The sequence below is a fragment of the Falco rusticolus genome, chromosome 7, assembly GCF_015220075.1.
Source record: "Falco rusticolus isolate bFalRus1 chromosome 7, bFalRus1.pri, whole genome shotgun sequence".
Taxonomy (NCBI): domain Eukaryota; kingdom Metazoa; phylum Chordata; class Aves; order Falconiformes; family Falconidae; genus Falco; species Falco rusticolus.
The window spans coordinates 4,918,301-5,024,502 of NC_051193.1; the positions used below are offsets into that span (position 1 = coordinate 4,918,301).

General features: G+C 39.5%; 3 protein-coding genes across 4 annotated transcripts; 1 reads left to right on the forward strand and 2 right to left on the reverse strand.

Annotated features, from left to right (window-relative positions):
* Positions 1 to 3,022: 3,022 nt before the first annotated feature.
* On the reverse strand, positions 3,023 to 6,028 carry C7H15orf61 (chromosome 7 C15orf61 homolog). Its single transcript, XM_037395835.1, has 2 exons — positions 5,595 to 6,028; positions 3,023 to 3,749 (listed from the first exon to the last, which is right to left on the reverse strand). The coding sequence occupies exons 1-2, from the start codon at positions 5,926 to 5,928 to the stop codon at positions 3,622 to 3,624; spliced, it is 462 nt and encodes a 153-aa protein (XP_037251732.1). The 5' UTR covers positions 5,929 to 6,028; the 3' UTR covers positions 3,023 to 3,621.
* Positions 6,029 to 9,100: 3,072 nt separating this feature from the next.
* On the reverse strand, positions 9,101 to 81,822 carry IQCH (IQ motif containing H). 2 transcript variants are annotated; one of them, XR_005105187.1, is made up of 21 exons: positions 81,611 to 81,822; positions 80,873 to 80,995; positions 80,457 to 80,551; positions 80,006 to 80,120; positions 75,390 to 75,509; positions 64,805 to 64,913; positions 63,932 to 64,060; positions 62,916 to 63,130; positions 61,138 to 61,689; positions 60,438 to 60,504; positions 54,779 to 54,862; positions 52,240 to 52,415; positions 47,691 to 47,963; positions 45,553 to 45,744; positions 34,171 to 34,291; positions 32,122 to 32,408; positions 19,151 to 19,318; positions 16,073 to 16,198; positions 13,609 to 14,648; positions 11,679 to 11,787; positions 9,101 to 10,308 (listed from the first exon to the last, which is right to left on the reverse strand). XR_005105187.1 is itself a non-coding variant. In XM_037393386.1 (20 exons), exons 1-19 carry the CDS (start codon positions 81,707 to 81,709, stop codon positions 11,704 to 11,706), a joined length of 3,135 nt encoding a protein of 1,044 aa, XP_037249283.1. In that variant the 5' UTR covers positions 81,710 to 81,822; the 3' UTR covers positions 9,101 to 10,308; positions 11,679 to 11,703. The 2 variants fall into 2 exon arrangements, 1 of the variants encoding a protein (XP_037249283.1); XM_037393386.1 differs by lacking the exon at positions 13,609 to 14,648.
* A 2-nt stretch (positions 81,823 to 81,824) lies between these two features.
* AAGAB (alpha and gamma adaptin binding protein) lies at positions 81,825 to 102,551 on the forward strand. Its single transcript, XM_037393391.1, has 10 exons — positions 81,825 to 81,941; positions 89,758 to 89,948; positions 90,890 to 90,986; positions 91,784 to 91,873; positions 94,172 to 94,255; positions 99,015 to 99,097; positions 99,794 to 99,887; positions 100,702 to 100,806; positions 101,341 to 101,390; positions 101,912 to 102,551. Exons 1-10 carry the CDS (start codon positions 81,869 to 81,871, stop codon positions 101,987 to 101,989), a joined length of 945 nt encoding a protein of 314 aa, XP_037249288.1. The 5' UTR covers positions 81,825 to 81,868; the 3' UTR covers positions 101,990 to 102,551.
* The last annotated feature ends 3,651 nt before the right edge of the window (positions 102,552 to 106,202 follow it).

The window sequence follows — 106,202 nt, forward strand, 5'->3', positions numbered from 1 at the left end:
GTACATCTTTCTAGTGCTAAAAGGAGTGCCATTATATGTAAAAATGATAAATTTAAGTACAATGAGCTGCCTGGAACATGTCTGCAGTACAAAACTTCATTAAAAGAAACATAAAAACAGCCATGTGTTATCACAATGTGGAGGAGGAGACAATAACAGAAAACGTATTTCTTGGTGTGCTATCATTAGTGCTACACAGTCTCTAGTGAAACATTTGTCAAACATACAAAAAGGTGTAAAAGTGAAATATAGTAATTAAGACCTGGGTTTTATCGATTGTGTGGCTTAAGTAATTTTTCACAACAAACGTAAGATTTAATAAGTATAAGTAGTTAAAGATCCTGACTTGGCTGTAGTCATTAGCATGTAATTGAACTGGTAAAAAAGATCAGTTAAACCTATGTTGATTACCACCTTATCTTTGAAAGGCAATTAAGGATCTCAATCATTGCAACAAGATTTGATTGTGCAGCCTTTATTGGACATTGATCTTTCAGCAAAGCGCAGTTACATTTTCCATTAATTTACAGTAACACAGTTTAACTCAGATACCTGAGACCATTGACCTAGGTAAGATGTAATGCTAAGCGCTCGTTTAGGTTAAGATGCCCCCAACAGTCATTACTGTTTAAAAAGACTGCTACAAGAAGTAGCTACCTGATCCTCTGGGTTTAGACTAAGGTTTCATTTATCTGAAGTAGTTGTTAAGTGAGGTGATACAAAGCTCTCTGCCTTTTATGTCATCTCTCACTCATTTAAACATCATTCTTGAATACAGTAAAGAGATAATTAAGGCAAGACTTACAAGATGAACTACACTTCATTGCAAATGGAATCGGTGCAGATCAAATCTGCAGTCAGAAGGGTCATTTTGTAGTTCAGTCATCAGCAAAAAAATATGTATCAACATCAGTGTACGTTGTCGCATACACAACATATGCGGAGTGTAATGCATCCAAAAAGGAAGCTGCTAATTAAAACAATTACAAATAAATTATCCTGGACCAGAGGAATTAACAAAGCCTGGTTCCCTGCAAGTTTGTCTTTCGAAGCAACAGGGTTACAAGACAACCTGAAAGGATCTCACAGGCAAGAGACAAGAGTTAGGTGCTACGCGTGCAAATAACACGTCTTTGAACAACTGAACTGCTAGCAGCTCATCTTTAAAGCCCACTTCAGGAACGCTCTTTAGTTCAAGCATTCCGCCTTCTCTGCAACAGAAGACCCTGGTCTCCTCACACTGGAGCGTCCCCTTCAGGAGCAGCCTGCAGCAAGGCAAGGAGCTTGTGGTGGTGGGCATTAGAAAGGCAAAGCAGCAGCAGTTCATCTGAGAACTGCTTTTTTTCAATGGATGCATGCTCATCCTTGCTTGCTATTCTCACGTTCGTCCCGAGCCTTACAGAAATTTTTGAGACAAGATGGCATGAATCTTCTTGGCCGTCAACATTTCCATCTTGTGTTCAGGCCAAAACTCAAGTGATAAAAAGAGATACTTGTAAGTAGGTATTGATAGCAAAAAGAGAATGAAAGCCAGATGAAGTATGTTACCTTTGGTTGAAGACAAGCAAGTAGGTTTATATTCATACTTGAAAATGGGTTTTGTCATGATTTAGTAACTTTAGCATTATCCCTTATAAATAGCATATTTTCCCTCTTAAGTACTAGAACAGGTCACATACAAGCCTTAATGAAATGAATGAATGATACTATATCTGCACTCTGCCCTCAGACATCTTCTAGTTCATCCTTTAGCATGATCAACTTCGTAAGAGCAAGAGGTCTATTGATTTTCATGTAATACAAGAAAATATTACATTTGCTTAATTGTTACACAGTAAGATCATCGAACAAGAAATCAAGTCTCTATTTAATGCTGCAAGCAGCACAGAATTGCAGTAATCAATAGGGTAGTTTGTCAAAGATGTTCTCTAAGGAGACTTGCCCATCACTGTATGGACAAGGAGTCATGTTGCCTGCATTTATTGAAAAACAGGTAAGCAAAGTCAGCAGTACACATTATCAGAAATCAAACAAGCTGCAGTGAGTGGAGGTGCAACTCCAATGAAGAGCTGTATTTATAGTCTGGTAATTAAAAACCATTTTATCAACCTTGCGTTGAGACTAAACCTTTACAGCAAGATATTGACAAGATCCGTGGCAATGAATGAGCAGTATTTGACTTTAAACTTATGAGCTGCAGTTATTTAACTTTATCCAATACAGTAAAAATAAGTTCTAGAAAAATGCTAACAGTCATTTTTATTATTAACGAGGCTTCTTGTAATAGTCTCATCTTTGAGACCCATTTAAGACAAGTGTCAAGAGTATTCTCCAAAATGATCAGAGAAGTACTTGCACCATTCTGTTTAAAAGTGTTATATAGTGTTGCTTTTAGAAAAACACGTGTGTTGCCTCATCAAGTGGGAAACAGTTCCATTATCTGGATTTAAGTAAAAAAGTATTTAAATGAAATTATACTGTAGTCACCGCTTGATAGTAATTTATTTAGAAATAGTGATTACCCTCCAAAAACAGTACCTACCCATTCTACATTTCCTACTTGGGAAAACTGGAATCATGAACTTTCATCACGGACATGGAATTTGGAATAGACAGCATTATTTGCTGGCACTAAAACCAAGTACCAGTAACATCTTCTGTGCAGGTGTTCCTGTTGCTTGAACTTACTATCCAATAATCCCGTATTTCCACTATCCAAATAACTCCCCAAAAACTGTTTCTTTGCCCAGGTTTCCAACTGAATTTAAGTCATTCCATCATTATATGTGTCTGTTACAGCTGTGCTCAGTTACAGCTAGAGAAATCTGTTATTTTGCATCAAAAAAAATGAGGGTAGTATTCTTATTACCCTGTAGTAATTAAAAATATCAGCAATTTGTAAATTAGGGCAGGGGACTATCTTCTAGATTATTTAGGTTTTGTTACTTACCTATAAAACAACCAAAACAAAAAAATTAATGCAGGTATCTGGAGTTCAAGAATTGCAAAAGATACAAGCATAAAAGATATATTAAATATTTTATTTAAATATCATTTGAAGAAATGTAATACAGTCATTTTTAACTTCTTAGGGCGGTGTTCTTCTGAAGTCTTCCAGGCAATTCTGAGTAGTCAGCACCATGGATTCATTCAAACATGCTTGCAACTATGACAATTAATGCATTATGAAACATCTAGCCAGAGTCTAAACCTAAGCAGCTTAATCTTTTCAGTGACATTCTGAAAATGTCTAGTGTATTCACAGTTTCCTTGCCTGCACGCTACAGTTCTTTCTGTACGTTACTGGTAGATGTATCGCTTAAAATTATCCCAAGTTGAGCAGTACTAGTCACTGACTTCCATAAATTCTAATATCCTTAGAAATACTAATTCTTCTCCCAAAGATTCTACTTTTTCAGCTTCGCTGACCTCTGCAAAAATAAATGTCTTATGACCAAAAAGTGCATGAAGCTTCCTGACGACAGCATGTTAACTAACAGAATGCACTGCAACCCCCCCCCCCCCCAGTTGCCTTCAGTTCTTTTTAGTCCAAGGGAGTAGATATTTGTAGCAGCTGTAACACAGAAACCCACCAAATGACAGGTAGTTGAGGGCATGATTTCAATACATTGCGCCTTCATCTTCTTTATTTAGAAAATAAATAGTAACTGGGCCATGACTCGTATGAACAGTCTCTGTGACACTGACAAAGAACCAGGAGCCAATTCCATATAGTAAGGTTGGGATGCCTAAGAAAAGACAAAAAAACGTTACATACAAAGATAGCAAGCCAGCAAAATTAAAACCGCCTATATAATAGTACAGAATGACTCCAAAATCAGATCAGAGGAAAAGCATTCCTGTAAAAGCTGCCTTACTAACATTCTACCTTTACTGAAATGCTTACAAGCAGCTACCAGTTCGTAATACCCTTCTTGTGTATCAAGCACACAAGAATCAGAAAGCAGCTTAAGAAAAGCAGCAACAGGCAGAAATTAATAGAAAAAGAAAATGGGAGGACAGCAGTATGAAAGACGTAAAACATGGTCCTGCATACAGCCTGATTTCTATCAGTTAAAAAAAAAAAAAGTAAAAAAATCTCCAAGCACTAAAAAACAAACTCCCTGGACGTCCGCTTAGTTATCAGTTCAGAGTCTGTCCATGCATCAGAGGAGAAGTAGGAAGGAAAACAGGCAGCGACTTCATAGATCATCATAAAGCTGCTCTTGGGGAAATTAGATCAGTAGTCAAAAATACCAACTCCAACAAAACTGGAATGAGTAGGAAGATGTATATACAACAAGTGCAATCATTTTCAGCACTGCCAAGTCCATCTATTACAGACAACAATATTTTACTTAATATAGGTGGGGAAATGGAGATGGATTTAGGCCCTAAAATCAGCAAGGTATGGAAACACTGAATTTAGCGTGGTTAAAGTTACCCAAGTGCTTAAGCTAGATTCTCAGCAGAGGGAGATGGGTTGACTTTTTAATCATGCTTGCCAATCATTTAAATATGAAATATGCACAGGAGGCTGGCAAGAAAGATGGGGCAGATAAAAGGTCTGACTGTGCGGAGGGGAAAAATAAGATCTGACTTAAAGTGATTATTAAGAGATCAATCTTCGTGATCATATTTTCTCACAATGTTAGTCTGGAAAGATCAGAAGATGATGATTAGCAGACGTTTTGCAAAAAAGTCACTGAAGACTTGCAAAGTGAATGAGAGTATTTTTTTAAAATGAAATATGAAAACAATAAATTTATTAGTTATGCCACTGTCACTGCCAGCATTTAAAAAAGCCTTGTATCTGTAGGCAAAGTTTTGAATAATAACGTATTTTGAAACCTATCTATACCTATTTTTACATTAATGATAAGGTACTGATGGAGCATTTTTGTTTATAAGCATTTATATTGCAGCAGCACTTTGGGATCAAAGGCGGTACAAGTCCTCCAGCAGATCAGGCACTGCCTGTGTGCAAGATGCACAGATGAGCCCGGGCACTTCCCAAGAAACACAGGGTTTCGCTTCAGCTGGCGCTCCTGTATTAGCTCAGAGGGCAGAACTTCACCCACGGTAACAGGACGTAGGTTTTTAGATGGAAAATGATCCATACCATGCGGTGTTCGCCTGGTGAATAACGAGCGCTCACGCGTTTGTTTTAAGGCGGTTTGTTTTTTCTTTCTCTCTCTCTCTCTCTCACACAAGTAGACAGAGAAAGACGAACTCGGTGCTACGTCGATTTACAGCCCCGCGCCTTCGCAGCGGACCCGCGGGGGCGGCGGGCAGGAGCCTCAGGGGGGCCCCGCACCTCAGCGGGGCCCCGCACCGCAGGGAAGCCCCTCACCGCAGGGAAGCCCCTCACCGCAGGCGGGCCCCGCACCTCGGGGGAGCTGCCGCCGCCGTCCCACCCGCGGGGGCCGCGCCGCTCCTGCCCCGCGGCGAGGGTCGCAGCCCGCCCGCCTCAGGCGCCCCGCTCCGGCCCGGCCGCCGGCGGCGGGAGGACGGCGAGAGCCGCGGGGCAGCGCCTCACTGCCCGCCAGGTCAGCTGAGGGGAGGCCGCAGAGCCGGCCCGGGACGCGACTCACCGGCGTTGAGGACCTTGAGGGCGGTGAAGGCGGCGTTCTGCAGGGCCAGGTCCTGCGGGGCGGCGCGGGAGCAGTGGTACTTGATGAAGGGGAAGCAGCCGGTGCGCAGGATGTGGTAGTTGGTGCCGTTCACCCGCCAGTTGAAGTGGGAGAGGCCGAACTGGTCGTTGCGTACGGCGCTGTACTTGACGCAGTACGAGGTCCAGTGGGGCAGGCCGCGCTGCCGCAGGTGCTGGCTCAGCACCTCCGAGGCGGCAGGCCGAGCCGCCGCCGCCGCCCCCCGGCACAGCAGCAGCCCCACGGCCGCTTCGTGCAGCCGCCTCAGCACCCGCATCCCGCGGGGCCACCCCCCGCCCCCCCTGCTCCGCGCACCCACGGCTCGGGCCGCCGCGCCTGCGCCACCTCGGCGCCTGCGCCGGCCGCGCACGGTGGCCCGGCGGAGGGCGGGAAGGGGCGGCGGCGGGGCACGGCGGCGGCCCTCGGCCGTGCAAGCGGCGGGGCTGGCCCGCGCTGTGCGTGCGGGGACGGGCGGGCAAGGCCGCGCCGCGGCCCTGAGGCGAGGCGGGCGGAGCGCCGGCGGTAAGCCCCCGTGCCGGCGGGCCGGGCCCTGCAGGGGGGCGCGCCGCGGCGCTGGGAGTATCGCACGGAGTCGGACAGTTCACGTTTTTTCGGAATGGTTTTGCGAGCAGCTGACGGGAGCAGCCTGTGCCGCCGGCACGGCTGGCAGCTGCAGCGTCGACCCGGTTAGCGGGCGCTCGGGAGGGAACGTATTCAGCTGCGTTGATTTTACCTGGTGAAATTTGACAGCGATACCAGGTTAAAAGTACTTCTTTGAAAGTGTTAGACCCCCTTCGAAGAGAAGTGTTTTAAAATCATAGCCAATATTCCATTATATGCTTCTGCTAAATAAAAACTAAGGCTTTGAACCATTAAACGTTTTATTTGAGAAAAAAAGACTGTACAGAAGAGTAAACTGAGAAACGGAAACAGATTTTTTCCTTTTAATAATTGCAAGTAATACCTTAAACTCAGCAATCTTAGCACGTTCATACTACATCACCCAATGGTTTAATTAATCAATTACTACACTACAATGTACCCTGTTTATTTACTGAATGTACTACATGTGTGTAGAACCAGTATTTATTAATCATCTTCAGTAACAAATTTGATTCAAGTACACCTTCCTATAATTAATAGAGCATATAGTTAGTTTTGATATATTTCTTTATTAGTGGCAACAATGAGGATAGAAAAGAAGTTGGTATCTGACACTAGCTCACTATGGTGAAGGGCTGAACTACTGTATGACAGCTTCAGAGTGATATTCTGTTATCTTTCAGGGTCAGAATTCCCTCCTACATAGCAATAGCTGTAAAGTGGACACGGGACAGTTAATTTGGTTCTTAAAGGTAGTTCTTTCAAGATGTTTTGCTGTTAATTAACTTTATGTTGCTCCTATTGTTAAAAGTGCAAGAAAAAGGAAAAAAATCCTTCAGCCTCTGGCAGAGCAACTTTGTGCTGTTTAAAAGAGAATATAGATGCCCCTCTACTAGCACAACGCAGTACAAATTGAATGAAGTAGCATCCGTATTTACAAATGCGTAGCAAAACTTCGCATACTTCAAAAATACACAAGAGTCATGACCAAACATCCTAATGACGAAGCTGGAAGTATTACGAAGCATTCTTCCAAGTCTTCTGTTAGTAATAATTGGTTGCATGATTCGGGTGTCTGTGTTCATTAGATTCCAGTGTAGTCAGATCATTTTACATCAAAACAGTCTCCTGAAATGTACGTATTTGTGTTGAAGCTAAAAACCAGCCTAACCGTTCTTCAGTCAAGATGATATGTTAAATCATGTTCATGAAAGTTGTCAGTGATTGTAGTTCCTAATCTTTAGTGCCCAATTGCTCTAACAACTGTAGTCTAAAATGAAATACGGAGAATGCGTTTACTGTAAGAGGGAGCACCTCAGGTCTATGATAGGTGATTTGTTAAATGGGAAGTGATGTTAGGTGATCGCTGTGAAATGCTGAGGACCCGGTTAGTCTTAACATTCCAGGGATTTGTTACCTTAATCTAGATTGAAGCTGGTGAATACTCCTGAACTGGCCATTTCAATGAGGTATCAAGAGATCTTTCAGGAAAGGGGTAGGGTGAATACTTTTATGTCAGAAGCCACCTGGAAGTGGTTGTGCTGATAAACTGCTTTTTTGCTCTGTGCTCAGAGTTGCCATGCTAAATGAGCACAAAACCTTTATTTTAATTGTTTGCATCTTCTGCAGTCTATGCCAAACCCCACTTACCTCCTTCCAGAAGCATTCCTCCACACCTTGCAGCCGGGCACCCAGCTTGGGCTTTTGCTGTCCTTAGTGGCAGAATTCTTTGGCAGTTTCTTATGATCAGTGATACCCGAGGCACTTTTTATCTTTAGATTTTCACTTGCACTTTTCTTCCCAGTCTAGATCACATTCTGAAATTCAAGCTACAGTTCAGGAACTTTATTACTCCTTTAGTGAATGGGAATAAAGAATCCAGTTGTGTGAACAGGAGAATGATGACTATATTTCTGACCTTTTTTTTTATTTAAAGATTAGAATTTCATTTGATATCTGCTGTATTGCTAAAAAAAATTATACATTTTTGGCACCAGCAGCATGGGAGTTGAATGTGAGAGACTGTAAAGCAGTTTCAATCCTTCCATCAGCTCAACGCTCAGAAGTGTTAATAGTAATTAAAAACTTTTTTCCTCTCAAAAAACATTTCACACTTTGCACATCCTGAGAAGTCTCTCTCACGATGGGAACTTTCAGGTCACTTGTTCCCTGCAAAAACAGGTACAGGGTTTTTTTGTCAGAATGGAACAAAGACATAAGGAAGTGCAGGTTTCATTTACTCCTAGGACACTGCAGTCTTTTAAGTGCCAGTGAACTAATGAGCCTCTCAGACCTTATGTTGTTCTGGCTTGGATCAAGGTGTAATTTTCCTTAACCATTAAGAAACTAGCTGACTCCATGGCAGTGCCAGCCTAGCTCTCCTGTGCCTCCTGTTCCCCCAGCATATTGCTTCTACTGACCAAAGAGGAACATGGTAAAACCTGGGTATGAAGCTAGGTGACAAATCTACAAAGAGCTTCTTTGCAGCAAAATAGGAGGGAGTGCATTGTAAATGCAGTGAGGAAAGTCGGAACAACGTACTGTTCTGCAGCCCCTCAAAGCAGAACATAGAACAAAAATATCTTATCTTGTTGGAAGAACTAATAAGTAATTATACTGTGGGGTTTGGCATGTTACTTCTTGGAGATTGAGAGATCATTGTTGTACCTACCACAGCCAAAAGCACCTCTGTCACTTTGATTTCTAACCACAAAGAATAAAGACTTCCAGGAAGTTCATTCATTCACTAAATTCCATGTTAGGAAAATCCATAGCTGCTATGGTATATCCAAAACCATGACCATATTGAGATTACATGTAAGAAAGGAACAAAAACCAAACAAGAATTAAACAAAAATATTCTTTTAGGTTTTTATTTGAAACGGGGATCATCATTTATGCAGACATTCTCATTTTCAATTAATTACTTCTGTGATCAAAGTAGGAGAGAAAAAGGCTAACACAAAAGATAAATGTATGAGGCTAATGGATCAAAGACTCCAGCATCGGAAAAACTGGGCACTGATCGGCTGCAACTGCTCGGTCACCTTCATTATTCATCTTAAAAACTGGTTTTGCCTGAGCTTTTTGGAAAGTAATCTCAAAACTACTTGCCATACTTGGGACAACAGCACCATCCAATAGAGAAGATGCAGTCTTCTATAGTAAAATTTAGAGAATGTGTTGTCTGTTGGGATTTTAGAGATTTGATGAATTTTACAAATGTAATTGTTGTCCTTTAACATATCAGTGCACAGCAGTTGTGGCAAAAGAAGTCACCAGTATCTGAAATACAGAATTTAATCTGATCCATAAAAGTCATGGTATACTGGGAATATATAAGTACAAGTATACTTCTAATAGTCCTCTCAGAATCCCTTGTTGAACTAGTGCTATTATTATTTTTGATAATTTCAAAATGAACATAAACCAACCGCTACAAAAATCTGTAGATAAGAAATAGTGGAATGATAATATAGACAGTTCTGAAGAGGAATCTGGGTTGCTGGGCTTATAAGATGGCATTTAAGTGTATATTTATAGGCAAAACACTGGGCCTACTTTCATGTCAGAAGCCTTTATTTTAGAAGACAGGAGGTTTGAGAGGGAATTTAGCATTACAAGACTCTTTTCAATGGAGTGTGATCTCCTAGTCTGATTTAGTGACAAAGACAGCATGACCCCCTATTAGTAAGATTTTAAAACCAGATACTGCACTTCAGGAATGGTAAGATGAACATCAGGGGTGTTTATCATGATCCTCTGCTTTTCAACAGTTTGTTTTTTGAAAGAAGGGATATTCTTCTAAACACTGCACCCAGAAATCAGGGAAACTTAACTCAGTTAATATTACTTCACATGCCAGTGCAGAAGGAAAACCAGACCTGTTTTTACAGATGAGAAAGCATTTCCAGAAGCATAAAGAATAAGGCACTTAAACATTTTCCGTTAACTATTCTTTCAGAGCATCTGCTTTCGAAGGTTGCTCTTCTTCCAATTTCAGTTTGTTTTCTGCTGTAATTCCTAGAATTGCTTCAATATCTTGAATTGCCATCTGTAACAGATTCAAGGAATACAAGTTATTTAATGGGCGTTATAATGAAATCTAGCAGCCAAAATGCACAGCTGGTAGTACTTGCCTCGAAAAGGTAACCAGTGTTACACAAGACGTGATGCACCAATTAAATTTACTATTACTTGGGGACAGTTGGGGGAATTATTAGTAAATACGTACAAATCTCAGGTAAATAAAAAATAGAATTTGTTGCAATTTGTACTTCTAATTAACTAACAGGTGTTCTATTTCACATATGTAAATAATTGTTAACTCACTATGAAGAAGAGTTCCTTTTTATATTTTTCTTCAATGGTTGCTCTTCACTCCCTCATGTTGGAAAAAAGGGAGGGAGTGTGTTCTTTGTTTATTCTGTAACATGTTGAAATTTAATTATATCTTCGCTAAAACTACCATTTCACACTCTGCTTGTCAGAGGAAAACGTAGTCAGAATTAACAGTGGAAAGAACGATATAATTTATGTTAGGTGATCTAAGATACAAATCCGTAACGCAGTGCCCCCTTCCCCTTCCTACAAAACGCTTACAGACAAGATCTTTGAAACTTTTTATGAAGTTAAAAGCGATACAGTTTAGCAAAAGAACTCCCTCTGGACAGTTTAGCTATTCTCTGCAATCAAAAAGCACCATTGTAACGAGCGCTTGTTTCAGGGCACGGGGTTGGATTCATTATTGCTTTACCGTCTCCTTTTGCCAGCAAGGTCGTCGCAAAGGAGCTTCTGAGCAAAGGTGGGTGCTCCTGGGGGAACATTCCCTGTGTGACAAGCCCCTGCGCTTTGTCCTGCCTCCCTCCACACCACCCCAGAGCATCCTCTGGCATGCAGGGATGGGCGCTGCAGGCAGATTCAAAGAGCAGAGTAAATTGGGAACAAAATTGACTTGTGAAATTGATGGTGGGGTGGAAGATGTGAACTAAGGGATTAAGTACTCGGTGGCTGCCTGCTTAAAAGAAATCAGTGTTAATAATCTAAGGAGCTATTAGAAACTGAGACGTTTGTTTCTAATTTAAGATTCCTACCTCGATGGTGTCCCGTTAAAATAAAACAGGCAATTGTGACAGAACCGTCTGAGGCAGTGCCAATAGCTCATTTGCTCTTGCAAAGGACAAGCAGAGGCATTACATTACAAATAATTTCATGCCAAAGTATGTCTTTTCAAAGAAAAAGTTTCAAACTTAAATTTAACTAACAGGTTCATTGGGAGACTTACTATATTGACCTAGCCACTGTAAAATACATACCGCTAACAATAAAAAAGGAATGGTTTAGCACTTGTTTATGATACAGCATGAAGTATTTTCAGCCCTTGTACAGAAATTAACCAGGATCGTTAGTTAATTAACACCTCACCTTAAAATTGGTCTCGCCTTGCATATTAGGTGCTGATATTTCTTGATGGATGATGAAGAGATTGCGAGCAAAGGTCATCAGGACCCCCTGGAGATCCTCTCCAATTGTTCTGTTAATGATATCCAAACAAATGAGTTTACCAATGATTCCCTTCACATGCTTAAAAACAATCGCCCTCTCATTTGTGCCTGTCTGGTGATGGAATTTAATGAGTATTTTCAATCTCACAAGGTGGCAATCTTCAGGGAGATATGAAAGATGAGGCTCCATTTTAACTTGTCAACAGAAAGGATTTGTGTAATAAATAATTTTTATTAATCAACTTAGCAGAAGTAGTGAGGTTTCAGCTACCCCAGTTAGGACTGAGACAGTAGAACACCTAGATTAGTTCAGAGAACTGTTGCTTCTGCCTGCAATTTGTGAGATAGCTGAGGGAAATTTCAGCAGTATCAGCATTTCTTAGATTGTTGTAGCTTTTGAGGCCTTGGTTTCTCTGGTACGTACGGACTCTCAATACATACAATCTCCTGGAACAGGACATCGCACTGAGGAAGAACGTACCTCATTTACCAACTGGAGCTGACAACAGATCTCCAATGTAGTAAAACGGATGATAATTCATATAGATGTTTCAGGTATTTCAGTGATTTTATAAGCTCAAACTGTTACATTCTTGAAAATATTTCAGAATCAAGATAATGAAATTGCATTGAAAACCTGATGGAAGACAAATCTGGGATCAGAATGTACGGCAAATATATTTGAGTGTATTCTGGCAATAATAACTGCCAGTTCACGCTGGTAATCCAAGAGGTATCGTTACATTTCTTACCAAGGGAGCCACTGCTGCTGTACTGTTCCAAAGGAGTAGTTATGAATGTAAGCAGGATGTGGTATCTCAAATGTAAGGACTCCATTTTCCAAGGCAGGCAGCTAACAGAGTGAAATCCCACAAGCAGGGACAAGCCTGAGAAGGGCAGGTCCTTCTCCTCTCCCCGTCTATCTTGCACAGCTGTCATGCTCACTGCATACCCCTCTGTGGACTGCGTCTTAGGCCTCACAGAAAACCAATCCAATAAAAAAGCTTTCTGCTGAATTACTAAGCTGAATCAGCTCCTGGAGTGGTGGGAGAGTACTGGAGACAATGCAAAAGGAGGGTCAGAGGGAGGACTACTCCATAGCTGGGGTCAGGGAAGGAAAGAGCTCACCTTTCAGCGTCAGTGGGCTGTTAGGAGCTGTTAGCAGTTTATGGAACACTTTCAGATACTTCAATCACTTTTTTCAATGGCTCCTGCAGATACTTTATAAGTTCTTATTTAGTGATTTTATTTCAGATTTATCTTACAGCTCAGTCATGTAAGCTACCCGCATTGTGACTGCCAGTGAGTGCCGTACAGTATATGAATATCCAAGCTTTAAACAAATCTGTCTTACTTGTATGCTACTAATAGCCTCATCCGCAAGGAGCTCAGTGCAGGCTGAAGGAATCATAGCCCGAGAAACAATCTTTAGGATTCATTTAGTCCATTCCCTGTGCTAGGGCAGGATCAATGCTACTTACATCATCCTGACAGAGGTTTGTCTAATCTGTTACTAAACACTGTCAATGACAACCGCGCCAAACAATCTAATTAGTTCTCCCCTTACTATCAGAATTTTTTCTTATGTTAAACGTGAATCTTCCTTGCTGCAAGTTAAGTTCATTTCTTCTTGTCCTACTACCAAAGGAATGGATATCAGATTTTTCCTTCCCGCAGAGGCTTTTTATGTGCTTGAAGATTGTTAGCAGATCTCACTTCTGCCTCCTCTCCCCCACTCCCTTAGCCTTTCCTTGTAAGACATGCTTTCTAGAACTCTAAACATTTTCATTGCCTCCCTCTGAGTAGAATGGAAAGACTACTTCCAGTGTCTCCCAGGTTATATTATTTACCTTTTTTCCGTAAGATCATGACGTCATGACTTGCAGGCAGTTTGTAAGGCACTAATTCACAGATCCTTTTCTGCAAAGCTCGTTGTTCCTCCTATTCATTACTGCTGTCCAAGTGTGATTTCTTGCACCTGGTTCCAACTGAAGGTAATTCTGTTTTTCATACTGTTTCTTCACTTCCTCGAGATCATTTTGAATGCTGTTCCTGCCCTCCAAAATACTTGCAGTCACATCCAGCAGTTGAGGAAGCTGTTTTCTTATCCAGGCCATTAATGAAATGGCTCCAGCATCAAAGGAATACAGAACAGACTGAGAACAGACTGTTTCAGCTCCTCACTCATTACATCCTCTTTTGGCAGTAAACTTTACACAAATTCTCTCTGAGGAGAGGTTTTCAATCAGCATATAGTAGATTTTTGCAGAATATGCTTTCTTCGACTTCTTTGAAGAGGTTCATCTGTCTGAAGAATTACTAAACTATCAGATCTGCTGTTGCCTGACTGCCGTTGATCACTTTGTGAAGAACAATATAAAAAGGCATTAAACTTCAACCTTCTTTGCATCACGTATAGTTAGTTTTTTAATAATGTGCCTGTAAAAGTAAGCCTGTGCTAATCCGTGTGCTCTCACAACTAGATTGCTATTGACAGTGAATCTAGCTCTTGTAAAGCTAATTGCAGTAGGCCTTTAGTCTGCAACGCAGTCAGGCTTTGATCTAAGCAGATTCCTGTACGACTTTATTACTAAGATGCTTAAAAGCCTCCCTAAAACTTTTCAGAAGGCCAATCTTACAAGAAGTCATTGTACTTTTCCGAACAGGAGGCGACTGTTAGTGAGCTTGAGTGCGTGGTGTTCAGATTGTTCGTTTCCTTCAAGACCTTTGCCAGAGCCCAAGCCCACACACACTGTGGTGTCATTCTCCTCAGCTGAAGCGTGTTCCCAGCTGTTTATCAGACTATGGAACTGACAGTACATACTTACATCATTCCTAATCTGTATCGCTTCTGATCTTCGTACAATATAAAAACTGTTCCCTGTTTTTCCTATTAAATAAAAAGACAAAGTTGCTTTAATTATTCCTAAAATAGTGATAATTATAATAAACGTATTATACAGGGACAGCAAGTACATAACCGTATCTAAGAAAGGCTAGTTTTGAATTGTGTAATGGATTATTGCTCAGTGTAGGTAAATCATTGCTCTAACTTACTGTAGAGAATACATTAAGTTTATGTAAATGGAATACATACATCAGAGTCTATTCATTAGAAAATATTTTTGTTCCAAAGCAGTAAGAGGTCATCATAAATATCTTAAAAATTATCTCCTTACACAGTTCTTTTTATTGAGGGACAGGTTAATCCCTAAAAGCCTTATCCACACCTAAATTGAAAGACAGTGAAAATACGTTTAGGTTTTCCTGTTCTGAAAGCTTATACTTCACCTTAGATGTACATGGGACATGAACTTCCATTAGCCTTTGGCTCTGGTTCATCACAAGCCTGGTACTGGTGACAGTTTGGTCAGCAGCAAAACTCACCATTTGGTTTTTAGATGCACTAAGTGACCGGTGCCACCTGTCACTGTGAGAGGTCTCATGAGCAGGTGCTATCCCTGGGGAGGGTTTATACTGAGAAAACGCTTAAAACTCTTCATTTCCCTGTGAAGCCCTGTGCCCTAGGATCTGAAATCTCTGTCCACTGTTCTGTCCTGCATAATATCTTCTAAACTCTTACATTTCTTACACAATTCTGTTCGTAAGCCTTAAAGCAGACTGCATTTACATTTCTTCATTCCTCTTTCTGCTCTCCATTATCACCCAAGCTCTCGGCCTCTGGAGATGTACCTTCTCTTATGGGTACAGAGCTGTGTGAAAGGGCCATGCAACAGCCCAGCACTCACGCAGCCTCAGTGCTAGCATGGTCCTAACCCAGCACAGCTCCCGGCTGACAGCCATAATCCTTTTTGCCCATGGAGCCATGTGAGCAAACCCGCCGGGACAGCATTCTCTCTGTAGTCCCCCAGGGAGACACCATCTCACTCCCTACTATGTAACAGAAACAATTTGTCACTTTTCATCCTTTACTGCTTCCAGTCTTCAGCCGAATTGGGTATCTCGGCAGTGCAGTCCTCAAGACTTAGGCCCCAGCTAAAGTAAGCTGACAGGTCAGTGTTACAGTATTGGACTTATTTGTACGGGAACTACTGAAGACCTGTATGCAATTCAGAGTTCCTTAGCATCATGAAAACAATTTAAAATAAAACAGTTATGATTTATACAAAGTCTTCTTCAACAAGACTGTAAAACAACACTTTGCTGTGTTTTTAACAGAACACTTAAACATTATATTATGCTAAACATAGCACTGAAACTTTACATTGTGTTAAGTGTTTTCACCATATTAGAATTTACATACAAAAATCATGGAGAGTGAACATCATGTTTTCTAATCTTTCCCGTTCATACCTGGAGGTCAAATCCAACACCACGAGCTTGACACATCTGGAGGAGAACATTGTAGTAGGTTACTGAAAGGCTGGAGTGCCTCAGCTGACTGCTCGCTACCGCACACCGGTTAGCCACTGGAGAAGACTAGAGAAAACAATACAGGATTCTTTATTTTCATACCAGTTTATATCAGAAACCAACATTTTTACTATTTAAATGGCTTTTTCTCAGTGAACTCATGTAAGTGTGGAGTAAGGCTTTATTTGGAGGAATTCCTGTTCGTTACAATATGTATTGAACAGAGACATCATGTCTATGCAGCAAAATTAAATCCTCACCTCACACTGTATGTAAACTCTTGTATTTTAGATCACGTCTATGGAATCACTCTTTATGAACCATGTTTTGATATTTTCCCAGCTTCATTGGTAACTCAGCCCTGCAAAATCATTCCAAGTGGACTCTCTGAATTCGTCCTGCCCTGCGGTAACATACGTTGTTCTAGAGTCAGCTCTTCTTGTTCGCAGAGATTCCCAAGCGGGTAATCAGTAGTTTTTGAAACTGGGTTTCTCCAAGACTGACCATTCTGCTACAGCATTAGCACGCGTAATTTTTCCAGCAGGTCTTTGAGGAGTCATCTCATCACTGCAATGGTGCAGTGACTCCAAGGAGCTACGCAACTGACAGTAGCGGAGTTCATGCTATGGATAAAAATTAGTACTGCATTTGAGTGTAAACTCTTACCAGTGCTTAGGACAAAAGAATAGAGATGTTGCATTTAGAAGTGAATAGAGACGTTTTTCCTAAACCAGGGCTTTCCCGTGATGTTATTTTTAATACTGGACTGTTCATTCAGAGTGGGGATACTGCATGTTGAAGCGTGTAATTTACAGTATTTTTTCTAAAATGATATTTGTTTTGACATTGACTCATTGAAGTTGACATAGTTGAAATCCTTATATAATACATCTCTGCCTGAAAATTAATCATGTTTATAATATTCTGAGAATTAATAACACCCATTGCTCAAGTCATTAACTTAAAAAAGGAGCTTCCAAAATCTGCTCTCTGCAGTAGGGGACCACAAATAAATGAATGCTTGATAAAATAATCCAAGTAGCAGTTTAACAAGCGTAAACTTGAATGTGGCTGCAATAACACAGAACTATTGTTTAAGGGTTGGCATCAGGTTGATGAGGTGCTTATTTCAGCTACAAAGCATGCATACACATGCATAATGAACTGCAGTATGAATTATTAATGTGTTGCTTATTTAGCCTCATCTGTCTAGAAGATAATGTATCCTAACTATAATGAGTGATTGGTTTTGTACATAATTACAGTAGCAGCAGTATCTAGGAAATTTGTTCTTTCAAAGAAGGATATCTAAAAATAAAATCATCACACAAACTCAGTTGCTGCTCCATTTTATCAAAATCAAACCTACCAGCATTGCGAATATATAATAAATTAAAAGGGACAGAATCATTATTAACATCATAATTTTACACAAAGTGTTTTACTTAATCATTCATTACAGATCATGTGCTGTAAAAGCATTTGTCTCTTGGTTTGTTTGTTTCTTTTTCTAAAGATATTTTCCTGAGAGAGTACATTTTTGTAGTTAACTCTTAAGGAGATAAAACCCTCAGAAGTACAGAAAGAAGAAAAATAAAGGATATAGTGAAGATTTATGTTAATTCTGACAGAATTTTAATTAAAAAAAGTTGCTACTTGATTACTTTTCATTTCTAAAACTTGTACTACTGGGACTAATCATATCTCATTTACTTCTCTGCAACTAAAAGTGGTTGCTTGACAAGAACAATAGATCAAGAGCTCATTAACCTCTAAATTATAGCTCCATGACATTTTTGGAATGGTGCTGCATTCCTCCTCTATGTATGAAAAACAAAAAGGGAGTTGCAAATCTTCTGCCAAAATGTGTAAAACGGCATCCATTTGGTGTTTGTATGTTTATATATACATACACGTCTTACTCTTGACTTTTCTAAAGGCCTTTCTCCCCTTCTTGGAGGGGCAGTCGCAAGGTTCAGAGCCATAGCAAATCCTGCACCAGGTTTGATCTAGTATAACAAGTAATGAACACGTAGTATGTTAACCATGCTTCTGTGACAGTGTGTTTATAAGCATTTCAAGACAATATGCAAATATTTATTTTAAAATCACATCCCTGTGAGGCACTATTACGGACACGATCAAGAGTTTTCAGAGAGGTTAAAGGTGAGATCCACAAGCAAGTGCCACAGCACTCATGGCTTCGGTCCCTAAACCTACAGCCCTGAGCACCTCGGCTCTGCGTGCAGTACCCACGGAGAGCCAAGCACGCTTGAATTCAGAGCGTGTGACACTTGCTTTGTACGAGCCCTAGGGCTTTGTAACTTCAGTCCGGAGAGAGCGAGCAGGAAGGGAGTATGACTGCATCTTCCTGCTTAGGACACTCACCTCAATTAGGTTGCTGTGAGTTTTTCTTCCTGTTCACTTAATTAATACTGAACAGTTAGAAGGATGCAGAACTGGATAAAGGTTGTGAGAACCAAGATATGGATTTAGCTCAGGTCAGAGCTGGAAGGGATTTAGGTGTCCAGATCCTTCTGCAGATGCGGCCCTGATTGCTTTACTCTGCATTTTGTGCAGGAAAGTACGAAGCTGGGGTAGAACTTCAGTGATCTGACTTCTGATCCTAAATCAGAGTTAAAGAGCTGATCTCTTCCTAACTTCTTTGAAGTTACTTCTGTAGTCAGAGCAGTGCTTTCACCTTACTTTACTTTTTCTTGCAACATATAAATTGCTGCATTTTTTACAATGTGAAAACTACCTGAAATATTTAGAAATTAGTTACAGCCACAAATCAATATTACTGACTACAAAGGATGAATAATCAGGTACCCTTAAAGCATTCAGAACTTTCCTTTAATTTCTAATGTGGTGGTATCACCTTTATTAACCTTACAAAATCTGTTTAAAATCTTAAAGGAGCAGATTCAGCTCCTGTAGAACAGTCACCTAGGGCAGATTTTAAATTTTTGGTAGTTTACATTAATAATTTTATTTTTAAACAAAATCACTGCTTACATTTTTTGTCTCCTCATGCTGAATATGTTGGTTTTTCATTTTCTTTGAACCAAGAGATACTTCAAAGTGGCTAGAGCGACAATCCAGATTTCCATCTGTCACGTACAACATGAGCTGAGTCAAGGCCAGCTGGTCACTATAGCAAAGGTCAAGGTCTGTTGCCCATACCTAATCAAAACACAAACAGGTGCATTAAAATTAAAAAAAAAAATAAAAAGAGAGAACAAGAAGGGTGAAATTCACTCAGCAATCGTTTAAAGGACCATTGATGCCTTTATTTTCATGCATGTTGGTACACATACTTATGGTTTGTTTGTGCTGGTGCATCCTTGGCAGTGATAAACCACTTCCAAATGCAAACAGTCAGAACTCTTAGGTAACTTCCAGAATAACTTTTCAGAGAAAACTGAAAGGTTAAAGACAAAGCAGTTACCTGTACTACTGTTGTGGTTTAAACCAGCAGGCAGCTAAACACCCAGCCACTCGCTCACTCCCCCGCAGTGGGATTGGGGGGAAAAGGGTAAAATTTGTAGGTTGAGATGAAGACAGTTTTAGGACAGAAGAAGGGAATATAGTAATAGTAATGATAAAAGAATATACAAAACAAGTGATGCACAATGCAATTGCTCACCAGCCAGTGATGGTGGTGGTGCCCAGCCAGTCCCCAAGTGCAGCCGCCCTTCCCGGCCAACTTTCCCCAGTTTTATTGTGCATCATGACATCATGTGGTATGGAATATCGCTCTGGCTGCTCTGGGTCAGCTGTGCTGGCTGTGTCTTCTCACGGCTTCTTGTGCCCCCCCCCCCCCGGCCTCCTGGCTGGCAGGGCAGCGTGAGAAGCTGAGAAGTCCTCAGGCTTAGTGTAAGCACTGTGCAGCAACAGCTAAAGCATCAGCGTGTTATCAATGTTATGCCCATCCTAAATCCAAAATGAAGCACTATACCAGCTACCAGAACAAAAATTAACTCTATCCCAGCCAAAACCAGGACAACTATCCAGATTTTAGCAACAATTAGAAAAGGTAGATGGATGAGCTCAACACCTGTAAAGCCTGTATCACATTAAGTAGGTAATTATTCAAATACTGAATATCACACCTGGATTTTTCAGCTGAAGAATAATTAGCGTTAAATAAACTCAGCCTTGAGTTACAGATAGCTGTTTTGAGACAGAAAAAGCAAAGTCCCAGATGGCAAAGCTAAACTGAGTAAAAGGAGTTGGGAAGTGTGAAATCCATGTGCACGGACACGTGTTGGTCATCACAGGGTTGAGCAAAGCCCGTTCCCATTGCAGTGCGCAGCTTTATCAAACTGGATGCTTCGGCACACAGACCATACGAATTGCAGTATGGTTCTGCTTCCACACTGCTGTACTGTGGTGCCAATTCAGATTTACATGCACATAACTACACAAGAAATCAAACCATAAGATCGTAGGCTGCCAGTGGAACACGTCCCACAGGCAGGCAGAGGGGAAGCTCACCCCACCCAGGTGCAGGACATACATGCAGGTGATGATTAAAGTCTCATACAAGCCTCGAGAAGTTTCAAAGCATTAAAGCATGTAATAAAAGTAATAAAAGGTAGGATTTGTGAAGCCAGTCCACACCAAATGTGTAGCAGACAGAGGTACTGTGGATTGCTTCTGCAGGACTCCTCCGCCCCCAATAACCTGAGCGTGGTTTTACCTGTGAGTTTTTTCCATTTAAAAAAATGCTTGTGCCTACTATGCCAATGAGAAATGTTAACACACACAAATATCTGCCCTACAGTGGACCCCTTTAAAACAAATCTAGCAGTGAATGACTTGAATAAGCCTTTGAATGGTAAATGGCATCATTATAAGGATATTAAGAGGTCAGGCAGTCAAGGCCTCTCGGTAAACTGGAGTTAATTTCTGAATCATATGCACATAGTAATACCCTTTTTATAATGGTGAATAAATCACATCAGTAACAGTTGTTAATATCTAACTGCCAAGTATCTGTTGCTGTATTAAATATCCTATTTGTCAACTTAAATATTTCCTGCTGCATGGTATAAAATGCAAATTGGATGCTAATGGCTGGCTTTACGTAGTAATAGGGGAATGTTCCCCAATTATAATGCTTAATTTTCTTCAATAATTTATTCTTTATCATCACTTCTGCAAGACAGGAAGGAACTTTCATATCGATTTGTACTTTTCCAGTATGTGCTAACCTTTTCAATGAGCTGAATAATAATTATAAACTATACATACTGTAGAAGCATTACATTAATTTCCATAAATATTATCAACAAATCAATAACAGCCAATGTGTCTTGAACCTTGTTTGTGTTAAGTTTTTAGATTCTCAGTTAAAGCTCTGCCCCCAGAAAGAGATGGCAGCGCGACATGAGAAGACCAGGGACTGTTGAAAATCTTGGCTCTCCAAGGACTGTTCACTAGCTCAGTCAAAGTGAACCAGATGCTTTTAATCCAGACCATGATACTACAGCTATATTGCTCTAACCTTGAAGTCTGCATCAGCACTACCTGGAAGCTTTGTTGGTGCAGGAGGCAAGTTTGACTGAAGATGGAGCACAAAATGGCAGAGATGGAAAAACGACAGAAATTAAGCCAAGACATCCCTGCGGCTGTAGCGCATCTGCCTAAGTACAAGAGCTGTGTTCTGGCAATACGCAGAGAATGGGTTGAGCATTTAACAGCAGATACAGCATTAAAATCCAGCCTGGCAAACCTGAACAGCCACTAGCACAAGACAAATTCATTACACCCTGGTAAAGACTCAGACAAACTGTACCAAGCGTGGGATAGCACACACATTTTGCAAGTTACTCAATGAATCCCATGATGTCAGTAACTAAAACCAAAGTATGTGCAAGTGATGTTGTTTTAATTTCAGATGTAGAGAAGAGACCCATTAATTACTTGGGTGATACATTTCACGATCTAAACAAAAACCCAGCATGCCAGCCTGGCTCTAACACCGCACTGGCACGTTCCCAGTCGCTGCTCTGAGAAGGCACAGAAGCACTCCTGGATCCTCCTGCAGCAGGGGCTGCCTCCAGCCTCACCCCTGTCCAAGGAAGGAGCTGCAACACAGGGAAGACGAGAAAAAGCTTGTAGCAGGGCAAGTTGTTTTATGCTGGAAATCATGAGACCAACCAAATGCTCAGTTAAGGAGTTCCTGTTTATTTTCAGAGTGTATCAACTATTTGTTTCAGTTGTGGTTTCATGATCTCAGACTGACTACCCTCATACCGTTGCCTACAAAATTAAGGGCTCAGATCAAGAGGGTATACTAACGGCCCTACCGTGTCATAAAGGAAGGTGTCCATCCCCTCCCCTGCCTGTTACTCTCTAAGATTGTATGCAAGGAGAGCTCTGAACATCTACGCAAGCCTCAGTCACAGCTACATTCTATATAGGTAAAGTTATCGTATTTTTTGCGTTTTTAAATACAGAGTTTAGATTTCCACAAGCACAAAGGGGAGGAAAGCAGACATAGCTGGAAGCCACCTGTCCGCCGCCTTTCATTCTGGGCCTGAGGCTGAACCACCCCTATTGCAAGTTAAAGCAGCCAAATGGTCATTCCTGTGTGCCAGCTGGGTTCACCCCCAAGGATTCTTTTCCTGGCTCAGGACTGTCAGAGAACACTACATCATGGCCATGTCCCTTTCTGCTCTGGATGTGTCCCAGAACACCCCCAATGTGGGGAGAAAGGAAGAAAGATCAGATGGCATAAGATTCTGGCTTTATCCTAGCAGGGGATTCCCTTTTGCCATTTAAAGGGCACTTCTGGATTTCAATCCCCTTTGTACTGCTACAGAAATGGGAAAGACACAATGCCTGGGCAGCGGGTCTAACTTCATTGTCACAGATAATGTTTTATTAGCTCAAATGCAGGCCAGATCATTAGTAACTAGTTGACTGAATTCTTCAATGGAACAATTTCTAAGTCCCATTCTGGTTCCTGAAGGTCACAAGTGCCCTTTGCAAAATTAGAGCGATCAGGCAATAGGCAAAATTTTTGGTAGTTTTGAGCAAGAATGGAAGTTGGGCAGGCCTGAGCCTGGCTGGTGGAGCTGTGGGAAGACAACAGCTATGCAGCTGCTTATAGTGCTCTTATTCTGGAAGCAGGCAGTGGATATCTGTGTGCTGGCTCTATCAGTCTGACGCCTTTCACCAATAATATATGAATATATATTCCCAAATGGAAGGGGGTAGCTCATTATATCATACTAAGCACATGTTGACCATATTGAAGTTAGCACATATCCCTTGAGTGTAATGACCTAAAATTAATTCTAATAAACAAAGAGCACCAGAATCCTTTATATCTCTGTCTAAAGAATTCTAATTAGGTGAACTCCACAGCCGATGACTTGCATTTTCTGTGATGTTACCAGGCCCATGCTAAGATCCTGTATTTCCACTGCTCTGAAAGCGCTCTTTGGCACGCAGAGCACTGAGCTAAATCAGTAGGGCTGGGGCTGCCATCAGCAGCAGATATGGAGAAGAACATGGACCGAGAAAAACATCTGATGCTGGAGCAAGAAGAGCTATGCATCACATTTACATGAACAATTTGGGCAATATAACAGAGACATACCTACTGCTCTCTCTCCTGCTTCTTTTACCATATGAAAGGGTCAGAGCACAGGAAGCTCTCAGCTTGGCTGCTCCTTCCCAGTGCTGCTGGCCAGCCCTAACGAAGCATCACACAGCATGTGAGCAAAGAGATAAGACACAGAAAAGAGGGTATGGTGCAGAAGAAAGCATGCTAATAAAGGTGGCATCAGTCACCCCAAATGGAGACACAACTCAAACTGAAAGAATAGTCTCTGCGAAGGATGACAGACTCACTGGTGCCACAGATGGCTCTTCCAGCAGCTTGGAGGCACAGAGCATGGTGTGAGGAGAAAGGAATACCATTTACAGACCTCGAGCACTGCTCCCCACTCTTGCTGGGACTGGACTGAAGGCTTCTTCCATGTATTCTTTGGTTCCCTGCAATGCTTTGTAGCACTAGATTTTATATGGCAAGTAAAAGGGCACTCATCATTCTTGACATCACCACTGGTAACCAGAAGGGGCTGATGCAGGCTCCCACTATTAATGCCTTAGAATACTATGAAACGTAGAAACAGTTGAAACCGATATAGAAGTCGGGGGGGGAGGTAAGTGGCACGACATCAGCTCTAAAGAAAAAGTACACAGCATCAGATAAAAGCAGCAAAGAACAGACCTTGATATAGTTTCCAGCAATGCCTAGTGTTACAACAGACAAGGAACACTATTTTCCGGCAAGGCTCCCTTTTCAAAGGGAGGACTATCCTCCCAGTAGAACAAGCAGGATGTGATATTTCTATCTGTGCTAGACTTTAACCGAAAAAAACCCCTACACACGGAAATGTGAGCCTACTGAAATCAATTAAAGGCTTTTCACTTTGTCTCAGGACGCAGAATAGTAGCAGTCTATTAAAAACAAAACAAACCACCCAAAATAAATTAAAACGTTTCTTAGAAATGTCAACCCAACTCCACCTTTGTGGCACATAATCTTCAAAACAGTTTTAACAGCTCCACATTGCTCCAAGCACAGGCAGAACAAGTGAAACATCAGACCTACTCATTAGTTTGGGCTGTTTTTCTTAGTAGGCTAGAAAGTTCATTTAGGTTCAGCTCTCTAGTAATATCTATTGGATTGCAACAGGTTTTCCTTTGAAGTAATAAAAAATGGGTGTCAAAAGCTTCTGGAATGCCTTGAAAATCTAAGCTGTGTTGTTTTCTGGTTTGGGGGGGTGGTGTTTTTTTTTTTTTTTTAACTTTATGAATATATCTCCGTATTAGGTAAAGCAATGTCCATAGAGGTCAGGCGGTTAATAACCAGATGAATTATCATCTCCTCCAGTAAATCAGGAGCTGTTAGAAGCAGGCCTGTGCAAAGGTCAAGTTTAAGTAAAGATAAAGAATGATATAATCATACAGATAAACAAATATCCATTACTTGATTCCATCCTCATTTTCTGAGGATATACAATAAGGGCATGTATGCAGTCATAGGTATTTGCAATTGCATGACAAATTAGCATAACATAAGGAGCTTTCACCCAAGATTTGGGGACTTTCAGGACACGGCATTCAGAAATTAAAGTGGAACAGAGTTGTGAAGTCCAGAACTGATACTTGATCTTCAAACAACAAATGCAAGTTCAAAGATAATCAGATCTAAGTTTTCATTATGACTTATGATTTTTTTTTTTAAAAAAAGTAGAGGCAGTAATTAAGATTTTAGATAGTCTTAAGAGTAGTTTTAGATTAAGCTAAACACAACACAGATTAGGACTTCCCAAAATCCCATCACTGGAAAAAAAATAAAAATAGAAATACATCCTGCAAGACTGACTGGCTGTTTGTCCAAGGAAATACACTGAAGTCTGGAATTTCTCCTTTTTACACGGGCTGCCAAACGCTGCCAGGAGATGCTCTCCTTCAGCGCGCGCAGCTTAGAGCCTATGCTTCACAGTAAAGGCATCTCAAGTGAATAAAGTCACAATTATAGTGTAATTCTTTACAACTGCCATAAAAATGCTCCAGCTTTAAAACGCAAACTTGAGAAGGGAAGGAAACAAATTATTAACGAGTTACTAAACTATAGCTTTTCATTCTTCAGTTTAACTGTTTTACCTGCATCTTATATTAATATCTCTGTTATTGTAAAGACCACACCTGCCATTTTTAAAGAAGTGGTTGAATGAAACTGTAAAAATGTCAATTAGTAAACTTGGGCATTGAAAAGACAGCTTCTTTTAGGACTTTCAAAATTCGCAATAGAATTAATTATTTCAGCCGCGGTCACAGACTCTTGTCCGGCTGCCACCTTGTGGCAGCTGCTGGGACGCTCTGGTGCTGGCCCGAAAACTGGAATTTCAGGGCCCTGGAACTGGCCCTAGTCTCTGTCCCGCTGAACGTAAGGTTGGAGGACGGTTAATGAAAACACTGTGGCTCTTGTTTGAAAACAACACATAGAAAATGCTGCATTCTGTCTGGAGAAACCTTAAGACGCACATATGAATACAGAAGAACGCGTCCCACCAAAAGCATCCCTCAAAGCACTAACTAAACTGCAACACCAGGGCTGATTGATGGGCTTCAGAGACATCTGAAGCTTCTCCTAACCCCAAACCGGCCTGCATGGCTGGCAGCCCTGAAGCCATCCTCCTCAGGGTCTTTTTAAGCCACTGGACTAGAACGGAGGGAGAATACCCCCCTAAACCTTCCCAGCTCTGTAATTCTCCTTTCAGTATGTTCCACCTCATCTTTTCCTCTGTGCCCAACTGAACAGTTTAATCCAGTGTCCTCTCACTACTGCTGCAAAAGGTGTGGGGCTGTGTAAGCTATCAGGCAGATGAGAAAGGTGACTTACAACACTGCTGCTCCCAATTATCTGTCCACAGATCTCTGGGTAGTTAGTAAGTTTATGCATTCAGGCAGTCCCACTCAATTAAATGGACTTATTTAGGTGCGACTCCTCGGCAAGTTGGGACCTAAGCAGCATTCAGTCAATACCGTGCAAGACCTCACTTCGAAGGGTCAGGGCCTTGCTCTTAAAGTTCAGTCCTGAAAAACAGAGTGGGAATCAGAAGCGATTCAGTCCAAGTCACGCACCTAATTCTTCTCCTCCACTTTTTCCCCCCCCAAGACATTGAAAACAGCATGACTCCCATCTCCCTTTCCCTCAGGAACAAATCACAGATGCTTATAATCAAGACAGAAACAGATTCCCGAGGCAAACAGAGAATTGTGTCGAGTCCCCAGCTTTCTCTGCCCCTCAGATCCCTGCCAGGGTGCTCGTGGCCGGGCAGCTTGTGGCAGCCAATGCATAATCCCGTGGGTGCCTCTGCCATGCCCAGCCCCACGCTGTGCTGCAGGGTGGGCAGCGCAGAGCATGGCGTAGTCAGCGGTAGGCTCTGCCTCGCCACCTTCCTCAGCTGACACTCAACACTGCGAATCCCATCTCAGATAAAACCAACAATGAAATGCAAGAAATGAAGTCTGTGCAGCAGACCGCAGGACAGACAGGTGTGAGGGCTATCAGAGAGGAGTTAGAGCTCCTACAGGCACTACCCTCAATGCTGTTGGTTGCAAACTGCAACCTTCTCTAGTTCTATCGTAATTTAAGGAGGACCTATATGTTGACGGAGGATGAGATAATCTGTAGAAGTCTGTGAATCCCTTGCTGTATGTAGAAACAGTGGCAAACAGGCCAGCTAGGACTGCACATCCAGTGACAGATTGAAAAGCTCCCTTGTGAGAACGAGGAAAATGAAGCTGGGAGACACCTGAGTACCAAACAGAAGCATGTGGAAAGCCCAGTGGAAATATGAGGCAGCGTATCTTACATCTGAAATGCTACAGCATCACCCAGCTCCCCTGGGCCTGAGGACAGCATCCCCGTTATCACCTTTTGGTCAGTGTAGACTGCAAGAACTGCAGGGGAGTGGGGATGTCAATGTCTCTGTGACAGGCACAAAGCCCTACAGGGACACAAACAGAGAGTACTGTCTCATTTCTACATTCACTTTGGCTTCCCATTGACTTGTGTGTTTGACAGACATGCATCATTCCATCATTCCTTATCCATCATGCAGTCTGTTTGCTACCAGTCCTCCAAAGGAACACAGTAATATAACAAAAGCACATTGAAGGGAAATACCCGCTAACAGGAGCAATCTTTTAGAAGATAAGTAATTCTCCCTTTTTCATATCAAAGTTAATTTTATGCTTATGACACAGTTTTTAAAGGCCTTCAGATGAAGAGCCTGAAACTGAAAATACGTGCATTTCTTTCCTCTCCTCTGAAGTCCCCTTTGCACGAGTGCACAGGGGAAGTTAATCTGAAGACGAACAGAAGACACGGATTGCAGCATACAGCTGCTCAGTCCACAAAACCAGAAATATGTTTTCACTTATTTGGCCCTTCACATTTCTTAAGACTTGTATTTATGTAGCATGTAACTTTATGAACATTTCAGGGATTTTTAAGTGTTTAAATATTCAGACTGTATTGGCAACAGATGTTCAATGATATCTTTAATTTTCAGTTTTACTGAAAATATCATGTATTGGTTGATATTTTCTATAAAATACAACTTTGAAATATACTTTGCTTCCATGAAATGTATCTGAGCCTTTCAGCTACTGCATTAAAGCGGGCACTTCTGGAATTAGTGAGCAAATGTTCTGAGTCTCTAATAGGATTTCTTGTTTGCCAAAAAAATAGTGCTTTCAGGAACACAATCTTTTGTGTAATCTCTCTCTCACAAGACAGATGGCATCATTAATTGCCTCTACATCTAGTTAAATTTAAAAACCTGCACTTAAATAATGTTAAAGTTGTGGCACATGCTGACAAACATAGGAAATATTAAGGTAGAATCAACTGGAAACAAGGGAGGAAAACCAAGACAGGACAGACAGGAATAATAAGAGGCCACAAGAAACACCGACTGATTTAATACGTCCTCATTCATGCCAGGAAAGGTCACAACCTTAATAATCTAGGAAGCGTTTCTGTGTTTCGGTGAACTCCTGGCTTGAGCAAAGCAATTGGCAAGACTCCCATTGACTTCAGTGGGTGAGAATGTCATCCCTTAATCTTTTTAAAGCAACTTTACATGGAAGTTGTCCAGTATGGCTTATCCGCAGTTCTAATTACAATGCCTGTGTAAATACATTTTGGGAGTCAAACGTAATTGTGATCTGTATTTCAGAGCTAACATTGCTGCGATTCCCTGGTTTACCGCAGTCACCCTACAGTGGTATCAGTTACCAAAAGCCGGATTGTGAGCCTTCTCTGAGCTTCAAATGGAATATAATTACCATAGCACTGCCAAAGAGCCAGCTTTTGCCAATAGATACCATATGCTAACGCTTTGGTTTTAAATACAAGCCCTGTGTTTAAAGCCTTTTCTCACACCATACAAGCTGTGGTTTTCAGATGCCTAGGAGAGACACCCGAGTGGATGTGAGTGCGTACAGCCGCACCATCTTCTGAAAGTCCACCTATACTACATAGCCTATCTCATTAAATACAGGTATGTTCTCTTTTACAGTTAAATACTTCTTAGACAGTGAGGGTCCTAACTGAACACCATAGAAGAAAACAATGTCAAGAGAGCAAATAACAAGGAGTTGCACCGGAAATAACAAGAAATAATTGAGACTTGATGCTGAGATCTTGAATTCACATCTGTATCCATATGCTAATCTTGAATTAGGATAGTTGTACCTAGTAAACTCAACAATACTATTCCTCGCTAACAATAAGGATATAAGGTTCTTTAAAAATTACCTTATTTTCTTTAGTCTTTAAACACAAGGCCACTACTAGAACACTGAAAGCTCAGTTTCTCACCTAGATTTTATTTAATTTTATTTTAGTCTGGCTTTATGCTCTAGGTTTATACATTTGTCATAAAATTCAATCAAAGTGGCCAATATCGCCCAAATTAGGAAGAAGGTAAAATTGTCAAATATATTAAACTCCCACAAGATTGCTAAATTAAGCAGGTGGACAGAGGAAAGAGACCTTACTAGCGACCTTACAGTGGGAAAGGCTGCAGGGTAAGTTCAGCTGGAGAACACATGGGAGCGTAATTTCAAGGCACAAATCTATGGGAAGCGTGGCTTCGCGGTTTTCAAGCTCATGAAAGTGGTTTTATTTTTAAATAGAAGACAGTATTCAGTAATGCCCTTCATTTTGTTTTCATAGTGTCTGACTGGTGAAAGAATTTAATAGATTAAGCTGTGACAAAGAAATCAGACGTTATGAATAAAACAACTACCAGATTAGCATAGAAGCACACGAGATTAATATTTTGTTACAAACTATGATCAAGGCTGATCGTCAACATTCATGCTGGGGATTAAATTTCTGCTTTAAATCCATTCTCTTACCTATTTGTTCCTTGGCACTGAAAGCTGTGTGTCTTGGGACAATATCCTCCATCACTTATAAGATCTAAAAGTTTAGTTATGTATGATAAGGGACAGTGGCCACCTCTCCTCTGTTTCCCGGCCATCCAGTGTAGGCAGCAGTAGGTTCTGGAGTCAATACCCTTCTGCTGGCTTCATTTAATATATTACTTTTTATGTTGGCAAAAGTTCTGATACAGCTATGAGGTTTTGCTGATAGGCTTGTAAACTCTGGCAGGGAGGACTAGGGTCACTTGAGTGGTTCTGGGTTTACCTTTTAAAAAGACACCATTACTCACCTACACAAAAGACTCTCCCGGGCAGGATTCCACAAGAAAGCATTTTAGTCCCTTCCATTCCACTCAGTTATGCCTGACGTAAGTCAGCAGTGCTCCAGCACCCCAAAACTGCACTGGCTTCCTAGCAACATTTTCCTTTCGACAGCATTCAAGGTGTTAACCTTGGAATATCATTCTTCAAAAAGCTGTATTCCTCAGTCTAGGCTCCCTAAAGGGCCACCCATCTCTTCCCACATTAACACAACCTATGCCTGCCATTAAACATGCCCACCGTACGAGGTTTTCAGGACCGGAGGAAGTATGATATACTGTCAGACGGTACTGTAGAACTGAATTTCATAATGCATCACAGTACCTGGATCTGCTGATCTTCTGTTAAAAAATTCAAAATACTTGAAAGCAAACAAACTGCTAATTGTGGACACGTTTGCACTGCAGCAGAAAGCAGCACATAGCCTCAGGCTGTAGAGTGAGAGCTGGAACGGCGCGTTGCACTGCTCTGCTCTCGTGCACTGCCCTTGATACCGCGCGTGCAGGAAGGCTCAGAGCCTTGATAGACCAAAAGGGCTCTGACAGAAACACTCAGGAGCCTGTGCAGCCCAAGCAGAAGACTCACTAGGACAAGGATCTACAGAGGGAATTCCACAGGAACATTGCTAGAGATAAACAGCTTAAACTATGACGAGCGCATTTTAAGGAGTTACTGCCCCTCAGGTGAGATGACGTGGATTCGCTGCATTCATTGCCCCCAGGCCCCTACACCTGGGAACCAATGAACGCTCATTTCAATCCCTGCAATGACATCTTTAAACATATGCACTGTCACATGCCAGACACTGACCTCTGTCTCCATTTTGATATTGGGGGATAATTTGGTATCTGGTGCGAGATCACATTTGTCTTTCTTGCAGTAAATTCTTCGCTCAGACATTCTTAAAGTCAAATGGAGAGCAAAAGTGGCTTGAATGAGCATGCCCTCCTTTCCCTTCACAGTGAACAGATATCCCAGAGTCAGCTGTTCTGGACCAGCTCAGAGACACTAATTCCTGACCCAGGGCTGTAACTTCTCGAGTTGTGATAACCGGACTGCTTTCCATTACACCTCTCTACTTAAATTAGCCATTATGATGTAAACCAAGTTGTTCTTCACTACCATCCTATTTGCTAGTAGAAATTGTCAATATTCCCTCTTCTTTAGATTCACCCTCAAACCTCAGATGTGCATTCTTACAGACACTGGTTTACTCAAAATAATACAATAACCCCTGTAATTATTTTTACAAAGCAAATACAAGAGATGCAGAACATCAAAACTAAAACCATCTAAACAGCTGTAAGACCATCACCTGTAATTACTAGCTTAATGCAGAATGCACTTATTTTAGGGGGGGAAAGGATTAGAAGGAATTAAAATATTGTTTTCTTATCACTCAGCTTTGAAAGTAGCTGTGGCAGGCTTTGTTGGTTTGTTACTCTTCAGGCTGATGAGAAAGGTTCCTTAGGTCCACCTGGCGGATCAGGTCTAAATTTTATGCTGCTGTTAGAATAACCATGTGCTTTACCTCCATCTGCGTGCCTCATGGCTTAGAAATGAAGTTTGTTCAAAAGGGCAAAGCTTTCTGCTGGTATCTGTTGGAATCAAGTAGGAAAGCAGACATTCTGTGATCTCAGGGGGCCAGCATGAGGTAATATATCTGCTCCACTCACCTGCTGCTCCATCGTTTGTGGATGGGTGAAAGTCACAAAATCAACTGAGAAGTAACCGAGCACTCCTTTAGATTTACAGGTTTCTCCAATTTTAAAGCAGAGTGAATTAAGAACTGCTGGATCAACAGAACATTGTGGAATGGTAGTGCCAGATGATCGCAAAGGACCGTCAGCATGGAGCTGGTCTCCAGATGACACTATTTTTATCTTGCCTGTTGGCTCTATCAGCATATCCACCGTAAGGTTTGTGACATTTCCTGAGAGCGGGAAAGCTTCTATCACACCACCTAGTAAGAAATGAATTAGCTGTTAAGCTAGTAATCAAATTCACATGTGATGCTCTTCAGAGTGCACAGAACGAAACCATCCAGCTCCTATTGTGCTCAGACATTGCAGGGAGGACTGCTATGGAGATACAGCAAGTAAATAAATGTAATATGAGCAGCATAGCTAGAACCCATTAATCTCTTAGAAGAGAAAGAAGATATCTCATCTACTATAGCCCTGCACAGTTCAACCAGTGGCTTTTCAGCTGCAGATGTTTTGCAAGCAGTTCCAAACTAGATATATCACTCACCTGACTGGAGAAGTATGCTCTTGGGTAGGATGAATGAATCCTGGCCTGACCTACAGCCCACCTAATCCCCAGGCCCAGAACAGCAGTAAAATGAATGTTGGGACCACAGAGGGAGTGGTATCTCCTGCTGTGGACCAGCCTTGGAAATTTCCATTCATATGATGGTCTTTGACAAATAGCCTGCCCTTTGGTATTCATCCACATGAGGAACTTGGTGTGTAGATGGGAAGGCTTGTAAATGACAACTTCTAGCATGGTCTTGCCCAGGAAAATCACAAAGAAAACCACTTGGCATTTTGGATTTGCCTTTTTACTGCATATAATGCTATAACTCAGGATAAACTACTATGTAATAAAAATTGGTACTAAATGTGTTAACTGGCATTATTTGTCAGAAAAACACATCCAAAGCTTTGAATCAATCTTGTCTCTTCCACAGCTAAAGTAGTATATGGAATGTAGATATCCATTATATAGAATACAAAATGATGGCAGGGCAGAGTAACCACAGAAATTTACTACCCAACCACAAACTCCTTTCCCATCCAAAATTTGGCAGACCAATATAGGATGTTAACACGTCTGTGCAAAGCTAACACTGATTTGCAGTGATTAGACAAGGTGATTATCTGCGCTGCCTCTTAGGGACAGACATAGTCTCAGTTCTGAGCTCTAGGCCAGTTAGGTACCGGCCAACTTTGCTCCAAAGGTGCCATGAATGGGTTTAATGCAGGAAGCCCCGCTGAGGACTCAGTGCCACATGAACAGAACGATCCAGCTATCAGATTAGAGCTCATTCATATTCCTTTGGTTGGAGGGCAAGAAAGAGCACAGCAATGGTCTGACTAGGCGTCTGTGCCAAGGTACTGTAAGGGACAATATGGCACTGCATTACTGATCCGCAGTGGCAACACCACCTGCCTGAAAGGCAAAAACTGGGGAGGCAAAAATTCCACTCTTTGCCAATCTGTTAAAGGTTGTGAGCACATTTGACTTCGTGCAATGTATGTATGTAGCATCCAGAGTTTACATATAGCACCCTTCCTGGTCCTATGGGAAGGAAAAGCTAGTCCCGCAGCTGTCTGCTCACCAGCACCTAAGATGAAACACGCTCCCGCTCACCTACGCGCACACTCAGACATTAGCATTCCCGACAGCCCTTTGCCAAACGCAAGGCTAACCCTAACCCTAACCCTTGAGTCCAGTAACCCAGGGTTAAGGAGTTGGTGCTTATCGATTCCAAATCATGTCAGAAAGGTAATCCAGGATTAATATAGGTTAAAAGCTTGGATAGGACATATGAATGATAGAATAGTTGCCTATAATTCATTCGTAAATGAACATTTGAAGCACAATGGAGAAATAAAAGGAAATAAATATTGAAATGGGCCCAAGATTAACAAGAATATGGCATACAATATGGTATAATTACTCCTTATAACACTTAACAGCGACTTTGCAGTCTTATTTACCTTGACTAAGAAATGTTTGGAGGAATTTTTCCCATGTAGGGAATCGTTTCTCATTGACTGGCTGTACGTGCTGTGCTAAAAGGCCCGGCAGCTCCTCGGAGATCTTCACCAAAGCTGGCTCCTGCGGAAACAAATTAAATAGAACCACAAGCAATTTTACTACAGAAATGAAAACTGCTTGTGGGGTGATTAAAAACCAGGCCTCCAACAGGCAAAAAAAAAAAAAAAATGTGGTTACTGTTTACCCACAGTCAGGAAGCCTTTTTTAATTTTTCTGCTTACTACTCTTCCCTCCTATTGAAAACTGTCCTTCTCTGAAAGACAATCCCCCCCTTTCAATATAGCATCTATTGCATTATAATTTATATCAATAATTTGATCTGGCAACTGAAAATGCTAAGCACTTGGTAACTGCTTAGGGATCAATATCAGCAGTCAATAACTTCTACATTGTTTATATTTTGAAACTGAGTGTATTGAAATAGTCACATATGCCAGAAGTAGTTTTACTGATTCTATGTTTAAGCTGTTATATCAACACAAACACCCTTTAGTTTAAGAAAGAAAAAGAAAAAAAAGGAAGAATTATCAGCCAAAAGCATTTCTAAAGCAGGAAATATCCTTTACACCCTCCAGTAAGTAACATAAATTCACAAGTGTATTTGTGCCTCTATCTTTGGTCAAACTTGATTAGTCATACTATAGGAGATCAGCTAGCTTTTTCCTAGTTTCAAATTCTTTACTATATTATCACACACACAAAACAACCCCATTAAATACAGAAACTAACTGCATTGCTTTTACTGTTCAAAAATGTCCCAGAAGTATACAAGCATATAAAGTGCAAGGACCCTGACTCTATTGCTTCAGGCTCCTTTTCTTGCTGCTTCATAAGCATTCGCCTGCTTCCCCTGGGTCTCTTTGCTTCTGTTTTACATCCTCTCTCTTCAGCATCCTGTGTTTCAGAAGATGACCAACCATCCTCTGATTCTGGCAATGTCCTAAGCCACAATCATATTATCTTGAGCTCTGGAGGAACATGATAAAACCTTATGGCTAACATCTAAGAATAGGGGAAAAAAATAAATATCTATTTTTCCACACCAGTGACTTTGAAGAGATGGGCTTTCTCATGAAGCACATGATGTGGCTTAACCAAAATATAAATTCAAAATCAGTTTACTGTGATGTATCTAACAGAATAAGGAGGAAGAAGAGGATGGGTATCAACTTTGCGTATAGGAGACCTAGATGTATCTTGTTCCTGAATACCTGAGACTGAGACCTCTGCCTGAGACCTCAGGAAAGTCACTTTCCGTCTGTGCCTCAGCTGTCCAGCCATGAAAGGGGGACAATTGCTGTCCCTATCTCACCTGGAATTGAGAAAAAAAAAAAAAAAAGTCTTAAAAATATTGAGGCGCTTAGGTAATGATGCTGATCCCATAGGGCTATGTGCACCCCTATCATATACCAAGGAGAAAAGTATGTTGTTGATTTTAAATATCTCGGAAAAAAACATTAAAAAATGGGTTTAGTCAGTTTATCAATATACTAAGCAGCACGACCTTAACCTTACGGCAGAAACAAAGGGCCACATAAAATATGAGATCCAAGTTCAGAATTAACCCAGATTCAGGTCTTATACTGCTCGTTTCCTTACAAACTGTACAGAGGAATTCAGGTTTTGGGTAGCTCAGCTGACTAAAACAACAGAGCAGTGAGCAAATATCAGTTGGCCTTGTCTCAATTTGTATTTACGTTGAAATATCGCTAAGCCAAGAAGTCACAAGATGAGGTGGTTTGCTGCACAGCGAAAATAAAGGCAGCTTTGGAGTGAGGATGCAAGCAATGATGGATGTCATGGAGATGCTGACCTACAAATCAGTTTGCACCTGTCACTGCATTCCGTGATACCTCTGTCACTCTGCCTCATGCCCAAGTTACATTGACTTCAGGTATTGTGCAGTTTAAACAGAAATATAAAAAACAAACAAAAGAAGAGACATGCCATGGCTGCCTGAAAGCTGTTGATAAGTTAGGGGGGGGGGGGGGGGGCAACAGTAATCCCTGCTGATCTGTAGAAACATTTGGGAATGCTGTGACCAAGCTTGTGTTAGTAAAAATTAAAATTATGAGCACGTGAAAGGGGAAACAATTTTCCATTGCAACAGTTCAGAGGGACATGAGGGCAGCCACGTCAGCTCCACGGAATAGGGCTGGGGACAGTTGTATTTCCTTTTAGAGAGAGCTGGTTTTGAGGATCACAGGTGGCTGGGAAAGAAAGCTCCTAAACTGGGTGCAAAATCAAGCAGAACTCCCAAACTCTGAAGCATACTGAAGGGCACTTGTGAGCCAGGGAAGTGGAGGCAGCTGGTAAGGCACAGAGACTCTAGTCACCTCAATCTATACATATAGTAACATCACAATGCTACTGCTCTCCATCCTTATGATGAGCATTAGACAGGCAAGACTGTTGTGGTTCTGCCTTGGCAGACCAAGTGTTGCTTGTTTACATCAGGTCAAATAGTGTTTGAAGGGGACTTGAGCATAGGATGAACTCCGAGCGCCCGTCAGGGCAAGTGGACGCACGGTGCCCAGCTCAGGAGCATCTTCCAGTTCAAAGCACCCTCAGTATTCGCCAACTGCGAAGGATGCGTGTATCAAAACCAAGCACCTTACGGAAACAAGACAGTGGCTTTTAAAGAAGTAACTAATTCAAGAAAATCTGAAAAATGTTCTCATGAGATCAAATCCAACGTAACAGTGCTTTTAACCGGTAATGCCTAGATAATCAAGGTGTTCACAGAAGGGAGTCAGGCAACCGCTTTTTAAGGAGCAGCACCTGGAATTCTAGTTGGAAGTTTTTTGCAACTGTAAGCTCTAAAAAGGCAATAATCCTGATTATAGGGAGTTTTAGTAGGCAAATTCAAGCCCACATCCAATACTCACTCACAAAGTCAAACCTTTTATAAGGATCAGTGCTCGGTAGGCTAATTTCATTTAAATTGGGCGGTATCTCCAGCAGAGCTTACCAATGTTTTATTTCTTGATGTGGCCCAAACCAATTCAGAATCATAGGCTCAATAGAAACAGGGAGCATTTGTTCAACACCTTCAGCTGATGTTTCTTAGCACCAGTGAAAAAGGAGCAGCCCAAATACTGTTTACATCATGTAGAAATCTTTTAAATCTCTTGCATCTTTTTACAACAACAAGTAAGTATGAAAAAAAACCCGTACACCTTTCCCCCTCTAAGTATGATTTCTTACCCTTCTTCAAGCTTGATTTTGAAAGGCTTTCTTAGAATGTCAGTTGCAACAAAAGATTAGGACCAGATGTGGCATATGTTGAAGGCATGGGTAGGAAATCTACTCAAGACACATCAGGCAGCAAAGAAAAGCCTGATGAGAAGGTAAGTAAAAAATAGAAAGAAGAAACAGACTTAGAAATAGGAAGACCGACCTGGGGAAAGAAAGAGGCTGCAGAGCAGAATCCATGAGAAAGACCATGGGCTTTTTAGCCAAAAATCAGATTGAAAGGAAATTATTTACACCTTGCAAGCAAACAGAGTGAAGAAAGTAACTCCAAATAAGTAAAGCTGAGTGGGCCAGAGAAGAATAAAATCAGCAGACAGATCCTCAGCAATACAAAGTGCCACATCTCTGCTGAAGTCAATGAAGCTATGGCAATTTATGCCACTTCGATGGCACTATGACAATTCATACCATTTATACAGTATATCCTTTATACTGCAATCAGTGCAGCTATGATAACTTTTTCCAGCTGCCTTGATGTGAATTGGTCCAGCCCAGCTTATTCTCATGTTCTCAGCGACACCAGAAAATATGGTTATATTGGAAGAGGCCAGCGACCGCAGTCTGACTGTCCAAATTATTCCATTATTACCTATTTTGCAAATTAAACTGCTCTGACATTTTTTCTAATTCAGACAGGTACGTGCTGGCCAGAACCACGATCTACCACACTGAACAAAACAATCTGAGAGGTTCATAAAAATGGAAATGTATTTGGAAGTGATACGCTGAATACCCTATCTACTTAAAGTTTGCAACCTGATTTAAAGCCCAGGCATTTAATTGTTAACTGCAAATTTTGAAATTAAAAAGTGCCAATTTTGCCTTCCACGAGCTGGAAAACTATGTTCTGATAGAAGGCAACATCATGTAAAACAGTCATCATTACCAAGTAACACAAATGTTTTTTGTATGTAAAATTGCTTTGTAAAATATTTGCTCCATCTGCTGAAAGTAGCAAAGACAATTTTCCCTGATAGCTAATGGCCCATTTCAGCTGTATGGCAAGCGATTCACCGTGGCTGCAACTTGCATTAAGTAGAATGGTGAAAACAGTGCACAGAATTCTCCACTTATGTAGTATTATCTACTCACTGCTTCCTGAGAGCCCGTCCCTCATTATCATGGCCTTCGCTGTGGATCAGCACGCAGGACTAGGGTTGCTTTGACTCAAGAGGCTTTTTGTCAAACTGAGGCACATATGCTATGTTTCAATACAAAAGCACAAAACAGCCACTTTCCTTGACTACAAGAACAAGAAGGTTAGTTCTCTTTCAACTTTCCAGCACTTAAACTGCTGTTCCTTTTTTCACACCACATGGGGCCATGGTTTTCTCTTCTGGCTCATGCTGTCACTCTGCACGCTGAGGATTTCAATATATAAAGATCAAGCACTTCTTTTAATTCTAAATTCAACTACACACACACACACGCACCAAAAAAAAAAAGCAAAAAAACCCCACTGGCCTAGTCCAAACCCCCCCTCCCAATTGGTTGGCTCATTGTATACTCTGCTATTTACCGTGCCTCCATTGAAAAGCACATGTTTACATTGTGCCCTGAACTACTTCAACATCTGCTAACAGACCAATAAAAAATAAATAAACCAGGATTGTTCAGAAAGAGAGATTCTTTCTGTTTCCTCTGAACGCTCCTAAACCGGCAGCAGCAATATGCTGCAAGATCCCTTTTCATAGATGTCATCTCTGAAAACAATATATGCGGGGAAACAAAATATAAAATCAGAACAGCCTGTGCTCCAAAAAGCAAACCGAAAGAGGATCTTGAAAGCTCTATGAACCTGTCAAATAATTCTCCATATTTATACACAGCATGTTAATCTGAGGTTAGGACAATTTTATTAAATAGTTTGCTTTTTTAATTAAAAAAAACCAACCGATGTGCATTGCTATTTTATGCATAAAGTTGTTTTTTGCGAGGTTGCAGCCTTTGTTTTTCAAGGTTCCCCACATCTACCTTCACAGTGAAGAAAACAACCATCATAATCTTAAAAAAATCTTTTTTTTTTTTTAATCATATATTTCTTTCAAATGTAGCATTTGTAAGTTCAGGACATCGGAGTGTTAATCCTCATAAAAAGACGAGATAAGCAATATTTGAAAGCCTCTTTTTCTGTACTTTAATGAGATCTCTGCAAATGCACAAACAATTCAGATGCCCTCAGATTAATAATATTTCACTTTTCTCTCTTTCAGTCTCTACAGATTTTGTTCATTTCTGTTCACTTGCCCTCCTTTCTGGCTTGTATCGCTAAAGAAAGGGTTCTAATGAGTTCCAAAAATGTGATTTCAGAAAGAAAAGAGATGTCATATAGATAATCCACAGTCACTTCCCAGAAATTTTATCTAAATTGCAGAGCTGTTACGCTAAAGGAATTGTCAGACAAAACCTGCATTGTGTTTCACAAACAACACACTGTTAAACTTCTTTTATTCTTAGAGTTGCCTATGTGTTACTTTTTGGATTTTAGCAAAATAAACATTTTTAAAATAATCCAAGCAGGCATTTTATTGGATGCGATAACATTAACGGATTTCAAATTTCTTTAGTGCTCTTGCTTTATCCTCTCCTTCCACACTGTTATTGCAACAAACTGGCACTTAAATTCAATTGATTCAAAATATTCTGGATCCATATGGCCTAAAACCCTGGAGCTGAAGTTCTGATATTGCCTCACTGCTGTTTTCTAGCATTTGCCTCTACTCCAGTCCCCAGATGGTGGAAGTAACATTTAAACCTCCTTTCCTCTGCCTTGTACAATAGACCTTGGCACCATTTCAACTGTTTACTCCGGTAATTAACAGCACTGATACCACAACAATTACAACTCCTACAATCTTAACACAATAATGCTATGAATTAGTGAGAGCTAATGGCTGGAAGGTATAGTGGTTCCAGACTGCGAGATCTGTGCATTTTTAGAATAAAATAAAAGGTACAAACAGCACGCTTTCGGTAGACAATGATTACCTAGTAATTAGTTTACACAAAGCTTCCTATTTAATGGCAAAACGCTGTAATTAACGCGTGACAGAAAATCAAAGGGTACTTTGTAAGCGTATGAAAAATTAACACTGCAGGCCTATAGCTTTATGTACTGATTAGAAGCATATTAAATCAATAGGACATACAAACCAACAGCTTGCATATCTGATTATTGCAAGTCTCACGAATGGAGATCATGGCTTTAATCTAACCGAGGGATACAATTATCACGCTTTATTTTACTTAAGATTTGAGAATCACCTGAAACGTCACCATGGCAGGCACACAGGTATATTAATAATCTGAGAAAGAGCACTCTGGACTGTTCGCGGATACGGTGAATATTTAAGCTATTTAGGATATATTGCTGAGAGATCACTGCCTGTGCTAGGAAACAACCTGCAGCTGTATTGCTTTATAGGTAATCAATTCCTGTCCAAAACCTTTGGGTTCTTTCTCTTTTTCCTATCATCGTATCAGTTAGAAGAAATTTTACAAGCCTGTCAAAATGCTGTAAATGCATCTTCTGTGGATCTGTCAAGAGTTTCTGGCCCTCTTCAGGCTGAAAAAAATACCACACCTGCAGCCGTGTGCGTGCACCAAGGAGCAGAGCAAAGGCTACTCGCTTAAGAACCCCCTGGGCAGGCTTCAGGTGTTACACTAAGGCCAGTTTGATCGCTTGCGGTTTATCCCAGTTGCAGTACTATTCGCAGCACTGCCCTAGAACAAGGCCGGTGGTGGCACAAGAGGCAAACAGAGTGGTGAAAATGGGAATGGGTAGCAGAAAGGAAAAAAACAGGGATAGGCAGCTTTGCTGTGTTCAAAGACTGTCAGAAATAGTGTGCCTGCAATGCCATGTTGCTAAAATTACATCTTTGGCAGTATTACGGTTGGGTTTCTTTTGACAAACATATGCTCTTTACTCCGAATTCCTTACTTCAGTAAAGAAACAAGATGTGGTATGTAATCTTCAGCTTTCTTACAGTGAATGTGACTCATTTAACCAGTAAACAATCTGCTCACCACTATTCCCGATTTTCAGATAATCACAAAATTTATCTATTATTTATTACAGGACTTTTGAAAGTTGACGAGAAAATTTTTATTTTAAAGGAACATCCAGCCTTTCACATAATTTTATCTCGGCCTTTGAAACTAATTTTCCAATAGCAATCAATGCAAAATCTTGCAGCCAGGTTCTGAATATTGCTTTATGCAACCCAGAGTGAAAGTTGGATTTGTCACCTTTTGAAAAGATTTTTATTTCCTTGTACACATTTTAGTGAATTAACCAAGATGCAGTCTATAAGGAAAAGAAACTGTGACAAAACACTGTGACACAACTGGAGGCAATAAGATTCAAACACTCTAACACTTAAAACAGTAGGCTGCCCAAATGCATTAAATAGCTTTTTTCTTCTACAACAGATATTTAATGGAGAGTTTTGAAATTGTTGTGTAGCTATGGCCAATTATAATGGCTTATTGAGAGAACATTGATGCTTTTTTCCTGTGCCTTGCTCTATTGTATTTTCAGCTCTTCTCTTCTTTACCCCCCACACTGATCCCTTTTTTTGTCTTCAGCTTGATCTTCGTTATCTTTAGGATTGCTGCTAGGTAAACTCATATCGTGTGGCTGGTCCTGGTGGTTAATTAAGAGTTGCAGTGTAATAAAAGATAATTTTAAAATTAATTTCACTAGTAATTTAATCTAGTGATTTAGATACTGTTTAGCATTCTACAGTTACACAAGAGGATGGGAACTCTGCATAGTGCTGTATTTTACATAAAAGGGGAAACTGTTAAAAGAAGAAAAATGGCAGCACTAGCAGAAAGGTGATGTTCACTTTCCTCTAAGAGGGAAGAGGGCTGCAAGTGTTCTGAGAATTTAAGGTGGCCATCTGAGTCTCAAGATTCGGAGTCAAAGGCCAGGAGGCATCACAGACTTTGACAGCCTGGTGTCTGTTCAAAAACCAACAAAAGGCACCAAATACACTTTGTAGACCACTTTTCCACCAACCTTCAGCTTGAATTGTGAGTGGGCATCTGAATGTCTTCAGGGTCACGAAAGCATGGCTGTGTAAGGTCTGCTTAGCCCCGAACCTTGTCTCTGACAGTGGTCACAAGTGGATGCCCAGGCACGTATGAAAACAGAGCAAACACTTCTATTCCCCAGATACTCTCCCAGCCTCCAACAATTTGCAGCTCTGAATCCCTCTTAAGCCAGAGACTCTGTCGGTGATGATTGTTAATAATTTTCTCTTCCATGAATTTATAAAGTCTCTCAGCAAGGCTTCATATAAGTATAGGTGAGATTTTCCAAAACCTGAAAAACTGAACTGCTGACTTCCAACTTCTTAGCACACTTTGGAAAACCACAGATTAACAAAGATTATGGATATCTTTCTCTAGATACTCCAAACAGTTTTTCACTTACTCTAACAGTAACAGAACCAGTCTTCCTGCTACGCATGGACTAACTGAAGCTTGAATTGGTACAGAAAATGGGGGCCAGATCCCAATATTCCTTTTCACACTGGAGAATGCCTCCACAAATGGCCTCACAATTGCCAAACGTGCACTTGTGGCGGCAGCACTTATCTTGACACTGAATATTGTTGGAATCTGGGTCTCACGATGAATTTTTTTTATACGCTGACAGACTTCAGCAGCGCACAGTAGGATGAGGGCCTTACAGAGCATACTCAGCATTGTTTGTGAATTCAACCCTTTATGCAGCTGCAAAATATTTTTTCAGGTAACTCAGATGTTGCATTTAAGTTAACAAGGTAAAATATATCGATAATCCTGTCCTGCACTTTTGTTTGCCCAACGTTGTATTTGAAATGAAGAATCTAAAATCAGTCTCATTTTTAGATGGAATAGATCTTTTTACACAGTTCAAACTCACAAACTACATTATTTTTAATCTGTTGCCTACTACATACCAACGAGGAAAATCTGGGTATCGTGTCGCAAACTACTATGCAAATGATGCTATTTGTAAGTATTACCATAATTTAGTGCTTACAGTCATATTCTCATTTCTAATAATTCTACCAGAATGGGGAGTCTTTTCACTGTACTCTTAGCCTGCAGGATAGTCTTTCATCAAGAAGCTGAATTTTTTAATAACCTGCCAGCATACGTTTTGTATGTGGCAGCCTATGCCGATGACACAATGTCTTCATTATCAAAAGAAACAGGTCTACATACTGTAATAGGACATTAAAGCATGCCTGTGCTCATAAACTAATGCTTTGATGTTTAAATGTGTATCATTACAATGGTATTCCTTAACAAAGGATGATTTTAATCCTCTGCTCTCAATGGCAATACTCATCGGAGGCTGCAATTCATTATATAAAAAAGGTCTCCTGTTCTACAAAAGAGGGCTAAACTCAGAAGGCAGAAAAAGTTGAACACATATATTCAAACAAGACATTCAAAATGGTGGCAAGTTTCACATTTTGCCAAAGCCCGCTAATACCAGTCTGGGTTTATGGAAGCTTCCTGCTGACTCTAGGAAATCAGATCAAATACATGATTTTTTGTATGTATTTTCCAACCGCCAACACATGTTTGTGTTTAAGGGCTTCTAACGGGTTGATTCCTGGTTGCGTCAAATCTCAACATAAATGCAGTATAAATGGGAAACCAAAAAAAGCCAGTTACTGTGATGTCCTTTATAAAGAGTCACTTAGCCATGAAAGAATGGAAAAGGCACAGGAATGCTAGTCCTAACTCTAGGTAACACCACTTATATAGGGAATTTATACCAGCAAAGAACTAGACTTGGTGAATCCTGTCTCCTGCCCCACTGACTCAGACGGTGGGAGCAGGATCTGGATATACTGTTGGCTTTATGTCCCAGAGAGCTGGGTGGCCCGGTAATGCTTCACTGGGGTGGCTCTCTGGTGCTCTGCTTTATACTGCTTGAGTTGCACAGAGTGAGGGATCTTCAGCAGATCAGAGAAATTAGCCCTTCAGCTTTGTATCATAAGCTCTATTCTATAATGTGGAATTATTTTGTAGTTGTCAAATGCAACAGAACTGTAATCAGCACAATTTGAAATTTTAATATACAATATAATTCAATCAAACAAAAATTTCAGACCAGTTTTGATTGAATTAAAAAAATCAAAAGAGCTATAATGAGTAGTTTATGTAAATTAAACCATTCTTTCTGGATACATTCCTTCTGGCTTTAAAACCATTACATTAGGAATGAATTTGGCACAATATACAGAAATATCAAATGCTTATTGAAATTAACACATTTAAATACCAATGAATATTTAAACTACAAATAGTTTTCTCAATGCCAGAACTAATGAAGTCTAGTTTCATATGGATTTTTCTGCAGTTGAAATGTATCATCTTTCAGCCTCTCAGTCACGTGGATTCTTAGGAATCTACTGCATGAGTTCATGCTATACTGTTTCCCTCAGTGAAGTATTTATAGGATCTCTCTCCTTACCTAAACACCCGCTGTAATGAAACACGCAGGACTTTAAATGATCTCGCAGACCTCAAGTGTTCTGTCGTATACAGTTGAAAATAGCTCACAGGTTTAAAAGCTATTAGTTAGGCAAAACATAAAAAAAAAACCCTTAGAAAACCAGATTAAGTAGTAATCTGTCTGTATGTAGTCCGCAACTGATTAGTAGTGTTCAACTAATTAGTCCAACACTTTGTTGCAATAATTCCAAGTTTCTGTGTAGATCTAAGGCTCTGCCACCTGTATGCTTTCATTTATACATGTCCTCACTTCAGATAAAAAAACCCTCTGTGTAAAATTTGCATGTTACTGCATATGAATGAAGTGTTATGACACCCAGCTTATTCCACAGTTGGAAGCCAGGCATTCATTTCTATTTTGGAATATTTAACTGTTTTATTTGAATTACTGTTACCTATTGCTTTGTACAAGCGAGTCTGGACTCTAATATCAACCTTACCAAAGTCTTACAATGAAAGCTCAGAGAAAAGATTTGCTGTGCCAAAGAACCCCAGTGGACTATCAAGAGGCCATGAAAACAAATTAAACAAATCACACTTACGTGTGCCCACTTCTTACTCCATATCTCAGGGCTGTGTCGCTGACGTTCCTTTTGAATCCAGTGGTAACATTTCAGGTGCGAAATAACGTCACAATAGGCAGTGCCATTTCCTCCAGACTCATTGTTCACTTTAAACAACCAACGCCGCACTTCCATATTGTCAATGATGAGCTGGCTGAGAACGCTAATCATCTGTGGAGCAATGACACAGAGATCTTTTGCACCGTGACAATATTAAATTGTTCCCCGATTTAGACTTCCAGTTCCCCAGTGCTTGGACTTGAAATTTATTTTCTAAATACTGCTGCTTTTTCTTAAAGATGCTTGAGTTGTTACCCTTATCTTGAATAAGGAGCGAAAGCACCCTTGAACATTTTTTGGTGGAGAACCTAGGGCCTCCATCCTGCACTTCAGTCCACAAGTACAGGCTACCAAACAGCAACTGAGCACCTTTGGTGGTCAGTGAAGCTGTATTCTGCAGAGAGAAATTTGCCTGTCCAGGCTTTTTTGTCTGATGAGAATCTTAGGCTTTGGATAATCACTACTGCTCAATAAATGTTTGTGACAGGGTAAAATGTGGGATGGGCTACACTATTTGCAAAATCTAAGAAATAATTGTGCCAGATTCTAACACCAGCCAAAACACCTGTGAAATTTTCCTACTGGAGAGTCCGTTGTATGGTTATAAATGAACGAAGGAGTTACCAGGCAGGCTTTATAAAAATGCTAATTATTTATTTGTGTATGTACACAGATTTAAATGGCTTTAAAATGCCTTTTGTCCAGCTGGTGTAGGATGCAATTAGCTTCTTCAAAACTGCAAATGCCTTTGAACCTGGTAAAAGTATTACCAGATCTTGTTGCATTGGCTAGAGCCTTCCACGTTTTCTGTGTAGTAAATTTGGGGACTTTCATTTCTTTTTTTAACGTTGACCTAAAGTACAATTACATGTGTGCTCCCGATGCTATTATTTGTGGCTTTTGAGAACTGCATAAATGCGTTTTTCTTGATGACCCCCCTACAGTAATGAAATGGATCAATAATATTGTAAGGACTGTACCAATCACAAAGAATTATGTTCTATCTTTAAGTGAAAACTGAATTGTGCTTTAACATAGCATCACCTTGCTTAGATTATTTAACCTAAAATGCCAATATCTCATACAAGCAAACAACAGAAGTAGAACTTCCATAACACTGTAGTATGAATCAAAAGTATTTGATGCACATAAATTATTTACAATAAATCAAACAGTTGTTTTTCAGATCATTGATCAAATATTTATTTCATCTACTATAGCAGTCACAATGTATTTGTATAGCTTAGATTGTTTTCAGTGTTAAGGATGATTAATAAAAAGCAAAGCAACGTGAAAAGCCTCTCTAAGAAGCAGGAATACCTACAAACCCTGACACTGATGATTTTCCTGTGTGAGATGTCGCACCACAATAAATATATTTTTTTACAAATCAGTGCAGATCATACTTAGACATATCATTGCAAACTGCAAAATCAGCTTATAGGTGAAATACTGAGGCACTGAATGCAAAAATAAATAGATATAAATCGAACACAGTACAGAAAACTTGTGCCTTGTGATTTTAGTTCAGTAATATTTTATTCTCTTCTTACTGGTCATGCTAACAAGATAGGTGAATTTAGCAATGTTAAGCTAGATACAAAGTAAAACTTCAGTTGCAGATAGGCTCATTGAACCTCAATTTGAATAGGCTGACTGCTTAAGTGGAAGAAATTCTCCCTTCATCAAATACTTCATTTTCCCAGAAACCCTTGTTCTATTTTTAGTCACTGGTAAAACTCCTGTTAATCTCACTGAGGCTGTGACTTCATCCATGCAGCAGCAACACAAACTGTTGGAAATAAGTGGCCAAACACCCTTATATCTTCTCAAGAAAGACCATGAAGAATACCAGAACAACCGTATTACTTCCTGACTAGGAAACAAATTGCATTTACTTAGATAGAGCCAAAAAAGAATGCAACATCACACATGATTTAATCAAACGCAGTTAAGGTTTCATTGAGAAGAGTCATTGCAATTGTGCAACATTTGCATTCTATCAGGTGAAACCAGGCACCTGCATGTTGACCCATCGCAGACCACATCCTGCTTACCTGTTCGTTGTTGCAGATGTCAGATTCTCCGGGAGGGGTTGGCACACAAGCATTGGCAAAAATTCGTTTACTTCCAGACTTGGTACTATAGAGGTGAGCCACTTCTGGCACGGAGCCTAATATAGGCACATTTAGCATGTCAGCCACCGCTAAATCATCTTTGTGGGGAACCCCTCCAACAATGTAGGCATTTCTGTTCTGGATAAGGATTTTTATTCTTTTGATTGTCTTGGGACTGTACTTCAGCTGAGTGGCTAGGCACATGTGATGCTTCTGTATAAAGATAACATTATTCTTGTTAAAAGGTGTTCTTTTCTATTCCATGAACCTAATTTATAATGTTGCACACAATAAATACATTATTAATAGCAGGCTGGGTTATGACCTATCCTGTAGCTTAGCAGTTTAAATTGATAAAAGCTGTTGGGGTGAGGCTCCATAATCGTGCACATCTTTAGTGTGTTGGAAATGGGCTCATTGGGAATAGAACTAATTACTACACATCTGTATTTATTTGATCCATGCGGAATTATCCTTCTGTCAGTCGGCAGAGAGGCTGGTGGCCTTTGGATAATAGTGATTCATCTCAGCAACACTTCTGGCATGGTTTAACTCTAAAGCTCCTAAAAATCAATACAAAAATGAAGAAAAAAACCCCTATAGCAGGGAATGTATTTCACCATACAGTTCAGCAGTATTTTAAGTGATTCTCTGAGAATAAACCACTTTGATTTACAAAACCTTTCACTGATCACATTAAATTACTGGGGATATACATTTCCATTACACAGTAGTTCTAGATAGCTACTGTAAACACAACTACAGAGTACTCAAAGAGAGTGTAGTAATTTTGTTGTTTAAGTACAAGGGTTTCAACTTTTTGGAAAGAATTTTTCTTCTAAAAAAGAAGATCTAATCCTGAACAAGCTGTTCATAACAGATACTATAACCTCTAAATTTAAACTGAAAATATTAGTCATGGAGGTGAAACCTCAAAAATATTTTCTACAATGTATCCTATGCACGGCCTGCAGATAACCCAATTATCTTTCCAAAGACAGAGAGGTGCACTGAGGCTGAGACAGATAGGCAGAGACATCATGCAGAAATAGTACAAGAGACATCAACCACAACAGATTGCCATAAACAATTCATAATCGTAACAAGAAGAAAATCCTCTTCATATGGAGCTTTTGTCTAATTTAGGCACCAGTCAGGAAAGTATTCCTTTTTGGGATCACACAAATACTGGATTTGCTAGGGATTTCCAGGACTGTAGGACCCAGAATATTTTCCTTCAAAATCCTGGATGCTCCTCCATAGGGACTGAAATATAAATCCTGATTCCACTACTTGGATGGGGACGATGGTGGGAAAGGAGACAGGGAGGCCTACGGAAATGGACGAAAGGAATCCCCTTTTGTCAATTCCTTGGTGCTTTCTCATACCAAACATGCAGCTGCAAAAAGTGCCCAAGTATCTCTGTAAAGGAGTCAGACATACTGCAAGGACAATGGGAACGTAAGTCAGAAATGAGATGCTTTTCACAGTTCTAGTAGGAAAAAGTGAGTCACAGAAGTATGAGGGCAAAAAGAACAACAAATAAGTTTTCTGGAGTCTTTTTCCTTCCATCGGTTTTAAAACTGAGACTCAATGTTCTGATTCATTTGTTTCCTTTCTCCTGAGCACTGGTATAAAAGCAGGGAGATGGCCCATTCTGTTGGTCTTGTGGCAGAGTTCTGCAGTGTAGAGAACAGGATCAATTTCCAGCCCCGGTCACTTGCTCCCTGGGGCCACAAGTGGTGATGTAGGGATGAGATTTGCTTTGTCTCTCTCAATAATGGATTTTACAGTTAATTAAGGAGTGCAGGAAACAGGTTGTAAAGTCTAGTTCATTCCTGCTTTAAGAGTGGTATAGCTGCCATGATATACAGTAGTGCAAGTGAAAGCAGGAAAACCAAGGAATCCTCTGAATTTGAGCGCAGCGTGCATAGAGTAGTGGTTAGGAGGTTAACCAAAGGGCTAAGTCTTGCTTCTCAAGCCTGTTGATTTTTGGTTTTGTCTTTAAACTTCTCAAGATCAGAGAAGCTGACCTTGGCATCAGCTTTACCACAATGAGCAAAGCCACCACCACGCTGTTTTGATATGATATTTGATATGTAACCCTTGGTTAGAAGTGTTTTCACACTGCACGTGGATGCACCAAGTCACAAGAGGTCATTCTAATAGCTAGCAAATGCCTAAGGATGACAGTATATGGACAACTTTTTCCTCAGTCTCTCTCTGCCTCTCCCCTCTGCAGATGCCAAAGGGCACACAGCTATCTGTGATTGGGTGTCTTTTCTACAGCTATTCCTTACATCCAGTTCCATCAAAATAGCTAGGAAACTGGGCAAGGCCGATTTGTGCTTCTAGAACTGCTAAAAGGAGCCTGCTAAGGTGGCCTTTAAGCCACACTTTCATGTACTGGGAATAAATTTAGGTACATTAGGTACAACAAAAGCTTTTTATTAAATAACCCAGAAGAAAGATCCTTAAAGAACCTGTAAAGCTCTAACCCTTACCCAGACAAAATGACAGCTAAACCCATGGTCACTGAAGCCAATGGATGACTATGGTCAGTTATGAGTACAGATTCCTCTCCACAAAAAAAGATACACTTCTTGGGCACATCAGTTAATAGACGGTAAAGAATACACGCTTAATGAAAAGAAGGTAGTTTTGAGGATTCTGCATATAAACGGGTGCACCACACTGAACAAGGGTGTACCTCAGCCTGGTATCACGTAACACCTGCGATGGCCCATTCTCTCTGATGGCACCTGGCACCGATATATGCTCCTCAGCACTCTACAGCTGCGGGAGCGGCACAATCCATAGCGCAGAAGAACCATGTAGCCCTTGAAACTAAGGTTAGGCTCCCTACATCACAGCATGTAACTTTCCCCAGTAAATCATAGCTGTGTAATATATTTTCAGAAAGCTGTTTGCTCTTCACCTCAAAAAAACCATTATTTGGAATATTTCAGTAGAAATTGGAAGAGTGAAGGCTATACGCAAGAGATGGATGCCTAAAAACAACCTGCTTTTTTTTTTTTTTTCTTACAGTGAAACTACTTCAGCCAAATCAGTATGACCAAAATTGTCCACAAAGTATATTTTCCATTCCTGTACAACCTGTCCATGTTTAGCGTTCATCTTGTATCCATAGTATGATGTGGTTTAGGTGATATTTGTAGCATGGTTCATGTAGAATGCTTCTTAAAGCTTCCAATATTTGGTAGTTAGTACTGGAAAAATAACCCAGTATCCAGCTACAGCTGTCAAAGTGCAATTTAAAAAGAAAAAATATATTACTGGTATTTATCAAGGATTTACCATCCCAATAATTCTACTTTACAAGGTTAAGACCCAGCACAGGCAGTTGTGATTCTTGCAGGTTTCCAGTACTCGGATAAAAGGACAATACTAAAGAAAAGCCAGCTCCTAAAAACACAAATATAGTCTTGATGCTTTTCTCCAGTTTCAGAGAAAACAGAACACATTCATACCTACAGAATTCATTTTAACTAGGGCCAAACTCCTAGAGACAGCTGTGACTCAGGGGTCCTTCCCTATACAGCAAAAGAGCTAAGCACTCTTCTTGCATTAGCTATTTTCAGACTATTTCAACAGAAAAGGATTCACACACGTACACAAGAGTAGTTCTACAGTAGCATACTGTTCAGCAACACATCTGAAAACTCACACTTAAGGAATATAAAAAGTTTCTTTACCTTCTGAAGCCATCAGTTTCAATCAGTCTACAGTAAAACAAATACTTGCTTAACAAAATAACTAGAAGATTGTTATTAATATATATCAAAATTAGGAGGAGGGCTTCAGGAATAAACCCTAGGGATATAAAGACACCACAAAGATTCATAAAAATCAAATCTCAGCTAAGACACTGTGGACTTAATATTTACAATATAAAACTAGTCTCCACTGCATAGAGTCTTCACCACACTGCAGTATTCTCAGAAACACTGTGCGTAGTGTACGTTAATTAAGGTCTCCTTTTAGACCATGTTTTAGCACATAGATTTAAAACTGATGACAAGTTTGGAGCTAATATTTCTGTATTACCTAACCCAAGTCGTTTTAAGTTATGTTTTTTAAGAATTTCTGCATTGGATTTAATTGCAAGAAACACTACAAACACATGAATGATTGAATGCTGGGCTACCAGGAGATAAAAGTTTGAGTAATAAGAGCGGTTTATCGCTATGATTTGCTTAGAGATATAAATCTATCACATTCTCAGTCCCAAGCATATAGTAAGAAGGGGCGGTGGTCTGCAAACAGCCAATATAGGACTCTCTCAACTAAGTCTATAAAGCTAAACCAGGATATTTATTTCCAATGCTCTAACTAGTAGTCTAATCAGTAAAGCCCTTAAACTTGCAATAATATTTCACTGATGTGTACCAGAGCGTTACAAGTTATAAAATTTCCAATTTAATTTTACTGCATCCCTCAAGCTGTAGTAATTAGAAGACAAACTCACAGGGAAGCTGTTTATAGCTTCAGGGGTGAGAATTTTGAACCTGTCCTGCAGGTCACCCATGTCCTCAGGGTTCCCAGATCTAACAGCTGCCTGCAGACCCAGGAGTTTATTGTAATACTGCAGTAACTCCTCACTCAGATGAAGGGGGCAGATGTAGATGACGTCCACATTGGCATCTAAAACAAAGGGGCACAATGTTCATTACAGGAAGAAAGGTGAACTCCATTCAGAACAGCAATCTGATAATTCCTGATCGTTTGCAAACAAACAGCTTCCCTAAAAGACCACTGGAAATAAAACTGAGATCTGTAATTCCCAAATCTTAGCTGTTTAACCGATTTTCCTGTGCTTCAGCATTTCTCTGAAGACAGGTCAGCAACCCAAAGAAATAGCTAGTTTTTGAAATTCAATCGGCAGCACATATCGGGGACAGAATTTTGAAAGTGTTGCAGGGGGATTTAAATGCGCGACTCACATTAACATCAATGGGAATTGTGCACTGCTTTAAAAATATATCCCATTAACTTCAGTAAATTATAAAACTGAGCTATTAAGTTTAGAAAGCTGATGAAATCGCAATTTCATATGCTGCCTGGATTTTGCATGGCCTGTTCCTGTTCTTGTCCTGTCCACAACAAAGCACACGGTAGGATACCATTAATAACTATTGCTGAGCATGCGAGTGTGCAGATTAGCTAGTTAAACACCACAGTGTGAAAATCTGTTTTTCTGCATGTAAAACAACTTGGGCTAAAAGACAGTGTGTACACAAACACTTCGAGGTGAGAAAGTGAAAGCCTTTAATATACACTGTTTTGGAAAATTTTAACTACTCTGCTCTTCGAAAATATTAATGTTAATAGATGAGCTAATGAATTAATGGGCCTTGCAACATCAATAGAACACGCTGCCAAAAAGCACTCCTAGATTTGGATCCAGCTCCTGCTGAAATCAGTAGGAAGTCTTTCATTGTCTTTACTGGGCACAGGAACAAGAGCCTGGAAAGTGCCAGTGACAACTGCTATTACATGTGAATGAATCAGAAGCAAAGCAATTATTGGACTAAGGAAACCCGGAGACTAATGTTCTAAAGGAATAAGATACCCCATTCATTCTGTTTGTTTTGCCATACTGCAGCAGGCAAACAGCCCGCATTAAAAATGTACGGCCAGAATCTCAACTGAAGCATTAAAGTAGTACAGTATCCAACAATCAGCCCTGTATCTGAAACGTCCACACAGCCTTTCTATAATGCAGTTCATTACCATATCACTTCTTAAAATGATTAAAAGGAGTAGAACTGTTAGTCAATACTCTATTGCTTTTAGGCATTTACTCAGACTTGCAAAGCAAGCCTGAAAATTTACCAGCTAGGGTACAAAAAGACTACTTGCCAGTCTCGGCTGTAATGCTGAATGGACTGCACTGTCAAAAATTGACAAGCTCAAGTGAATTTGTTGAATAAAATGTGGCAACACATTTTACTACTCTTAGCATTGCCCTGTAAAGAGATATACAAGTCTCCTTTGGGCACGGTGGGGCTTCAGAGACAGATTAACTCACAGGAGGTCACAACAAGCAAGGAAATCCTCTGGTATTCTAAAGAAATAGAAAACTAACGTGGTAAGTATCAATGCTCTTCTGCCAGGCACAGGTAAAGCATCTCCTCTAGTTAATAATGTATTAATATTTAACTAGTTTGTATTTTACTCATAGTCTATCTTACATTTTTGCAGTAGAACCAGTTCTCATGTTCACAGATTTTAAAGTGAGAAGGAATGCCTGTTTAATGTGCTGCCTTTGTACCTTTAAGTTTCTAATTATCATTTTACAGACCCAAAACACCCCTATGTTAAAAAAATTAAAAAATAAAACTGTACAGTGGAAAAACAATATTAGTGCCTAGATAATATATAAAGGCAATTACATTATTATTTTAGGCAACTGTAAATTTCTGGATCTAATATATTTTTGTTACAAACTTACTAAATGGCATTTATAAAATAATAATGATACTGAAATATACATGAATCATGTAAAGTATGTCATTCCAGGGAGCCAATGAAGTTGGTCACTGACAAATAATATTATTCGCTGCTTTGCTTAAAAGAGGACTGTCATTCCAGGAAAAACTTTTAAATGCATGTCTTTTGCCTCATTTGCTAATTAAAAAAAAATGGTTTAAATAAGGTGTTGCTCTTTTCTAGCACATCTTTCTCTCCATATGAGCCTGGATGAACACTAGCAGAATTAGCTACCTAATTTTGTAGAACACTAAACACTTTTGATCATTTGTGGTGCTCAGCATGCCACAGGATGAGGCTGCTTTACTTTACCACAGAGTCAGAAAGAATCACCATGTTCTTCTTAATACCTTGGACAGGAGAAAATGCCACAGCAGATAAATTACTTCTGAGTTTATATGTTCTCTGTATTTAACATTAATACAAAAAGAAAGTCCTCACTGGTCATTTTCTTTTATTCACAACTACGGGCAAATAACGATCAAAAAATAGGCAGCCAACAGCTCATAACATACCCAGTATGTCACACAGCCTTCCCATCTGCATGTTCTGTTGGAGAGCAAGATCAGGAATATGCTCACGGGTGCACTGGGAATATCCTGGAAAACAGGGAAAGCCCTCACAAACTGTATTCAGAAAACCCCTGGTACATATTTGAAAGAAATTAGACTTTTGGGTTAAAAGAAGCTGTAATAAAAGTATTAAAAACCCTCAAACATGGTATAACACTAATTGCATCATCTTTATGAATTTACTTTTATTAGTCAACTGATGCAACACCGTGTTTTCATGTCATGAGATTTTAAATACAGACCTACATGGTACAGACCTAATAGAGCTTTATAATTAAAACATGCAGACTATTTTGTTTGAATCTTCTATGTTTCTGGATCTTTTTTAAACACCAAAAAAACCTGACACCATCATTAAGCAAGAATCCTGGTACATTTTGTTCTTCACACAGATAAAAGGCAACAAAACCACTTCATTAAGGAGACGTCTGGGTGATATCTGATCGCTTTGTTGCAGGGGATGAATGAGTGGCGGCCTGCCTGAGCTTGGATTATCTATTTGGAGCTCACACTTCCAACTGACTGCATACTTGCATTCAAAAAGACTGCAGTAAATGACATAACCACTGTAACTATAATCTCTAATCCTGTAATTTCGAAGTTCAGCTAATTCTAAATTAATTGGTGCGCATACACAAACACACACCACCACAAAACGTGAGTTGCTAGTTGCAATAGCTGTGATTGAATCAATACGGAAGTTAAGCCTCACATTCAGTGTTCAGCATAAAATCTTGACCAATCTGCTACCAAGATCCTTGCATTTCCATGTATCTGCACATCAGCAATCATCTGAAACTCATGAAAAACTTACTTTGACTAAAATCTGCTTAGTATTTCAGTGCTTTCATTTTGAAAGACGGCAATAATGGATCTTCCAAGCAAATTACAAGGACAATTATTACAAGTAATCAGGATTCTAAGGGACTGTGGCAATGACATGTTGCACACAGGAGAGCAGAACATAATAAAATACAGAAAAATGGAAATCACCAGTTCCACTTTTAGTAATTTTTTGTGAAACTTACATATTGTAGTTAGCACAATGGTACCATGCACCTGCAGAACTATATCAAGGTAAAAGATACTGATTTTTTTTTTGCCACTCTAATATTAAGCTACAGTAATTCAAAAAAGCTTGCTCTGATCCCTTATACTTCAGTCTCAAGGCTTCATTTTGTTGTCTCAGGTGGGGACCAATTTTAAGCCACTAACAATGCTGCCTAACAAGCTCAAAACATTTAAATTTCAAATGTAGAAAGTAGCCAGTATCCCTACACTAAACTGTCCTCTTGAAAACACATTTGTTTTTAAGAACGGAATCTGGGCAGAAAAATAACATGCAACTACTGCTTGGAAAAACAGTAATTATTTGAAAGGATAAGAGTTAAACTAGCAATTGAACAAACAAAACTTGCATGTTGCTATGGTTCTGCAGATACACTATAGCATTACACCAACTACCACATGTGCTTTTCTTAGATAGGTTAATAAAACATTAGTTCACTATATATTAGCTCCCATTGACATGACCTCGTTAGATTTAATGAGAGGAATATCCACTCCTTGCGAATCACTCAGCTTCCAATGGACATTATGAACCACGTTAATCCTCACACCTGCTACATTTTGAATGCTCTGTACTTTCCTGGCGTCATCTGACAACGCTTACTGAAGGCAGGGGCTTAATATTCCTTTCCCTGCAGTTTAAACAAACTTCAACCCAAATGAATGACATATACTGCGATCATAGTCTGCATGTTCCAGCACAACTATAACCTGTGCCATCATTTCTGGTTTGTTATGTGCAGCTGGTTTATGTATCACTAACATTTTGTGCTACAGCGTTTGGTCTCAAATGCATGCCACATTTCCGATACATTTGCATTTGCCAGAAGCCAAAGCTCCGATTTTGATTCAAAGAACCACTACTTCAGTTGATCTATACCTGCAATCTGGGTAAGTTAAACTCCAAATGGTGTCTGAAAACAGCGATGGTAACAAAAGCCAGACATGGCAGAGTGCTTGAGTACGGGGTTGTTCATTTGCACAAGGCATCAGTGCACCATGGCAGCCTGCTGGTGGGGCTGGTCTGCAGGAGGGTTGACCTTGGGAAGCAAGAACTGAAAAATTTCAATTTCTCAGTTCAGAGGCACTGAAAGGACACTGAGGGCCTTCTTCCTTCACTTGAAGTTTTACAGTAGTGTATGTGCAACAACTTCAGTGCAATGCTCCCAATTTGCACAGAGGGAAGTGTAGGGAGAGTTATAGAAGTACTAAAATAAGAGGTATATGAATAAATGGTAAAGGGCCTGCTTTCACCTCCCTTTTCAAACTCAGCTATGACCTAATGCCCTTTAGATGCCATTTTCTTAATAAATTTCGCTCATCTCAAAGTGTCCTCTCAACAAAGAATCTGCAATGCTTTCAAACTTGCCTTTGAAAAAAGAAGCGGCAGTACAGAGTACAGGGAGACACGACGTGACAGTTTAAGTAACCACGGGGTGATGTCTGAAGGGGAAAGAGGAAAGAGCTATCTAGGATTCAGCCACCTTGTGCTTCCCAGTGCTTGGGACAGGTCTAATAAATAATAGTTAAATTTCTTACTATACTTGGCACATCTACTGTTGAGCTGAAACTGCTTTTAAAAAGGATTCATGTATCACACAAGAGGAAGTTTTGATACATATACAGTAGGTCATATAGGGTGACAAATTTTATTTATTGTACATTTAACTATTTGGGTAGAAAGATGGGGCAATCGTTTCAAAGTAGCTGAATTAAAAAAAGGAACAGGATTTGAATCCCAAATACTGCAGAAGTGTATTCATCCATTAGAGTGTGGGAGTAAACCTGATTAAAAAGTTCAAATTCATTTTTCCTTATACTAGCTCATAAAAATGCTAAACAATCTTTAAACAATTGAATCTACTTTCTTTTTTTAGCTATGGTAGAAATCCAAAGGTTTTGTTTTGGTGAAATAAATGGAAACATTTATTTTGCAGCAGTATAATTTAAGCCCTTCACTATCCCTTTTTCTGGGTTATTTCCAGAAACTTTACATGAATCTGAAACTGCTGTGAAAATGAAGACTGCTGAGAAATTCACAGTTATGGACCATATCCATTTACTGGAATTCCACTTGCATCGGAAGAAAAAGCAGACTCATTTGCCCTAAAAGCTGAAGTCAAGGAAATGTGAGTAGAAAATTTCAGGCTCTATTTTAGATTTACAAAACCGAATAGAAAAACCACTATCAGCATATCAAACTACTTCTCTGCCTTGGTGTTTATGTGCTCTGTCCCAGTTCTTGTCATTTAGAAGCATTTTTATGATTACCCAGACTCAGGCCTTAAAAACCAAATCCTGCTGTAATCAGCTGTCCTTTTGTCCTCTTAGACCGAAACAACATGTTCCTGGTTTAAATTGTCCAGTTTCCTGCCCAAATAGACTTCTTAATTATAACATTCCATAAGGCTAAAGAAAAGGTGGCAAAATATTTCAGGGTATTTAACAGTTCTTTTTCCAATCAAATATGACAAGACATGGCAGATCAAAAGCATAACTGGAAAAGGCCTGAGAAGAAACTACACAAATGTTACTAGCTGGAAGTGTTCCAGTAATGAGCCCAAAATTTTACAAATTTTTTTAAAGGTCAAATATGTAGGAGCAGAACAATTAAATATTTTAAATTATTTCTATTCTTATATTTTAAAGATTTTTAGTTTACAGACTTTATGTTTTTATCTTTTCAAATTTTAAATGTAAGCTGTTCTTAAAGTGATATAAAACCAAATTTGGTCAATTTCTTCGACATTTTATGTTGCTGTTTCTCAAAATCAGTTCAACCTTAACATGTCAAAAGAAAAAAATGCCATATATTTACATTACATTTTAATAAGCTAAATGCTTATCATTATTTAACTCATGTAAAAACCCTATGGAACTCTACTAAACCTCTTGATATAGCCGACGCATTTAATAACAACAAGCATGAATAATTTTTTCAAACAGCACTTTCAAATCCCTCTTTTGGAGGGCATAAAATACTGTTTTCCATGCCCTACTTAAATAGGTATCCTAATTTTCTAAGAAAACATCTGCACTCAAATTATCTTTACTACTTACTTCCTCATTAAGGGAAAATTTCCACTTGAATACTGCAGCCTCCAATGCATGCATATACAAAATCCTGTATTTACAGCAGAAGGTTGCACAAAGCATGTTACAGTATTGGGGCCTGGGCTCCAGGTGAAGTGTTAAATGAAGTGGAATTTCACTAGAATTTTAGAATTCACTTAAGTTGAAATAATTTTAAGAACTTCTATTAATTCCACTGCATGCTACAAATCCATCAGAGGAACAAGGACATAATTAATTTTTTTGTTAGTTTGTATTAAAAACATCTCAGTGTAATCAAAACAACTTTGAATGCACCTGTTGTGCAATGACTCTGTTAACTTTTGAATGCACACACCTAATTAATATTTGCTTTTTCCTGCACAAATGCTCTCCTTCACATCTTCAACCAGTTTAGAACAGTGGAATGTATAAATTATTTTTAAACGATCCTGCTTTAAAGTAGAATTCAGTCACATGATTTAACGTAGCATATCCACATGAGACTTTTAAGACAGAGGTGTAATTAAACTCAGTTGTTCATCAAACATATTTATGTTAAACAGTCAGCAGAATCATGAAATGAAAGGCTATCTGGGCTCCAAAATTGAGAACTTAAAACTTATTTACAGTCTTCATTAATTCAGGTCTTAACCAAGTCACTTTATGAAATCCTGAATCTCTCAGGTCAATTAATTTGCTATGTAAGTACAAATTATAAATCAAGTTACAAGCATTTTGACAGGATTTCATGCTTTAAGAGATTATCAGTGCATTTTAGAAATTCCCAGGAAATCATATTCTGTAATTTCTGAACACCTACACCGCCATTGCATTGCAGAAAACAGCTTTTAAGCTCCCCAATTCATAAATGTAATTAAATAATTACATTAGTACTAATTAACATGAAACTGCAGATTATTTAAGCGCAAAAACCACTATTCAACTTCTTAATTATTCTTGTTCACACAGCATTTCCTTTTGCTCAGGCGCCCTAGGTGCAAATAAAGCATCCCATCTGCTCGTAATTAGAACTAAATAATTTCAGAGAATGTAGCTTATCATTTTGACTGCACATTTGATTAAAAACAGTGTACAAGCAATATCCTGGCTTATTGCTGTAACAGCAACAACACACACAGGCCCATGTTTTCCTATCATTAAAGAAGACTGAAAACATTATCTGTTATTTCAGGGGGAAAAATACAACTTTTTAGTTCATTTCATACAGATGAAAGCAAATTACAGCAAATCACCTCTCCACTGAATAGCGGCCCCCACATAATGACTTTATTTGCTTAATCCCCAAATTAAACGCCGTTTCGAGCGAAGGCCCTGTGTTATTACTCTCATCATGTCGAGAACATTTTCCTGCCGAGACCAATTTGAATAAAACAAGGGGCCTTCCTTGAACTCAATCAAGGAGTCATAATGTGGTGGGTAATAGAGGTTGCTGATAGATTTGCAGGCAAAAGTGTTATACCTAATGATGGGATATGGATAATAGTCCTCCTGGAGGTCCTGATGCGATTCCAGTTGGCTGCCAGATGCTAAAAATCAAGAAGAGCATTGATCAGTGACAGGAAGCTGTAGTGGATTCATCTAGTCAAACTTCAGCTGTTTTTCCACTGTACAGTTAAGCCAGGCATAAATTATATTAATTGATTTAATTACATACTTAAAACATCTTCCCCAATTAATTTAATTAGGTGGCTACATGAAGCTACTGGCAGGGGAAGATTAGAGGCTGCTCACTTAATTAACAGAATATGAATGAAAAAAAAAAGAAAGCAAACATAAATGAAATTGTGAGCACTAATTAAGAGGCTGTCTGCAAACTTAAATACTTTCTGACAAAGTGGTGACAGGAATGTAGACAAGAGAGGGATTTTTTTTTCTGCAAATTAAGTGCCACAAGGTATATATAAGGAACTAAGGTAATGCAGTTAAAACATTGATTTTCTGACAGAACTACTGAACTCAAAGTGAAGGGACATTTTCCATAGAAACACTGCAACAGATTTTGCAGCCACAAAGGCTGAATTGCTGATGAAAGATGAAATATGATACTTGGACAAGTGAACGGTTAAAGGGGGAAAAAATGGAAACAGCTTATTGCAATCACTGAAGCAAGAGATGTTTAGAAAAGAAGTGCTGCCGTAACAGCTGGTAGCACTGCACACCTTGGCCCTGATGTAAAAATTCTCCAGGTGTCTCTGACGTGATTCCTTCAGGGTCTTTTTCACACGTGCCATGTGATTACGCAAGAGCCAAGAAACCGCGATCACACCTGATGCCCACTGCTGCTGCCTGAAATGGACGTAGGCTTTTCTGGCCTGATAACATCGCCACGTTGCTTGGATCTTTGTAGCGGCCATTTCAGTACCCCCTTGGCCTTTGTACCTTTGGCCAGGTCGATTTAAGATCTTTTCCACAGTTGATTGATTCTTTATCACTGACAGAATGTCACTTTTGGTAGGATTCTCGTTAAGCTCAAAGTCTGATGCGACTTCCACCAACTTTTTACAGTTTATTGTAGCCAATGGCACATCATAGTCCTTAAGAAGCTTTTCTGTACATTCCAAAAAAAAGATAATGCTCCCCCAAGATAAACAATAATGTTGCTTGAATGCCAGAAATCCTGCAGCTTTCCGGTCTATCGTGCCATGGTAAACAGCAATGTCGCAATCAAAGCACAGATCCTGTAAGGACTGATGTGGAAACATTTGTGGGGGCTGTGGGAAAAGAACAGCCACAGATTAAGAGTAATTGCCACTGGTCATAAATGAGTGGTCAAGACATGATACTGTATTACTGTTTATTACTTTAACTGTGGGAATTTATGCATCTGAAATACTAGTACTGATTTACACATCATAACCACAGTCTAGCCCAGCTTTACACTGTAAAACCCATTGCCACATAAAGGCCTCAGACGTCACGCAAGATTATGAGCATTTTTAAGGAAATACATTAATTGCACAGAGGAACTACACTTGATTTACTGAATATAAAAATTTAGTTCTACAGTTATTCATTGGACTACAATCAGAAAGTAACTGCAATGGCATTCTTCCACTGAGACTGCCTCCATCTACTCCAGAAAACAGGTATCATCCTGCCATATAAGTGAAAATAGGGTAAAACTCAGAATAAAGTGTTCCTCCCTCTTAACAGAATTCCAGATCTACTGGCAACTTTAGCCAGCAGCTCATTTGCTCTATTTGCAAACTGGTTTTAGGTAATTATTTTTATTTATGTAACTCACTGATCTCCATTTCTCAAGTTTGCTTTATTTTGATTTTAGATCTCCTCAATAACACAAAAGTCAAAAAGTCTGGAAATATCAAGCAAAACTCCAGACAGTTTGCTGTGGAACACAATAATTAGCGATAAAAAAAAGTCCTTTTTGCATGGGGATCAAGAACAATCAGCAAGCATTAAGCAGTCAAGGTCAAACTCCCCTATAGTCTTCTGTAAATATAAAGGGAAACACTACATTTGCTTAACTGCAGTGAGGGAGATTTAGATGAGACATTAAAAAACTCTTTTATAACAGTAAAGATAGTTAGTTAAGCACTGGAACAGATGGCCCAGGGAGACTGTGGAGTTGCTATCACCAAAAGTTTTCAGAACAGGTTAGAAAAACATCTGTCTGCAATATTACAGGTACAGGTAATTCTGCCTGGAGGTCTAGATAACCTCATAACATCCTTTCTAGACTTATTTTCTAAGTTTCTGTGAAAAAAACCCAGACAAATTTAGGTAGAAGACCTGCAACAGTAGAAACTGGCAACATAAAAAGTATTTCCTATTACACCTCAATATTTACTATTTACTGGATTTGGTTCAAACCCTCCTGTACCAATTCAGTGATTTACAGTCACTTCATAAACCATCTCTGGTGAAGACAGTATTAAAAACATGAACAAACCCCTTATTATCCTCACTGTCTAAATACCTGTGTCTGAGAAGGAATCTGCAGCTCAGATTCCAGCTGTTGAGCTGAATACATCCACACCGGTTTTGAATTCCTTGCTGAAACCATGAAGCTGCTGGATGGAAGTGGTGCAATGTTACCTTTACTAGAGGAAGATGTGCCATAAATTGCTTCCTTTGAGTTTGCAAACATGCTGGTGTTTGTATTCTCAGGGTCCACCCTACTACTAATCTCTCCTGTACCAAAGAAAAAAAAATGATCACAGGTTTCATTGTTAGAAGTGCAAGAATGGCATCAAATTGATACTTTACCACCTACCATTAGGTACTGGCACGCCCCAGTTTGCTCTCATGTCCAAGTAGGTTGCAATTTTCAGTTTTAATCTATGATGTTCTAAAGTTTGTAATATGCCAGCCAACGGCATAACCAGGATAACAATGTCAAAATATCAGCACTTATACTCTAGGCTATTCCATATATAATTCTAGTTTTCAACCTCCCCTTTTCATTAGAACTTTCAAGTTTATGGGATTGTTACTGAGTCCGCTGCTCAAGTTGCTTATGTTCTTCTCCATACTGACCTCACATGTCAGAAGCAGCTGTAGCAACAACAGTTTGGACTACCCTTTGTTCAGAATCCCATTGCCCAGAGTATATTCACTTACTAGGAGTTATTCATTAATCACACTGGCAAAACAGTTGCTTGATGAGCTGTTGTAAATCATGTAAGTCACAGCTTTACACTACCACCAATTGTCATAGCTTCAGACTCAGGCACTTAGAATTTGAAACACACAGGTGGGAGCGTACCAGGATTTCAGAAATGAACAGGGACCAAATCCTCACAGGGCTTAAGAAATCTGATTCCCATTCAGCTGTAAGACACAGGATGCTCATATACATCTTTATGCACTTAGTATTCTTAAGAATTTGAGTGAATGCTCATTAGACAGCTGTTTCCTTGTAAGATAAAACAAGGGGCCTGAAAGTGAAGTTGGAGGTGCAGTTGATGGTTGTTATTAACCCTTTGTACTCACCTACAACTGATTTCTTGTGCTGCCTGTGAAATTCACGGAAAGGTGCCACTTTGGATAAAACAGGAGGTGTCTGGAGAGTTATCTTTGCTGCTGGAGGGATGAGTCTTGGTTCAGTTAGGCTCAGAATACCTACAAAAAGATAACATTACTCTACAATTCATATATATTCCAGCTATGAAAGAAAAAAATTAGTAGCAATAAAGAAAGAATTAAACAAAGACAGACCCAACTTCTCCCAACTCTAAATCAAAACTAGAAAAGCAGCAGTCATCTTTTATTGAAAGATTTGCATCTTTCAATATTTTACCTTCAAGGAAGGTGAACTTTGCCTATAAAAATTGACAACTACATGAAAGATACTGTAATGGTTCTGATTCTGAGAAGGAATTATATGCTTGTACCATGGCAATTTAATATGTAGAATGGAGGAGAATACACTTTTGTAAACCACAATGTAATCATGAGTATGGGCTCATTGCTAAAATAGTCCAAGTGCAGACATAGTTAAAAGTGAATGATTAATAACCAGACATTAATCATGACAGTTTATTTTGACCATGGTATTTAGTCATACAAGAACCCTCCATTGCACACTGTTCTTTCCAGCAGCAGCTGAACTCTGTGAATTACAAGATAACTAACTCGGGGAGGAATGTTCAACATAACATATGCTATGTCTTAAGTTAGCTACCACATGGAGTATAGTAGTCTGAAGTAGATCTCTACCCTTTGCAACATTTGAGATCATAATTCTTACAGGTTTTGAGGTGCCAGAAAATTTGATTACCAGGTATCTGCTCCAAACTGCAAACAACACTGCCTATGTAGCATACATCTGGTGGCAACAGTACCCAGGTGGCCTTCGGTACGCACCTTTTGTTGTATCTTCTAACAGGGGTAAGGGAGAATCCACGTAGTGAGAGGCAGGCAAGTCCCACAGGTTGCTAACTGTATGACCTTTCACTGTCTTCTGAGTACACATCTAGGAAGAGACAGAATCTTCTTTTAACAAAGGGAAATGGGGGATTTGCAAAGACACACTTTTCTACTCCCACAATAATAAACAAATACAATTTCTGCTATGAATTGCTTCATTAAGATTTAATAATGTATCAGTATAAGCACTGCTTTTACAACTTATGAACATGTTACAGTATTGTCTACTGTCATAACTTCAGTAATTTAAAATAAAGTTAATTAAACCCAATTGATATCTTTGACTTTTGCTGTGCAAAAATCAGTGTACTAGTTAATAAAGGAATCACAAGAAGTTTACTCAGTTTTAATGAGTATAGCATAAACATAGTATTTCTTGACAGAACAGTCTTTAAATACATAAAATACACATACAGGCAAGTTACCAGGAAAAAAAAGGAAGCACTTTCAAATATGTAAATAAATCTTCCCTGGAAAGCATACCAATAGAATTAAAATACATGAAACTGCTCAGAAATCTGAGAACTGTAAGTATCACAGACTTCTGAAGTTTCAGGGTTCCTCAAGGACAGCAGGGAATGACACAGTCTGATAATGTGATGTGGAAACATGTGCCATGCCGGCTGTGCTAATGTGGGGATTAAAGCTCCTTTACTTCCCCAATTAACCTGTGCTTGCCTGATAAAACAGAACCTGCTGGTTCTAAGTGCCAGGAATTCAAGCAATGACACACATCACTTTGGGACAGTGATGTCATGTGCCTTACTATTACACTTATTATCACACACACAGAGCACTGTACAGGGAAAAGAATATATTGTCACCTTATACTTCAGTAGTATAAACAGAAAAAGTCTGTGTTAGCATCTTAACATTTTTTTCTCTCTCCAAAGTATCCTCAGTTTCTTCCTGACTAGGAATACATATACTATTCCGTTTGCAATGTGGGTTGTACTCAACTCCTAAAGAAACAGAGTGCTAGATATTCAGTGGGTTTAAAGCATTACAGCACATGCAACTTTTAGGGAAATAACATCATTGAGATCTCTCACTTGATGATAGTGAGCCACCACCTGATTATATTGTTTTCCCTCACCTGGCTGATGCTAAAAAAGACAGACAATGATAAACCTAGAGAGACATGAAAGATTCAACTTACATGTTCTATAAAGCAAAAGGAAATTTAACACTAGTCTATCAAACCCTACTCTGTCACTCTGTCAACAGGGTTTTTTTTTGAGAAATCTAGATAAAAGTTTCTTAGTTTTAGCAGCTAAACTACCTAGGGACTGGGTGTGCTCTCATATATGCTGCTCAGAACTTCCTCTGCAAGCTTACAGGTTCTCCAGTTAACTTTCATGCTGGGTCCAGAAAACACAAGAAAGAAGAGGGTAAATACTAAGTTTAAAAGAAGAGGGTAAGTGTGTGCCAGCACACAGGTGAATACATTATCAATCTCAAGATGAAGAAAGGTAGCTGGAGGGGCATACTGGGTCTTCGAGCAAACAGGAAAGCCAACAGGCATATTGAATGAGGAAAAAAGTCCTGAAGACAGCAGGGCTAGGAAAGAACACTGGGACAGGCTGGACAAAGAGCCTGGCAGAGAATCAGGCAGGTAAGACTAGGATGTGTTCTGGAAGCAGTCTCAGAAGACAGACTGAAGGAACAGAGACTGGGGCAAGTCAAAAATGGGAAAAGGGGAGACTGGGGCAGGCTGAGAAAAGGAAGCAGACAGGTTTGAATGCAACAGTACATACGTCCCTCACAACCTGGAGTGGAGCTCAAGATTCTAGTCTCATCTTTAGTCAGCAAATAGCTGTGAAACCAAATTTTAAAAATGCCCTATGCTTTTGTGGGTGACAATCTGTTACCAGTTACTTCATTAGTCTAATGGTTAGAAATTCTTACATTGGACAGTCATGCTTGAACCCTACTTATGAGCTACATGGAAGACAACATAATGCCACATAGTGGAAATTTTTTAATTTTCTTTTTTAAAAATTATTTCATTATGAATGATGACACCTTAAAATTAATATTAAATACATATAATAATAAAGATAGGAAATATTTCTAATTCTGCAAAATGGGAATAATATTTACCTGTTATGGCACACATTGGGACTTTCTGGTTTAAAATACTAGATTTTAATGACTGATTATCATGCTTGTATACAGCTTTTAGAACAATAGGATCCAGGCCATGATTGGGCTCTTTGAGCACTATTGTGCCGTAATTAGTGAATAACATCAACCATCAACTTTATAGAAAGGGCTAAGCCATTCTAAAGAACTACTTATAATCCTACCAGGGAAATGAGATAGATCAAAATAAATTATTGTAATTTTTCCTCCCAATTTGTATAATAACATTGTCCACAGGAAACATTAGATAGATAGAAAATATGTACGCTTTATCATAATAGAGAATCTTTCAGAGAAATCATAGGCACTCATTTTAGTTATGGCCATTATGAAGCATCATGCTTTAAGGGATCTAGATGTATGAATCTTCACATCCTTGCATTCCAAGAAAATAGCGATACGCATAAAACAAAGATTAACTTTATACCAGCTGGCATATAAGTGGCTTGATACTGAGAAAAGGGTATAATAAACCACACTTTTCTACTCACTCTCAGCTCCAGCAGTTTGTTGAGGACCCCCAAAAATATATAAAATGAAAGAAATTTAATTAAATAGTGACTCCTTTTTCAGGCTATTGCTATTGTACCAGTAAAGCAGCACTGACTTTACTATTGGTCAGTTTTATCCTAGTTTAAATCCCAGCAGTTTTGCGATGATAAACAACACTGTGAAACATACATATTTCATTTGTGTTTGTAGAGATGTAATAAGCTACAAAGAAAAGCAATTCAGGTGAAGGGTACGAGTTCAAAAGCCGCCTAGAGGTTTTTTGGGGTTTTGGTGGGGTTTTTTTGCTTTGGTTTGGTGTTTTTTTTAACTGGAGATAAATATTCAATTCTTCTTTGCTGTATTCTTTAATTTCTATAAAGTCCAGGGCAGGTGTCAAGTTAAAATAAGGACAGATGCAACTGTAATGTAACTTAAGCTCTCATTTACACTGCACAGTGCCACTGTGATTCACTTCATTATGGAATACAGGGCGGCATGGCAGAACTGCGGAGCTAACCCAGAATGGTTACCTATGAAAATTCCACCCAGTCTGCACAGCCTTCTGCTATGTTCTTCCAGCAGCCTGTTTGCTGCATTACCTGCCCTCTTGAAGACTTCAGTGAGCAATCAAAGCAGAAGTTGACAAAATGCTGTCATCCTTCAGTTATCTGCACTAAAATTACACCAACTCAATTACAAAAATAAGACCTTAAACATCATAAATATTAAATACTGCAAGAAAAAGGTTTGGTTTGAGCATAATTATATAGTTTTATTATCATTATTCAGTAACTTAACTTAAAAAGATATTTAAAAGATTGGATCTTTTAAAAATGTTGTCAATAGACCTCCATCTGTTTAATGTCAGCGCAATTTAAAACTTTTACTCACACCTACAGTTTTTATGGCATAAACACAAAATCTAGGGAATTTAATACCATGTATTCCAGAACCAGCAGCACCTAACTAGCATTTAATGTTTAAAGTGTAGACAGACCAAACCACCATGGAAGCACAGGATCACACCCTATACAACACTAACCCGTAGGCACCTCACCTGCTTCCCCTCTGGCAAGAGGGGAACCCAAGCAACCGCTACTGCTGCAAGGTGACTGGAGCCTCAAACATTTTCCTGTATGAATAACATCTTCTAGTGAAGTTTGTTATGAAGATTATGATTCAGCAAGGATGCTTTACTGAAGGCAGCACACAGTCTGCTTCATCACAGGGACTCTTAAAACACAATTTTACAGGGCTGGAAGGAAGCACTTCATTTGCAGCGCAGGCTAAGGCTTACTTGCCTTAAAATATGCTTGGAGTGTGCTGAAAAACTATTTTTTCCATTTCAAGTGCTTCTGAGTGTAATTAACCTGGGACATGAGAAAAACAATTCTATTACCCTTTCTAAAGTGTTTTTCTCCTGTGGATAAACCGCTCCCACTTGATTTTTTTTTTCTTTTTGCTTCATTTTAAATAGGGCACTTGTTGTAACACCACAGGGATTTGCTGATTAGTTCTCCATTTGTTTTCTTTTTACCTAGACAGCAATATTTAACTAGAACAACTTTTTTGAAAATATGTTTATAACTATGGTTTTCCCCCAGTAAAAGAACAGAGACTAGTATTAAATACAGAGAGAAGATGAGTACTATCCTGTATAAAAACAACTACAGTTTATGAACCCAGAAGGTTAGGTAGATGAGATTTGTAAGTAAATATCAGGAAATCACAGAGCTTGATAGTAATGGTAGAAAAGATATGTAACAGTAATCTATCATTTCATGATTATCTTCTCCAAATTGCCATCTACCTTTATATTTTTCTTTAAGTTCCTAACAAGGTTTGATTTACAAAGTTCATAACCCCTACACAGGGAAGTGGGAAGCACAGTGAAATAAATAATGGAACTAAGGTCAGTTTTCCTTATGCTCAGGAAACTAGCAGGGAAGAGCTTGTAGAAGGCAAATCTAATTGGAAGAAATTGGAACTCTGCTGAACTATCTGCTCCACAAATAAAAAGTACTAGAGAAACAAGCTCAAACTATGCCAGAGACGAAGCAGGATAGGAGGGATAGCAAATTACCAAACTTGATAAATCTTATGTTCTTCATTAATTTCACAAGAAAATAAAAGCATACAGACAACAGAAGATGGGTGTATTGATGACCACTTCTGATTTGCTTAAACAGGTAAGACAAAACGACATGCAAGTAGAAAGAAATCTCTGGGTAATAAAAAAATGACATAATTAAGTATGTTCATAACTATCATTAAAAAAGCAGCTATTTATGAATAGAATTAACTCACTTAATTGTAGTGTAAAAGGGAAGAGATCACAGGCTAACTTAAGGGCAAAACAGATCAGATAGTGTTCAGAGGTTTTGAAATCGGTTGGTCCTGATGAAATACACTCTAAACATACTTAAAGAACTGTCTAAAGGAATTTCAGAACTGATGGTGGAACTCTTCTAGAATGGAAAATACACTAGAAGACTGGAAAATAGCATAGTGCTTATCTTTAGAAAGGGACAAAGGATGCATTGACTAGCCCTACCAGTTTAACTACGATACTTGGAAAAATTCTCAAGTAACAAAACAGGCTAATTATAAACATCTGGAAAGTAACAAATCAATGAACGACTTGAACCTGTCAAGATCAAATCTGTCAGATCAATCCAATTTTTTCCCACAACAGATTAGCAAGCATTGTGAACAGGGGAGAAAAAGTAAGCACTACTTACCTTGACTTTAGCAAGGCTTTTAAAGCTACCTCATCATGATATTATATAAGCAAGCTAAGAAAGTGTGGTGTAGACAAACTTAAAGAAAGATGCAAAGTTGCTTTAATACCTAATTCTGAAATAATTTCTATGTCAGTATGGAAGTATACTGAAAGGGTTCAATGGGCCTGTCCCCTAAGCGTTAGAAATTAACAGAGTCCGCTCTTCACACAGGAGAAGGAGGTATCTAAGTGTTAAGCAATGGCAGAAAATCACTTCAGACCAAAAAAAACCCTCAAATGGAGTAAAGGCAGAAGTGCAAAGTGATTTTCACTCTTTGCTTTCAATCACAGAATCATAGAAATAATAGAAATGTGGTTAGAAGGGATCTCTGTAGGACACCAAGTCCAGTCTTGAGTCTGCTACCCACAATAGATCAGGTCAGCTTTGGTTTTGTCTAGATGAGAATTACTGTAGAATTTCATTGCATTTTATAACTTCACAGCCTTGCAGTCTAAACAGATGTATTTTTCCTGTGTTGATTTACACAAGGATTTTGCAAGGAAGCAGCATCAAGGAACAGTTTCACTCACACTTCCATCATCTATCAATTTCTATTACGAAAAAGAATCTTGTTCTGACAACTGAGCCAAATCATCTTAGTAATAAAGAGCAAATAAAAGAAAGCATTTAACTCTGGTTGCAAATAATTTTGGTCCTGGAAGTCTAAGAACCAGCATATGGTATTCAGTGCAGAAACAGTGAATGCTAAGTAAAGGACAAATTCTCACCAGTGTCAGTGGAACTATTTTCAAGTCAGACGAATCAAATTTGTAACAGTCTCTGTAATAGATTTAAAACATGAACAATTTTTATGACTGGCTGTCTTTTTATTCAAGAAGATTTCTGAATTGGAAAACTGTATAGAAAATTAAAATTTGTCCTTCTCATTCCGATTTACATAGTCCAGCATTTTATCTACCTAATGATTGATGCAGTTTCCCTTAGATGTAATACTAAGATATTAACACACCTTATTTCCCTCAGGTTTTGTTTACCTGCAGAAATAAAGTCCTATTTAAATTGGAAAGCCCAACATTAAACCTTCACTAGGGAGCAACTAGGCATCTTTAACAACAGGTCTTATGTTATTCTTACCTACTTTAAGCTCTTAAAGTAATCAGAGATGGCTCTGAACCGACAGTTTTCCATTGGAAAACTGAAGCTTTGTTTGTTTCATAGCCTACTGCTAGCTCTCCCAGAAATTTACCTCTATCAAAATTCTGCCGTAACAGGTGCAAAAGAGAATAGATGGAGAACTTTGGTGAATCCCACATCTGCTTTTTGAAAAAGGCAACAGAAGCAGCACAGGAGGAAGTAAGACAGATAATTGCTGGCTTGAACTACAATACATTTTACTTGTGGGCAAAGGGCCAGCTTACACGAGGCAGAATATGCAGGACCAACTTATTGGAATTCAGGGGTGGGCCTCCATTCTTGTCCGGAGACAGCTGTAAACCAGCAGCCCATAGCATCACAATCAGGCACCAAGTTTTGTCAAGGAATGCTGATATGTACAGAAACAGCTTCAGCAGCTTCAGCTGCACCCCTACCTAGCAAAATGACAGTCAATCTCCAATTCCAGATGACAAGAACTGGATAAAAACTTAAAACAAATGGTGACCTTTCAAAAGATTAATTTGTTTACCAACAAAATGTTCTACGTTTGTCATCTGAGATGGGGGTGACCTTCACATTCCCATTTCTAGGTTGAAAGGATGCTGACTATAGTCATCTGTTAAGTTAACTCCATCTCACCAATTATTTCCTTTTTATTTTTAGTGACAAGAAGATTTTATTAATTCACTGTGCTGCTTATTATGATTACATACCATAATACAAATGCAACAAGCTTATTTTGAATTACTATAGTGTAACATCGATTTGTTTAAGTCTCATTCTGCTACCACTGCCAAATTATGCTTTGACTGTAATTATAGCCACATGCATAGGTTTAAAACACAATCAGGTCTGGAGGACCAAAAGACCCGTTTTGCTTCTACAACTTACTCTAGTCACTTGAAATAAAAATAATTGCCCTGTTTTGCCTTACTTTTTAATTTTGGAAATGAATAGACTTTCAGTGATAAGCATGATGCAAAGACTGAATAAAGAATGAATAACTGAGGATATGATTAGAATGGTTGTGCTCAAATAAGTTAGCTTAAAAAAAAAACCACAAGAAACCCCCCCCACAACACAGAATCACTGCCATCACCATTAGAGCCACACTATATAAGATGCAACTCATAAAGGCTAGAAATCATCACCATATTAAATTCTACCTCATGAATAATTTAAAAGGTTCCTAAGTTTACAGTATAATATACATTTATAAGAAAACAAGGACCAAAAAGTGCCAGTATAATTCTATAAAAGAACAGCAGTCCTATGAAAATGAAAGGTATAGTTGTGAATCTTTTCTACGTTGCAGCAGTATGTGAGAATTATTTTTGCTGCAATTCAGATTATTATTTGTATTGCTAGATACTCCATGGGAAGTATACATATTTAATAATTATCTCCTCATCATTTTTCATTTGTTATCCAGATATAGCCTGCAAAATAAAAGTGATGCCCAGTCTGCCCATGGTGTTTCAATCAGACTTACAGTCCTCATTTTAAAATAACTACAGAACTTTACAGAGGATGAAGCATTAGTGCTTATCAGACCCAAAAAGGTACAAAAGGGCAATAATTAATCGTTCTTCGTTTCTATCATAAAATACAGCATCAGCAACTTAATAATACCAAAAGAGCAAGAAAAAAAATGACATTTTTCATGAAACAATGAGATCCTTACTAATAATTTTCCAAACTACTCAAATGGCAGGATAATAAAAAGTCTGTGTAGATTTCTGCTTGACCCATCTAGTCACCTCAAAACCAGTGTGTTTTTAATTTCATCACATTTTTAAATGCTCAGGTCTCCTTGAAAACTCAGATGCTGACAACTCTTGGAAAAAACCTGAATGCAGTTAACCAAGCAATTAGTTTTTAATTTACTTCAATAAGAGTCCTTCTGCCACTGATTTTTTTTTGAGATAATCTTTGAACTTATGCACATATCTAGGGCATGTACATGGTATATGCGTGTGTGCCCGCAAGTGTGCGTACAAATATTGCCCTCTAATGGCTGATTAGTAAAAACAGGGTACATAGCATCTAACTTAACAATTAAAGTAGCTACAAGAACTATTTTTTCAAAAGTAAAGACCATAAAATTTTAGACCTGCAATGATACCGATTTTAGTTACTATTAGTGATCTATAATTCTCATTCCTCTAAGTGCTAGTATAGATCACATTTAACAAAAATGCCTTAATTCACAATCTCAATAGTGGATTTTGCAAATCTAACTGCAAAAATTTTACCCCCAATGAAGCCAGAACATTTCAAAACAGACATTGTGTCACGGGATTTGAAAACTTGTAAAATAATAAATTAGAGATAGGAAATACCTACTTGTTTTTTCAGCCTATCTCCCTGTCATAAATAGTTCCTTAGCAACTGTAAATATGTATCAGAGAGCTTGACTAATTTACACTAAATGTTTGTAATTTAAGTCAACATTAAGAAGTTTTCTCTGATCAGTATATTTCAGTGAGAGTGGTAAAACGCATGGCTCTCTGCAGTAGTACAATATTCCTCTCCGTGAGTGTTTTAGAGTGGTTCTAAAAAGCTATTAGCCATGATGCTTTTTTCTAATTAACTCTATATCACAGGGTTAGACAAATCACCTCTTAGTCTGGGCAACAGCTTCCAAAAATCATTTTTTATAAATGGCAGCTTGCAACTGTGCCATTCATAGATTCTGTTTATGTTGCTTAAAACCAAATATCCTAGAACATCACTCATAGCACTGGGATTGCTGAATAATGCTTCTATTACATAAATTAAATTGTAGAAGAGCGTCCTTGTCTGAGACTATTGGGCATATACTTTCATGTAGACCACAATGCTGTGCTAAATTTGTAAACATAATTGATCTTTGGAGGGATGCCTGTGCCTATTAAATTTTTTAAATGCATACTTTGCAGAAAATGTCATCTTCATGCTCATTTGTTTAAAGACGAACAGCAATTGCAGAACAGAAATTTGGAAGAATCAAAATGTAATCTTGCACAATTATAACATTCACAGACCAGAGAGAAGAATAGAGAAGAGTGATTTGATGGCCACTAGTCAGGGTACTCTTAGAGTGTTGTGGAAGTGCTCAGTCTCAGCTTTGGTAGATAATTGCTTTGCACTAAGGGAAACAGCTTAACTAGATAAAAAAGAAAGGCTGTGCTTCAGAATACTTTGTAGCTTAACAGTGAGGACACACCTGGGATCTAGAAGACATAGAAATATCTTCATATGGAAAGGAAGGATCTGAATCTGTCCCTCACCTTTCAAACTAAGTGCTCCCAGCATGAAGATAAGAAGTAGAACTCAACATTCCCTCCCAAACAGTGTCAGAAATACAAGAGGTAAGTGACAGCTAAATTTATGTAGTCACTCTAGGATTCTGGTTCTCTTTCAGTATAACCTCTATTTTTTTGATTCTGTGACACTGATTTCTGGTCAGGGTCACCAATCATGTGGCAGGATTGCTTTTTCAAAAAAAGTCGATTAAAAAGAGCATCAAAACAAAGTACAAACATTTTTCACTTACTCCTAACAATCCCGTTGTCATTTGAAAATGGAATGCATTCTTGTCTTTTTAAGAAATGGTCAGAGAATGAACAACTGAAAGGTCACTCTTGTCAGCAAAACATTTTTTACTTCTTCTTTGTTTGTTGGATCAGGTCCTAATAACTCCACAAGCTCCAATTTGGTTATCTTCACTCCCTGATTTTACTGCAATTACTTACCATGCATATTTCCATGTTACACTCATGCTTTTGTGGACTGGGGTCTTGCGACCTAAACCTGTTAGGCTACAGGGTTGTTTTCCCCAGTATTATCACTCAAAACATTTTGATCATTACATATCAGTGTCAGAAAGTAGGAAATTATGAGGTACATTCACTTAAAATACATCTTTTATTTAGGTCTGATACATACTAACTTCAATAGTGAAAAGTAATGCATATAATAAGCCCATTAAATAAGTTACTTACAGGAGCAGATTTTTTCTTAGTTATAAGTGGCAGTCTGGTCTCATAGTTCTGTTGTTTTAGAACAGCTTTATTATCGATGTTCTCTGGGTCAAGCATAATTTTCATATCCATTTCCACCTGCTGCTGAAATATATAACAAGCATAGTCTTAAAATAACTGCACTAAAACAGAAGTGTTTATAAGCAGGCATTGGCTAACATTCATAAATTTGCAAAATGATGATAATTCATGTTATTTGACTATCCACATAGAACTGGGCAAACAATGAATAAACACCTTTTGATTAGATAGAAAATATAGCAAGGCGTACAACCATTATTCACATATATGCTTTTGCCAAGATTTGTTCCTATTAATTCTATTACAAGCTCTGACATTTTTGAATTTGTGTGCCTTTGAGTCAAATTTTGAGTGGAAAGGACAATCAGGTTTGACTCATTTGATTAACACAGGTCATTTGAGAATTCCATTTACCTGTATTACAACAAATGTTTTATATACACCATATCTATTGGGAGGGTGTTACATGTGCATTCTTCCCAGAGATGATAATAAGAATCCAATCTACCCTGGCCATCTTTGCCAGAGACTTTAATTCAGGAATCATTGACCTCATGGACCAGAACAGCTTCTTTGGATCAGTTATGGACCATTGATTCAATGCAGATAGAGCACGCACTTATAAGTAAGTGAGGAAATAAAAAATCCTTATAGTAATAAGAATTAAAACATAGTAGTTTCTTAATGTACTGTGTTATCTGCATGGAATGGATTCAACTATTTTGCTAATATAAATTCTGATTTAAATCCCAATGGACAGGAAAAAACTTTAAAAGTTTCTTCTTGTTATAAGTATTATCTAAAGCACATACTTTTTTATAAAAGCCAGAAGCAATGCCATATATCTTTGCTAAAGTTTCTTAGGTTGAAAACATTTGGGTTCATCTTAATGCATGTGCTTTAGTTTACACCTGGATGTGTATCAAGTGTAGTAGTATCTCCCAACACTTTTATTGTAGTAACATTGCTAACTAGACTCTGCACCCACGAGGGTTTATGCTGAATAACGAAGAATACTCAAATGACAGAAACTAATCTAACACCAGAGAAGTCAACAGAACTAAGGTAATTCAGAGAAGCTGGGAGCCTGGTGGTGTATATGCTTAATTCCCATTGCATGGATACAGGAATACAAAAGCTCCTTTACATAGTATGATCCAAATAAACACATTTATACACAAGAATTCTACTGATACTTCTTTTGTATAAATGTAAAAATAAATTTATGACAATTCTATTTTTTCACAAGCAAAATATGCTATAAAAAGTTTAAAAATCATTAGATGTTTATTTGAACTATTAAACAATTGTATTACTTTATGAAAGCACTAAAAGCGCTTTAATTTATTTATCTGCACAATATATTCTCTTCTTTTGATAGTAATTATGAGCAGATGTATCAATGAGATGCTCATTTAGATTTGGGGTTGTAAGAATGAAAGTTATTATCCAAGCCAATTACTCTTTTACCCACATGGCTGCACAGAGAGGGAAAGTTCAATTTTCACCTCATCAGTGATTTTGTGGTATTTATTTTATTACTATAACACACCGCTGTACAGAAAGGAATCTGCTTATGTTATTAAACAAGAATTGGGGGGAAATTGAGTACCTTCTGAATTAAAATAGGAGATGATGCACAGTGCAGACTCCCTACTCAGACTGACAGTGAAATGATCAATGCTGGAGTGACAGACTCCATACAGGATAACAAGAACTGAAATGCTTAATAAATCAAAAAACCTGCTAAAAGTTACTTTGTCAGCTTAGATGTATGGCAAGTAACAATTCTACATTTGCAAGAGCTGGAGCAGATGGCATTGTGGGTCTCTTCCATCTATATTACCCATCTATCTATATCATCCAAAGTCTTAAATTTAAGCTATCTTGAACAATCTTGATGCAGAATAAGACGAAAGTAGCAGGGCAAATCATGCATTGTTACTAATATAATGCTCAATGAAAATGAGAATTGTGCTTAGTAATTGACATGGAGTATACTGGAGTATATTGAACAGGCCGATGTGCTTAGCACAGTTAAATGGTTCAAATCTTATTCTACTTCAACACAAAATTAATTTCACAGTGGAGGATATTTTTATCATGTAGTAAGCCAACAAATCTGACTCACTATGCTTTGCAGATGCCTGTGGTGCATGGTATCTAATACAGTCCAATTCCTTTATGAATGGACTACGTTGTATTCATCTTTGAAACAACCTGTATTACTGGTAACTAAACCCCTTTTCATGTCTAGCTATTTATGTTGTTTGCATATTCCAGAATCCCCTAGAAACATTTTTGCATTTACATCTTTAATCCCATTAACAATGAAAGAATATTAACTTCTACTGTGTATTCAGAATGTCACAGAAACTATCAACTTTTAGGGAAAAACCCCCAAACAAACAAAAAAACCAAAACCCAAAGCTGAACAAGCATCAGTTAAGGATTTTTCAATTAAGTATGTTTTTTTTAGAAAACCAGTAATTTTAACTTATACACTTAGCAGTTATGGATAACAATGTCTCTTCAGCCATTGCTATACGGAAGCTTTGCAATTACTGCATGAGGAAGACACCTTTTTATGGTTCTCATGCTTTATTAGAACAAATCCAATTACAACACATAGTGCGGGGGGGGGAAGGGGGGGACAGCGCTCCAGTTTCCCCTGTAAGCCTGTTTTGCAGAATGGTAAGCAGCTGCTGATATGACTCAGAAATAACTGTATGTGTGAGCAAACAATAATTTTAAGCCTATTCTGACACCTGTGGGCAAGCTATTTCCCATATGACAAGTATTCTAGCAACGCATATGTGAAAATAGCATCTGTGCTTATTTGACTGCAACCTTGTTTTATCCTAACTACTACAAACACAACTTATGCTCCATTCCTACACTTGCACAGCATACTATGGACTGCAAAGCACAAAAATACTACTGCGTGAATTACTAATTTCTCTTGGAACCCCTATGAATTGAAACATTGATTTCTTCAAGCCTATGTACCTGGAAATACTGTCTGCAAATGGAAAATGTTCAGTTCACTAATATTTCTTTTGAGTGGAAAGGAATTTTGAACACCAAAGTAAGTTAAAAAAAACCCCAAAACTGTTTATAGCTACAAGTAAGGAAAAGACAGGAAGTAAGGAATTGTAGGTGATAATTTCCCAGCTGGATTTCACAACTATTTAATAATAAAAGCTTTTTATGTTGGCATGCCAGGCATGTAGAACAGCTGGTAAAACAGCACTGTTTGCCATTTTCTTTATAATGGGAAATTAGAGCTAGCTTGTGTGTCACTGGATATGCATTTCTAAGCAGATGCCATAGATATCAGAAATGAAAAGACAAAGGAAAAGTCAAGGCAGGACAGAGCATGTGCTGCACTGTAAATTAAGCTCATTGGTGCACATGAAGAGTTGAAAGACCACAGATAATAGTTTACAGAGCAGCTGAACTCTGATTTTTTTTTTTTCCACAATATAAGTGTATTCATATAGGACAGGGCTGGAATACAGTCTGAAAAAGTATCTGAGATCTCATTGCACTTTATCCTTTATCTCAAGAGTAAACAATATTTTAACACTACTTTATACTGGGACTTCTTTTACAAAGCTAATCAGCAATATAATTGTTAGGCTGCTCATTCTGATTATACCATTTCAAGTAGCTTCAATCCCCAGCTTCTGGTAACAGTCTTCGAACTATAGAGAGCCTCTTAAGGCTTTTTCCCCCACTCAAAGATCCCTTGAATTTAAACAGTAATAACGTAAAATTATGACAATGGGTATTTTTCATTTCAACAAATTACCTTCATTTGTTTTTAAAATATGTTTGAGGAAACCACCTTGAAGGCGCCAGTCAAAATTCACAGCTTAGAATAAAAAAAGCAAAAATACTTCAGATACAAACATTTTAAGATGGCTTTAAATGACCTTACAAGGATTTCATTTATGAAAAACAGCAAAAATTCAGACTTCAAGGATAAAAGCTACATTTATCAGAAGTGACTATCCTATACATGAACAGAAGTCTTTCCCACAATTTGCCATATCTTTTATGCAAAAAAACCCCAAAACCCACCACTTTCAGTCTCAGACAACACAAACATTTACACCTGTGCTCATGCTAGTCCAATATATAGTTCCACTTATTTTAAAACATGTCACTTGCAGAATCTCCATTAAGCGTGTGGTATTTGCAGGACTGGGACCTTAAAGCACAACCACCACCAGGTTTCAGGACTTTAACAATATCCATGTGGGGGCAGGAGTGTAGATAAAGATTGGAGGAGGGCTTGTGGATGCTCCCAAGATGATACTGAAATCCTTCCTAATCTAGATTTTATTCTGGCTGGGAGAAGGCTCCTATCTCTCAGCCCACTCATTCTACTGAGAATTTTTTAACACTTTCAGTCTTAAATCATATATTATAAAAAGCTGAATCCATGGAGACAGAATATTAACATCATGGGATCAACTGGTAACCTACAAGACACCAGTTTACTCATTTAACGTGGTCTGTGGCAGAATAAGTAGTATGTTATTTCAGACCTGTGAACCTCGAGAAACACGTAGTGCTGATTTGCTGTACGCCTGGACAGTCATGGGCTCAACAGATACTCGTGGTAAAATAAGCTGTTTCTGAGAAGCACCAAAATGAAGGCCCCTGATTTAGAAAGAAACAAACAGTGAGGTTTAAAAAAATTACTTTGATTTTACCTATTAAACCCATACTGCTTCCATCTGGTTGAATCTGAAATACTATCTTTTTATTTGAATTAGTATTTCACAAAAAAAAATCAAGGGAGATAGCGGAAGGTTGCTGTAGCTACTTAGAAGTGCATTTACTTTTTAAGTTTAAATCCAATACAACCAAAATAGCAAATGAACAAAATAATCTCATCTGGGCCAACACTCCTATTTGCTTTACAAGATTCTGATGCTACAATTTTTCTCTCACTGCTTGTATTTGTCTTTGCAATAAAACGGCTGTTTCACTTACCATTTAGGGTGCTCTTTTGAATGCACTTTATTATCAGCAGAAGAAATCATTAACACTTGTCTGTTTATGACATTTAAATAATTTTCAGCATGTTTCTGTTAAAGGGAAAAAATTATGTTAGAACGATTACAAAGATATGAGGGATATTAAATTATTTAGAATATTTAGAAATCCAGATCTTCACTTGACTGAAAAGTTAGATAGGTTTGTGCTCTTGTTGGACTGACTTTGGCCAATGGGCACAAGACCAGTTAGTTCTGATGACCCAAAAAAGGAAGCCGTCATTCTGAACTGTAATGTTTGATGAATCCCATGATTTGCTAATCAGAAAGGGATCTTGCAACGTACTCTAAGTGAATTACTGACAGAGACCTCAAAAACTGAATTGTCTTCTGGATCTGCTCTATTTTACTTACTCTCAGCCCAAGTTCAGTTCTTTCAGTTGCTGTTTCAAGGACACTAATATCCACGGCTTCTACATTTCCTTTCAAGTTGATATTTTTCACTTTAACTTTGAGCTTGTGAAAGTCTTCTTGAACCTAAAAAACAAGTTATGACAAAAGTCATACCCATAACCAAAACCCACTGGATTACGTAGCAGCATTTAATCCAAATTAAATGCTTCCTAAATACAGGGAAAAATACACACAATCTTCCATACTTTTATAAATAAAGGAATACAAAGCCAATGCCTTCGAAGTCGTTGATTGTTGAAAACTCGAAAAGACTTGATTTTAAAACAAACCTCACAAAAAAAAGGCAATAAACTTCAGGACTGAGGTCCTCAGCCAAGGAACATTTCCTTTGACATTTCAAACCTCTCTCTTGGCACAGATGGCTTAACTATGCAGGAATCTCAAAAGCATTAACGAGGGACTGAAGAGCAGCGGCAGCCTCAGAGGAGATCACGTTAGCCCGCGACAAAAATGTGTATTTACGCAGCGTTAAGCAGAGAAGTTCGAGGGCCCAGGCCCCTCAGAACCCGCGGCAGCCGCTCCCGCCTCTCGCAGGGGCTGAGCCCCCCGGCCCATAGCGGCGGCCCGGGCCACAGCTGCGGGGGAGGCGGCCTCCCCGGGGCAGGAGGGGCCCCGCGGCGATCGCCACCCCGGCTGCCGGGGAGAGACGGGGCCGGCTCGAGTGCTGCCCGGACCCACCTGCGCGGCTCCCGCCTCCAGCCCCGGCCCCACGAAGCCGGCCATGGCGGCTGCCGCCCTCGCCCCTAGCAACGGGACGCGCTGGCCGGACCGCACCATCCGCCTCGCCGCGGGGGGACGGCCACACCAAGCGGGGGCCGAGCCCGCTCCCCGGCTCGCTCCTCCCTCCCCTCCCTGGAAGGGCTCGGCCGCTCGCCGCCTCCCCCTCCGCAGCTGGGTGGTAGCGGCGGGGCCGGAAGGGGCGCGGCGGCGGGCGCCATGGCGGCGGCGGGGCCCTTCGCGCTGGTGACCAGCTGCGCCGCTGGCTTCGCGGCCGAGGAGCTCGTCAAACGTGAGTCGTCGTCGTCGCCTCTGCGGGGCCCGGACGGGCGCAGCCGCGGGGCCCCGGCCCGCCCGCAGCCGCAGGCCTCGGCCTGGCAGCTCCGAGCCCCCAGCCCGCGCCCCGGGGGCGGCCGCGCTCCCCTCACGCACCGACCCCAGAGCGGCCGAGGCCGCCAGGGAGCCCCCCCGGCCCCCGGGCCTGCGCGTTTAACCACCTGCCCTTGAGGAGGGCCGCCAGGGCCTCCTTATCGCTTCAAGGAAATAAGCTATTTAAGAGAGGTGGTGCAGAGCCGCAGGTCTTGTATTCAGTAGCCTGAGAGCAAGGGGCAGGCAGCACCACCACAACCGACAGGAAATAAAAGCAGCCCCGCATCCCAAAATGCTTTGTTGTCTGCTGGCCACTTGCCATGGCTTAGATGGGACTAAACCATCCTAAGTTATACTTGGACTAGGTAATTTGAGAACTGCCTCGATGCTGAATAAAAACAGTACTTTGGAGAATATCAAATGAACAGATTCATGAGACCATAACGTAAGGTTTGCTGCTGGCAGTTCTAGTCATTCACACACAGTGCAAAAATGAATGTCTTTCACTGGGACATGGTGGCCCAGGTGGGCCCAAAAGCAACCAGAGCGGCTCAGGAGTATGGGCAAAGGAAACCAAAGGCAGACTGCTGTCCCTTTGGTTTCCGCTTTCCATTTATGAAGGAAACAGACTATCTTGGACCTTAAGGATGGTAAAATTTTCAGAATTCCTGGTGGGTCTGAACTCTTGCTTTACTTAGGCTCGCTTTCATGCATTAGACCATTTGTTGTCCCTACAGAGAAGCACAAAAGAGGGAAAGCTAAAAAAAAAATAATATTTCTGCAGTTGTTGGAATTGTAGATCACACTTAGTCCATATCAAATACCTAGAATTCATTCTGTAGGAAGTGATTTTCTTGGAACCCCTTTTAGTTCCTGTTTTTATGGCTTGAAAAAGGGAATGGAAGAGAGTAAGACCCGATAGAGGAAAATTTGGTGGATTTTCTAGTCATTCTAAAATTGCAGATCTCAGGAAGAAGTTGCTTAGATCTTGCTGGGTTTGCCATTAAAACTTATTACTATAGCCTTACTTTTTAGGGGACTGTCATGAACAGTTTTGTGTGCATACTAAAATGTATAACTTGGAACACCCTCCATCCCCTCTTCTAGATTTGTTTCCAGCCACTTCTGAGTAAAATTTTAGGACCTCATATAGCACAGGGCTGTCCCTAGGGACTGGCTCCCTCCATCTCATTAAATCACATTTTGGAACAAGAGTAACAGTACAAGGTCTGCTGTCAAAGGCTATTCTGTCAAAGCAGCTGGGTTAATACTGAATTATGTAAGGATTCCATACCAAAGAATCTTATTATTGGTTGTTCCTTATTTTTGAGGAAGGGATAAGCAAATTAGAAGGAATATTCAAAGTTCCTGTAGGTTTCTTTTGATTATTTTTTGTAGCAAAATTAAATAAAGGCAAGCAAAAAGCTTCATAGAAATGCTATTTAATCTGAGAAAGTCTTAAAACTTAACTTCTGTTTATATTTTCTTAAAATGGTACTCACTTTGAAATGTCTACCTTTCCACTGTTTTCTAGTGCCAAAACTGGAGTCTTACAGATAGTCTGTGTGTCCTCTGGTAGGACTGCTTCACAGAAGACATTAAAATCTTCCTGAAATATGATCATTTCCTAAAATAAAAAACCATGAGAATTTTAAGTGCCTGCTTTGTATAACAAGTGAAATTACATCAGATACAGAAGCATAAGCAAAACAAACATTCTAAAACATTCAAGGACATACCGGTAAGGACAAGGCAGCTGTGGCTAGGCTGGAGAACTTGTGCTTTTACAGCATGAAAGCATCACACCAGATTAAAGGCACTATTTGATAGTAGTTTAGCTGAATGCTGAGAACCAGACCATTATATTGGCACCTCTGAGGCAGTAGAGTGTTTGAGATATAATATGTATGGTTAAATATGCTATTAAATACTGTGTTGGTAGGTGTCACAGCACTCTCCAAGCTATCAAGCTGCGACAAGGTCTTTTATCATCTCATACCAGCATATTCTTCATAGAATCCCTCTGCTGCCTTCTCATCTTGCCTCATCCAGGGCCTGCTCTCTCTTCCCTTGCTTCTTCCTCAGCTGCTCTCTCTTCATTGGCTCTCAGCCACTTAAGTTAATTCGCCACACCTGCATCTTACCTACATCAGCCAACCCACCACCCCTGAAGCCAACCCACAGTTGTATATTATCAATGCTGATTAACCCAGCTTCATTCTTCTACAATTCCCCTGCTTTTTTTTTTTTTTTTTAACATTTCATACCTTATGTTTTTAACAATCATTACAACCCTTTTACAAATAAATTTTTCATACAGTCCTCTAATTCCTCTACAGGTAGGAGCCATACAGCAGTCAGGCTTTGTGTTCATAACAGAAACATGAAACAAAGCCCTCCTTATCGGTATTATTACTGCTTTTGCCACTGTGTTTCTGGCTTTCTCTGGTACATGCTCTTAGTAGGCAAACCCCTTTTATAAGTAGAAAGAAGCTGCTTAGAGCATTCACTGTTAGGATATACATGAGAACCAATTTCTCCTGCTGCCTGCCAGAATTTTCCAGGCTAATTACAAGGCTTTTCCTAGTGTTTTCATCCTGGTAAGTAGGAAATGGCTTGAGAATGAGAAAAATATTATAGTACATTTGCTAGATATACTTTTATTCTTTCAAGTTTTGTGGGATGCCCTGAATGCTTTGTTTCACTGTATACTGTCACAAAACAAAGCTATCTAAAATGCACAGAATAGGACTGGCTTGTTTCAGATATATTTATCACAAATAAAATTGTTTTATGTTTTAAAAAACGCCTGCCAACAGGTGAATACTATCTGACTTGATTCCCCACCCACCCCCCGTTTATGACTGTTTACCACTCCCCTCCTCCCCCACAGCATATTTTTGAGTTCTCTTTACTCCTTGTGTAATTTGCAGGAGTATTTTTTATGGCATATTCCACCAGGTGGCTCTCAAGGCCCAGAATGTGAGAAGTGCTTGGTGAACCTACCAACTAAAAGGGTTTGGGATTGTTTAGGGCATTGTAGAAGACTGGATTATGTTCTTATAGCATGTAATCAAATCTGAAATACACCAGGAAAAGTGATCAGTATCTTAATCCAAGCAGCTGCATAAAGGAGTTGCAACGATTCTGAAAAAAAGTTGCTATTAAACACACAATATAGTAGAAGTGCTTAAATACCAGATAGGTTCAGAGAACAGGGAGCACTGCGCCAAGAGGCAAGAGACCTACCTCTGGTTCTTTCGTTATTACTCAGCTCTTTTCTGAAAAGTTATTTCTGGTCTCCAGTTCTTTTGAAAAAGTACTTGCTGTCTCACACTTATAGAATATTTACTAAACTTCTGTATTACAAAAAGGGAATGGATGTTAGGTTTTTTAATTTTGCCATGCCCTCTTCCTTGTTTTTTGCATCATTGTTTACACATGCAAGAACATGAAATTAAAAGTCAACAAGTTTAGTCAGTAAAATGAGCAAACATTTATGTAAATACTAAAATTAATTTCTAAAAGTATTGGTCAGAATTTTGTCCACTTTATTAAAAGTTACAGATAATCATGAGTGAAGAAGGGACACAACTAATGAGTTTGCTGAAAAACACAAGCTAGTGACTTTCTGGCTGGAAGTAAAAAACCTTCTGGACAGATTCTACAAAAGTTTGGAAGTTCATTGAGCTGTAGCTCATCAGTCACTATCAGTTACTGAATTGAGCCATAAAGTGATATTGTATGCCAATTGCTGTTTTATTCTTAAATGGTTTTCTGATAGAGAACAAGCAAAGTGAGTCATGACCTGGGATAAATTGGAAGAAGAGAATTGGCCATGTCCAAAAAATGTGCTGATCTTTGCGTAGGTGAGCGTTAGTACAGGGGCTTTGGAGATTGCATAGGTGAATACTGCCAGCTTACTCAGGAGGTAGTGGCCCGAGGATGGTGCTGGAGCTACTTAGAAATGGCCTGCTTGGTCCCTAGGATCAAATAATTCACTGTAGATGAGGAAGAGTGTGGGACACTGAAATAGAGGATGTCTTAATTAGTATTCAGCAGTTATTGATAAAATTGTGAAAGTTATTTCAGTAAAGTAAGTGTCCAGCATTAGTAGTTGCCGTACTTCTTAGAGGACCTTGAACTCTAAATCATGTTGTTGAATGACACTAAGCAGTGCTCTTTTGTGGCATGAACTTTTCCATGCATGTTTTTAGTACTCTCTAATGGTGATGCATTTGGTGTCTGTTTGCATTCCTGTCATCCAAACAAGCCAATTCTGCTCTATGAAAAGGCAAGCTAATTAAGTCAGCCCAGTAGGCCTGCCTACTGTTGTGGTCAAAGCGTGACTCAGTTGGTTTTCCAGGCTCTTTGGATGGCAAACCACTAGCACTTTCAATGGCTGAGGAGTTTAAAATTAAAAACGAATAACTCACTAGAGATAAGTTTGAAAGCCACCTCCTTTTGCAGTGTTAATTTTCTAGAGGTTTATTCTGTATCCACATAAAACTAAGTGGGGTTTATTCTGATGAGTATCTCTAAATTAGATACGAAACAATTCTGGCTGAATTTACTTTTTTCATTAAAATACAGGCTGTCTTGGAAAGAAATTTCTGGAATCCAGGCGTGGTGGCAAATGTAAAACTAGTTCCATCATGGAATATAACTTTGACAACTCAGTTTGAGTTGCAGTGTGTATTTTTTTTATAGTCTCTGCTTGTTTTCTAAAGGCCAAAACCTAATTGGTCTAAGTGACTTTTGTGGAAGAGAACTAATCACAAGATACCCAGACTGCATTTAGTTTCCTGCCATGAGTAATCGGGCTGTTGTGCAGTAATTTCTTCAACCCTACATGCAGGCTGAGACATAGCAAGTCTGAATCCTTTCAGAAAGTTCCTGCAGTCCTTTGAGTTTAGTGTGCAACATCCATTTTTACTGGGAGAGAAATTTCACAGGGGATTGGCAAAATCTCTTCAGATGAATGATGGGTAATCAGAAGCACAATGGGATGAAAGAAGACTGCTTAAAATACAGGAACAAGTAGCATGTAATAGGAAATGGGACACATCCTCATTCTTCTAGCTGTACTTTGAGGCTTAAGTTTGTCCATGGACTCATTTGTAAGAAGAAAAAAAAAAAGCACTTACACAGTAAATGTGAAAATTCTTTGCTATCAGCTTTTGCAAATTTTTTATAAAAAAGTTCTTTTCTTCTGTATTCCTGCTAGGGTGGCTAACTTCACTGAAATAGCTTTTGAATTGATTTTCCTTCCTCACCCTGTTTTCCTCTCTTAGGCTTTCTAAGTCTGATTGCAGATTTTCTGGGTTTCAGTATTTTCTGTGGGCTCCTTTATTCTTAGCTTCTTGCAGCATTGACTAGCAATTCTCTTAGCTTAGAACTGATTTTTATATAGTTATTTATTTTTAGCTGTCAAAACACCTGTGAAGGGAAATTTAAAACACATTTTGTTTAGCATTCAAAACCTCTAAACCAAACATCTGGTTTCCAGGGCAGAAAATTAAGATTATGCCTGCATTTGGAAAGCTAGGCGATGGATAATTCTGGAAATAAAAGGTATCCCTGTGTTCTGGACATGAACAGTAACATTGTCTGCCTAACCTGTTTCCTCTCCCAGTTTCTGGAAATTTGTCAACGTTTTATTCAAGCAGAATGAAAGCTACCTCCATGGGCCCAATACCCGTTTAAACATAACTCCTGGTCTAGTAGCAATTGGCACATACATAGTCCTATTTACCAAAGATACAAAACTGCATTATACCACATATAGCACTTAACTAGTCATTCGTAAAGCTCTTGTTTCATGGCAGAAAAAAATTTGTCATCTCCCCAAATGCCTTTATTATAGAAGAGAATATGTACATTAAAGGTATAGAATTTGTAAAGTGCCATACTGACATTTGGTGATCTGTTTTACTAGTTACTGGGGGGGTGGCGGGGGGAGCATGAGGAAGAACAGGCTTGATATATTCGCGTAGCCTAAATTGAAAAGCTTGAGTTAAAACACTGAAAAGCTATTCTCATGTCTCCGTGGAAGATGACTGCATAGGTGTTTGCTTCAGGTCAGCGGTGCATAATATCAACTAATGCAAACAGGATGGAGATACCTGCTGCAAAGTGACTGCAGTGTTACAATGAAGTACTGCAGGGCAAGAGGAGATCCACATGTACAAATTGAGATAAGCATGGGAAAACAGTTTCTCTGTGCCACTGGAACTAGTGTGTACTGCTTAAGAGTGATTTAAAGAGCTGGGAAAGAATGAAAATATTTTAGTGTTACCTGTTTTGGTTAGCTGTATTGATAGCCTCTTCCATATTTATGTGAACAAGATAATGCTCTAAGAATACAAAGTTCAGAATCAAGGTTTGTTGGGATTGACTCAGTATCATCATCCCCTGGCCCCAAGGAGACATGGATAGTCTTATCACAGTATAGCTTCTGACTGGAGACCAATTACTCTGAAAACTATTGTCATCCAAATTAAAAGTTCAGACTTAATCTGGAAAAAACATGTAGATTTGGCACTTTTCCTGTTTTGTTTTTTTTTTTTTGGGTTTTTTTTTTTTTTTTTGTTTTTTTTTAAAGAAAACCAGACAGGAGATTCCCTTCCAGGTTTCCGTTTCCAAGGTCGATTTTCTCTCTTAGATTATTCCCCGTGTCATCTTCCTCACTGACTGCTGCAAATAACCCTTCTCATTTCGAGCTCTCCTCTGTGCAGCCTTGTGCACCATGCTCGTTCACCAGTTAATCTCAGACTCTGCAGTCAGCTGCAAAAATCGTTGAACCTTTTCTATGGCGACCTTGGCAATGGAATTTTCCCGATTTTTTGTTGATACGGTACAGAATTTCAAATTCTTTTCTACACTATTTGGGGAGCAGCCTGTTCCAGAATCTCCAGGAACATCTCTCAGTACCTTTAAAATATGACCTTTAAGATCTTTAAAAACCAAAATAAATACATGGGTTTTCAACTCTTCTGATGCCCAAGGCAGTTTTAGATGACTGTCAGTTTTCTATATAATTAACCTGTGGTTTAAAGTGTCCATAAGTTTGTCCAGCTGGAACATGGTATTTTGCCCTTTCCAGCAAGGTATAGATGGGATGCTCTGCTACTAACTATAATTCAACTCCACCAGGTGGCTGTCATGCTATGAGAGTGTACGCTGTGAAGGTTGCTACGAGCACATGAAGGGCAGTGTTTAACATTACATTATCAAAGCACTGCCTTGGATTTTAATTGTTGAACTCCTACGTAGAATTTAATGGGAATTACAACCGAATTGTAGTAACTTGGTTTATTTTCTCATTAGTTACCTTCAGGTTTTGGTCACAGTCAAACAGTTCTTTACATCTGAATGAACATGCAAGGTTTATTTCTGCTGTAATAAAGTCTACGCATTCTCTCCATACATCCTGTTTACAGGTAGGGAGTTGAAGCTAACACTTCAAAAGGCATTTCTAGGAAAAAAAGGCTTGCTTTCTGAAGAGCTTCTGTACCACATTTTATTTTGAAATCCAGAAAACAAACTCTTCTGAAAGCTAAATAATAAGCTCTAGGACAGAGGAACAAATTGAGCATGAATTTTTAAAGATCTTAAATATATAGTGGTTTATTATAGTAAGTGAGGATGGCTCTGTATTGGCATTGTACCAAGCTTCTGTAGACAAATTATTTTCTTGATGCTGGTTTTAATCATCCATCTCATTTTCTTTTCTACAGGTATCATAGGAAGAGATGACCTTACTGTGGGTGCAGCTACACGTGGACAAGTGAATTTTTACCCCTGGACAATAGATAATAAATATTATTCTGCAGATATTCACCTCTGTGTAGTACCAAACACATTTCTTGTTACTGGAGATATTGCTGAATCTGTGCAAGCATTCGTTGTGTACTTCGACAGCACAATAGTAAGACTCTTCTGCTTCCCTGTATTGCTTTATCTGTACAGTACGGTTGCTTTGTCACAGCAATAACCACAAATTATATGCTCTTCATCTTGTGCCATCCATTCCTTTTAGGCTGTTCTATTAATTGTCAGTAGATCAATGTTAAATTATGCCTGCTAACAATGGAAGAAGTTCCCTTCCCTTTTACTATTATACTCCAGCTGGAAGAGAGGTTTTCAGGATGCAAATATGCCACTAAGGCAGTTCCTCCTCCAACCTACCACCTCCAACTTTACTCCTAGCTGATGCTAGTTCAAAAAGGCTGCTTTAAGATAGCCAAGAATGTGAGCTAAACGTAAGGTTCAGTGCTATCATTTTACCCAAAATTGGTTCTCCTAAGCTGGCAGGAGTGAAAACAAAGCTTTAGCAAAAGCCAGAAAGATTCTGAGGCAAAAAAATATTCTAAATAAGGAACTGTTTTTCACCACAGATGGGAAAGGGTGCATACCACGCGTTCTGCAAAGATACCATTAACCAGACATCTCAGGGCTGTCTCAGAATAAACTAGAGCAATGGGAGTAATTCATCAGCCCCCATAACATCCACTTTAGTGTGGAAGATAGAGTAGCTGCACATTAAACCCAAGACATGCTTAAAATGAAATACTCACGATTAGCCTTCAGTAAAAACCTTTACTAATCTACATGAGGATTACATAATTAATATTAGACATAAAAGGGAGGTCCAAGGCAGTAGGATTAACTCATCTGTAAGGTGTCAAGAATCAGTAGGAAGTTGCATATAAGTCAACTTCCAGTAGAACACATCTGAAACATACTTGATATGCAGCCTAGCGTATTTCCTTACTTCATTTTATTCTAATACTATTAATGATTTAAAAACTAGTTTAAAAGTATTTGAGGATGTGTTCCAAAGAACTTTTTTTTTTTCCCTCTATATAGAAATCTGGACTTGATAGTGTCTCTGAATGGCTTCCCCTGACAGAAGAGTGGTTACCAGAAGTCATGATCCTGGTTTGTAACAGAGTATCTGAAAATGGTATGAAACCTGAAGTAGTTCCATACTGGCTTAGTGTTATTAACCCTGTATAATGATTTATTTTCTAGTTAAATCAAGGCAATTGTTTCTCAAAATACCTGGGTGAGATTAGGTTTGAGATTTGATTGAGAAGAGCCAGGTTATTCTCGTGACCAGGAACAGAAGTCTTAATCTAGTTGCGGTTAAAACTGAACCAGATTTTTACAAGCTTGCTTAAAATGAGCTCTTTGTATTCCATTCCTAATAAGTATACCAGAATGTACTGCAAGGTAACTAAAAAGGCATTTGTGTTACTGGATGTGCATGACCCCCTCTGGTGAAGAGGGAGGATTACTGTTGGTTGCTTAACTACAGTGGAAAGTACATTCAACATTTTGACCATTTGGACATTAAATACGCACGTTTGCTTTGGTTCTCAATTAGCATATGCAATACAACAGCAAGCTGTAAGGTGCAGGTATGTCCCTGTAACTTAATTCAAATTCAAACTTAATAGAACGTCTTCATTCCCCGTGGCACTTCACAGACATTTTCCCTTTGAGTACCCACTGCAAAGCCATTTGATTTTATGGTATTTTAAAAGAAACAATTCAAAGGAGGAGTTTGTTTAACTCTGGAGTTTTTGGAATGAAATTCAAAGTGAATGGAAGACCTACACCAGCTACTGTATACTCTTTCCCCATACAATCCAGAATAAGCAAACAACTATGAGGGAATAAAATGTAGCTAAAGATTCAGCTGCTGATGCTAGTCTGAAATGTATATGTTCAGTATGCATTTTTGTTTCCCAAATTTAGGTGTTAACAGACAGAAGGCTCAAGAATGGTGCATCAAGCATGGCTTTGAACTGGTAGAACTTAGTCCTGAGGAACTGCCTGATGAAGATGGTAGGACTGCTACTTCTGTGTTCATGTTTAGAATGAAAAAACATACCAAAATATCTTCTAAACAATTGCAAGGGGGCATAACTTTATTTATGTGCTACATGATTACAGCAAGAAATGCTTCCAGTTGGTGAGGCTTAGTCCCAGCTATAAAAGGTCAGGAGGAGGAGGGGGTTATTTCCTCCAAGAAATTCTATTTGTCTCCTCCCAAATACAGCTGCTGTTTATATAGCACCTACATAAAAATAATATCTGCTCCTTTTTCTGGCACTAATCTTAGGACTATATTGACAGATTAGAAGCATTTATATTCCACTCTGGAAATCTAAAGAACAACGACCAGAGAGATGCACAAGGGCATGAAAATTCTTATTCTTTTTAAAAGACTTTAAAAACTGTTGTACCTACTAGAGAAGATAGACCTTATTCAAATAGTGACACGATATGTTTTTAACAGTCTCTCATTTTCAACCTTTTAGAATAGCATGCACTGTTACACAGGAAATAAACCAGTTTCAAAATCACTGGCTGACCATATGTTTATAACTTGAAAAATCCCATCAAAGTCAGCAGCATGATGTGTGATGTTCCACTCTTAAAAAGTGACTGTGCACTTCCTGACAGCCTTATCAGCATCAGCCTTATCTCCTCATTACAGAGATAGAAAAGAAGTGTTTACATCTTACCTCTATAGAGCCAAAATGAGATAACCGACCCCATTTCCAGACTTGAGTGGAATTAGTCACTAACATTTGCTCTTTTTCAGGTTCACCAAGTACATAGCTGTCACCAGAAATAATGTAGTCTAAAATCCTAAACCAGAGCACAAGTCCCACCCCTTCTGTCCTTTAAAGGCCTAGATAAAAATCGTATCTTGAGTAGCTAAGAATGCTCCTTGTCCCCGTGCCATGTCTTTAAAGAGGTGCTTCTTTTTCGCACTGTGTTGGTCAAGGAGGAAGGGATACATATACCTCTGATTGATAGAAACCAGAAAAATCAGAAGTGCATGCCTCTTAGACTACAGTTTTCTTATGAAGTGCTTTAAAAGGAAATACTAGTAGTAGTAAGTCAAGTTATTTTTCTATTCAGTAGTTGTTGTAAAGAACAAGCTATTTACCATTTAAATAATATAAGTAATAGGAATAATAGGATGTTAATCTGTGGCGTATTTATTTCTTTCATGGCTTTTTAATACAGTAGTTGATTCACTGTGACTCATGCATAGGAGCCATTGTGTTCCAGTGAGTAACATGTTTGCCCCATAAACATGGTGTGTGAATTACAAGAGATACAATGGATGCAGTAAACATACTGGGCCGATATCTGTTTACAACTTGCAACATTTCTGGCAGCTCATCACAACTGAGCTGGAGCACTTGCTATGACTACACTGTCAGTCAGTTATTTGTGCAGTAAGGACAAGAACCCTAAACTGAGACTTGGTAACAACTCTGATACAAAACCAAACAGCAGTATCATAGAAGGCAAAAGATTTGATCTAAGGGTTGATAGGCAGCTTTAATTTAATTTTTAAAGGCAGTTTCAATTACTGCACCTGTCCTTGAGTCATCTTAGAAGAGTTTGATTTTTAAGCAATCACACTTCTGTATCCAAAGGGTTGGGTTTTTTTTCCCTGTTGCTTTGTGAGACCTGCACAAACATGGGAAGCTGACTAAACTGAGGAAATGGGAAAAATGACTTTATACAAAGTGGTGTCAGATCTATTCAGATAATTTGAAGTCCAAATAGTGCTTTTCATAATCTTTCAAGTTACTGTAATTCACAGGATTACTGGAACATTTGGAACTAGATGTTGTGGAGATAGCTTTACAATGACAATTTTCATTTTTAAAGTGTCACACCTTTTCTAAATGGTTGTCTGAAGTTCTTTACTTTCTAAAGGAAGGAAAAGTAATTCTAACATCCATTTTGTATGCCGTTCAGCATTGTAAAAGATAATGGGGTGAAAGATGCCTTGCTTTTAACAGCAACTTAAAAATTGTCTGTTACTATTAAATTTACTTAAGTTATTTAACGGTGTAGGCCTCATGCGACATACCTAACAAAACCCCACTCAGAATTTAGATCTCTCTACAAAAGGCTGAGAGCTCACAGCTCATACATAGTACCTGGAAGCCTAGATTTGGCCTTTCACGAAGCAAAGGCAAGAAATCTGTGTTTCCTAACAGAAGTAACTTACATTGAGTAGGACAGGTTTAGACACACACTTTCTTACTTTCAGGCATGTCATGCTTTTTAGTCTAATTGTTAGGAGAGCAATATCTTTGTCTTTTGGTTTAGATGACTTTCCAGAGTCCACAGGAGTGAAACGAATTGTACAAGCCTTGAATGCCAATGTGTGGTCCAACGTAGTCATGAAGAGCGGTATGTAACACAGGTTCCTTTTATATGAATTCTGGAGAATGCAAGGCCGAGAGGGCTTAGTATTTTTAGCAAATGTGTAAACTGAGCAGCTACAGTACTACTGCAACTGAACCAGTATGAAGAGAACTAGACCACTCTTAAACATTTTACATGGAATAGTAGGGTTTCAGGTATTGCTTTCATTGTCTCTGGATGACAGAGAAACTCATAGGCAATGGATGAGATTTATAACTGTTTCAGCATCTGTTCCTGTGCCCTCTGTATAACTTGCTCCCTACCAATAGCTTGAGTTAAATATTCCACTAACTCCTCAAGTTTGAATGAAAAATGAAAGCTTGTTCCATCAGACTCTTAGCAGAAAATAGCTAGTCATTATCAGCTTTGTCTAAAGACCCGATATATGGTTTAAGTGTAGAAGTTTACAATTCCAAATTTGTTACTTTTTAAATTTTTTTTTCGAAATGGGGATGAGAATTGAATATCAAGTGTGGAAATGAGATTTGGCAAAGAGTGATTTCACATGTCTGTTGAAGGACATACTAAGTGCATTGCTGGAAGGACTGTCTTCCCTACAGAGAACCCCACTTGAGTACATGGAAGTCACAGAATTTTTTTAAAACAGTGCAAAAAGCAGGCAAGCCCAGATGATTTCCTGAAGATAATTGATTATCAGGTAGAGTTAGAAACTTGGAAAAATCACTTTAGGGATAGACTCATTAGACAACAAAATGCTGTGGCTAGCCCAGGGTTACTGCAAGTGTAGATACTTCCATTTACTTGAAAACCATTAATTACCTTTCTAATAACACAAGCTGTTGCAGGAAATGTAAGAAGATTAAAACCTTGTTGAGTGCTTGGCCTTACATTTCTTGTTTCACAAAACCTTATCCCAATAGCAAGTTTCCAATGTCTGTCTGCTCCCTGTTGTACAATTTTCCACCGCTGCGGCTGCTTCCTTCCTGCGTCTTTTAACTGTGTAATGTTTTCAAGTGCTGAGTGGCTTCTACTAGTTCCTGTAACTGCAGGATGGTTACTGGGGCTCAGTAGAACTAGAATGAGAACTACTAAACTGATAATCTTTTTCATTCTTTTTTGTTAATATTGTAAATGTTGTAGCCTTTTGAGTATTTCTTACACCACATCAGACTGTGGTTAAGGTGGATTCTAACTTAACGTAACCAGAGAAATAGGTAGCCATTTGAGATGGTGTGAAGTTATCTCACTAGTGTTAAATTGTTTTCTTAACATCATTATTTCCTGCATTTGACAGATGCCAGGTTACAGAAGAACAGAACTTAGTCACATGTTCAGTTCTTCATGGGGCGGAAATTCCTGTGCATCATTGGTGTGTTCTGTAAAGGTCAGGCTCCCTGAAAATCCAGATTTTCTGTCTCCACAGTAGAGAAACCGCACAGCGTTAATGCACATTGCTACAAAGCCCTCAGGAAGTGAGCTGTATTTGGAAGTTGTTGCAACCTGACTATGCCTTCAAAGGGAAATTGTTGAGCTCATTTTACTTAAAATAAAACTTTTTACAACCTGTAAAGTACCTTTTGTTTTCAGCTTCCTCCTGATCCTGGAAACTGGCTGCCATGTAAATCAAACTTCAGATTTTCTAGCGAATTGGCTATAACTGCTGGCCATTTAGAAACCACACAGTCATACTTCACATGAAGATTTCTCATAGAGTAGGTGTAGTAGTAAACGTTTATAGCGCTGTTAATTGTGGCTATCCAAAAAGCCAGTGTTACAGCATTGCCTTACTTCAGCTATCTGTATGAGAAGTTTACTGACAGCAGGAATAACTTTTTTCAAGTACAAACATTAAAACCATGTTATTTTAAGGTGTTTTATCTTAAACCCAAAGACGGTTCTTCTTAAGTTACGAAGTAGGTTTTTTTTCCACACACACCTATTAGGAAAAAATCAAAAGGTCAGGAATTTTATTCTAACTATTAAAGACATTGATTCTTACACCAATTCATAAAAAAGGTATTAATTATAACACAGTCAAATTATAAACTTTTTTTATCAAATAATACCATATGCTTTGTGAGTAAATAAAGCAGCGATGTCTCTAGCAAAAGAAAAATAAGCAGTCTTACCTGAGAGTCTCCAGAGGACAATTCCCTTTTGTAGTTGGCGTAAAGTTGTTGCTTCTCCCGGCCTCAGAGCTCTCTTCAGCCTGAGAATCAGGTGGGTTTCTTCCCTTTGTGTGCAAGAGCACGAGGAGTTCGCCAGCTAACATCTTTCCCCCCCCACAAAGGTCACGCGCTGCTGTTGTCCTTATCTGTCCCTTCGAGCGCAAAGCTAGTTGGCCTGGATGTCAGGAAGAGAAACAACCTAGTGCCCTCTGAAGGGGGCTGCTGGCCTCCTTTCCTGCTTAAATACATGCTTTATTGGTCCCAGCTGAAGCTGGTTACCTAGGGTGGGGCCAGTAATTAGCCTGGCTCTCTTTACAAAAAATTAACCTGAGTTAGGAGGACTGTTTAGGCTTAGTAATTTAAAGAAATTACGAATTTTGACTTTTTCGTTCCAATTTTGTATGGAAGTCAGGATCACCACATGTCAGCTAGAGGCACGCTATGGAGGAATGGTGGATGAAGGCAGCGGAAAACATTCGCTATGAAATGAGCATATGTGCATCTCGAAGCCGTGCTCAGAGCACGGCGTACTAGAGCTCTGCAACTATTAATGGGTGACACCTGTGAAACTACAGAAACTCTGTCATAATGAAGCCATCAACTGTTACAATAAGCCGAGTGAGATAATTTTTGGCTTTGATGCTGTAAGAACACTGTGTAAGCCATCAGCCACTTCCTGAATTGCACCCAGAAGTTGAAATAACTTTTACATCCAATAAAAAGAGTTTATAGGAAGGCTTTCAGGCTTTTTCAAGGGTGTGCCTGCAACCAAGTGTTATGTCTGCCACCTCCCTAGCCATGGATCCAGAAACAAATAGCTGCTTTTCAGAGATCCCTGCTGTAGATTCCAGTTGTAACGGGGACATTTTGTAATGATGCTGGCTGAGGTTATGTGTATGTGGTGGTGGTGGGGATGGAGCCACTGTTGGTTTTCTGTACAGGATGAACTGTCTCTGTAGATATGGAAGAGGCACGTGATTAGATCGCTTCATCCACCCCTCTGCCAATGGGGGAATGTTCTCTCCCAAGTACGTTCTGGACTGCAATGTCCAGTCTAGCTTCAGAGGACTAAGAAATTGGCTAAATGCTGATCTTTACAATTTCCCAAAAGAAAGCTCTTTGCTCAGTCTGCTGCAATTTGGGGACGCCACTTTGTTTTGGGTTGCAAGTCCCAAACTTTTATCGCTCAATTGTCTGTTAATTCAGCTGGCAGACTTCACGGGCTTTCACATCCTGCAACTGAAGGTTTTTAAGGCAATTAATTCGGCTAAACTGATTCACTTCTTCCCAAACCTTTGGCGAGTGATCTGTTAAAGCAGTAAACCGGTATAAAACAGGGCCAGTTGAAACAAATACCTGCTGGGGGATGTGGGGAGCACGAGGGGAGGACTGGGGCAGGACACACATTAGCCCAAGTACACAGTGAAGATTATTAAACAGGAAATGATGTCTTAGTAATTCTCTAATGGCAACATGTTTACGTGTTTTCTGGATAGCTGATGGTTTTAGTTACACATTCAACTCTTCAAAATGAAGTTTTGTATAAAAGGCAAGTAAATTTGGACAGTGCATAAAAATTACATCATCTCAACATTTGAGTCTAGAGCTTAGTCATTAGTGCAATAATTTAGAACACATTTTTTTTAGAAAGTAATATTAATCTTTCTTCTGGCACAAGACATTGTTCCCTGGCTATCTGTGGTGCAACAACTTAACTTTTATTTCTTTAGTTGACTAAAATACTAAGATTTTCAGAAAAATCTCCTCTTGAGTTGCTTGTATAACTGCAAATATTTGCTACTCTATGCAAGGCCAGCTGAAAACATGGCTTAGAAAAAACCCCAAACCGTCCTAAGATCACCTAAGATCATTTTTTTTTAAGTGAAGTTTTAAAATACAGTTAATTTAATTCAAAAATACTGCACTGCATCTATTAGATGGTTGTTTAGTTTTAGGCTTGAATTTAACTTTTCTTTTTAGGTTGGATTTTAAAATATCATTGAAATACACAGTAGGTTAGCAGATGTGGAAAGCCCAAAGCACCTTGCAGTGTGAAGAAACGTTGGATTTAACGGCTGGGTCCTTCCACGAATTCTGAATTAGATATTTAAAAATTGCCTTTGCCATCACTGTAGTGCTCAGCCTATTTAGATAATATGTGTACAAGCAAAGGCACTTGTTGCGTTTCCTGTATCTAACCACAGACTTGGTGCTGCTTCCCATGGATGGTGAAACCTGGTCCGCTGCATGTCTGTAATAGCAAATGCTGCTTCTGTATTTTGAAAACTGCCTTGTTTGGAATCAGAACAGACGGTCCAGACGAACTCCTCACAGAGCAGTGACTTCCAATAATAAGAAGAAAGAGTCACATCTCGTATCGCGTACACATCTATTCCCTGTTGGTAATATTTAGCAGTAAATGTTGTTAATACAGTTTTTTAAAAACTTCCAGAATATAAAAATTTTCTGCTTAAAATATATTTTCAAGTGCATTGACACAGTTTTGCAGGGTGCTGTGTATCTTCCCTAAAATATTCTCTGTCCCAACTCAGCAGTTAGAACTATTTGTAATAATATTGCATCTTCAGCCAAACTAACAGCTGTTTTGTTTTTAGACAGGACCCAGGGCTTTGGTCTTCTCAGTACATTGGCGGGCGCGAACCACAGCGTTGGGTCAGAAGAGAACCAAGATAGAGAAGTAAACAGTAATCCCTATTTCTTGCTCTTTGCTCGTACTGTTTCTGGTGTTGCTCTTTCCTGTTGTCATGCTTGGTGTAGTGGTGGCAGCAGCTTTCTTTTTTTCCCTCCTTTCTCAAGGGATGCTTCGCAGCCTGTTGGGATGTATTTTAAAGGACATATTCGTAAAGTCTGAAAAACTCTGCATTTTTCCCACAAGTCCTCCTGAAACAGTTGCTCCTAGGAGCTATCACCTGATGGCTGGGAGCTTGCTGTTTTTCAGGACATTGTCGCAGAACTCATCATGTTACCTGAGATGTCCAGTTCTGTGCTCAGTGTTGGGTGTTGATCACACTGACTTGTGCACTGAATGTTTTATCCAGACAACTCACTGGAGCCAAGGAAAGATTGTTAAAAGCTCCATTCAAAATGCTGTTTTTCATCTATATCCAAGAGCCGTATTTTCTGCAAGACAAAAACTATCAGTTGATTTTTTTATTTAGAAAACAACAAGAAACCTATCATAGAAAACCTTGTAGTACCTGTTTACAGTGTTGTTAAAGTGGCTTTTCGTAATACAGGGGGTACAGGTTTTGCAGTAAGTAAAAGTTTAAGATAAAGCATAAGTTTTGAAGTGAAAATGGGGAGCGCCTGATTTGCTGATGGTGCTTTTTAGGTGCATTGTTGAATATTCTACTGTCTGTTTGTTTCCTGACAGTCCAAACCATCAGCAGCAGACAGAGAAGAATCCCATTTGGACAGCAGAGAAGATGGAGCTAGCACAACCAACCTACAGACTGACAACACTGTAGGTAAGCTTTTTCTTTGCTTGGAAGATACGTTGGAGCAGGCACCCCTGGCTGGGATGGTCCTAGAAAGCCATTGGCTGCTTCTCAGCAGAAAGTGTGGCCTAAGTGTGCTTGCCAGAGCCTGTAGAGGCTAACTGTTGTGACTTTAGGTGTTCTTCTTGAAAAAATGGGCCGAGGTTTGGATAGGAGAGAGCCCCTGCAGTACTAGGGACTGGAAATGTTCAGATCTGATTTTGTGCAATTTCCTGATGCATATATTGCATCTTTATATGAATAAAGCTTCAAGCTTTATGGTTGCAGAGAAAAATCATTGCAGTTTGGCCCAGCAGGAGGTGAGTGAAGCACCGTCTGCTTGGGTCAGTCCTAAGAGGTTCAAGAGTTTTGAGCTACAGGTCCTTAAATAATTGCACTATTCCAGGAGATGGGACTTTCTTGCAAGTTGTATTGTGGAGATCTTCTAAGGGTTGGGTGATGTTAGTTGTGGTCTAAGCATAATCTTTAATTTACTCTGTGGCTGTTCATAGACAGATCATTTTCTAATAAGCAAGAAACCTTAAATATTGGATGAGCTCAAAAACACTCTTGTAATCTAATGTGTAAAAATTAATTACCACTGTAATTATGCCATGAGTTGTCTGTATGAACAGTTGGTTCTGTATGAACAGTTGGTAAATTAAATGTTTCTTTCCTTCCTGTGGGGTTGGAATTTGCAAACGGGATTTGCAGATGTTAAAATACTGGTTTTATCAGAAAGGCTTTCATACCTGCTGACAAAACAATAATTTACCTTAAACCAACCTATAGGCATTTATTTCAGATCCCCTGTTAGATGTGGACATTCAAGAGTTAGCCAGCCTAACCACGGGAGATGGTGACCTGGAGAACTTGGAAAGGCTGTTGTCAAAGCTGAAAGAAATGAAAGGTAATGTACTAGGGAGAGACATACTGAGCTACATCACCTGTATGTATCACCTTCTGATGACTGGAAGGCATAAAAACCAGCGTGTATGTTGGGAAGATTGTACGAGTTCCTGTTCTCTTATCTGAGGTTCTTTATAAGTAGCTGACCTTTTCATTTATTTGCCTGTCTTGACAGTGCTCTTGAAAGAAGTAGTTATTGCTCAGCTGACAGCTGTTGCACTCATTTTGTTCTCCATGAACTAATGCTGCAGTTTTCTATAAACACTGTAAGAAGACTTTATATTTTTTTAGCTCTACAACTGCCTGCTAATCCTGCAGTTTAAAGCTGCACATGTTTGAGATAAAATCCAGTGTGCTCAGAAGCATCAGCTTTCTGCTGTTTGGGAATTGCGATTGATCTTACTAAATAAATAACATTCCTTTTTTATGATCTTAAATTAGTTTCTTGGTAGTCCCCCTAAAAACAGCTGCAATAGGCATTTCTCTCCCTGCTCACTGCTGAGGTTGACAGCCTATGTCATGTTCTTTCCCACAGATAAAGCAGCAGCGTTGCCTCATGAACAAAGAAAACTACACGCGGAAAAGGTGAGGTTTTGAAATTGGCATTGGAATGACTAAAACCAGGGGTTTTCTTTCTAAGCCACAGTGACACCTCTACTTGTAGAGTTCCTGTATTAAGAGTAGTAAGAACAAACTGCACAGCCTTGGGGAAGACTGTCTTGTATCTCCCAAGAACTGAATAACAAACCTGGAATTTTGAAATGCCAGAATGGGCTTTCCCCTTCCAAAATTTCTGAAACAAAGGCCCTGCAGTCACTGGGGGTGTAAGCCAGCTTCCACTTAAGTCAATGGAAAAGTCTTGGATCTCAAGAAAAAATTAATCATGCCTTAATTATCACAAGTTTTGTATCACGTATTCCTCCCATGAATTCTGTTGCCTTTGTGTTGCTGAAACGTCTTGACTTCAGAGAGGATTAGCATTGTACTTAGAAACACGGTTGCTAGATTTAGCTGCTGCTCAGTTTCTAATTTTTGATGGTAAATGAAAATATTCAGTCATTTGAGGGGAATTTTTCTCCCTTTCCCATCTTGTTTTCCATTGCTAGGTGGCCAAAGCGTTCTGGATGGCAATTGGAGGAGACAGAGATGAAATTGAAGGTCTCTCCTCAGATGAAGAAAACTAAGCTCTTCTGTAGCTGTAAGCGACAGAGCAATCCTAAAAGAGCAATCTTTTCCTGCAATGAGTGTTTATTGCGAAAAGCCCCATTTAGCTTTAGTTGCTTTCTTTGGTTAAAGGATTCCCCGCATCATTGTAGTAAGTAACACATTCCACAACACCTGATGGTTAGAGTGGTTTTGTCTGACTGTTCTATTCTCTCTCAGAGAATTTTGGAAGGTGATGCACGCAGTTACAGGAAATAATAATTTGTTTACATTTTTCGAATTAACATTTTTATTGTTTCCTCTTTTGAGTTTAAATAAACAAATTTACTACCAGTTATCTTTCCCCATATGGCTGGTGGTTATTAAGTGACTGCTTAATTCTAAACTCAACATTTTAGATGTAGGCCTGTTTGATGTTTTTATGTAGCTTTATAACTGACTTACTGGTTAAAACAAACCAGATTTATATGAGCCATGAAGTGAAAGTTGCTGAATTGTGCCCTATTGAGGGATGCTCTGCCAAGGCTGCAAGGTTAATCCTGCTGAGTGCCAAAACTATTAAAAATGGCCCACAGGCTCTGAGTTCTGTTTTCGTCTGTAAGTACGTGGTCCTTCCCTGGAAAGGCAGGTGTTGCGCCACACTCCCTGGGTTTCCATTAGAAACTAAATTTGGGATTAAATGCAAGACTGAGTATTGCTGCTGTTCCAGGGGGGAAGATCCCTGCCTAAACCTTCTGCAGTGCTTGGCCTCCGAGGCCTAGCAGAATGCACAGGCCTTCTGGTGGTGAATTCTGTCCCAGATAGCTGAAGAGAAAAGCGTGATTTCAAAAACCCCACGCTGTCACCTGAGGCAGGTATTACAGACTTACGCTCCGTGAGAAGGCACCAGAGTAACAAGTCTCAGATGGCTGCTTCGTGGCATCAGGCATTAGAAAAAACTCCTTCGTCCTCAGATGTGGTGTGTTCTCACCTTCTGCACAGGCAGGCGGTCATAGACTCGCTGGAGAGTATAAACACGCAAGGCACCAGGAAAACAAGGAGGAAGGCGTGGGCTGGTGGGGGAGGAAGAAGAGAAAAGGTGAAAGTCAGCCTGGCTCCTTCTCTGCTGCAGTCAGCTGTCAGATACAATCTGTGGACCAGCGGGAGGAGGTAGCCGGCAGATCCCCTGTTGAAGAACCAGGCTTTCTCTGCTGCTTGTCTGGCACACCCTGGGAAACGACATGTATTTTCCCCCAGAGCATTCCTTATCAACCTGAAAATACACCACGTTAAGCAATCTTACTTGGAAATTTCGAAATTAACTTTTCCAACGTCTGGTTTTTTGTGACAGTAAATTTTGTGAGTCTTGAGACGATGGCTTTCCATAATTTATTTGACAGCTTTAAATCCTGAAAGCACTTTCACAGTGGTTCTTGACAGTCATTGCCTCTTCTTTTAAGATTAAGCAAAGATAAAATAATAAGCTTCTTGGACTGCTGTAAACAATTTCCTGAGTAAAAACTGCAGCGTTTTCAACTCCTAAGAAATAGAACTGAAGCCTTGGCTCGTAGTTTGAGAAGTATCTCTCATACAAAGACTGAGCAATAGCTCTGCCATAGTAAAGTACCTATTTTTTAAGAAGCAGTGTTCCTTTTACAGCGATACACGTACAGATGTCAAGGAAGCACATCTACCAGGGCCACCTCTGCCAAAGCGAGCAATACAAAACAGCCGCCAGGCTTTGCTGTGATGTTGCCAGCTCCTCCCGTTCTCTCCTCCTTTTTCCCCAGCACAGAGAACTGTGGTTCTAATAAAAGAACTGAAGGTGGTTCCTTCCAAGTAGGGAATGGTTTTCCATGTTTGCCTCTTGGTAGCTGAAGACTTTTTTTTTCTTTCTAAATACTTATTGTGCAATAGTGATAAATGGCAAAAGCACAGAGTGAATTAGATGAAGGCAGAGAAGAAAATAATGCACATGGATACTTGGTAAAAACCGGTTCTTTAGACGTGTGATACACATGTGACAGTTTATTTAGCAACATTATACAAATTAAAATCAAGTTCTTTCCTGCCTTTTTACAAGGTAGCAGCAGCTAAATTCCCCATAAATGATGCCTTATCCAAGGAATCAGAATTACCAGTTGGGGAACACGCTTCTTCAGCCTGTTACAAATAGGAGGAGGAGATTTGTATTACAGGAAATACATCCTGGAAGGAGTCACAGCTCTTGGTTTAATGACGAAAACAAGCCTTTGAAAGCACAGAAGAGGTATTGACAGGACAAGCAAGCACGGTTTGACCAGAAGAACAAGGAGGCTGGTACCGTAGCAGGAAGGCCTGATAGCCACCGTGCCACAGGGAAGGCATCCGCGCTGCTTCTGCCTGAGCTTAGCAGAACATTTGCACAGACAATATTTTGGTGCAAAATCTGATAACATAGCAAGAACTCTTTAAATGTATTTTTGTTGTATACGTCTGTCTTGTTTGTAGATGCAGCCTGTGCTTTAAAAAAGCACAGTTCATCAAGGTAGGAAGTATAGCTAGAAGAAACTAGGAAATAGTTTTAAGGATCATTAAGGACTATTGTATTTTTTAATCAAAGTTTTCTTTGCTGGCAGCTTGTTTTTTGTTTTGTGGGTTGTTTTGTTTTGGGTTTTTTTTCTGAAGAGAGGCTTTGGGTTTGGCTGCAGAATTTCTTCACATAATAGATGTTACAGAAATGAATAAAAAGGGGCATTAGCAGAAAAACAAACCTGAAAGTTGTTGTGTCTTTTACTTAGTTTTTCTTTGTATGCCACAGCATTGTTTAGCAACAACAAAAGAATTCCCATCTTGGTTTTCAGTTTTGGGTTGGAAGGCACCTTAAAGATCATCTAGTGCCGTACCCCTGCCGCTAGGTCAGGTTTTAAGTCCTTGTAACAGTTTTGGAGGTGTTAGCTTTCGCTGGTACTGGTACTCCAGTGCTGAACTGGAACTGCTGTGGAACAGCTCTGCAGTTAAGTTAATGCACTGTGGCTAGATGTAGCAGCTTTTCCCAGGTAAAAGATGGTCATGAGAGCATCTAGATATACAGTAACTGAATCGTTAGACACAGTTTTGAAGGAAAACACGATGCTGCTTCCGTGAAAATGGCAAGCATTGGTTTCTGAGTGTGGTCTTTGCAAGAAAGTTCAAAGGAAAGTAACTGCACCTGTGTTTAGCAAAGAGCATCTGAAAAGGGTCACAGCAAACACGCCGAATGCTGTGGAGGCCCTTTAAACTAAACAGAACTGAAGGAATCGCACTTCCAGCATTAGCCATGGCACAACAATCACTGAAACTCATGAGAACACACTGTGGCCAATTAAACCTTGGAGGCTCCATCAGTCCCGGAGTTCCCTGCACGACTGCCTGCAGTTCATTCTCCCCGAGGGTCCACAGCGGCCACATGAGCAGCTGGTGGCAAGAGAGCGACCGAGCAGGGGACGCAATCAAGAACAGAGACGGAGCGTGCGAGAAGCAGTGAAGGAATCAAACAGTATTTAAACATCGTCTTCCCATCGCTCCACGCTGCTGCTACGTGCAGCGGTCAATGAAGGACCTCAGAGAAGCCACCCGGCCGGGCAGCCTGCACTCGCGATGGCACGGGCGCGCCTGGGAACGCCTGGCTCTCCCTGCGCGTGGCTGGCAGCCCACTGCAGTTGGTGTAACCCCCTGGCCTTAGGGCTGGCTTAGCTCCCCAAGTCACCTCCCACCCCCAGCCCGGCAGCCTGGCTGCTCTGGTGGAAGCCTGTTCCGCACGGCAGCGGGCGGGGGGAATCCTCTTGTCTCTCCACCCGTGTTTGCTTGGACACTTGCTAATCTACAGGAGCATTTGCAGAAGGGAGTTAAGAGTTTGTGGCCTTAGAGAAACTCATTCAGGAGTCAGTTACGACTCTATCTATTACAAATGCGGCTCCATCGCCTTCAGCATTCAGGTTTGGTAGTTCTACTAATCCGTCCTTAAATACAGCCAAAACACGCTCTAGTTTTCCTGGCCTTGGAAGGCTTTCCATTGCAGTACCGCTGCTCTCTGACCTGAGGAAAGGCGCTTTCGTTACGCTGTCTGGTACTGATTTTGTTACCTATATGAAACAGGCCATACAGCTTCTGAGGCCAAGCCCTGTCTTCCTCTGTAGCCGGTTCTTTTTGTGATTAAACTAGTTGCTGGGTAATTATAAATACAATACATTGAGAGTAAAATTAAACTGACAAACTGCAAGTATGTGCCACTGT

Excerpts from the sequence above, each read along its gene's own strand:
- C7H15orf61 (XM_037395835.1), bottom strand. The coding sequence starts at position 5,928 with ATGCGGGTGCTGAGGCGGCTGCACGAAGCGGCCGTGGGGCTGCTGCTG. Across the intron at positions 3,750-5,594 it reads CCTCAAGGTCCTCAACGCCG|GCATCCCAACCTTACTATAT; the intron begins GTGAGTCGCGTC and ends GTCTTTTCTTAG.
- IQCH (XM_037393386.1), bottom strand. The coding sequence starts at position 81,709 with ATGGTGCGGTCCGGCCAGCGCGTCCCGTTGCTAGGGGCGAGGGCGGCA. Across the intron at positions 80,996-81,610 it reads TGGAGGCGGGAGCCGCGCAG|GTTCAAGAAGACTTTCACAA; the intron begins GTGGGTCCGGGC and ends CTTGTTTTTTAG. Across the intron at positions 75,510-80,005 it reads GTGTTTCTCGAGGTTCACAG|CAGGTGGAAATGGATATGAA; the intron begins GTCTGAAATAAC and ends ATATTTCAGCAG.
- AAGAB (XM_037393391.1), top strand. The coding sequence starts at position 81,869 with ATGGCGGCGGCGGGGCCCTTCGCGCTGGTGACCAGCTGCGCCGCTGGC. Across the intron at positions 89,949-90,889 it reads TGTACTTCGACAGCACAATA|AAATCTGGACTTGATAGTGT; the intron begins GTAAGACTCTTC and ends CCCTCTATATAG. Across the intron at positions 100,807-101,340 it reads AAAGCTGAAAGAAATGAAAG|ATAAAGCAGCAGCGTTGCCT; the intron begins GTAATGTACTAG and ends TCTTTCCCACAG.